The 144,179-nt window shown below is 40.2% G+C and overlaps 2 protein-coding genes and 1 long non-coding RNA gene across 3 annotated transcripts; 1 reads left to right on the top strand and 2 right to left on the bottom strand.

The window, feature by feature from the left end:
* Window positions 1–3,664: 3,664 nt before the first annotated feature.
* LOC133027123 (uncharacterized) lies at window positions 3,665–4,337 on the bottom strand. Its single transcript, XR_009683255.1, has 3 exons — window positions 4,225–4,337; window positions 4,012–4,105; window positions 3,665–3,920 (listed from the first exon to the last, which is right to left on the bottom strand). It is a non-coding gene; the product is annotated as an uncharacterized LOC133027123 (long non-coding RNA).
* Window positions 4,338–38,089: 33,752 nt separating this feature from the next.
* On the bottom strand, window positions 38,090–45,781 carry LOC133026639 (holocytochrome c-type synthase). The gene is made up of 8 exons (XM_061093549.1): window positions 45,718–45,781; window positions 43,509–43,627; window positions 42,691–42,738; window positions 42,232–42,362; window positions 41,238–41,386; window positions 40,077–40,196; window positions 39,860–39,946; window positions 38,090–39,128 (listed from the first exon to the last, which is right to left on the bottom strand). The coding sequence occupies exons 2-8, from the start codon at window positions 43,615–43,617 to the stop codon at window positions 38,930–38,932; spliced, it is 843 nt and encodes a 280-aa protein (XP_060949532.1). The 5' UTR covers window positions 43,618–43,627; window positions 45,718–45,781; the 3' UTR covers window positions 38,090–38,929.
* A 25,937-nt stretch (window positions 45,782–71,718) lies between these two features.
* reck (reversion-inducing-cysteine-rich protein with kazal motifs) lies at window positions 71,719–141,422 on the top strand. The gene is made up of 21 exons (XM_061093563.1): window positions 71,719–71,908; window positions 93,616–93,674; window positions 98,013–98,087; window positions 101,444–101,480; window positions 103,930–104,015; window positions 104,180–104,227; window positions 104,961–104,994; window positions 105,372–105,569; window positions 106,577–106,841; window positions 106,939–107,112; window positions 110,217–110,429; window positions 111,668–111,804; window positions 113,119–113,262; window positions 113,404–113,592; window positions 119,641–119,763; window positions 120,984–121,155; window positions 124,449–124,638; window positions 125,872–126,082; window positions 126,233–126,306; window positions 130,586–130,741; window positions 141,212–141,422. Exons 1-21 carry the CDS (start codon window positions 71,842–71,844, stop codon window positions 141,413–141,415), a joined length of 2,856 nt encoding a protein of 951 aa, XP_060949546.1. The 5' UTR covers window positions 71,719–71,841; the 3' UTR covers window positions 141,416–141,422.
* The last annotated feature ends 2,757 nt before the right edge of the window (window positions 141,423–144,179 follow it).

Raw genomic sequence — 144,179 nt, 5'->3', positions numbered from 1 at the left:
AAGGAAATGTGTTTGAATTTGTCAAATTTGGCCTTATTATAATTTTAGTATTATAAAACATAATAAACGCTGTCATCATTCAGGTTTCAGGAGCATTCTGTGGATATATTTACATGCATTTGGAATATGCATCTCAAGTAGGGTTTTACAGCAGTTTGCACAACACGGCCTGCTGTTTTTTTACCCTCAGCTCTTTCCAATAAAAACTTACATATTCTATTTTATTTTTTTCGGCAAAAAATGTTAACAACCATTCATTTTAACTTACTATGCTAAAATAATTAAAAATTACAATAACTGCACACGATTTTACATGTGCAAGGAGCAGCATAAACAATAGATCATGGGGATTCACACATTATCAATACGTTTTCCATTCTCTCTCTCTCTCTCTCTCTCTCTCAAACACTCAAACACACACACATCTGTCGTACTGGCCGTGGACTGCACCAGGTGAAATCCCTTCAGAGATTCCCATTGGCTTTGAGCAGGCAGAACTCCGATTAACATTCCTCTTTAGCTATGCACGTTACTGTGACAGTCACTCTGGTGCACATGAGAGTTCACTGAAAGGCTGTTCACAAGGCAATCAAAATAATCAACCCTCATGAACAGGCCTACATCAGTCCTCACTATAGTGGACTGCTTGTCTTCTTGTTTTTATTCAGAAACAGCAACATGTCCACATGCTGTATTGATATTGATGACGTCTATGAATTTGTGGTATATGTCCACAAGTTTTTATTTGAAAACTAAAGGCTCCATTATGCTTCTACGAATCCGTTACGGACGGACGAACGGACAGATCGGATGGACACTTTTTCATTTATACCTCTCCGTGTTGAAAACAATTCACCGCCAGAACAGTAGGTGGCGCAACGGAAGACAAACTTGGAGAAGCCTACCTCACAAGATGGCCTATTCAGAATAAGTCCAGGCTGTTTATTAACTTAAGGCCGGAGCATGCTTCTGCGTTTTCACGGGCCCCAAAGCGCAAGAGCCCTTCCGGGCCCCTTACGTGCTATCGTAGCCCTTCTTACGTGCTTACGTGCGTCGGCCAATTTTTCTAACTAGACGGCAAAGCCCCGCAAGCGTCACCCGCCCGCAAGGGCTGTGATTGGTCTGCTGACTACATCATTTCCGGAGTCGCATTTCCGGTTCATGCGTGATTATACAGGCAGAAACCACTTAAGATTTAGAAGAACGAATATGGACCAAATAGAAGAGCACTTGGCAGAAGAGATCCGAAACTATGACCACTAGTATAACCCGTCACTGACCGGCGGATTTTTCCTCTGAGCAGCCACCGTGGCGATGTAAATAAATCGCTCTTCTTCGTGCCACACACGAAGAAGAGTCGACTTCGACAAAAAACATTACTCCGCCTGTGTTCTGGCGGGGAATTGCATGGCAACACGCGCAACGGTTGGAAAACCATGAATGAGAACGAGTCCTGCGTTACAACTGTGTGCTTGCGGGCCCCTGACAACGCAGAAGCATGCTCCGGCCTTTACTCCCCACTTTCCTCACCAGGGTCGGGTCTAGACAGGCATGTATGAGGGGGCAGCCACAAATCTTGAGGGGGCATTGTGCTTTATTATATTATTATTATTATAAATTGGGATTTAGATTGAGGGGGCACAACATTTATTTGAGGGGGCCAGGCCCCCTCTTGCCCCTGCCTAGACCCGGCCCTGTTCCTCACACACAGTGTAGGCTACGATGGCAACTAAATAAAATAAAGTGACACCCAGCAGGTCAAAATGCTGATGTAATCGTTTCTTAGCGCAGCGGTTCCCCAGTCTAGTTTCCGCACGGTGTTGCTAATTCCACATACACGGAGCTAGCTAGCTCCCCCCCCAGCTTCCACACACAGTCAGCAGGGACTCCCGGCACCTACTACCCAGCACTAGACGAAAAGCAGTATTATTGTCACAGTGAACCTCTACGGACAGGCCTAATCCCCTGCTGTAACCAACTGTTTCCATGATGTTACCTCGGCGTTTGCCAGTGAAGACAAGGTGGGTCTATCGGCGTTTGCGGACCTTAAGGGGGATTTGGAGAACAAAGGAGAGAGCCGATATATATATAATATATATACAAATATATAAATATATTTAAATTAAAATAGGATACCATACCACGGGACATAGCCAGACCATAGCTTACCTGATGCTCATGAACGCAGCATGACTGCACTTCACCACCACACCACTAGGCTGTCGCAAACCCCCGAGTAGTTGATACGATCAATTTGACAGGTCATTAAGTCAGAAGAAGAAGCCGTGTGTATTTAGCTTAACGTGTGTTTTAGATAAATACATCTAAATCTACGACTACAAGAAACATCAGGTAGAGTGTAGTCAATCTAACATGCTAGTTAGGTGAAATGGTCAGCAGCTGGTGGGAATGTCAATCACTCACAAATAGTGCCTCCCTATTGGATGGGAGGCGGGATCTAAACGAGACAGGAGAGCGCTTGAGTGAGAAGAGAAAAAGGAGAAGACTGAAGTAACACTTAAGTTAAAGAGTGAAATTAAGAAGACTACTACAGCAGTATTTAGATGGTTAAGCCACTTTCAGTTTGGCTTAACCTTAACCAAGTTCGGACCTTAACTTAAGCTGGCATTGTGAACTTATAGCTAGTGCTAGCTAGCCACCGTGATTTGTGCAAGAGAACGTGCTGCCGGACGCTCGTTGTTCCTTTGAGGCAGCCTACGAGGGAGCCACGCCACTGACTAGCGCGGCTAGCAACCGGGACCGTGAGCATCTCCATCCAGCTTCGTGGGACGAGCAGTTGGCCAGGGACGAGTGCCAGCAAGCTACGAGGGGTTGCTAAGCGACGGACTGACAGCAACATCAACGGTGCACGCGGCACAAACGTGGTGGTCGTGAGTAGCCCTTTTTGGGCGCAATGAACACAGTAAAGGCCGGCGCATGCTTCTGCGGCTTTTCACGCAGTTGTGACGCAGAACTCGTTCTCATTCATGGTTTTCCAAGTGTTGCGCGTGTTGCCATGCAATTCCCCGCCAGAACAATAGGCGGAGTAATGTTTTTTGTCGAAGTCGCCTCTTCTTCGTGTGTGGCACGATTTATTTACATCGCCACGGCGGCTCCTCGGAGCCTTTTTCTGCCGGTCAGTGACGGGTTATACTAGTGGTCATAGTTTCGGATCTCTTCTGCCAAGTGCTCTTCTATTTGATCCATATTCGTTCTTCTAAATCTTCCGTGGTTTCCGCCGGTATTATCGGGCATGAACCGGAAATGCTACTCCGGAAACGATGTAGTTAGCAGACCAATCACAGCCTTGCCGGCTACGTGACTAGAAAAATTGGGCGAAGCACGTAAGAAGGGGGGGGGGGGGGAGACTTATTTTTTATGAGAGAGACCCCCTTAGAGACAAAAAGATAATTCGAACACTGGGTAGAAGTGTTGCTATTGGTCACCTTATGGGTCATTGCAGTGCACACGTGGGGTCACAGCATTCCGCACGTGGGGTAAGCCCCTCCCACACAATATTTATAATAAAAATGTATATATTAATATTTATTATTATTTATAAGTAAGCCTTTACCAAAAGCACTGCAGTTAATTAAAACTAAACATTCATGTGATGCTATAGGTGAACATATTGTACAGGGAACAAATGTGAACAAGGTATATGTGGAGTGAAAGCTTTATTTACATACAGCAAAAATATTGTACAAAAACTCAGATGAGGCTTGAAATGTTTCTCTGCAGCCTCTGGGTCATGACTTCTTTGTGGGACTCTGTCTGAATCTTCTCCAGTGTGTAGACGTCTGTGGTGTGTAGCTGTGAGATCAGTGTAGCTTCCAGTCTTATATGAAGTGTGGGACACAGGTCGGTGCGCTCCTGGCTGTGGAAGGATGGATCCATGTCATCTGTCCCGCTTCAATCAGCTGTAAACACATTCAGTAAAATTAGCACAGTTCAATGACAACATACACCTTTACATGTAACTGGAAAATTATTTAATGAATATAACCTTACCCTCTTTCTTCTCCGACAACTCCTCAATGCTGATGTAAGGTCTGGTCGGATCATACTGGCTCATAGTGTGTCTTTGTACGTCATGGACAGGCAGCTGGAAAACAACACATGTAACATGACTTTATTATTAATAAACGGTAATAGCCGCGCTGCATCACCGTTGGAAGATCCACAGCAAAAAAACACCAAAACAATTCATAAACAATTACTTACATTCAATGGCTTAATTTTCTGCACTTTAAATCCGGACTTTCAGCGTCTCAGCCTAACGCCTCTTTGTTTGTGTGTGTGTGGGGGGGGGGGGCTGAGGCTGTGAAAACATACAGAAAAAAGTCACGTTGATGAAAAAACTTAACGAAAACAAACTGTTACATCTAAGTAATTCATACATATTTACACATGCACTAGATCTGCTCCAGCACTCGATGCTGTATTCGTATTTTAGCAACTTTCTCGCTATCCCAAAGAGTGGCAGACATGCTTTCAGATGTAGGGTTAGCTTAGTGGTTAGCATGGCGTCTCTAGCTTAGCTCTCACCTTAACTCAGGGACTGTGCGCCCGTCTTCTCCGCCTCGACTCGTCCACACCGGCCCCGCGGCTCTGCCTCCACACGCACTCATCTTCTCCTCCAGGGAAAAGCGTCGTGTCGACTTCAGCAAGTTATTTACCCCGAAGACAGAGTCACTCGTACGGGACAAGCTAAACACGACCCGCTTCCTGTCTGCGGGACACTCTACGCTGCTGCACTGTGTTTACGAGGCTGTGATTGGACGAGTCCATCAGCTGATGACGCGAGCGGGTGACGTGAGCAGCGGTTACTTCATATGGGATGAGCATGTGACTGAGGCCAGGTTTATTTTTTGTGGTGTTTAGTACATTTACACACATGATTCACGCTGTTCTGTGTTCGTAACCTTATAGTTGAATGCACTTATTGTAAGTCGCTTTGGATAAAAGTGTTGACTGTTTTAATGGAATACTGAGAAAGTTTAATAACAACAATTAGACAATTGAAGTTCAAATTATGAAGGAATTTAAGCTCTATATTGTGTCTTCTTTATATTTAAAATAATAATCAAACTGAGTGGAGATGTATGTTGTAGCCAAACAGCCGGCTGCTGTGTTTTGTCACTGTGCAGTCCATGGGGGATTAAATATTACACTGAAAAAATAAATCATTAAATCAATGAATGTTTCATAGCAATTTTGAAAGTAGTGGTGAAAAGGTACCATTTATAATTCATGGAACAGCTTAGTTTGCCATTGACATGTGAATTTAATGCCAGTATTTTGGGAGGACAGATATTTTTATGAAAAGCCAGTAGAAGTTTGGAGCTTACAGGACACAGATGATCATACCCAGCACCATTTCTTTGCTGGTAGAGGTGTGGTTAACAAATCCTCTGTGCATTTAACCAGCACAATTGAAAAAGTGACTGTAATCATGCCACTCTGTACAGTTGTTGAGATTTAGGATTGTTTTGGATGACAATAAAAATTTGAAATAAAGTGCATTGTTTCATTTCTTTTGACTGCATTGACCTTTGTTCGTGGTATACAATATAATTCATTATAGCACACTTACTTACTTAAGAACAATTTAAAATTTCAGGTTTAATATTTATTTTAAGCCTGGTTTACTCAGCCAGATAGTTTGTTGGTGCCTCTTACACATTGGTGTTATCTGCTCTCAGGGAAACTGATTTGCATTTGTGAAGCTCAGAGCATTGTCATTTGCATGTGAAAGCGTCCTCTAGGAGTTGGAGCAGGGGGGTCAAATCTCAACAGCTCACAGGCTTGACAACTGCAGGAACCCTGAGCGTTTCCTTTGCTGCCTGCAGATACGTGTGAAAGTCGTTAACCGAAGGATGTGCCAACACTTCTCTGCGACACAGATTGACACAAACGCTTCTTTTCATGCAGTGCAGTGTTTGCTTCTAACCTGACGGTATTGTAGAAACAGAGTCATGATAGAAGTGGAATTAAAGTCGTGACGGCGGGTTCTTGCACTGTTACCACCGCAGTTAGCATGGTGGCTAGCCCGCTAGCCTAGCCCGCTAGCGCCGTTTAGAAAGCTCGTTATAACCGTATGTGACCGTGCACACATGCCGTCAGTGCTCTAACGAGCCACCGTCAACCGCACAACTCCACTGGCTTAACACACACGTCACATTAATTGTAGAATCATAGTCGTGTTTGGGTTTGTTATGAAAGGGAAGGAAGCAGGAAGTTTGAGCCCCGTAAATGTGAAATACGGAAATGACGTCGTAAGGAAATTATGTCGTTCGCGGACCAATCACAGCCAAGGGCTGTCCGTGGGGTCTCCAAAATAAACACCGACAGTTAGAAAAATCAGAGGTGCATGAAAAGCTCTCCGAAGCGCTCGGAGAGGGCGTTCCACGGCGGATAGGGCGGTCTTATCTGTTCGTTTTAGAAAAAATGGAGAAGCGTAAATCGGCCTTAAGACATCAAGATGTACATTTCAGCTCTGTATTAGAAATAACATCTGTCCATACTAACACACATATCAAATGACCATTCATGTACACTGGGCAGGAGAATACTGATACAAAAACAGGAAGCAGAGAGTCCACTCTGTGGTTGGTGGCTTAGTTGTGGTTGTAGTGAATTTTTATATGACTGTGACATTTCCAAATGTTTCAGTTTCTGTCAATCCAAACTTAAGGCACTTCACACTTAAAGTGTCCGCAAATTTTTTTGCCGAGTGAATTGGGCCAAAAAACCCACTGAAAATTGATTTAAAGCGATATATAACTGATATAATATATTTTATATAAATGATTAAATATGCATCCCATCTGCTCGCACGAGAATTGCATATCATTATTATTTATTTTTGTCGACATGAATATCTATCAGCTGTCAGTACAGCAGATTTCAGACTCGTTTTATATTTCTTATTAAATATTTGTATTGTTTTTCTATAGCCTACAGCCAGTATTTCATTTTGAAAACATTTTTTTTGTTAACTTGTTTCACTAACTAAAGAATGTAACCTCTGTAGTGGAGGTAGGAATTTGGAAGGTAGGGGGTGTGGCTAGGGCTCCAACTTTGCCAGGGCCTGCCCTGTGTAAAGGAGTGCACATTCTCCTGTCAACTTAGTTTTTACAGATCGCAACGTTTGCATGATAAGTGGCATACGCACAAAATGGGGTCTGAAGGAAGCGTAAGCAAGGGTTATAAGTGAGGCCCCAGGTAAGGAAGCTCTTAAGGCAAGAATCCAGGTTCTATCCCAGATTCTGCTGCTGCTGGCAGCTGAGCTGACACCGTGGTCACTATTGGCAGAGAATATGAAATGGAACTAACAATACATAACAAGCATCTTTATACCTGCCTGTGTGTTTGTGTGTTTCCACGCACATTAAAAACTGACATTACAAAGGCATAGAAGGAGAAACCCAAACAGCTGCCAGATATCGCTGCTGGCTTTGCGCCCATCTTCTTATAAGTGCTTTAGGTTACACACAGCCCCCATCAGGACAACAATGACAACAGACACATTTAAACAACAGCCACAGTCAGCAGTATGGTCCAATGCGCCGCTTTTTGTGAAAGTGCAGCATTGGGTTGATTCAGTGCCATGTAATAACCTTGCTACACACCCATTACACGAGCATTTGGAGTTTTCTTCCCTTGTGTGGGCTTTTGTTATGTATATGAGAGCTATTATGTTTGGGAATTAAGTGCACTGGGTGGAGAGGAAGGGCAGGAGCTTAGCATGAGGAGGGGGAGGGGTTTTAATAGCAATCTTGTGTGTCTGACATGAGGGAGGGCTGATCCCCAAGAGGATGGTCTTCAGGTCCATGCTACCCCCTCCTCCCCTGTTGCTCCATTATCTCACCCTCTCTCCACTTGATATTAAGACAACAGAGAGGATTACACCAAGTGACGACCAGGGAAAAAGCTCAAAGGGGGAAAAGAGGAGCGGGTAAAATGCAGGGCTCTCTTCTCTTTTCACTGTTTACAAATTCCTTCAAGGTTACAAATATAATCGTTGTGGACATTTGATTCATCATTTCTTCCCTATGTAACCCAGATCTCCTGGGCCTGAGTTCGTAAACACAAAAAAATGAATATGATCTCAGAAGAATATTTGAAACAAATCTTATCTTTTGTTTAAATTCCTCTAATTAATATTAAAAACCACCACAACTGTTTTAAAAGTCAAAACCTTCACAGGTGTTTATTTAAAATATGAAATAAATGAAATTGTTGTGAGCACCTCTCTCAAGAAGTAAAATATTTACAAAATAAAAGTTATATGAAATGTAACTGAGGACTTTTCTTAAATGCACAAAATAAAATACAGGGTCTTATTAAATAGTTTAAACCGTTACTATAGATTCTCAATTTACCCTTTAATTCCCTGACAAGGTTAAATAAAATCTTTACCTTTCACAGGTCTCTGAATCAACACAAAACAATTCCTATCAACTATAAATTAACTCACAAACATCACATGTGGGCCTACTCCAGAAATGATAAATTGTAGACTCAGTTGCAGGCCTGTAGTGATGCTCCGGTGCGGTGACTATTGAGTGAATATCTCTCTCTCTAAACCACCTGCTCAAAACATGCTGAACCACAACCTGCACTTCATGTCCCGCCCCATACAAGACGGATGACTTGGATTGGCTGCGACTTTGCTACTACCCAATGAGAAATGCAGAAACTGAATGACTGACACACAACTGAGAAAAAGTTAGATTTCACATTAAAAGCACTCAAATCAATAAGTCTCTCGTTTTCTCAATCACAGAGCCTTTTAACCACACATCTATTTATTGATTTACTTTTTAACTGTAAATAGATAAACTTATTAACTGTACATATTATATTAATTACATTTTATCCCGTATTTATCCTTATTCTAACTACTATTTTTATTAATATGAACTTATCTAATTATCATGAACTTTCTCTTTTAATACAACATTTGTTATGCTATTTTGAGATTAATTTTATGCACTGTATCCTAGTGATTTTTATACAGGGCTACACCTAAATCTTCTTTCTCAATTGATTTTAGTTAATATTAACTGCAACATCATGGGCATGCTATATATTGCGATTGGCAATCAGGTTAATTTGTAAATTGACATTGTAACCAGATGTTTTTGCAGGTGTTTGTGGCAGCCAGCAACTCTAGATAAACAGAGCAACAGTGAAGCTCGCTGAAATGGTGTAGTTTGTGTTACCAATGAAAACTAGAAAATGTGCTTCTCAGTTCATCTGGACATCTTGTACCTCTGATTCTTAGACATTTCAGTACTTCAAACCAGTGTACAGAACTGAACTTGAGGCAACTCGGCTACCACTGCATTTTGGTTAAGCTACAAAAGTTTTGGTACCGGTTTGTGTAGATAATTGTTTTACATTTATTCATTCACATTGTGTGTTGCAAAGTAGTAACACAATTCAGCCAGGAATTCTCCAGGTGCTCGAGGTTCTGTATTTCCATATTATGTGTCAGCCTTGTAAAAGACTGCCGACCTGTTCGTAGTGTACTATGCTTCTAGTCTATTGTCAGTTGGGATACAACCAAGAGCTCTGACCCTAAAAGAAAAAGCAGTTTAGCTAAAAGATAGCTACTTGATCTAAGTACCTATATTTTTTGTTCTGTAAAATAAGTAAGAAACACTGCTTTATTCCATAATCTACCAGATGTAGCCTACAACATACGTCTTTTGCATATTGGAGATTATGAATTGACACCAGAGAATCATCAGTGTGTCCAGCACTCAAAATACTCACCCTATGTGCCAGATGTTTTCTTTCACAGAAATAACATTTGGAAAACATGTTGGCAGTTGATTGATTGAATAGTCTGTGTATTATTATCTGAGGTTGCCAAGGGCAGGAGAAGAGCGGAAACTTCTTTTCAAAAGCTTTCAATGCTGTTCTTTGCTCTTCTTTTAATGAATAAATCCTGTCCGGTTCTTATAAAATTGATACTACAGCAGAATATACACTAACCTCTTTGGAGGCTTCTATTGGATGCCTGGAGAAATCCAGGGTTACACCTACAATATAGATATATAGATATAGATAACACCAGTGGTGACTTGTAATTGGTTTTGGAGGACTTCTAACAAAACTACTCTGAAACAACTGATGAACCAAAGTTCAAACTACATAGAAGCACTGTTCCAAGTGGTTAAGACAGGCATACCCAAATAACCAGATCAAGAGTAATTCAATCAGAACACTTAACTCTGTAACTATTATTATTATTATGATTATTGTTATTTAAATAGGCAGTGGGTGGAACGCAAATTACAAAGGGAGCACAGACGGACACAGACTGTACATTTTATGTCAGATGTCAATTTGCTCACTGAGTGTCCACAGGTACACCTGCTCATTCATGTAATTATCCAAACCATTACTGTAGCAATGTGCCAGCAGTGTAATGTACAAAATCACACATGTACAGGTCAGGACCTTCAGAATGGAGTGAAAGTGAAAATGAAAAAAAACATGAGCATGATTGTTGGTGCCAGATGGGTTTCTGAAACAGCTTATCTCTTGATCTTTTCACACACAACAGCTTACTCAAAATAGTATGAACAAAAGAAATGTCCAGTAGAAGCTCTGCTGCTCTCAAAGGAATGTTCCCTACAATGTAGTCTTAGTCTTAGTAGTTTTATTGTCAATTACTTCACATGTTCAAGACATACAAAGGAATCGATAGGACGTTTCCCACTCTCCCATGGTGAAACATATAAAGTGCACAGGCACAACAGATAAGACAAGACATTTCCTAATACTAAGTAAACATACAGATTCACGTACAGCAGCATAAGTTTCTGTAAAGTGTAAACGTAATACAAGTGATAAAAGTGATAAAAGTTCAAAAATGTAATCTATTCCATGAAGAATTAAGGCTGTTTTTTGGAGCTAAGCGATGTATTACCCATATTAATATGGTATTCCAGAAGCTAAGTTCACACCACGCAACAAGCTGTCTTGTAATCGGGAGTATTGCAGTAATGTAGAGTGTCTTGTAGCTTATACTACATGACTGAGTGATGACATGAGAAATCTCCAACTAATACGACTGGTCTCAAAACTATGTTGAATAATAAAAACACAAGAGGAGAGGAGAGTTGAAATGGTTCAGAGAACATCCCAGTTGTATAGAATAGATTGTGGCTCGGGCTGCATTTGTCTGTCCAAAGCAGACTGAGACTGAGGGAAAGCTAACCAAGCCCTTAATGTAGCTGCACTGAGTTGTATATTACCCTGTCCCTGAATGGCAATGTTATTGCTTGGTTTCCCTTATTACAGACAAGTGCAGTGTAAGTTGCAGACTAGTCTAGATATTTAGCCTGGTAGAAATCGAGTCCAAAACATATCGGCGAGCCTTCAAATTGCGTCTTTGAAGAGATCACACAATGCGATTGCCTGCTGAGATACGCATCAATTTGGCTCCGATCATGGGCTTTTTCAGCGACTTCCAAAACTTGTCAGCAAGTGTAAAAACGATTTAGAAATAGCACCAATATGAACCCTACCTGCTGGGGATTGTACCAGCCAAAGATGTGACCTGCAGCAAACAAAATACAATTATTTTCTGCTTATACACAGTTAATTGTGGGGGGGGGGCATCATGTGTTACCAAGAACTGGAGATAAACGACTCATTCAATGCTTTCCCATGCTCATGCATAACTTAGATGTATAACCTTTGTTTAGATTTTTACGTTGCAAACCGTAGCTTGCATGTTGAAAATTTGGAGATTTGGTCCTGGTGCTTAGACATCCATATGTGAACCTTTGTGAAATGGAACAAAATACATTTTTTATTCAAATACTGCACTTAAAGCAAGACTATGTAACATTTGCTACAGCAACAGTGGCCTCTGCAGCCACAAGTGGTTAACATTTTATCATGAAACATATAGAGAATCTGATCTGGACAAAGTCATTAAGGATTAGCACTGCTGTGGAATTAGTTTTTTCTTTTAAGCACAATGTTTTAGGGCTTCAAATAAAAGTAGCAAGGAACTGATCTGCTAGTATCAGAATCCCATCTGGACTGGATTGTTTGTTTAAATCACATGGGTAAAGATATACTTTCAAAAAGAAAGAAAATAAAGTGTTGCTGTTGATGACATGGTCTCAGCAGCTTCCCGAAGGTTGATGAGCAACTTTATTTTAAGCTAGGGCTGCCACTAACGACTATTTTTCTATCGATTAATCGGACGACTATTTAATCGATTAGTCGATTAATCTAAACGACTAATTTTCCTCCAAAAAAATCTAATTGACCATTTCATTTCAGTTAATTTTATTTTGACAACAACAAACTGTATGTCATCGTATAATGCAGCACAAAACAAAATGTAAACAAAGGCTCAAATATTAAAGTGCAAAACTGTAGGTTTAAACTAGCAACTCCAACGTGATAAAAATAAATAAAAAAGAGGGCATATAAGTTAAGTCAGCAGTGCAACTCAAAAAGATATCAAAGTTTCTATTTAACCCCTTATCAAAATAAAAAAGTTATGTCTGCATATTAAACAAAGTGCAACAAGTTTAAAGTATAAGAAACAATGGTGTCCAGCTCAAAATCAAACTCAAACGTTAGTTAGACATGCGTGTTGTAATGTAAGAATGTCAGCATGTCCACATGTTCTGGACTCAGTCTAGCGGCCCCTCCTCCCCCCACGCGGGCGCCGTAGCTGAGGTGACGCGAGAAGGACCCGACTCGCGTCCAGGGCCGCCGTCCGCACCTGCGACGGACACCACCCCGCGGTCCAAGAGAAAGGAAGCCCCCGCACCAGCGACGCCGTGAAGCGCCGTGGACGAGGACCCCCCCCCCCCCCCCCCCCCCCCCAAAAAAAAAAACAACTTGAGGCGGGCCGCACACCGAGCCTCCGGCTGCGTGGAGGGGAGGGGGGCGCCGGGGCGACTGCTGCCCCAGCCGCGGCATGCATAGTCTATCGCGGCTGGTGCCCAGCGGTTTAAAAAAAAAATGCGTCGACGCGTGTAAATTTTATACGCGTCGACGCATTTTCAGCGTCGACGTAATCGATGACGCTGATGACCTTTTTCTCACAAATTCCCTCAATCAAAACAAGAAAGTAGACAAACATCCTGACTTATAAACCAACAGCAAGAACAGCAGACAGGCTGGCAGAGAACCATCAAGTTTGATTATCAGACTCTTAGCCCTGATGCCCTTTACCTCTTTCCTGCCATTCGTCTGTGGTGTTCTCTTAATGAAAAGCCAGCGGCTGAGCCAATTCCGGATCTATCTTTAGGAGAGTAGTCCTGGCCAGCCACCACTGACGCTGATCAATAGCTTGCAGAGAAGACAAGCGTAGCCACGGACTCTCAGGGCTTAATGGAAGGGAATGGGAGTGGAAGTGGCCAGAGCAGAGGTGTGCTTTTAAAGGCCGGCCCAGTAATCTTGGCAGAGAGAAAAACCTCAGCGAGACACGTGGAGTGTGGGTTCAGGCGAAGAGTGGGGGAATTGGAGACAGAATTATGTTTAAAATAGACTAAATGGTCACTAAAGGTTGCTGGTTTTATCTCAGGGGGTTGGACTGAGGAAAGACAGGCTGTCTTCTTAAAAATACACTGCCTATTGACTTCTGACTTTCTCATTGTAGGTCTTATCATATGTGGAAAGCTAAATGGATGGAAAACTTGCTTTTAACCTTGTATTCTTAGAGTTTCAATAAGAAGACGTACTTGCCCTAAAATGTAGGGCTACAGCTGTAACAGATTTGATTTTGGTATGAACAAGCAGTGGCTGCTTGTGGGCTCTTCCGTCTTTAGATTTTATCTTTGGTGAAGACTAAACTCTTATATTGCTATTTTTGATAGAAAAACAACCAACCGGATGGGGACAGCCTGTGTTATTGAGTATTTTCCCTTTTACCAAAAAATCCCCTACATAGAGCTGTGTTGGCCCATTTCTTAAGACTTTCTGGTACATCTTACCCTGTCTGCAGCTCGGAAATCTATAGGTTCCAAGTGAAGATGTAACTTTAATACACCTCACTAACATATATAGTTTAATTTAAAAAAAGGCAAAGTAACCACCTATAAAAACTGGCTCTGTAAGTTTTAGCAAAGTCAAACGGAGAAAGAATACATTTGTAGGAGTCCTATTTTCATCAGTGGATTAATCCACATCTGGTCCTATCAGGACAGTGTGTTTGTATTCATATGAGGCGTCAATGTCACCAGTCACATGTATATAAGCAATTGAGAGCTTATGAGGGGATGAACATGAAAAAGCTGAATGAATCACAAAAGTAATGGGTGTTTAATATTCCAATAAGTAAACCTGAAGAGTTTATTACCTGTTGGCTCCTACTGTCACTGCTCTGGATTTTAAGTATGTGGATGGTTTAAATCATTTCATAGGTATAAGTGTTAAAAGACACATCCCCATGATACATTAATTAATCAAATACCAGTATACATTAGTAACTCTTAAAGCTGACTTAATATCCTTGTTTGTTTTTTTTAAATATAAATGTTATATTGTTTATCATATTTATGTAACTCCTTCGTATTGTTAGAATAATTAGTTTTATATAAACCAACAAATCATAAAAAAATCAAACAATTTCATGTTTTCATTTAACATTCTCAATTTTATAAATATTATTTGGCTGAATGGATAAAGTTATCAGACTATATATTCTTCTACATGAAGAACTCTGTCACAAATATAAGACTGACCTTTTTTAGAAAATGTGATTTTAATCAATTTATAATCTCTCTAGTGAGTCAAGTTAAAAGTCTAGGCTGAGCTCTCGTCTGCACTGCACGTCTTCTTGTCACTCACACAACAGGTTAGATGAGAGATTAACAGTAAAGTAAAGTAAGTAGGTGTTACAGATACATCCAGGGCGAATCCTAGAGTATTCATGGCTCTTATTAAGCGAGTGTTAGGTGACACCAACAAAATGTCCCTGTGAGTGGAAGCCGCTCTTCTCCAGCTGTCAGGGAAAAAACTGCAGACAAGAGTCAATCCTTTCCTCGGCAGCTCTGTGGCCCAGTGAGACTTGAAGCCTACAAAGATGATTTTGGGGGAGTCCATTCCCAGTATCACTGGTGGGTGAATGAAAAAACAAGGGTCTTATGCATTATACACTATATATCTTATACACACATCACACCATCACCCCATATTTTAACACAGAAATAGGAATTGTAATTCTTTGTATCTACAGTCTTTGAGTCTGACTTAGTGTGGATGATTTTTGGCCTGAATTCTTCCTTCTGTCCTTGAAAAAAAAAAGGGCTCTCTATGCCTCAGATATTTAAACTATATTCAAGAAGTCTTCATACTATGGAACTGTTCCTCAAATTTTTAGAATAGCTGTTATACATTCTTTCCTTATAAAAATATAACCTTGACACTGAAAATCAAAATAATTTAGATCTTTTTCAAAATAATCTTTTGAGTGAAGGAGAATGTACTAGACTGATTCAAATCTTTTCTGTGTGGTAGAATCTTCTCGATTTCTGTTAGAGGATTGTTTCCTCTAGTTAGGCAAAATATTAATAGTGGAGTTCCTCAAGGGTCTATTCTTGGCCCGTTATTATTTTCAATTAGTTTCATTGGGTCAAGGTGTGTCGTAATTTGAAATTATTTAAAGTTGTCTGCAGACATTACACAGCATTTGCCTTGTTGACAGCTTGCCTCACTGCTGTAAATTCATGGATGTCTTGCAATTTTTTTAATGCACAATTCAGACAAAACTGTAGTGATGGTGTTTGGACCTAAAGCACACTGGGATGGTGTATTTCAGGCATTAGTATCTCAGGGTCTGTAGTGCACCTATCAGGCCAGAAGTTTGGGAGTAATCTGTGATAGTGACCGAACATTCCATAGACCCTTTTAGCAATATCACCAAATCAGCTATCATTCAAATCAGGAATATCGCCTAGATCAGATCACGGCTTTCATTGAATAATGCGCAAATTCTTATTTATGCCTTTGTCTCCAGCTGCCTAGATTTCTGCAACTCTCTATTCACTAGTCTCCTACAGAAGTCAATCAACCGCCTCCAACTTGTGCAAAACGCTGCAGCTAGGGTTCTCACAAGAAGTCAAATATAATAATTAACACCCATTCTCCCCCATTGCACTGATTACCTCTGGTTTATTTAAAAAAAATTGTTTAGTATTATTCCTTGTTTCTAAATCACTGAATAGCCTTGCTCAACATCCCTTAACATACCTTCTCACCCCTCATACCCCTGGTCTAAATCTTTGTTCTGCTAGCAAGCTGTTCCTCTCAGTACCCAGGGCAAGACTAGTGACAGAGGGCATATCCTATAGGGCTCCACAGCTGGGGAACAGCCTCCCTCTGTTGATCAGACAAAACCACCTCACTATCCTCTTTCAAAACTCCTTTAACACATTTGTATTACTTAATTTCATCCATAATCTTTAATTCGTTAAAATCTTTAATTAGACTGCATGTATTTTCTGTATTCCTTGTATTATTATATTATAATATTGGAATTTGGATAGAAGAGGGGTAAAGAACACTTCATTCCACTATACTGGCACCACTTTACGAGCTCAGTTCACATGGAGTGATGGTGTGCAACGTGTTTGAGATGTCAGTTATCATTCTGTGAATGTCACTGTGTACGACTAGAAACTTGAGAAATCAAGTTACAAAACTCAATCAAAGGAAAAAGAAACAATATTATGCTCTGCAATTAATCAGGACAAAGACTGACCCCAAAAAGCTTTGGAGTGTGCTTAATGGTATAATGGGAAGAAACACCTCTCCACAACCTACATTCATTGAAAGTGGGGGTACCTTTATCACAAAACCCAAAGAAATTGCAGATCACTTGAATAATTTTTTCAGAAGCAAGGTAAATACATTAAGGAAAGAATCATCACAGAGGGTTGACAACAGTTCAACCATTATCAACATCCAAGACTATATGAAGGACAAACTTTGCCAGTTTGAGTTTAGTGAACTAACAGCGGAAACAGTGACTCGGCTGGTGAAAGTGGCATGTGGTGACAAACAACCAGGGATGGATGGGATAGATGGTAAACTGATTGGAATAGCTGTAGATTATGTTGCACAGCCAATCTGTCATATACTAAACACCAGTCTGAAACTATCAATCTTTCCTCAAGCCTGGAAAGAAGCTAAAATTATTCCCCTGCCCAAAGATAAGAAAACATCATTTAGTGGCCCGAATTGTCGTCCAATAAGCCTGTTACCAGCACTGAGTAAGATTCTGGAGAAGGCTGTATTTGATCAAATACAGGAATACTTCTCAGTAAATAATCTGTTAACAAAGTACCAGCATGCTTACAGAAAGGGACACTCCACATGCACAGCACTGACGCAGAGATCTAGACAACAAAATGCTATGTGGAGCAGTCCTTCTGGATTTTACAGCAGCATTTGATCTCCTTGAACATAACCTTCTTCTGGAAAAACTGGTGTGCTATGGCTTTAAACCATCTGCAGCTACCTGGATGGGAAGTTATCTATTAAATAGATCTCAGAGAGTTTTCTTTAATGGAAGTCACTCGGACAGTGTGCTGGTGGAAAGTGGAATTCCACAGGGAAGCTGTCTAGGCCCACTTATGTACTCTATCTTCACTAATGATCTACCTCAAGTTTTAAGAAGTGCAAATCTAAGTATGTACGCAGACGACACTACTGTATATGCATCAGCAAAAACAGCAGAAGAACTGACACTCATCCTAAACAGGGAGCTAAGTTACATTGGAAAGTGGGTCCTTCAAAACAAGATGGTTCTCAACTTAACTAAAACAAAAAGTATCATCTTCGGGTCAAATCATTCACTTAGAGCAGAGCCAGAGCTTAAACTGTGCATAGATGGAACATCCATCAATCAAGTAAAGGTATCCAAGCTACTGGGAGTCACCCTAGATAACAAACTGTCCTGGTCAAAGCATATTGACACTATTGTCAATAAAATGGGCAAAGCACTGGCTGTAGTCTGACGATGCAGAAACCATCTGACACCTGATCTAAGAACACTGGTAGTAAGATCCCTCGTTCTGTCACAGCTGGATTATTGCCAAATAGTATGGGCAAATGCCACCATGAAAGACCTGAATAGATTACAGCTAGTACAGAACAAGGCTGCACGCTTTGCTCTACAGTGTCCTTACAGAACCAGCATACAGAGCATGCATGCCAGTCTCAAGTGGCTAAAAGTTGAAGACAGGATGGCTGCTGCACTTCTCTTATCAACATGGCGCCTCTTGCAGTCTAAAACACCAGCAGATCAGTATAGGCAACTAAATAAAAATTTAGCCTCTCATAACTATGGCACTAGACGAGCAATAGAGGGAAGGTTTTCTCTCCCCAGAGCTAATACAAATTTTCTTAAACGTACTGTGGGTTACAGAGCCATGAAGTCATGGAACCTACTACCAACAGAAATTATAAACGTGACACGTAAATGTATGTTCAAAAAGCAAATAATGAAACACTTGGGTACAACATACTTGTGACACTAGATGGTGCTGGACTGTACATAAATGTGTAGGACTCCATTACATGGTTTGACGTTTTCACTTCTATGGAATTACCTATCAGTATTTTATATCATGAAAAAGGTAAAACTGCATAACCACTACCTTATTTTTGATATTTGTAACATATAATTGTATGATCATTATTCAATGTATTTTAACTTTTGATATTTGTAATTTAACGTATGTTTTAAATATTTGATATAGGTATTGTAATGTATGTTTTAAATGTTTGATATCTGTATGTATGTCTTCTATGTGGACCCCACTAAAAGTAGCTCTGTCTTAGGGTAGAGCTAATGGGGATCCTTCTAAATAAACAAAAAAAAAATAAACTAGTCTAATCACAGTGAAGAGACTTTGGAGCCACAACTCTGAAAATAGCTTAATTTAATAGCAGCACTAACAGTTTTACACTCAACATCCCAGCCATTTCTCCTGGAAATACTAGCAGAATTTCCAGGAGAATATTAGGGAATCCAAATTAGAATAGAATATATTAGCAGAATATTAGCAGAATTGCAACTTAGACAGCGACATCACATATTATTACTTGCTGCTTCTTAGCTTCCAGCATTTCTAACTTAATGGAAGAATTCAAATGAATAAAACGATCTAGGGTTTAATGCTGTCACAGTAAATCTATGTTGATGTTTCACTCAGTTCTGACTGATGCTGAAGAGTTCAGCAAACTGCCTTCACAGCAGAGATTTTGGCAGCTCAGGTGTAATTAGTTACATTAACAAAGACTATGATCTGTTAATGTGAGCTTGTTCCAGGGTCGTTAACATGCTGTCGCACTGTCATGGCTTTCAGGCTGTTGCTAATGAAAATGGTCTTTTCCAATCTATTACAGGTGCAATGTTCTGCTGTGTTTTCTGTCTTGAGGTGGTCAGGGCTGTACACGTCATCGTATATTTGATAACTGCTTTACCAACTTGGTTTCTGGAAGACAGACTGACCATAAAAATAAAAAAATCTGGACCAACTGTGTTATTTGAAAGAAATTTTAAATTAAAGCGGATGAGAGGGCAAAGGTACGGGGCATCTAACAGCTCACCTGGTTATTTGGGCTTACCTTGCACTGTAGCTGGGGGTTGATTATTTGTCTTTTGCTTTCTGTTTTGCATTTAACTGGTGGTAAAGTTGTATTAACTGATGATACTGTAGACAAAAGTGAATATAACCTGTTACAGAATGTAGCATTGCATGGGTTAGGCCCCCCTGATGACCCTGTACTTGCCTTAACTATAACACTCTGAAATACACAAATTTATAGCAAATAAAGTTATTAATTTGGTAAAACAGGTATAGCGCTATCATTCAATTAGGGGCCTCTAACTAGTACCTATTGGGGGTTGTCCAACCAATGGCAAAATCTTGACGAACAATGGATGATAGGGTTCCAGGGTTTTACAGAATTTTCCAACTTCAGCGATCTTGTCAACTGACGGTTCAGCTTTGTTTAAGGTATCAAACATTGTGTAATATTCATATGTGTCCTTTTAAAGCAAGATTTTTACATTTCAGTATTTGAAACAAAGGTTGTACCTCGTGTCCCGATACCGATCCTTTTACCTCAAGTCATGTCATGTCCTGTGAGATGGACTGGTGAGCTAATACCACTGCATCCTTCAAATCATTGGATTACAGATTTGTAAATGGACGTGAGTGAGCAAAGTGTTAAAGTGATTTTTTTACCAAAACAAAACAGAATGTGAATTTTATGATATTTACCACAGCAGCTGTTGCTGTGCGTATTTAAAAATACCACAGACGCAGCCCCACATCGCCTCTCATTCCAATCATCAGGACAAAGTTCACCTCAACAGGTTTTAATTCTGGGTTATTTATATTTACAGACCATCTGTCTCCCCTGAATGCAGCTTCTCAGTGCTTGAACCATACAGGAGAGAAGTTGGCCGTAGAATTGTTTAAGTGTTAAAGGCTGTTTTAATTGCTTTTTCGGTGTCAGCGGTGGGAGACTGTGTTTGCCCTGTGGGTGTATATTGGAGATTAGCCCCCTCGCAGAGCTGCAGGTACATAAAGCTTTGCAGTCAGGCTAAATTATAACATTTCAAATGCAATCTTCATAATGTCAAAAATGTGACCACCATGTTTTACCCTTTAAGCCATTCTCCGACTAGTTAGGGACACACAGGTACCCCGGAGAGGGTGAGGAGTAAAAACAGAGCGAGGGAGATGAAATGAGATTTATGGTGAAAGATAAAAAAAACTGTGCAACCCTGATGGGCAGCGACATTAAAGGTTCAGTGTGTGTGTGCCTCATTGCTGTAGCAATTAAAGCAGAGACTTTTTGTCTATTTAGAGGAAACGAAAGAGACAGAATTGATCGGCAAGCCCTCGAGCCATAAGTCAGAGCTTCCCAAATAGCAGAAAGCAAACACAATATTCTTTCTCTCTCTCTCTCTCTCTCTCTCTCTCTCTCTCTCTCTCTCTCTCTCTCTCTCTCTCTCTCTCTCTCTCTCTCTCTGTCTCTCTCTCTCTCTCTCTCTCTCTCTCTCTCTCTCTCTCTCCCTCTCTCTCTCACACAGCCAAACACACACACACATGAGTGGCAAATGAAAGGAATAACACCATTCTTCCAAAAGCCATTCCCTCATTTGGCGTTTTGATGATGGTTGTAGAGAGCTGTTTAGGCTTTGTCTTCATTTTTTAAACGGACAGTTTCCCTTCTGATTTAAAAAAGAAAATCTGTCCACACAACCTCTGATTAACAAATATTTCTTTGCAAAGGGTGACATAAAATCACCAAATGCTCAAAAAAGTACACGATACAAAGTCTACATCAATGATCCGTCAAATACCAGATAAGAATCCTGTGGTCCAAATAATATGTTTGCGAGGCTGTGAATGCTGGTAATGTGATCACACTCCTTTCAAAAGTTAACTGCAAACGTAAAAGCACACGGACAAACCAGTATAGCTGTTATTGTAAACATTAGCAAAACAGAAAATAGAGTTCCTAAAGTTTGTTTTGCAAAATATCTGCATTAGTGTGGACAGGGTGTACATCAAAATCTCTGATAGGTGTTTAGATGGGTCAAGGCCATATTAGCTTTTATAGTCCAAGTGACAACTTCTCTCCATCAAGTGTTTTTGCTGCATTTGTAAATCCTTTATAATCTGTAAGCAAACCTTGTCCTCTTTCTCTCCATCTTTCCCTCTGAGCAGAGTTATACAGTGTAGTGACACCTTCCTTCAGTCTGAGCAGCCTGTTGTTCCTGACCGATGTCCGCCTGCTACATATAGTCAACACTTACTGAGGTGTATCTTTAAAATGCGTTTCTGTGATCAGTGCTGTTTTCTAGATTCACAAAATTGGTGAAATACATAAAGAGATATGATTCTGTACATAATATGAGAGAGCTGAAGCATGTGAAGGGGTTTCATATTGCAACCAATAGGAAGCAGACAGCAGCAACAGATGTTGAATCTTTCATGTCAGAACTACAGTCAAATTCTGAGCTCACATTTTTTAAGGTTTATTTAAAGAAGTCCAATTAAATGTTATGCTCAACATAATCTCTCTCTCTACTTTCATTAACTGGCATTTCTACAGAAAGACAGACGAGATGTGCGTTGACAGGGACCTCCCACGCCTCTGACAGCTGCGGACAACCGCTGCTGCTGCACGGTGCAACAGCAGCCTCTAGTGGCGGCATGCGGCTCCAGGCCTGCACAACCTTTAATTGGGCTGGATTCAACAAGAATCAAGGTTTAAACATGTAGCTCTGTGTCAAATGCTAATTTTACTTGGGTGAGAGAGGATTTTTTGGACTTTTCAGGTGTCAAGGGGAAAATATCTACTCAACAAATAACTGTCAGTGTCTGATATATGCGGCGCTGCGGAGCTGCAAAGAGTGGAGCAGTAGCCTCTGCTGGGGCTAAGGGTTTCTTTGGCAGCAGTCAGGTGCTAACAGAGCCAAGTGAGGGTTAATTTTATTCAGAGCAAGCCATTAAACAGTCAGAGCTGAGGGTTCCTTGTCCACTGTGGTTCCAGCACTTACTCTTAAAGTGTTTGTGTAAGTTTATTCAGTGATACGGTGATGTCCTGGACAGGCACGGATATTTCATCTCCAAAAAACTGACAGACATAACTGCTGTACACGTACCTGTGCTTTATTCTATTGAGTGTGAGATCTAAAGCAACAAGGTCCAGACCCCTGTTCCCCCCCAATGCGAAATCCAGCCCAGGTCCTGGGTTGTATTTGGGAAGGATACATGAGTTTGATCTTTAGAGTTTTATCTGTATCAAACCAAAAAGAGTTTTTTTCAATGTGTTCATTGATATATTTATACTGAACACTTTGTGCAAGACATGAAGAAGTCAACTTCCTGGTCCGACTGAGTAAAATCGAACCCCTTCAAACCCAGGTTATTTTTATGTCCAATCTTAAGCAGAAAACAGAAAATGGGGTGAAAATGACTGAATAACGAAATAGCAAGCTTTCATTTTCTTGTTGTCTGATTTTGGATTCCCTATCGAATATGAAAATTACTAATAATGCATGTCTGCTTTGTTTGCCTCCTTTGGACTATGTGTCAGATTTAGGAAGCCCTTACCAGGACTTGAACAAACCATTAATCCGGAGGAGGCTTCTTAACTTTCTCTTAAACACAGTTGATTTTGAAATACATTCGCACGGTGAGGGAGGGTCTCTGAAAAGTGATGTTTGTATTCAAATGAAACCATGTAGAGTCATCTGGAAAGTAGAATAACACATTCAGCAAGTGCAGCACTAGAGCATCCTTTAGAAATCTGCGGTTATTAAAGGAAAGGTTTGATTCGAGAAAAGTAATAGAAAGCACATATGTTCGTTGTAGATTTTATAAAGAAAAACTGAATAATTCAATAAGAATGTTTTAATATCTTTTAATTTTTGCAGTACAGGAATATTTCTGCACACAATTATTTCTCATGTGAGCACAATAGCTACACACGATAGCTACAGGGATGTGTTTTTGAACCCACGTCCTCTAGTCCTTCCAATCCTGCAGCTGAGTAGACCTAACACAAGGCTGTGATGGCCCTGTAGCAGCCAAGCTTCAGTTTGCATCCATCGCTTTCATGTGCCTATCAAACCTTTTCATCAAAAATGAATAATTCTCTCTCAAAGACATAAAAATACAACAAGGTTCCCCCCTTGAAATGTAAAACATGTAGGAGAGCAATAAGCCAGCGACAAGACTTGGCAAGAAAATAATATTAACGAAGACCTGGGAGAGGCGTGTGTGAGCACGATGCAGACCCTGTGTCAGTCCACTCTGATTGACCCCAGTGGAAGTTGGCTGAGGACCAAAAGTGCTTCAGTCCTATGAACTCTGCATCTTCAACAACACAGGAGTAAGGAGGAGGGGGTGGCTGTGCAGCCTGCACCATTCATATTAACTTAGTTCTGTTCACCGTATTCACTCAACTCCAGATCTGCAGAGCAATGATTTATTACTGACTCTCAGTTTTGTACCTTGAGCCATTATTGTAATTGCTTATGGTAACACTGTTCTCATCAAAGTCATTAATGAGATGTAGGAATATGGCAACAAAGTCAACCTGGCAAAAACAGCAATACACAAAAGGTGCACATTTTCACTTTGCATTATCCGTGCAATATGTGCCTTGATTAATGCAAATAAACCCAATCGACATATATTCATCACCTGTTTCCCTCCAGAAAAGGGGAGATGAGGACGACGACTGGCTGGAGCGACCACACTGGAGAGGCCAGCACCTTCTGTCACAAGACCATCCAGAAGAGCCCACAGCTCGGAGAATTTCCCTGTCTTCTCCAGAATCTGTGACCACTGGTTGGGTCCGGTGAGTTTAATTCTCAGCACTGAAATGTCACACAAATGTATTGCCCGAGTTCAAATATTTCAACTCGAGTGATAGACGCAAATGTGCGCCATCTGTTTCATTAGGTTGCAAATAGTGGATTATCGTCTATTTGACAATGAAAGGGACCATAACTTACAAAATGACATCATGCTGTATTAGTGAAGCTGTATCAACTCCTTTCCAAAATGTTTACTAAAGTTACAAATCAAGTGAGAAGCGGAGTCATTTTCTCATAGACTTCTTTTGAAACTTCTTTTAAAACCAATGATGTCACCCTTTTTTAGGGTCATGAGTCCGCCCAGGGTCTGGCTCTGTCCCGTTAAAATAGATTTCCATCCGTCCTGAGAGAGGGTCAGCCAATGACAACCATTTATCTAAAATGAGATACGTTTAATTTGATAACTGGCAGATGAGCGCCATATAAGTGTTTTTATTAACAACCAGAAAGGCTGCAGCAAACTGTGGGGGGGGTTGTTGAATCTGCTGTGGCGGATTAAAGTGTTATTTGAATGAAATGGTAACACAACCTACAGAGTTTACTGATAAGAATGATGTGTTCACTTTTTGTCACCAGGTTCAGTGATTTACAGACATGCGCTAACGTAACTTTCACGTTTAAAGTATGTTAAAAATATAATCAACTTGATTCTGATCTTATTATGATACATTAGATCCATATGTGGTACTATGTGGCGTCCCAAGCAGAGAATGAAGAAATCCCAGCTTCTTTCTTCTTGGGTTTGGTCCCGGACTAGTTCAGGTTTTTGTGTTCATGGTCCATGTGGCCATGGCTCCAGCTGTGATCAGCAGTGATACAGACCTGAAACCCAGAGACTCCAACACCGTCGGGAGTACCAACATCTGGACGAGACCTGATGGATCTATTTCACCACATCTGTTTCACAGGTGGACTCTTTTCAGTTGTGTCTCTGGGTGTATGGAACACTGTCACCCATTGCCTGCAACACCAACTCGAAAGGAGCTCGTGTTTTGGTCTGAGATGCTCGTGCTAGTGCGACCTCTAGTGGCTGTGAATATCATAAAACCTTCCTGACAACAGAGATATAAAACAATCTGCAAAACCAGAAATGACATTCATTGGATCTTCTGTAAAGCTGATAATGGTATTACTGAGTCTCAGAGTTTCGTTGAAGGGGGGGGGTGATTGGGAGGCCGCTCGCCGTATGAGGATTCCTTTTATTTTGTTTTGCTGTAAACATTGATGATCTGTCAAGTATATCTGTGGAGACACTTAGTATTTGCATTATTTTAATGTCACCATATTTTTAGATCATATGTCTTAGCATCATCATTAGACACCCTAGGCTGAAATATATCAGTAGTGATTTGAATGAAACAGAAATCTCCGACAAGTGCAGCCTTGCTCTTTGATTTAATTGCAAGGCTGTGCATTTTTGTCACGAAACAACCATTCTGGCTTAATTACAGCAGGGTTTTGTGTTTCTCTGCTTTTATTCCGGAGCGCGTGGCACAGCATGCTAATGAGCTAATGCAGTCCCACTGTTACTGCAATTAGGAGTACAGCGGCTAATGTGGGGAGGTGGTAGCTAACATTAAGGCCTAATAGAAACAGGTGTCTGCCGGTGTTGCTCTCTGTATAAGACAGGGAGGCACGGTTACTTCTCAAAGATGCACTGAGTCTATAACACCTTTCATGAGTCTTACACCTATACCAGAATGCATTGCACATGTGGCAGAAAATGCACTGATCAGCCCACTGCTTTATGAAATGCAAACAGCATGAGAAACATTTTGTGTATTTTGTTTCACCCTGTATTTTGTTCTGTCCCCCCCTCCTCCCTCCCTTCATTTTCTCCATCTTCTATTATTAACATATTCACCCCCCCCCCATCACATATTTGCTGGTGTAGCGTGCCAGTCTATCACAGCAAATGGCTGTTTTTATTTCAATTTCACAAAATTGGATTTTAATGAATTCCACAATGAATAACCAAGCAAGAAATTATTTTCCAATATCCTCCCATGATATTCTGCCATCCCTCTGTATTAGTGGAATTAATACTTGGAGCGTGCTGGAGATGCTGCATCAGGTGATGCAGGATTTGATTAGGTGTTAGTAAGTTTTCAGCAAATCAGGTGTGGGGGCACAATCCCGGTTTCTTTTTATTTTTTAATCTCGGGAAAAATCCCTCAAGCAGCAGCGGGGAATACTAAATCGTTAGAATTTGATTAGCATACTAGGCAAGAGCCTTTGCCATTTCCTCTAGTGTGCTGAAGCACTCTGAAGGACACATGCCATCTTTATTGGTGGAACATGGATCGTTTGCAGTGTGTAAAGTTTAACTGAATTGGGAGCTGCCATTGTTCTGTGTCCTTTGAAGAACCCTTTCTAAAGATATTGGCCCCTGATTGTGTAATGGTCTGGTGTTACAAGATAAAAGGGATGTGGTCTGAAGGAAAATGTGTGAACGATGTGTAACGTTTCCCTGTATATGGTGAGGTGTTTGCATAGGAAAATGCACTCTGCTTGTTTGCAAGCATGCAAGGGTGTACTGTGCATTTGTACGTATACATATTTTATGAGGCTGGCAAACCTAAAAAGTATGTCAAATACATTTTGAAGGAAGAGCAATCGCTGCCTGGCTTATGATTACATTTTCCAAAGAGACTGAACTCATAGGGAGGTTGTCAGGGTGGGTGGCTTCTCTATGAAGTGGACTGATAAGATTAAAGTTAAAACACGGAGAGATGGTGATTTTGGTTAAGCAATGAAAAGGGTCTTGTATCCGGTGTCAGTGTTAATCTTTTCAGTATGTAACCCACAATCTTTCCGTGACCTTAAAAATAGCAGCATCTGTTTGTGGGACTGAAGGTGCTTTCTACCCTTTTTCCACTAGGCCCTGTTTACCTATATTAAAAAAATAGTTAATTTGGTTATGATTTGACTTTTGATGATGAATTAGATTCTGTAGAATAACTGTTTTCTAGTTTTGTGCTATTTTTCTTTCACTAGTATGATATAGATTTTTTAGCATTTTCCAGGGATATTTTTGTATTTCTGATGTGGAACTATCAACTTTTTTGTGAATAAAATGCAATTTTATTTCATCTACTCCTGCTTCTTCAGTATTACCTTTTTTTTCAGTTTTCAGTGCCAGATAGCGCCCTCCACCCCTTTCTGAGGGTTACGGCGCTACTGGTATACAGACTTGGAATAAAGAGAATGGTGTCGCCTCCATTCTCAGCCTGAAAACCTATACTTGTACTATGTAACTTTGGGGAGATTTCCTGTGTGAGAAAAGACTGATAGTCGCTGCTCAATTGTGTCCAATTATCTCCAATATTCAGCCAGGAACTAGTTGAGGATAATGGATAAAATCCACCCTCCATTTGTGTCTCAGTTCAGTGATTTGGATGACAGATTCAACACATTGATGGACTTAGTTTTTTTTCCTCCATGAAAACCACCCAATTGCTTCCGTTGTAGCCCAACGGAAGTAATCACCAGATATGACTGCAGAGGGCTCTGTTGCTCAGTAGAAGTTAAAGAAAAAACTTCTAAAAAAACTCAGTAAAATCCGGAGAGTTGGCCACTGCGTTTACCCAAAGTTCACCTTTTACACATGCACAATGCAATGTGAGTTTTTCTGCACAGACACGTTCACAACAGCAACAAAGGTGAGAAGTGGAGCAGCTTGTTGCAGTGGACAAAGACAGGAAGTGACGTATTAACTCCGCCGCGTAGATCACGTGATTTCGTTTGCAGCAGGCCAAAAACTCTCTTGACATATGTCGGTGTCTTCTATCTGTCTGTCACCACCTTTTCACCTGGAGATATTTATTTTATTTTTTCATTTTCGCGTCTGTCATGGGTTAGAAGGGTCATCAACCCCCCCCCCCCCCCTGGCTTGCGCTGAATCCCCCCTGCTGTGTTCACACATCGACTTCTGCGGGATTTCAACTGACTTTTTGCATGGAGGCCAGGCGGATAAAGTCCTTAGAAACTGTGTGTCGCAGCTGTAGTGTTTATTTAAGAACTTTCATTTGACTTCACAAATAAAATACAACAATAAAACATAAATAAAAACATTAATTATGTTTCAGTTCCTATAGTTTGTGTTTATTATAGTAAGCTTATAATCTAGGCATGTCTTTCCGATTATGGTTCTTGTTGCAAATTGGCAGTAAACTATATAAATTTAGAGTTGGATTAGCACAAACAGTGGAAGCAAAGGAAATATTGAGACCGACTCTGTCCAAAGTTAAAAAAGACACCAAGGTCTCCCACACATGTGTATAAATATAACAGATGTGGTACTTTAGTAACCGACAAAACAGTACGAATGGAGCTTGTTCGTTGCTGCACCATATTGTTATGATTCTTCTGTTGCTCATTGTCAGCTCAAGACCAAAACATGTACAAGCTATTGCCATGATTAGTTTCCTAAGTTATTATCACATTTTTTATTATCCTAGAGATTTCCAAATTAAAAGTTTTTCAAACTAAACCCCTCAGTGTTTCACTGATCTCCTGATTCCATATTCTGTAGGTCACTTGCATCATCTTCACATCAAGCTCCTCAGTCGTCTCCCGTCCCACATGAGATCATTTCCAATTTAAAGGCCTGCCTGTTTTTATCTAGCTTTTAATCAAGCCAGAGTTTGTCCCGATTCTGTTAATGACATCATTATTTCATTTCATTCATTTTAATTTCATCTTTAACTGCATTTAATCTGTTCATTTTCTTTTAACCCTTTGATTTATCTTCTATTGATCATTGCACTACGATGTTTTTAATCTGTTGTTCTATTGCTTTTTTTCAGTTCAGGCGGCAGACACCTTCTCTACTTTTAAGAGTCCTCTTTGGTAAAGCTTATTGTTGGAGCTGGTTCAGGCTTGTCTTGGACCTGCTCTTAGTTATGCTGCTATAGGTCTAGATTGTCCTTGTGCTTTATCGTTTCAGATCCAGAGTCACAGCCACATCGTGGATTGTGATGGCAGCTGATTGTGGACTATGTTTACAACTAGACTGCTTATACTGTATATAGAATATGCCTATACTCACATATTCTGTTATTTCTGACAATATCTCTGTCATTGCTGCTCCCTTCATCTCTGTCAGACTTTTTCTTTTCGTATAAATACTTTGATTGATTGATTTGTTGATTGATCCTCGACTCATGCCAATTGGAGTCCATTACCTGAAAAGAGTATCATCATTACACCACATGACTGGTATCCTCACCTACTCATGTGAGAAGGCGATCATTGATACATCATATTAAATTTAGTTGGCATATTTATATAGCCTATTTTCGTTACATCGCAATGTCAGGAACATGTTTATTGAGTATCCTCCTTCCACTATCTAGATCAAATCAAATTAGATCCCAGGATCCAGGTGAATTGTTGCGTCTCCAATTTAAATATCCAAATGCAACCATGCAGCTCCAATCACAGAAAATCGTACTCATGATGTAACTGACACCTATCGTCAATTTGTGCAGAATATTACAGGGACGTGTGTTTAATTTGGACCCATTGTCTAAACAATGTAAGATCCATATGTGTGTACACACTGAGGCAGGAGGTGGGGGGGTTACCTCTTCTGTCTCCCACCGCGCACTCTATTTCTTTCAATGCTTCTCCTCCTAATCAAGGATGTAATTAGTGTTTGCCAGACAAGTGTTTCCGTGTTGAGCAGAAACAATGGCTAGCAGTGATGTGAATGGACACAGAGTGAATGGCTCGCTCATCATGCATGCATAGGTGGAGAATACGGGTCAGAGTGACAACAAATTGGAATATGAAGAAAAATAAAGTACGTTCATGAATAGGCATGTGCGTGTTTGTGTGTGGAGAGGGGGAGGGGTATACAGTGTGCCTCATTGCTGGTATTGTTCACGGGAACATTGCTTTCTAATTACTATGTTTACGACTACCACATGAAGTGAACTGTGTGGAATGCTGCTTTGAACATGTTTATAGCATCTTTCTATGTATATTGGCAGTACATGGTAAACCCAATCTTGAAGTGTAAAATTCACCTTCTGTGTTGTGCATCAAAATAGTCCCTTAAATTTGAGATAACGCAGGTTAAATGATCCGCTGTTGATGATTACTTCCTGTATTACATCACAATTAAAGCTGCTCCTGGTGCTATGAGAACAGACATCACAATAATGTGTGTGTAATATAAACATCTCTAACATTTTTGAACCATGTTAAATTATCGACATGACAAATAAAATGCAAAAAATGTTTTGTCAAGGAACCATTATGGAAATTACCAAGACTTTATTTGAAAAAAACATGTGGAAATTAATTGAAATGTAATAGTTGGCAATAACATAGCTGAAGTGTTTTTCTTCTACATGAATTATTTAAAATAAAAAATGGGAGTCAGTGAAAAAAGTCTTGCATGACGTCATACTGCATGATGGGTGCACAGTCCAGATGAATATGAAGTTGTAATGCTTCTCATTTGCTCTTTTTTCACTGCACATGATAAACATGTTTTCCCGAGATGAATTGTAGCAAACCGGGGACCCCCCCCCCCATCAGGAATTCCCCTGTGTATTCAGGGCCCCCCCTCCCCTCCTCCCTCAGTAAAGCCAGTATCAAGTGAGATTAAGTGACTTTGGAAGTCATCAGGGCCATGTCTTGTACTATTGATCTGGTATACAGGGTGAAATAGGGCGATCATTGGAGAAGTAATTATAAAGGGTCTCCGCTCCGATCCTCTTCCTCGCTGTTTATCGGTGCGCTCATTAAAAGACATTGGCAGGCAGACGGGACCTATCTCTCCATTTGCCAGTCAACCACACCGTAAAAGTCGGCGGGTCATGGCTCCCGGTAGTGTGATAAGTGCTGAGCGCCAAATTGGAGAAGGACTGATTACATCCCTGAGGACACGTGTGATGAAGCTCTCGGCTCCGTCCGAGCTGTCTACTTCTATTTCATGCAACGCTCCATCTCTTTTAGCCCTCTTCTATCACTGCTGCGGTAACTCTGTTCGCCGCTGTGTTTGGACGTCAGCCTTCACCTCATGTTACCCTGACTCCTTCTATAATTCATGTCTGGGCTTTCAAGCACGAGGGTGAATGCTACTTTTTGATTGGTTTGACTGTATTTGACCGAGTCTTTCTACCAACTCTGTGTGACACTAGCAACATGTCTTGAAGTTGTCTTGTCATTGGTTTGTGGGACTCTGGTCATGCCTGGCGTTCGATGAAGAAGCAAACCGTTAAAGCCTCTGTGTTATCAAACTGAGATAGATGGAGACTTTGGCCGCATCAGAGCTGACAGAGCCGTCCTCCCAGCAGCCCTGCTGTCAAACCCAGCTGCTCCTTAATAATGTACCTGCTCTCTCCACCTTCAGCATTCACAGTGACATGTCGGGTCCCACTCCATAGCTGCTCGAAAGAAAAAACAAACAGGATGCCTCGGGGCACTTCAGGAGGAAGCATTAATTAAACAAAAACAGATTCTCGTGGCTTTTGTTGCAGAGCTTTAATACAGACGAGTTTACTTTCATGGCAAAATATGGCCACAGGGCATGAAACTTCATGAGGCTGAGGAGGTGGCAAGGTGGTGGAGGAGGTCTGTGCAGAAGGACATCATGCTGGGGCTTTACAGACGTACACCAGTTAACTGTATGTTCATGAAATGTTCAGATTTAATCTTTGTTTGTTAAAAAGAACTTGTCACAACTTAACTTTCCTCCCCTAATTAAAAATAAAAAACCTGACAAGCTCTTTCCTCAGTGGAAACCAATTAGCCCACCAAATTCATCCTGTGAGTTCACTGTACAGTATTCTGGGGAGAATTGGTTCCCCCAGAGCCTCATGCCACTGTTTTTTCTCTCCCTAAGTGCATTTAATGAGCAAAGGGCCAGACAATAATGAGCTTCACCTGCCTCTCTGATCATATTGTGCAAGGAATGTTCCCCCTTGAGCTTGTGAGCTGAAGTCCAGCACAAGGACGAAAGCAATAGTATTTATCTGACTGTATGATTTACTTTTTCCTCAAAAGTAAGGCCGTCTGGTCCTGTGTCCCTTGGCAGTAGGGTAGATGGCGAGGTGTCGGAGGGCACAACAGCAGGATAGACCACAACAGCGGAGCAGGTGGAGGATGGTGTCCAGCAAGCAGGCGGACTTCCACAATGGCTGTGAAGGTGGAGGAAGGCTGCAGCAATGGGGGACCTCCAGAAGCCAGGTCACAGGCCTGCCTCTGCCAGGGATCATATGGTGGCTGTCCATGCACCAGTCTCCCCATAAGAGAGGTCACGCAGAGTCAACCATTTGCATAGGAAAATCCACACTGCTCACACCCTACCCCCCCAACCCTTTGGGGAGGTGTCTTGATGTCAGATGGTAATGATGATGATGTTTTGAGCAGGTGGTCGCAGTGGAACCTAATGGCACATACAAGAGTGGTTAGTGTGGCTGTATTTGTTGCGTATGTTGTATCATTGTAGACAAGACAGAAAAAAATGAAAATTCCTTTTAGTGTTGTTTCAACACCTTGTAACAGTCCAGTTATTTGGCGACAATACAGCCACATAACTAAATTGTTTTGGCCTAAATTTGGCCCACATCCGCTCCACATACTGTGTTGTACTTGGGCAATATCGCATGTCAACCAAAGGTGGCTTGAATTAGTTTTGTGCTTTTTCGGCCAGATTCAAAAATTTTCACATGGGCCACTTTGGTTCACATCCAGATTACTACTTGCCTAGAGCACTGCATGTCTGCCAAAAAAGGCAGACAATTGTTTTGGGATATTCAAGCCAAATTTTCTATTTTTCAAATGGGCAACTTTAGGCTCACATCCATTTTGTTTGGGCCACAAGTGCAGCATCGTTGCCTAAAGTAGCTCCCATCCCAATACTGTCTGGGAAACAAAGCCTGAATCCGCATGAATCAGGTGTCAGCCTCTTATCAATCAGCTCACGGTGTATATACTGTATATGACAGACTCTAATAGGCAGGAGAATATTAATATTACCATTATAAGAAAATGTAAACAGAAGGACACTTCCTGAGAAAGGATGACTTCAGTTCTTGAGAATGCCAGCTCGCTAAACTTCCCATTGTTACTGCAGTAAAATATCTACTGTAGCAGTAGAACGCAGCAGGTTCCCTGGCCTCTCAAACATAAATTCTCATGGGCTCTGCTTTTTTTTCTACCGCTGTTTTTTTTTATGGATATGTTAAACCACACTTCTGATCGTTCTCATCTTGGCAAATGTTTCAGGCGTCAGTTAGAGGGTGAACTGTTTAGCTGTCAAGCTGTAAATTTAATTATATCATAAAGTAGACAGGGTCGATGTGTGAGCAGAAGTCTGTCTATTTTTAGACCTGTGATATATCTGTAATCTTTTGTCAGTGGGCACTTATGTCCGTTGAAAATAGCCTAGATGATGAAGATCATCCTGTCTATTTAAATTAGTATCATGTGAATACAACATATTAGACCTGGAAGCTTGTAAATAGCCTATATATTTTTTAGATGAAGGGGTGTTGAGTGTGTCATACAGCTGTTTTGGTGCATCATATTCTATCTACTGGTAATACATATTTTTACACATTCCAGTAATTTTTAAGTAAATTTGCACCATGTTGTACATTTGGCTTGATGGACAATTCACTTTTTCCGTAGCTTTATTTAAACAAAATTATATTACTGGGGTAAGAGTGAAATCAAATATCTAGTCCTCTTTATTCCAGCCTGGTTCAAACTGATACAGAGCTGAAATACTAGCTTGAGAAGAAACATTTGAGAATTGACATGGGTCTCAACTCCCACACACAAAGACATTTGAATGATTGCATCATTATCTGACAAAGTAGCAAACCGTCGTCTCCATGTAAAATGGCAGAGAGAGCAGCCTCCCTCTCTAACCAGACGACTCCCGGGACTGATGGTGAGCGGACATGTGGTCCAAGCTGGGTAATGGGTGGGTAGGGGGTGGCTGGTGGCAGACAGGGTGCGAGAGAGGTTCCTCTTTGGTATGGAAATGGTGACTGCAGAGAGCAGATATGATAAAATATCCGACTTTCACAAAGAATGCCAGGGGCGGTTTGGACATCTGCTGTGTGCTGTGCAGCTATCTGGCCTCTCTGAAGCACTTGGGAAATCAACATGCACACATTATTTCATGCAACATAGACCGGATCAGTGGTCGACCCACACAGTCATGTATTTAAAGGAGAACTCCTTGCAAAAGACCAACTGCACTCGTATGATCCAGATCCGTTCTGCTCTTATTTCCAAGTTTGACTGGCCAATTATGGCCGATGAGACGACATGTTGCCTTCAACATGGACCATATATGTCAGTAGTCTGCTCCCCTTTCATTTAAAGAGAGATGTTTTCCTCCTGCGCTGTCGTTCAACAATCATACAGGCAGGACTCCATCACTCAAGAGGCAGAGAGATCTGCTTCACTGAAAAAAACAACAACATGAATAGACCAGAATGCAATGCAGCAGCCACAAGACATGTTGTAATTCACCACCCTCACTGTGCTTCAAGCTCTTGCTCTATCCACCTACATGAATAACCCACAGCTGATCAGAAATTCAATGTAGCCATATGTGCACTTTGGGCTTAGAGCACTGAGCTGCTGCTTTTTTTTTAATATATTTTCTGATGTTGTCCAAATGCTTCTGAGGACAGAAGTTAAATATTACTTGAAGTTGAAATAAAGACGATGGGTTGAGGCAAAGTAAAGAGCCAAAAGTTGTTTTAAAAAGGAAGGCATTTTCCAATTATCCATGGTGGAAAAAAATCAATTCCGGGCACTTAAGTGGATGGTTAGGAGTAAAAAGCCTTTTAATAAATACGGGCTAATGCATTATAACAAGAGGATGTGTCTGCAGCCGCATAGCAACATAAAAATAAATGCTAATATCAGCATCAGCAAATATGTGGTGTTGTCGTGCTTCACTTTGGATTTCTCCATCAGAAAATAAGATAGTTTTAATAATTTTCTCTTATTCATTTTTGTGAACTATTATATAAATGCTGCAAGCAGAAGTAGATCCCCCACCCCAGTTGTAATTCATTTGGAGGGTGTGGAGTTGGTGAATAGCTACTAGTCTCTGGGGGGGGCATCTGAACAATAAACTGCTGGTCAGTCAACACTGAGGTCCTCTCCAGGGAGGGACAGAGGATGTTCTTCCTGAGGAGGCCCAGGTGCACTGGACTGCTACATGTGTGCTACCAGTCTGTAGTGGCCAGTGTCATTTGCTGTGATGTGCTGGAAACTAAACAAACCGGTGAGGAAGGCCAGCTCTGTGGTAGGGATGGAACTGGACGGTGTAAGCAGTGACTGTAAAGAGGATGAGAGGAAAAACCAAACACCATCATGAACAACCCCTCTCATCGCCTCTCTTCTGAACGGAAGCAGCTCAAGAGCACGTCCAGCCACAGACTCATCCAGCCATGTGCCTCCACGTGCCTGGCGGGCTTCTTTGTGCCATCAGCCATTAGACTGCACAACGCCACAGCACCTACAGTCAGATTATGAAAACCATATCTCAGGAAATAACTGCTGCACATTTTGCACAAAATATATCAGAAAGAATGGACAAATTCACATGAACACAACTCTGATCCCCATCTCTGTATTGCACCTTTTTTAAAAATGTCTTGTGTATATATAGTATTATCTCTATCTCTATATTTTCGGTCATATTTCTAGTATTAGTATAGTTGTGCTGCTGTGTCATTTGTGAATTTCCTCTACGGAGGATAAATACAGGTACATCTTATCTTATCTTAAGCACTGCAACATGCTGACTGGAGGGGAAGGGGAAATGATTTTTTGCAGAAATAAAGTATGTTGCAGAAATAAAGCCAGTATGAGGGGTACGTCACCGCCGTTATGACCCATGTGAGGCTGGTGGAAATATGTTTTCATTTCATTAACCAAAACCTTCGACTAATTGAAATGTTAGTTCGAAACGCAAAGTTGTAAAATCATCAAAGTCGTTACAATCTGGGTACAATAATGTGCTGCTTTTGTCTAATTTTTATGTTAAGTCTTCTATGTACCAGGAATTTGTCAAAATAAAAATGATCACACCTTATAAGAGAGGATATATCATTTGTCAGAAGTTAACGTTTAAAAAGTGTTGGAGGGTGGATTTTCCTACATTTGGTTTTCTGGATACTTCAGTGTGTTGACTGCAGTCTCTAAAGATCTGTCAGAAAGTGACAGGGAGAAGAATCAGATCTGTTGAATGATTGGTCACACAGGAGGGAGTATGCCATCCGCTGTCAATGGTTGACATCTAAAAGTAAAAATAACACAAACAAGGTTTTCTGGGACTAAATTTTAATTGTTCACTTCCTCAAAAAACATGTAAATTATAGTGAAACACCTCCCTCTTGTGTTCACATTTGAAACTGCAATGCAAAATATCTCACCCTTCAGCCCTATGGATTTTGAAAAAAAAAGTCATCAATGGATTACATCAGGACTCCATCGCTCCAACTGGTCCAGACTTAAATTAAAAACTATAAGTAAACCTCACAGTATAGCACTGTTAGTGTAGTCTCCATTGGCTTCCAGTCATTTGTAGGATTGACTTTTAAAATTGTAATCAACTACCAAAGCATCAAATCGTGAGAACCCTCTCGATCTAAAGGACTGTCTGACCTCTGAGAGACACCTCACATCATCCCAACAGGGACTGACAGGACAGGCTGAAAACGAACAGTTCTGGGATCTGAGAACTCAGTTGTAATGTGTAAGATTGAATTTAGTCCAGCAGATGGTGGTAAAATACATTATATAGACTAGGCTCCTAAAATCTAACAAAAAATGAATCTTATGCTATTTAATGTGTAAGACAACAGCCTGTTTCTTCATGACAATACTCAGCGCAACAGTCAGCGGCATAAAAAAAAAATGGATTTCCTTGTTTGGTGTAGAAGTTGACAGACAAGAGTTCTGAACTCAACCCTGAAGCCTGATGATCTCAGCCTTTGGACTCCATCGAAGGATTCAAACAAGACTCCACGACAGAGAACAATATCATTTAGGGGGAAAACCAGATTAATTTATAGTTGACCACCAGAACAATAACATTTTCTAGGAACAGAAACTTCAAGATTCTGCACACAAATCTATACGTATTTATCATACAATAAATAAAAATATGAATATTAGCACAACAAAATGAGACACCAGAGCTGCGCCAGGGAATTCTATTTGACGATCAGAGCCACAAGAAATATTCTTCAGAAAAAAAAAAAAAAATTCGAATGAATTCTGATTCTTTTCTTTTTCCAAAGAAAGTTTTCACGTGGCCCTAATCCCCGTCTGTAGAATTCGGACAGCACTGTTGAAATTGCAGACAATGTTGCACTAAAATTCAGCTCAAAATTCCAGACAACCTCAATAACCGTTCATACGATCAACATCAGACCTGGCAGGTGTGTTGCTGTGGACTCCAGGAGGTGCATTGTCAAACTCTCCCCCCCCCCCCCCATGGATGTAACTAAGTGACTCTGCTAATTTGGTGACTTCACAGAAGGTTGTGTTTTTGAATATTTTGTATATAAATAATAATAATAAATAGTTGGTTAAATGCCTCACACCATGTTTGAATGGGCAGAAACGTGTCTGAAGCAATAGCAGAGGACAGCGTCATTCAAATATGATACATCTAAGATGAGAATCCTGTTGAGCTATTTTGAGCTTTAATTTGATTTAAACACTACAAGAACATAATAATACAGTATATGAACTGGTCAGCTGAGTGCTAAGTTAACCCCTAAACAAGCTACTGTCATCTATGAGGTGCATTTGAGGACCTTTTCTGCAGGAATAAAAATATAAGCATATGTGATCTGTATGTACATTCTGTTAACGTACATTTCTACAACATTTCCATCAACAGGATATTCTGGTCGACAATGTTGTCTCAAGGTGATTCTCTCCATCTGCCCCAACAGAGGAACTTTTTTGCAAAGACTACAATTAGCCTGCCTACTGTAAGGAATTAATTTCAAATTAACGATATAAACCTTTTAAATCAAATTCCTATGCTGTGAATTTGAAAACGCAGTTGGAATGAAATTTCGAGTTTCATTGTTTGTGATAAATCTTATTTTCTCAGACTTGATAAAGCTCCTCCAGTCACAGAGGATATTAAACTATTTCCACAGACTAAGCAGATCTCCTATGATTTAGTAAAAATCGAAGTAAGCTCTTTCTGTGGTGACATTTGAATGGAGGGCAAACGGAACAGAATCTCAGAAGCAGTGTGAAGCATCATGTGACCTGTTTAACAATCACCTCCTTCCATCGATGCTGTTTTAAAGAAGTGTGAACTGCAGCACAAGGGTGTTGTTATATTCTCCACATAAATCAATATGATTAACAGACAAAGCTTCATGTATGTAGGACAAACTGAGTGATAAACTATCAGGTCTTCTTTGTTTCTTTTCACAGCACCACACATGTTGGACAGAGCTTAAATGAGGAAAGCCATATAAACAGTCTTTGTGTATGTGTAGTTCTTTAGGAGGTCCAGCGCCACCAGGCCACCTTCATGCGGTCCCAGACGGCACCTAAAGAGTCATAGGCGGGGCGAACATCCAGGATTGAGAACTGGTAGTTTTCTTTGTTGATTTCCCCATCATAGTAGTCGATGACATAGCGCACCTCCTTCCCACAGCGGTCAACAATCCAGTCATGGCGGTCAAAAGGCAGCTCGTAGCTGAGAGAGAGGATAGAGGTAACTGAAATTAATTAATTGATTGAAATAAGATTTATAAGATCAACAGAACAAAGAGTATCCATCCATCACTTATCCCTTGAGGGTTGCAGGGGTGTGAGGTCTGAGGAAATTCCTAAGAATATTACACCAAACTCATGTTTACTGAAGGGCATTTGCTTTCCCAATACAGATTTTAATGTTAAATAACAGTAAAGTGTACGCTTATTTTATTTTATTAATACAAAATAAAATAAAGGTATCAAAAAACCAATGAATTACAGTCTGCCTGTAACAAGGACATGTCAGCAATCCAGCTTTAATCTACTCTGGAATTGTGGCCACTTGAAGCAGCTACATATGTGAAATGCTTCCAACAATGACGCAGATGTGACGGAGCGATGACGCACCTGCATTCGCTGGACATGAGACCGAGGTGAATTTAACATCTTCGTTTCATTACGCTTCTTCAGCTTAGTCGGTTTGATGTGAGGCATCAGCTGCTTCTAATATTTCTCTAACATCACACAGCTGCACGAGTCAGGGTCTCAACACTGAGGGAAGCGGTGGTCTGAGGTTTTTCCTCTCTCATACTTTTCGTCCATGCCACCAAATACAGAAACTTCAATGTATTCTTGTGATGACAATATCAAAGCATACAGAGAAAATCATGTGCTGCAAATTTGGGGGCAAAATCTAAGTTGTAAACTAAAATGAAAGCAGATAACACTCACCCCATCCAGTGGCGGATGCGAGCTCTGGGAGAGAACTCTTTGGCTTTCCCACCAAACCTCTTCAAGGTCGGCCCACATGGACATTCACTGGGAGAAAAGTCGAGACCAAACACTCATCAGATAAATACTATTTACTCCAATACTTTGATGAAGAGGCAGTTCAAATCAAGAACAGGCTGTTTACTTCTGATTTGTATGTTATTGTTTCATGACTCACGTTGCATGCATGGCCTCCCATCTCAGGATTTCTTCCCAGGCCTGCTCATTGTTTCGGTTGTGGATTTTAATGATGTTGTTCATGTCAACAGGAGCGAGGTCGTCCTCACGCCAACGCCAACTGCAGCACAGAAACAGATGTAAAACCAAGTTAAGAACCCTTTAATCCTTCAACACCAACTGCTCTATCTACATCAGCATTACAGTGTAATCATTACAGCAAAAAGGTTTTTAAAAGTACAGCATTTTCATTCTTGAAAACCCTAAGCTGTTTACAGCAGATTTGTTTCCTGGATTCAGTCGGATGTGTCTGCTTCATTCATCTTTCATGTGTGCACCTGTCAGTTTAATGTGCAATGACTAAATAGCTGCTTTCAGACTGGATGATCTCCTGAAATTATCTAAAGGGGCTGTATGTGAGAATGCACATGTCTGAGTCGGGGGCTGCGAACATTCCCCTGCCAGCCTCCTGGTAAAATGTGAGCGCAGGAAATTCTCCGAAAGATTCACTGCGAGTGAGCAGGCAGGCGTGTTGATGACATTTCTAACACGCAATGTACGCAAAAACTGACAACAAAAATAAAAAGAATACAGACATCTCAGGATAAAAAATAAGGAGCCACACAAGAAGAAGACATTAATGAAGATGTCTGCTTGGAAAGAGCTTTTGGTGACATGGGTTGACTCTGTTGTGGAACATGTGATCTCCTCAGAGAATATATTGGTTATGTTTTTACTCCTGCATGCTGCACCAACCCTCGCCTTATTGCTCTGCAGATTTGACTTGTCATCAATACATCTGCACAGAGAATCGCTTGCTGCGTTCTTCATATGTGAAAGACAACCTCCGGAGAAAGTCTGAACCCAATTGTGGAGAGATTCTTCTGAGCTTGTGTCTAAAAACAGCTGATCATTCACTTTATATTTGTGATAATGCAGATTGGAGACTATATTGATGAAAACAACCCGATATTATCTTGTCTTTGTAACCATGAGACGTGGTTTAAGTTTTAAGGTAAGATTTGTGGCCGATGAGACACAATTTATTGATCACATTGTAGACTATATCATGAAAATATTTTCTTGTGCATTTTTCTCTTTTCCCTTCTGTCTGAAAAACAGCAGATGCTTAAAATTAAGAACCCATTTAGTAAGCACTGACCCTTTTCGCAGCATAGCATTCCAGAACATCTGTGCAGATGGGTAAACCCAGTTCTTCTCTGCACCGTGACGGGGAATGTTGGACTCCTCTCTCGAGATTGAAAGGTCGAAGGGCTGGTCCGGAGCTGGGGTTTGGTTCGGAGGAGGCATCTGTAGACAAACAGGAAAGGAAAACAAATCAGCGACACACAAATGACCGTGATTATTGCTTGACTGACAGATCGGACTTTCCAGGGGCTCTCTCAGTAGTCAGACGGGTCATTGTGACAACTGGGACCAAAGCCAAACTTGTCCCAGCAGATAAGTCTTCTGATCTTTCCACAGTTGCTATTTTTCCTCCCTCTGCCATCTCCCAAACCAATATAATCGTCGGACAGTAACCATTACCCTACACCGGTCAACCTTTACTTCATTATAAGTTTGCTTCATATTTTGTTAAAGGTTAAGTCTGTAGAATTTAGTGACATCTAATGGTGAAGTTGCATGTTGCAGCTGATTACACCTCATCCTCCCCTTCCAAACATGAAAGAGAACCTGTGGTAGTCTTCAGTTGTAATAAACATTTAAAAAGGTTTTTTATTTGTCCAATCTGGGTTACTGTAAAAAACATTGCAGTCTCCATTTGAGAGGACGTTTTAGTTTTAAAATCATGATACACTTGGAAGAATATCAGTAAGATCATTTTATATTCAATTTCTACCAATATATCCCTTTCACCGAAATCTAACACACTGAACCATTAACTGCAATCCCGTCCAAATTGAAATTCAGTCAAAATCCACCTTCAACTCCACATATATACAGAACAGCCATTTTCTCTGGCAGATGTTCACAGAATTGGGCCCAGACTTGCTTTGGAGTTTGTCTTTGTCACAGAACCTCTGGAGTTCAGTGTGTGTCTGAAAGCAGCATAAGAATTGCTGACTGACTTTTTTTTTGTGCCTTTTCCCCCTAGCCAGCCCCCCTATATTCCTCCACTAAATTGGTGCAAGTACCATATTTGCTGGGTCGATGTCACTATTGTCTGCCGCAGCTTTCATGGGACACTCCACAAACTCATAGGCGCGGTCCTGGTGGGCGGGACCTGCTTCTGCTTTGTGCATCGGACACTCGGGCGGAGGAGACGCTACAGAAGACACAAACACATGATTGAGGCATAATGAGAACAGTACTAACCTAAAGCTTTTTTAATAATTTCTACAGTACAGCGATCCAGATACAGCAAAATGCAAAAACAATGCAGTTGAGGAGGGAAAATCTCCTTAACTTGTGAAATGATACTAAAGACAGTGAGTTACTGTAGCATCTAGTCTGCTCTGACGCAGTAGCGCTGCTCAGAGGATGAACCACAACCTATAACACCGGTCAACACCACTCACTCACAGCAACAGACTGTGGTCAGTGGCAGAGAAACCTCACATGTAGTAGCTTTAGTAACTATGGTATAAACCTACCTTTGACCGGTTGAGCTTGATGCATGGGGCAACCCGGAGGTGGAGACACTACGAAAGGAAGACAGAGAGAAATATTACAGTATGTCAACAAAATATAATCATTATCAAAATTGTTTTAAACCAGTGAAGTCAGTACCCGTTCTAAATATGTTTGTTTTCTTGGCCTGTGGTAAAAATCTGGAAGTACATCAGAATGATTACTGGTGAATCGTGGGTCTTTCTAAAAAAGTTCCACAATATAATGTCTCTAATTCTTTGAGTGCTGGACATTGTGTACAGGGATTTTTATAAACAGTCTTTAGTGCAAAGTGAAGTTTATTCATAAACATGTTTTGATGATTTGCTTAACTACTTTACATGTATTGAATGTTGACTATTTCAGAGCTCCGTTAAGCAGGCCAAACAATCTTCAGACCAAAGTTCTTCAACTTTTCAAAATAAAAGCACTGATTCAGCACAATATAAAGCATTGCTGCAACGAAAACAATGTTGTGCCTTTAATTTGAAGACAACTTGCTAAAGAAGTAGTGATTTTTTGAATGTTGTTGCCAAAACAAAACTGGTTGCTGACAAGACAAGTTAAACTCCACCCACAGACCTTCTGTTTCACCTCTACTGACCACTACCGGGCACTGGTCAACTATATACGCAACTTCTAATAATATTGACTTATCACGTGTCAATACTTCATCAAACTCGCACTTCACATACTTGGGCAATTTACAATAGACATGCAAAGTGTGAGGATGATAAGATAACACAATATATATGTTCCACAGACAGGCAGAAAGACATTAGTAAAATTAGTTATGTTCTACCTGTGGCAGGCTGAGCTTCTTTGTGCATGGGGCAGCCTTGCGGGGGGTCAGCCATCATAGCCTCTGCCTTCACTGTAGGAGCAGCATGTACAGACATGGAGGCTCCCATCCTGCACTGTCTGATGTGGAAACAATTCAAAAGACATCAGTCACAACAGTAAACAGGTATCTTGAAGTCAGATGCACTGGTGTGGCGAACTAGTTTGACGACGGGAGCTACAGAAGACACTGCACCTCTACAATTTTGAGTTGAATGGTATAAACTGATCCTTCCTCCAGTCCTGTAGCCCGGGTGTTCAGTCAGACACAGATCAGGGAAATGAAATGGAGGAACAGGAAACACAGAAAACCATGTCCAAGAACACACTGTCATAAATAAACCGCAGCAATGTTTAAAACTACTTGAAGGTTCAGTCTGTAGGATTTAGTGGTGAATATGCATGTTGCAGGAAGCTGAGTATCCATCACTTCACAATCCTCTTCTAAACATTAGAGAAACCGTGGTAGCCTTCAGTTGTCATAAAAACTGAAAAGGTGTTTGTCCAGTTTTTACTACTGTAAAAAAATAAATACATGGTGGGCCTAACTATTTTAATATGAATAGTCTATTCTAGGTTAAAGAAGACAGACATTCGAACAATTTAGATAATCCCACACTACTTACAACATCCCTATGATTATTTTATATTCAATGTCTGCCAATAGATCCCTTTCACCTCAATCTTACACAATTAACCTTTAAAAATGACCACTCAGTTGTAAGCATGTGCTTTTATTTGGAAGCGACGAAACGGTCACACATGACTATGGACTCAGTCCAGATCAGCAAAATGAATAAACTAGCAGGAGGGCAGCTAACAGCGTGAGTGAAGGTGTGAGGAGAAAGTGGATGTCTCCAGTGAGCTTCTGTAGCCAACTAGTGGTGGGGGAAAAAATCGATTCTGTTCAGTATCGCGATATTTTGTGCCCCCGATTATATCGATACTGTAGCACAAAGTATTGCAATATTTAAATTTTTTTAATACTTTATTTACAATTATATATGTAACAGCCCCTGGCTGGCAAAGCATGACGAGGAGAGTTTCAGAGTTTAAAAGATACCTAGTGTGTATGAGGAAAGGATGTTCTCCACAGCAGGAGATATAGTAACAGCCCAGAGGAGCACTTAAACATCTGAGCATGTTGACAACAAAAATGCCAATATTGCCAAATGAATTTAACATTTAGGGTCATGACCTTGCAGCCAACTGGACTGGACTCTAGTAGTACACATTTGTTTATTTTTCTCAATTTGATTGAAGCTCTAGGTTACTCTTATTTATATGATTATTCTCAGGTTTATGTTACTCTATTATGTCTGCTTGATGTAACTGTATTGTATTTAAATAATCGTAAGTTATGTGCTGGGAGCTCAGTGTTCATGTGAGAAGTCTCCTATTCAGAAAATAATTACAAAGGTCCTGTGTCCTGAATGTTCAAGGACAAAGTTTTTGCACTACCCTTTCTTAGTTTTTGCACTTCAGTTAATGTGTAGAAGACAATGTTGTTGACAGAATTAAATGTGACATTTGAAATGAGTTGAGCAGTCTTATTTTCCTCATTTTTTGTAATGCCTTTGAATAATATGGGGGACATGAATCGCAATATATCGCATAATCAAATCGCAATACTTGCGGTATCGCAGAATGGCAATACTATTGAATCGTGGCCCAAATATCGCAATACTATTGAATAGTCACATTTTTGCAAATTCCTACCCCTATAGCCAACACGAACACACTCAGGTGGAGCTGCAGACATGGAGAGGCTGACATTGTACATCCTGTCTATAGTTATCCTTGAACAACCTCACGGCTAACGTTAGCATCACAGCTTCAGAGCTACTGCACCTACACGACTTACACAACCTGCTTCTAGACCTTTAGAGCACAACACACTACACCGGAGGAGTGGGTGTGGGTGTGTGTTCAAACAGAATGTATTTTAAATAAACGGTGCTGACCTGGCTTAGCACCAAATACTCCCAGGAAACGTTAGCCACGCTAGCTAGCGGCTATGCTACTGTAAGCTAATATGATGACTGCCTTCTTTGCTCTTTATTCTAAAGCTGTTTTTGAACAGAGCACACTAAAGGCATCCGCAGGGAGCCACGTGTGTCTCATTCAATAAGCCACAGAGATAAATACCAGAGGGGAGAGATGGAGCTGACCTGTTTGCGAAGTGAGCCCCGAAGCTTCCTCTCTCAGGATATTGCACCAATGTCAACGTGCAGGACAACTAACATTACGCAGAAGGAGTTGCACAACTGTGCGCTTACATGTGCCCTACGTAAAGTTACACGTCATCACGTAGACACGAGAAAAACGTACACATTTTGTGACGTACACTCGTGTGTAATGATGTAACACCAGTGACCGAGTTTAAATGGTAATGTCTGTACTGGTTTGTATAGAAACACAATATTATAGTATATTTTTAATATGTATTTAATCTAACAAATAAATCAAAACAGATTGTACCCAATGGTTTTGATTGAAACACAATTACTAGTTATCATTATCAAGTCATAATCAGACCTCAGTTATCTTTACCAATCAACTTGTGTTGAATTGAACATTTTCTATAAAGTCTATGTAGAAAAATAACTAAGTACATCCTGTAGTACAAGGGTATTTCCACTGGATGGCGCTAATACCCAGCCTTATTTTAAAATGTTGTTATAAGTAATGGTAGATTTTAGAAACTGGGTCTTAATTGTAAGTACAGATTTGAATTAGATTATTCTTTCTAATATTTATCATTGTCTGCCTCAAATATATTTAATTTGCATTCTCAAAGACCAATTTCAGAACTAAAGAAATATGGAGGAGAGAGTAGAGCCATATTTCTGTCTGTCTGTATTTAGATTTTCTTGACAAATGCTTATCTGACCGACAACTTTTAGGTGTATCAAGGATGTAAAGAAGTCCAGTGTTGACAGTGGCATTTTTTTGGAATGAGCAGTATTCAGTAGGTTGTATAACACTGCTATGTTGTGTTTTTCTGCTTATGAGTGTTGACAAACGATTTCATATTGCTACATTTCTTAGATGTGTAAGGGAAATGTAACATTTTGATCATGCACAATGTAATCATGTTAATTTCCCCTTTGATTGATCATGATTTAATCTTATACAATGTAACGTTGATCATGTTGTATCCTGAGCAACTGAATGTAGGCCTGATGTCATCAGAAGATCCTCACCCTCAGCTTAGAAACCCTAAGCCTAAACAAGAGGGTTAGGGTTTGGGGAAGGAGCCAACAAATGTATAAAGAGAAAGCTTCCCATCGGTTTTCATTTTACACACCAACCTTTGTCTTGTGCACCACGCTCTGAGAATTAAAGTGTGACGATACTGTAAGAGATTTGTGTCTCTTTCCTCGTTGTCAGACTGCTTGCAGAATTGCAACGACGGATGCCAAGTGATATTAATTTGGGTTTTGCTCAATTAGTTGTTTGTATGTGTAAATAACGTGAGACCATGCAGTGCCCAGAATGAGAAATGAGAAAAACACAAACTGTAATCCCACAAGTCTCCAAGTATAATGGTAGAAAGGGATCATGTCAGTGTAAACAATGAACTGATTGCATAAAGTTGAAGGGTTTTATTTTTCATGATAAATGGATCTCTCCTACAGTATTGTGAAATGTTAACACTGCTTCCTTCTAGCAGGCAATAGTGATAGGACCTTATACTTTTAGCTGAGCATCATGGTCACAGGCCAAACCCTTGTAACCATCCGGATTGCAATAAATTAAACACATGTGAAACCTAACACCGGTCTCACTGATTAAAAACTGGCTGGTCACACAGGTTCATTCATGTTAAACATATTGAGGCAGAAGAGTTTGCTAACTCATTCCAGATCTCCAGCACATATGCATCACAGTAATGAGATTTTTATCTAATGTTGCCACTTTGCCAACATTAGATAAAAGTCACGTTTGTGCATGTGTTCTGGGTTTGTAGAAGGTTGGGCTATCGCTCATTATTTGTATTTGTGAATGTGTATTCACATGGTTCCTTGCATGACTGTCACTTCCCCACAGCTGATACATATTACTGCGATACTATCATGGTTAAAGTTTTATAATTACTCTCAACCGCTCCCCACACACAGTGTTCACTCAGACATACAACCACCATCTGCTTATGTGTTGCTACATTTGCTTTCATTCTGAATATTTTGAGGCATGCTCGAAGGCATATAAGCACATTTTATACACATGGAAACCAAATGGACCAATATGCACATGTAAAAGTAGGGATAAAGTACAATTTGAGGCCACATTGACTACAACTATATCTTTGGAAATAATATGGTTTCAAAGAGCAGAGGTGTGAACTCAAATAACACAACTTGGACTTATGTCATAAACTATTGACTTAAGATTGAACTTCAAATGGAACTTGATTCATTGATCTTGACTTGGGCCTGGTTTCAATTGTTGGTCTTGATTTGGGACTTGACATGATGGTCTTGACTAGGGCCTTGTCTCACGTGTTGGTCTTGACTTGGAACTTGACATGATGGTCTTGACTTGATTCTCGGCATCATATCCACGACCTGAAACCTACAGTACATGTTTATTGGAAATCAACTACCCACTTCTCTTTGACAACAATGTGGGCGACAGTGTTTGCTGTTCAAATTGTCCTCTAATAGTGTGTTGTCCTCACTCACATGTTTCCTGCAACCAAGTTGACTGATGTCAGTCAGTGACAGAAACTACGTTTGTACCCATTTGGATTCAAACTACTGTAGGTTGCGTAATGCTTAGGTGTATTTGGGAGATGTCACAGTGTTTGACTCCAGCATGTAAACACAGTGGGATTTAGTTGAGGGTTAACAGGCCTCCTTTGGTCTGCATCACAGACTTTGTTTCTTCATGGCTTTGTACTCCTGATTAATTCCAGTGCGTTCACAGCTGGGACCGAAATGATGATGAATGTTTTCTTTTCAGCTCGCTGTTTTTGAGATGTTTCCTTCACTCAGTTTGTCTTTGTATCTGTTTGTGTTTCCCCTCTCTCTGGCTTTGATCAGACACATGAGAACACAGGCACGTCTGCTTTGCCTGGAGAAACTCAAATGGAGGATGTTGTTCCTCTGACAGGCCTTTCAGAGCCCTTCAGTGCAAGAGACATATTGGATATGTCTATAATATTATGCACAAGACTGGACACTGGAATGGAAACTTTTGTATCGCAAGCTAAATTAAAGGTATTTATCTTTTGAACTTTTAAGTTAAACTACATCGGCCCTAAATGAGATACTCTTTTCATTCAGGATTTTTGCCTAAAGACAATGATGCCATTTGTGTTACTTTTCTGAATAATAGCTTCAATCCAAACTAAATGGTGCTCATATTGCCATGTCAAATCCCTATAATTCCCAAATCTTGTGTTCAGCTGTGGGCTATAACAGTTAAGTTTGAATCCAACCGCTCACTGTGGGTTTTAAAAAGACTGCAACAATGCAGATAAAATAGAATGCAATGCCTGCAGTGGCTATGGAGACCTTGGTTGTGGTTATGAGAGTCAATAGCAATGAGAGCAATGCTGATGATTTGACACACCGAATGTAACCTGTGCAGTTCCCTTTCCCAATTTTCCTTGGGTGAAACAATCCAAGGTTTATTTTCAAATATCTGTTTTCAAATATCTATTTTTCTCCCTCGTACGGTTTTTAAAATGTACTCATTGAACCATAACCAGGAAAATAAGATCTGGTGCAAATCTTCACAAAATAGTCTATTAAATACGCTCACAGTGATAAATTTATACAATTCGTGTTTCATAGATGTTTTGGCAAAGTGATTTACCTTGAACTGCATGTAAGCCAACCTATATCGGTATAAAAAAATTTTGACTTTTAAAAAATGGTTTTCTCCACATAACAACTTATTGGAGCTGCTAATGACATTTTCTAAACGTAAATTAATGTTCTTATTATCTAAGAACTAATTATGTTGTGTTACTGTTTTTGCATGGCAGTACATGCAAATTCTCTCATATGCTTTTGCTAATCAAGCTTGATTAGTAAAGCCAAAGAGGAGCTTTTCTTTGGGATATATTCCACACAAAGGAAAACATATGCATTATCTGTTGAATGTCCACATGTCTACTGGATCCATTATATATTCTTGCTAAACATTAGACCTATTTCTTTCGGCTGTCACATGTTATATTCCTATTTTATTTTCCAGTGAGAATGTGTGGAATGTGTCCACGTTCACGTATCCCTGAGTTTGTATAGATACCACGTGTGCATCTGCTGTCCACATGTAAGCCGGCTGTTGTCGATATCTGCATCCATCCTGGAGTCAGAGCACAGCTTTACACCTGCCACTTACTATAGCCTCAGAGGAGATGCTGTTTCACAGTGGACAGCTTGTCAGGATGAGTGACAGATAATGAGAGGGGAGGAAGACAAGGAGAACAACTTCTGCCGCCAGGGTGAAGATGCAGATTGTGACCGTGGGGTTGAAGTGGCCATCAGACTGTCACTATAACAGAATCTGGACTCACAAGTGTAAGAAACACTCACAGGACGTTTTTTTCACATAATGCAGCAAACTTAGTCCAGGTTGATTAACATTAGCATGCTGCAGGTTACTTCCTCTGTATCATGATACTGGAAATGTATCACATTAGAGTATCAGTACCAGTGTGCATTATGCAAGATTGACTACTGCATTGTTTTTTGGTTTTCCTGTAATTGTTATTTGCACACTGAATTTAACACCTATTTATGTTATGAGTGGCCTTCATTCCCTTTTTATGGGACTTGTATTTTTATCCATAAAACATGTGTATAAGCTGTTTATCACCTAGGTAAACCTGTGGACAAAATATGAAGCTATACATGACAATAAAATTACATCTTTCTTCAGTATTTGGCACTGTTAATGACTGTTGATTGCTAAATTGAAACAAATAGGATATAGGCTATGGTCATGCACTAAGATGAATAAATACTTCTTAAATACAACATGTAAAAACGAATGATCAAATATAAAACATCCCATATAACATGGATACAGTAGGGATCAGTTTTTAAACCATCTCTCATCCTTAAGTCCCCTTTTTGTTTCTTGAGGATTCCAATGAAATTTTGTAGCATACAGATTTACATATTTTACTTTTTTAGGAGTGGCGAGTTGCAAGATAGTTTTAATGGAGTGTACACATTATCAATACATTACGTTTAAAAGGAAGATAATCTCTTGTTATTCCCAAATTCCCAAATTTAAAAAAGTGTACAACCGATGGCCACTAACGGAACAATGTATATCATCATGCATTGCACTCATGGCAGAGAGACCTGTCGTACAATGTAAAGACGAGCAGAGCAGACTGCACTGCTGCACAAACTGCAGCTAACACGTTTATTGTAGAATTTTCCACTGGCCGAAGTTATTGATCTTGTACATATAATCCTGCGACAATGATGTCATTACCGGTGCAAAGAAAATGCGCATAGTGTCTGAAACTGTTCTGTCTTTTTCTGATGAGCTCACTATATAGTACTCTATATTGAAGACCCTAAAGCAGGGGTTAGTGAATGCGTGGGTGATTTCGGACACAGCCAGTATCTCACTTGTTCTTGCAGTCCTGCATTGGCTACTGGTTCGGGTAGAGGATTGTTGGTGCTATGTTTTTTCTAATAGTTATTAAAGATTTACATTACTTGTACATGACATTACTGGTGCCTCTGTACAGCTCAGAGCTCCTCTGCCCCCTTTCTATCCCCAGATCACTTGGATCCTCAGACGAACTGCTTCTGGCTGTCAATCGGTCAGAAGCAGCCCTAAGGGGTTACGGGTGATTGCTCATTCACTGGAGCTACCCCAAAGCTATGGCACAGTTTACATTTTTCAATTAATTGTTCCATCTCTATCAATACTTTTAAGGCCAGACTGCAGACCAGTTTGTTCTCTCAGGCTTTTGATTGTCCTTGATCAAGTCTTGTTAATTTATTGATCAATTCATTCTTAGCCTGTCCGTTTTAAGCCTCTTTAGCCTTTGCCTACGGGTTTGCTTTGTGAACTCATCTTAAGCTTATTAAGTAGCTTTTTCTATTGTCATTTAATTGTCCGGCAATTCAGTTAACTAATAAACTAGGTAATTTGAGTGAGAGAGATTTGAACAATACAAAAAACGCCACTCGAACACAATCAGAGAAAAACAGCACCAACAATCACAATAATCACACAAATCTCTACAAAAGTCCAATGTTTTTTAGATATTGAAGGCTCAGTGTCCTCTAACAATTGTTCTGTTTTCATAATGCAACGTTCTAAAAGCAGTAATGCCAGGTTCAGACTTCACTTGTGGGATATAAAGTTGAAAAGAAATGTAAAATTCCACTTTAGTGGTAGATAGGCTACGGGCTGTTCTCTTGTAGGCAGGAGCTACTTTTTCAAATTGCTCACAGTGGAGATTATATAAGTATTGGGTAAAATAGTTTCATGGTGAGTGAGCAGTGTGAACGAGTTTTTCATAGTGAAGCACAAAAATGATGGCCACAATGGCTTTCCTGTCTTCAAGAGAAAAATACAGAACATTATAATCTAATATATGAAAGCTTATTCTAATCAGATTCTGTGCCACTTGAAGTTTAAAAGTCAGATTTCTATCTCAGTTAATTCAATATGTTTTTTTGTAGAAGAAACAGCTTTGATATATCTGCCATTAGTTTTATAGATGCCAGACAAACATATCATTGGTTCATTTAGTCTTTCCAGCATTCAGCACAAGAGATGTCTGAAAAACATCAAAGGCAAACAGGAATATACACATGGGTTGAGATGCAGAAGATTGCACACAAGATTCTATCGCCTGCATAACAAAAAAAGCAATGATCTTGTTGATTGTAAATAATGGCCCAAGCACAGAATCTTGTGGTAGGGAAATAAATATGAGACCATCTGCACAGATCACACTATACTGATCAACAACATCAAGACAGGAGACAATTCATGTTTTTATTGAAGTAGCTTTTATTTCTATACATTTTATTGAGTTTCTAATTTACTTTATGATGTCTTACAAATGTTATTCCATGGAATCTTGTGAGTTTACTTTACCAGTTTTTATAAATGTACGTTCACATCTGTTGAATTTAGTTTTTTTATACCATGTGTGAAAAGGGTGCTTTCTCCCCCTTTTCCACTAGGCCCTGTCTCCCTATATTAAAACATTTGGTCATTTGATTATTATTAAAATTTTGATGATCAATTAGATTCTGTCGATAATCTGGTTTTGAGTTGTGTGTTGTGTTATCTTACAGCAGGTATGTGTTTGCAGTTTCTTCTGTGATGTCTGTGATGTTGCTCTGTTTGATGTTTTTCTAGATATGTGCATGAGGTGAGATCAGCTTTGGCTGAGGATGCAGAGTTTTCTACTTTTGTTCTTTTTTTCTTTCTCTAGTATGATTTAGCTTTTTTTGAATTTCCCAGGGATATTTTAGTCTTTCTGTTGCAGAACCTTTCTGTTAATAAATTGCAAATTATTTTCATCTGCTCCTGCTTCTTCAATATTGCCTGTTTTTTCAGTGCCAGATAGCACCCTCCACCACTATCTGGGGGGTGATGGCGCTACACCATTGTTTTATTTATATATATATATTGAAGGGAAATTTTGTAAAGATTTTGTGAATGTGTGGTCCTCTGATATGACTGATAATACATTCACCTGAAAGTCAGCACTTCTTTTCAATGAATAAATAAACAATATATTCCAGAAGAAAATGATATACTGAGACTGTATCTCCTCACCGAGACTCTGCATTCCTCCCTCTGATCTCCGTGCACTGCTTACAAACAACAGAAGAATGCAAAGAGACAAAAGCAATTTGTCTAAATCAAGTCTTTGAGTTCTTTCTGGGTTAAAGCGCTCTAGAAACAGCTCCATACCGCAGACTGAATACTGCTTCTAAATGGGATTTTTTTGTGTGGTTAAATCATCCCCATTTTAGCTCGAAATTACAGTTCATTGCCGACCGTGGAGTGCTTCTCTCAGGACCTGGGTTTGGCTGAGAAAGAATCAGAGCAACTGTCGTGCCTGGTTACGTGTGTAGTATGACAATATGGGCACAGCTGTTCACCATAATTATTGTTGATTTTAGGGAAAACAAAAGTAAAGCGAAGATGCCCACTAACCACCAGTAGAAGAGGGTCAATGTTAGGATGTCAAACTTAGAGCTTCATTATTTTTTATGGAAACAAGGGGTTACTGTCTGTAATGTAAAAAGTGTCACTTGTAGTAACACATCAGTGCCTCGTTCTTTTAGCTCATAGTTTTGGTTTTACATCATCACAACTCTCTGTTTATTTAGTCTCACCATTCCCAGCTCCCTGGTTACCAGCAGCTGTTATATTTAACTTCAAAAGCTCCAGATATATTTCTCTGAAACCAAAACAAAGGATGGTGAATATTGGACAAGACCCCAAATATATGCCCTTCTTTCGCTGTAACCGTTTTCAGACGTGACCCCCAGACAATTGTGTCCGGGCTGTCTCAGGAGTTTGCCTTTCAGACATGCACATGCACAGCGGGAGATTCTCCACTCGGACACGTTCACGACAACACAGAAATCTATGGAGTGTTCAGATGAGGGGTGGTGAAGCAGGATGTAACGTATCCATTCCCCCTGCAGAGTTTACAGCACATCAACACCGGCGTCGGCCTTTGTCACCAAAGACTCTCCTCATCAGTGTCTTCCATGTTGCATGTTTTATGCAGGTGTTTTGCTTGTTTGGTGTGGAGTACCATACAACTCAATCAATCAAGATGATGCGATGTGCTCTCATCTCACTGCTGTTCATACTGCACCAGAAGATATTTGAATTGGGTTGAGTCTCTACACTGTAGTTTACATGACCCTATTTTAAGACAGTCAAACTGAGTGAGGCTGAACAATCACAATAAATGGCATAAATAGTTTTGGCAACAAAGTGCTGGTACATATTAGGGGCAAGAAGTCCCAATGGTAAAAAAAAACGTACACTGTTAATGGTTTGCAAGTTTACAAGCGAGGGACCGACAGAAATTTTGTTAGCGGTGATAAAGCAGTACAAAGAATCGAGACCACACAATTTAAAACCTATACCGCGTGACATCCGTGAGCATGTATTTGAGCCGATCCAAGTTTTGCACCTCAGCTATTAACATGTAAATCAAGATTAGCATGTATGTTCGTACACTGAGCCAATGTGCAGAACAAGACGTACTGTATATGTTTATGCTTGTAAATACAAAATTGAAGAATTACCTGGAAAACTAATGTAACAAGGATGTGGCTGCTGCCACGACCCCATAGCACAGACTGAACAGCCTCATTTCAGGTGCAACAGATAAATACAAAGACATCGTGGGTGGCTATGTGTCATCCACTAAAGAGAAGGTTGGATCCCAGTCTCCCCATTCTCCCTGGACCAGACACTGAATGGCCCCTGAGAGCTGTGCCGACAGTGTGTGAGAGATGTGTGTTCGAGAAAGTGCTGCACATAGATGCTCTGAATAAAAGTGTGTGAATGGGTGAATGGCAAAACTGGACTAGAAAAATCACTGTATAAGTACAGACCATTTATATCTATGCTTTAAGTTAGAATGTTTTCCACCAGCTGTATCCACCCTATTTATACAGTAAGGGGTTAAATATAGCCCCACAGACACGGGACAAAACTGGTAATTGTGGCCTTCAATGTGTCTTTTTATAGATGTTTTTCAAACAGGGCAAAGAGTTTGTGTCACGATGTATTATTTGCTACAGTGGATAGATACAGCAGACAGACTGCTGACATCATTTGTTATGATGATGCTGCAACAGTTTTGTAGGGTTATGCATAGTTCAGCAGCCTTGTATAATAATAAATAAAAAGGATAAAACCCATCTACAGTTTTTAGCTGACATCATATTTCATATTATTTATCAGTGTATATATATATATTTATATATATGTTGGTGAAATCAGTGGAAAATAATATTAACAATTTCCAATCGTCATGCAAAACCAAAATAAATTAGATTAAAATGAATTGGCCTCCCACACACAGATCATACACACAGTCATACCACAATACAATACCACAAATGAAAGGCATATTCTATTTTTAGATATGTTCTGTTTTCTGACTCAGTGGTCAGTGGTGCACAGAGCCTGGTTTCTGGCTTTTGGAAGATTCAGCAGCAATATAAAAAAAAAAAATGATGGCAGATTTTGGCTCTCTGGCTTCCTCTACAAGCAAAGTGCTTCAGTGCACCACAACAGACTCTCCACTGTTGAATACACAGCAAATTAAATTGTAATTCCTTCAGAGGAAAAATTTATTTTATAATTTGTTTCACTACATTATTTGGCATGAGAAAAACAAAGAGCTAAACAGAAAGTGGTGGTGCAAAACAAACTTCATTTAGACCGAGCAGCTAACGCTACACTCCCCAGTGTGTATACTGTAGCTGTCCAGTATGATGGATAGACATCATTCACACCACCTGCATAGATTTATTTTTGAAGCCTGATGGATTTACAGCAAATGTCAAATGTAAAAATATTATTCACCATATCTATATATACTTAAACACGCAAAGGCACAAAAAAGGACTGATGTGCATAATTGGAATAAGGATTAGGAGGGCAGAGGCAACACATGTGAGACTGTAGCTGTGGCTCAGGATTTAAAGGCAGGTTGTAAAGAAAGTTGCAAAATGTTCTTTATTGAAGTTTGTTGAATAAGAATAAGGCTTGTGGCCTCTGGCTTCCTGATGGAAAGGGAAGGGTGCCTCTTCAAAAACACTGTAAACCAGTTACAGCTGTCTTTCTGATGCTGTGCTGGACTCATGCATCTTGATGTGTGGTGCCACAGAGGGCTGAAAGGCTAGCTGTCTAACGTCCCGGGGTGTTGCCATAATAAATGTCGACTGACTTTGACAGATACTCATCAAGCTCCCCTTGCAATTCTGGAGAAATATATTTTTCTGCACCGCTACACATAGCTGCGTCTTGCCTTCAGTCTCATCCTGGCTGATCTAATGGCAGGTTCTGTTATATTGAGGTTCTTTGCGCAAAAACAAAGTAACAAAGTTACTTGTCGTTGTAGAGCAGGGCCAACTTTTTGGATAGTGGTGTTTTAGTTGAAGAACTAACAGCCTCTGTCCAGGTCAAGTACACTAAAGCTGATGTCTTTGTCTTCTACATGTGTGGCTTCACCTTTTCATGCAAAGGTATTGGTTTTCTGTTTGTTTATGTCACATTTTGCGTCTATTGCTTGTTTGATGTGTCACCTACTCACTGTCGATCCTGCGTTGGATTTATACATCAGGTCCTCTGGAGTTTCTGAGGAGTTTATCCTAGGAGGGGAGAAATCAGGCGGGAGGCTTTCACTCAGACCTTTGCTTTCACACATACATGTATACCTCCTCAAGAGAAACTCCGGAGAATCACCAATCTCTCCGGTTTAAATACCAGACTTCAGCTTCACCACTCCGCCAGATCGTTAGCCTCTGCAATATAAATCAACTCGGCTGCCCTGATTTCTCCTGTGCTTCCTTATCTGTTTTTTGGACTTGCTGTACTCTCTAGATTTTCGACATTGAATAAACCGCTGCTTCCCTGGACCTGTGGAATCCTCCCACCTGCTTTAACGTCCAGCCCAGCTCCCCTCTTCTATTAAATTCTTATTAAAATAAATAACCTTTTCAATCTCTACTTTGTCTCTGTGTCTGCATTTGGGTTCAGTTAAATTTGTGCCTCTACGATGCCTTATTTTAGAATTGTGTTACAGTTGAGAATAAAGCAGTTTCCTTGCTTGAGAAAAAAACTAAATTTGAACAGCGTCTGATCCCAGCAGCTGTCTCAATATAAATGAGGGCGTAAATATGTGTAAATACATGTGTGCTGCCCACATTGCTGTTTTGGAAGGTTGCATGGATGTTTAAAAGGCATTTATTAAACATGCATACCACGCAAACACATTAACAGATGTGAGCCTCAGAACATTCAATCCTTCTACACGATGTTCAGCATGTGAGGAGGTTTCTTGAGGCTATTAACCAAGACACAATGGAGATTACTGCCCCGATGTGTAACCGAGTACACATTCAAAGATCCCTTAACTGAAGCTAAAGTCAATAAGATATCTAAAAATCAGTCCCTCAGAGGCAGATCGACTGTATTTCAGTCTAAAGATGTAAGACTGACATCAAGTTGAGAGGCTGTGATTCAAGTTCTCTTTTCATGTTTCACCTTTGAAAACAGCTAAAAGTGAGATCACAATGTACTGAGCCATGCTAGAATACATTAATACATCAATGCAATGAGTCAGACATGAAAGTACTGGCGATCAGAAAAGATTTGATTTAAAAAAAAAAAAAAAATTATATTATTGAATCACTTACTAAAAAACTCTGTGAAGGCCTGGTATTTAAATCATTCCTGATAAATTCAATCACAAGGGGAAAGCATTAGGTTGGTCTGGTCACATGTGGCATTAAAATGTGTCCTGAACGTGTCTCCTGTAACCACTTGTGAGCTGTGTGGTTTTTCATATGTGGCCCAGGACATATTTCTATTCACACATCAAAAAAAAGTGTGGCCCCAGACCACCTCCGTAGGTGGGCCAAGTGATCAGATCTCAAGACATAATCAGGACGGATTTGGGTGATCACTTGTAATCAGATCACTCAGGACTGATGTTTTTACCGAATCCAAATGAACAACTAAGAGCTGACTGATTAAATAAAATGTTTCCACTCAATTGTCTTTTTATAGTTAATGTGGCACCCTGAATTAACTGACATTTATTAATAATTTATAATATAAAGTGTTTTAGCTTTAGTTAGATTATTATAAGGTAAAAATATCTGTTTCTATTTTTCTCTTGGACTAGCTAAAGTTCAACTGACAAGGCACTGAAAGAGAGTGGTGGACTTTGTGTGTCTGTTCTCAGTTGATAGTGGTGTGATTTTCTACATGACTATTATGAGCTTGTGGTGCTTTATTTCAGGGTGGTTAAAATGGTTTGGAAACCGGTATTTGTCAATTTGTATTCCGAATACATTCAGATACAGGTGTGAGCTCACCTCCAATGATGTCACAGCAGGTGTTAAGGTGATGGAAAACACCTGCTGTGACATCATTGTTTAGCATGTGGCCACATGCTGGGTTTCCGTCCTGTAGCGAGCAGCTCAGCAGCAGAGTTTGACCCTTTGTGATTCAGTTAAACTCCTGATTGGGACCTGAGGGATTTAGTATCTAAAAGATAAAAGACTACCTGTAGTGTGTTAGCAACCTTTACTGGCAAATTGTTTGTGGTCAACTTTTTCCTTTGCATAATATCACTGTACATTTAGATGCTTTCCAGATTCACAAGATGCTAACTCAAAGAAAACTCCCACTGTTCTAAATTCCTGTGTAGGAAGGGGAAGAAAAAATCCCAAACAGCTCATCGTGCATCCCAAGGTTCTCTTATAATACCAGATAGCAGTAAATACCTTGGACAAACTGCGGGAATGGAGATCAGCTGTAATACGGGTCAGATTATTCTTAAGGGTTGATAAAAGCTTTTCTGGGTTTGCGTAGTCTGTTAGTAGATTGAGACAGTGGATTATTGATAATATTTAGCTCTTGTTGTGTTCTTAGCCAGGGTCAATGCTGTTAAGATGAGATGTGATGTTAGGAGGTGCTGTGGGTTTGTAAGGGAGGAGAGATCATCTAAAAGAGAGATAGAAGTGGGGAAGGGGATGCCGAGGTGTGTAAAACCAGAAGACATGGGAGTAGTTGTCCTCCGCAGTAGAGCAATGTGCGCAGGTGTTGCTGTCCAGTTAAATTGTTGAGTTGTATGACGTTTTGAATATTGTAAGTCATGGATATCAGTTTTCTATTTTATGGTTTCTTTCACCTTTATGTACTGGTGGTGACAGTGGGCTATTTCCTCTGGGTTTTTTTTTTTAAGATGGTCCGGTTATAATAGAGCTGTCACTGCTAGGGTGTTGGGAATAGTTTCCATTACATCATCCCCTGACTATTTAACTGCATTAATTCATTTTGAAATGGCAATGTCAATTAGGAAAATGAATAAAACTATGTCATACGAATAGGTTTAAGTATAAACAACAATCCGACAAGATTAAAATGTTCTGTCCATACATACCTGAAAAGGCAATCACATGACTATTCACCTACTGGGCATGTTTGTGCTGGTATAAACAGGAAGCAGATTGTCTAATGATGGTTGCGTGGATGCAGAAAACACGATGACATAAGAAACAATAACAGTTGGAAAACAGTAAGAGCGACGAGGTGGAACTGCTACAGCAATCACTTCTAGAAATTTAGTTGTAACTGATAAGAACCAACCAGGAATATCTCAGTTTTTGCCTGTTAAAGCTATAATGCAACTACAGAGTTTTTTTAATCTGAAACGAGGACAGCAGCATTTTCCAGGTCAATTGCTTTAGAGGCTCAACAATTCCAGAGTAGTGTGGATACCAGTTCTAAACATAGCGGAAGTTAGTGTGGGTATAACCCTAAAACTAAGCTGTCCAATCCAATGATCAAACCTATTCTCCCAGTCATGTGCCATTTGACTAACCAATGGTTTATCTTGAACATTCAGTCAGTCAGCGACAGTTGCATTTATAGAGTCGGCCCCACCACTGGATGCGGTTCAGCCAGAAAACAGGCCCGGAAGTCAGAGCATATGTGAGCAGACCTCTACTCAATCTGGTATCAGATTAAATGAGACTCAATCACAGAGTTCTGGCTCATTTATTGGCATCCTGTGACCACAAAGTACAGAGGCCATGTCACAGCCCTGTAGGCAGGCTTTACCTATGTTTGTGTGTGCATGACTTTTTCACTCTGTGGTGTTTTGAGAACATTTGGCTCACATATGGCCTCCAGGTGCACTTCACCCAGATCCCCCCTCAAGCACATGCTTACTGTAGCCACACTAATTTCCCTGAGATTACTATAAAGAGCTTGATTTAAAAATAAATTCCCTTTAGCTTTGTTCATGCTAACCACTGATTTATAAGATTTATTAATTTACCAAATGGTTATGTGGGAGAGTCACATTATGGGACTTTCATTTGCCCCAGCTCAAGGAAAAATACTGAAATGTTGGAGACATCAACTGAGTAATAATGGGATTGCATTGGATTTTCATTTGATTTGTTTATGTGGAGTGCATTTGCCCCGATGTGGCAATCAGTAAATTATCATTTTTGTAAAATTTGTGAAGGTCATGGTGAATGTGTTGGACCCAATGATACAAAGTATATATTATTTGTAGAAGCGAAGAAGCAATTAACTATATTAGACTGAAAATTCAAAATAGAGATGTACCTGTCTAAGGATGTTGTTAATTTGATAAGATTTAGCTTTTCAATGGGAATGTTTGCTTATTTTTTTCATATAGACTAGCAATACTATCTAGCAATACTTTAATGTACATCTACATCTTATCAAGCACATAAGTCACCTGATTGACTCACACCTCACTGACTGCAGGAGGTTGACCTTGTTACGTTGGGAACGGAGATTTAACCCACTAGCTGATAAATATCTGCCATAGTTATGACCTGAGTAAATACAGCCACAGCGTAGTGTTGTAAATACTGTCAAATATTGTTGAGACCAGTTATGAGAGTGAGTGCATGAGTAAGTTGTCGAAAATAATGGTAAATCTCAAATGTTTTTGTTCTTTTGATATTAGAAGGTCAAAGCAAGTGAAAATTATAGACTGAAGTAAACATTTTATGAAAATCTGTTGATGCTATTGTGCTGAATTTGACATCACTAACATTCCCCTTTGCCCCTGCTTTATTAGTTGCTTCCTCTGTCATTGTTAATAATTAATTAGAAAAAATGTGGTAAGTGGGGGTTTGAAAATGTTTGGCTTCTCAAGGGGTACATGCTAGAAAAGCTTTACAGCAGATAACGGAGCCTTCAAGGGATAGAGATTTAAACTAAAAACATTCGGGAAATGTTGACGTTTCGAGTCGAATTTACACCACAGGTGTAGTATGGAGGCATTTAATGTGTGTTTTTTTTTATGTTTGAAGAATCGGTCTCATAAATACTTAAATTACATAAGATGTAAACATGAAATAACTGAATATTAATGAAAGAAATGGACTTTTTCGTCTCTACCTTCTCTCTTTCTATTTTCCATCTTGTCTTTTCAATCGGTTCCTGACTTAAACATGGCGTATATGTCATCATACTTTGGAATTCAGTGGTTACTCTGCATGTGTGGTTAAGTTAGCCACCAACAAAACGTTAGTGTGATCATATGTTTATAATATTATTGTGTCACTATAATAGTGTCGCAGAGGTGATGATTCCCTGTTTGTCTGTTTGTGAGCCCTCACTTAAAGTTACATCATTAATTGTTGATGTAAAACTATTAAATGAACAACTTTCATTTTCAGTAAATTAATGTTTTAATTTACATCCAACTCCATGGAGTCAAGGATTTCATTCAGGTATAGAAATACAGCACACATGGTGCTCTCAGCCGTCAGTCCTGACTGGAGTGGGCCACAGGTGGCTCATGTTATGTTCCTTCATTACCTGCTGTGGCAGTGTGAGTCATGTCCTCAGCCATGTCAAGCCCAATGCCTGGAAACCAAGCAAACAGCTCTATATAAAGGTGGACTTACTGAGGAACAACAGCAAAGCTGATGTTCCTGTTCTCCATCCATCATGGCTGACACCAAATAACTGACATGGCCTCCTCCTTTCTCTATTTCTGCCTTTTTCATGCACACACATGCTTCAGTGCAATGCACCTTAAAAGAGCAGTGAACTTGACGATGTCGTTTGCTTTGGGAAATGTGGAATTTCCATTCACTTCTCTCTTTGTGTTTATACTTATATCTTTGTGAGGACCATTTTGAGCATATAACGTGAGGACATTTCGACAACTCCTCACTTTTTGAAAGGGCTGTTTGAGGGTTAAGAATTGCTTGCTAAGACCTGGTACACTGTACTTTTATATGTTTAAGAGCTGATGTGCAGACAAGAAAGTTCCGGAAGGACACTTTTAGTTTTCGATGTTTATGAGTAAGCTACTCCATGCACTTTGTTTATTCTGCCCAGTAGGTGTCACTGCTCATTCTTTTGTACAATGTTTATTTCATGGTTATTGGAAACATATTTTTATAAATAAGTATATAATGTTTTTTTGTCAATTTTAATTGCTCCTGGTTTTGATGGGCAATGTACTAAGAGCTAAATAAAGACTATAATGTCTTCAATCATGGCATCAAGTGGTAGGAAGCAAAACATTTCTAACACTGAAATCACTGTATCTGTGGGTGAGGTGGAGGTGAAGAAAGACACAGCAGTCCGCTCAATAATAAAAGAAACTGCACTGATTCATAACGCTTTACCTTGCAGGTATTGCAGTGAGTATGACAATGTAATAATTTAATAATCCCATCCTAACCTGCAGGCATTATTAAACTCAGACAGGGATTGTGTAAATATGAATGGAATTTATTGTTATTATATCAGTGAGCTGTGTGTGTGAGTGGGCTACAGAACAAACTGCTGTTCCCCCACTATTACCATTACTAATCAGCTGTTACTGATTAAATAATTGCCCTGTTATTTTCAAATTCTAAACAACGTGGCATAATAAGTATAAAATACTTTTTTACACATGGCCTCATTTGGACATTCTGCAGAGTTGTTACAAGGGGGCTGGCCAGAGAAAGTCAGAAGAAAGTCCCGAGTCTTATCACTCGGACAGTTGTGCTCTCACATACGGAGAATGCCCTCTGGAGAATGTTTGGAGGTTCTCTAGAGCTCATTGCATGTCTGACAGCAGCTGAAGCTAAAGAGTCAGTCACCCTTAAGGTTGGCAGTTCGATCCCCAGTCTGACCCATCTGCATGCCGAAGTGTCCTTGGGCAAGATGCTGAACCCTGAATGGCCTCCCATAGAATAACAAAGTGCTGCGAATAGATGCACTGTATGAATGTGTGTGTGAATGGGTGAATGTAAAACTGTACTGTAAAGCGCTTTGAGTGGTCATTAAGACTAGAAAAGCGCTATATAAATATGAAACCATTTACCATTTACCATTACCCTGGAGGGCAGCAGAGGATGTGTCGGCATGCGTTAAAATGGGTAGTTAGCAGTGAGTAGTTATTAGTTAGTAGTACAGTTAGCACCAGAGCTGAGAGGGTTGGAGCAGTGATCAGAGACCAGTCCTTCTGTTCTGCACAGTTTCCTCTCTGTTGGCTTAAAACATAAAAAATATTGATGCACATTAATTTTTTCAGTAATTCAAAGTTCAAGAATTAACCCAAATCACATCCTTTGGAATCAAAGTAATATGAGCGTGTATGATAATTAATTATAAATGAGTTGATATTCAATGTTTAAATGAGCATGTTGAGTCAAAAACTAGATGAACCTTGTCCTTCTAATACATGATGTGCTTATTTTCAAACAGTGACTGGGCCCTGTCTACATAACAGGCCCACATTGGCTTTATACCGGACATGGGTTTAATTCAGACAGAAGGACACCCACACACATGCACGCACACACTGTAACTCTAAAGCTGTGTAATTACTGAAATTAAACATCTGGTTAGTGCAGACGGTGGCAGACCTAATGGAAAACAACAACACTGAATTCATCATGGTGCATTACTACATCTGCCTTGACAATGGAGCTTTATGCTGCAGCTGGGAGCCTGTTGGCCAGTCAGTGACGGATGGAGCTTCTGGCCTCAGGCTTTGTACTGTCGGTCTGACAGAAAACAAGAGACTCTCTCTTCCTTTTCCTCCAGACTCCTGTTCAGTCAGCTGCTGCTGTAGGCAGATGTACGCTCGTTATTATTATTACCGCTTCTGGTGGTTTTCAATTTGGTGAGAAATACAAAATAGTGAAAGATAAATTCTGTGCCTCACTTTTATATAATGCTGTAAACAAATTATTAGACACTTCTGCAAAGGAACTGATTTTATAACTTCCCCAGCTCTGATTAAGTGGTGATCCGGAATCCCAAAATGATGTATTCACAAATTTATTTTAAAGCATGAAATGAGCAATTTGTATGTGACATGCATTCTTGCATTGAAAACCTTACTGACCAGACACAAACATTGACAACTGACAGCAAGACTGATACATTATTCAGAGAGAGACAGCAGCAAGCCATGACGCTACATGACTGATGTTCATGTATGTATGTCACCTAAATGGGATGATATCACTAGAGCCTTTGTCAGACATGACCTGTGGATAAAATTGGGAGAATTGGCTAGTTTACCTAGAATTTGTGTTAACTTTGCTCTGGAGATCACGTGATTTTCTTGACAACACCAGTGTCAGCTCTTATCTCCACAAACTCTCTTGACACATTCGGCTGTGTTTTCTTTTTAAATGTATGTTAGCACATTTTCAACGGCAGATATTTAGTTTTTTTTCATTTTTGGTCTGTCGTTCATTAGAAGCGTCATCAACCTTAAAACTGGTTTGTCACATCAAATTTTCCTGGATTTCTATGGAATTAATACTAGAAGGCCAGGCAGATACAGTCTGCGGAGACTGCTGAGACTGCGGAGCATCTGACTCAGACATTTGCGTTCACACATGCACCTCCTTCAAGAGAAAATACGGAGAAACTGCAGAGTTCAGGGCATGTCTGAAAGCAGCGTCAGGACAGAGTGCTAACTCTAATCAGGATGCAGGACCAGAGCAGGATGTGGAAACAAAACAAGGCCACACCTCCAGCACCCATTTATAGATAAATACCACTTACACTGAAGAACCATAATCATCACAATTATAAAAAATAGATTACTATAACAGTGTGTCAGGTGATGATTTCCCTTGGTTCTTCTACTCCGGATCTGCATAGAGCGACATGGACCACCAATACCACATCTTTCCACCAAGTTCTGTAGTAATCCGTCCTGAAATGTTGGCGTAATCTTGCTTACCAAAAGACAAACAGACGGACAAACAAACAAACTAGAAGAGCGCCCATAGAGCGTTTATCTCGCCATGTCAAAGCAGTGTTTCCCATTTATTATCCCGCCATATTTACATTTGTCCTGCCACGTTTTTTTCACTTCTCTTGATAATGTAAGAACTTTAACTTGGTGTTTTGCTCTGTTGCTGCATTTTATAACTTTGTTTTGCACCATGCTCAAGCTTTAGTCCATAAAGTTTGTCCTCTCAAACCTCATAGTTTCAGCTGCAGTTGTGTGCGTACCTGCAAGAGGCATGCTATACAGCTCTCTCTCTCTCACGCAAGAACTCCCCTTTTCTCTTTAGTCTGTGTACCCATCATTCATATGAAAAGTTTTCAGGAACACAGGGGGGGGGGGAAAGTTGTACATTTACGAGAATAAAGTCTTAATTTTGGGCTGCATGGGGAATATCAGAAGATCAGCCTGTAGATTGTGTTAAAATAAGTAATATGGGGCATCTTGTTGAGTTATATTTTTAGTAAATAGGGGCAGCTGTCGCCAAGTCTTTCCCATCTGTCCTTGGGCAAGATACTGAAGCCCGAATTACTCCTTCTCATATAAATGCTGCACATAGATGCACTGTATGAATGTGAGTGTGAATGGGTGAATGGCAATAAAACTATAAGGTGAAGAGCTTTATAAATACAGACCCTTTACCATTTAAAGGTCTGGATAATACCAACATACTTAATTCTTTGGCACATCAGTATCACATTATAATTAGTGTCAGGGAAAGAAGCACATGGACTTGGATGAGATTGTCTCTTTTGTGGAGGAGGAAATGTTAGACATTGTTCGACTGTATAATGTTGGTTGGGGTTTCATCGTTTCACAAAGAGAATGGTTCAAGATTTTGTATCCACAGCTTGCAGAACTCCAGCGAGCATGGGTTCTCCTAGCTACTTATTTCCGTAAAAATATTTGTTTTCTTTAATCTCGTAAAATTACGACTTTATTCTTGTAATATTTGGACTTTAATATTTGGACTCTTCAAAGTAGCCACCTTTTGCTTTGATGACAGCTTTGCACACTCTTGGCATTCTGTGAATCAGCTTCATAAGGTAGTCACCTGGAATGGTTCTCCAGCAGTCTTGAAGTGTTCCCAGAGGTGCTGAGCACTTGTTGGCTGCTTTGCCTTCACTCTGCGGTCCAACTCATCCCAGACCATCTCATTTGGGTTTAGGTCGGGTGGTTGTGGAGGCCAGGTCATCTGACGCCACACTCCATCACTCTGCTTCTGGGTCAAATAGCCTTTACAGCCTGGAGGTGTGTTTGGGGTCATTGTCCTGTGTGAATACAAAATCCCACTAAGCGCAAACCAGTTGGGATGGCATGTCGCTGCAGAATGCTGTGGTAGCCATGCTGGTTAAATATGCCTTGAATTTGGAATAAATCACCAACAGTATCACCAGCAAAGCACCCCCACACCATCACACCTCCTCCCCCATGCTTCACGGTGGGAACCACACATGTAGAGAGCATCAGCTCACCTTTTGTGCATTTTAAAAAGACATGGCGGTTGGAACCAAAAATCTCAAATCTGGACTCCTCAGACCAAAGTACAGATTTCCACTGGTTTATTGTCCATTCCTTGTGTTTCTTGGCCCAAGCAAGTCTCTTCTTCTTGTTTTCCTTCCTCAGTGGTGGCTCCTTTGCAGGAATTTGACCACGCAGTCTCCTCTGGAAAGCTGATGTAGTGATGTGTCTGCTACTTGAACTCTGCGAAGCATTCATGTTGCCTCTAATCTGAGGTGCTGTTAATTTGTGAGTTCTGAGGCTGGTAAATCTAGTGAATTTATCCTCAGCAGGAGAGGTAACTCTTGGTCTTCCTGTCCTGGGGCGATCCTCATGAGAGCCAGTTTCATCATAGCGTTTAATGGTTTTCCGGATTTACTGACCTTCCTGTATTAAAGTAATGATGGACTGTTGTTTCTCTTTACTTAGTTGAGTGGTTCTTGCCATAATATGGATTAGAACTGTAGTCCAATAGGCTAATTCACTGTATAGAACTCTACTCCAACCCTGCCTCTGCACAACACAACTGATGGTCTCAAACACATTAAGAAGGAAACAAATTCCACAAATTAACTCTTGACAAGGCAAACCTGTTAATTGAAAACCATTCCAGGTGACTACCTCATGAAGCTGATTGAAAGAATGCCAAGAGCAGCAAAGCTGTTATCAAAGCAAAAGGTGGCTACTTTAAAGAATCTAAAATATAAAACATATTCTGGTTTGTTTAACACTTTTTTGTTTACCACATAATTTCATTTGTGTTCCTTCATAGTTTTGATGTCTTCAATATTAATCTGCAATGTAGAAAGAAAGAAAAATAAAGAAAAAACATTAAATGAGAAGGCGTGTCCAAACTTTTGACTGGTACTGTATGTAAGGAGGTAATGACACTAGTACACGGCGAGCATGTCGTGTTTTTAAGTCAAAGGACAGTCTATCCCAGACAACCTCAGTACATCAGTATGAATGCACGATTCATTCTCCTCTTCTCTGCTGCCAGTTGGCCCTCTCTCCGGGGCCCCTCACTATTCATGCCAATCGGCAGTATGATGTAGCCACATGGGGCCAAAGTGCTGACTCCAGCCCCTGACATCCTCCCTCACTCTCAACCTTTGACCCATTACAAAAGAGGGTGTCTCCCAGAACAGAGATTTCCCTGCTGTTTGACAGCTGTATGGCACAAAAAGCCGCCTGGCCCTGTTGACACGGGCATTAAGAGGCACAATGAGGAGACAGACTGGGAGGCCACCCCCCTGGAAAAGAACACTTCCTTCCACTTGATGGATGTATAGAAAAATTGCTATCTGTCTTACCTGAATGGTCTTCTTAACATGCTGAAGCTTTCAGCTTTGACTATACTAGTACAGTTAGAGTTAGACAGATGGAAGGCTCCTGATGATCTGTCTCATCTCCCCTTTCCATATTGTAAATGGTACATATGGAATAAAGTACAATGATGACTGCTTCTTTGATTGGCTTAGGAGCTACTTGGAGCTGCAGAAGTATTCCTTGTGATTAGTTAGTCCTCCTCAAACCAGTTGTGCAACACGCTGTTATTTATTGTTTGTCATTGTGTGCTGGACGTTGAGTGAAGAGCCTTTTATAAACAGTCTATGGTGCAACATGAAGTTAGAAAATGTTTTGCTCATCCAACCTGGTTAATCTACAACTAAGATTTCATTTTTTATTTTATGTTATATTTTACATTATTTATTATTATTTAAATACTATTTATAATATTACTGAATCATGTATCTACTTATTTCACAAACAACTGTCTGTCTGGAGGCATATCTTTAGAACTGTATAACTTATTGGCTTCACACTTGGCATGACTAATGTACAAGACAGTGTAGAGCAGATTGGCGCAGCACAATAAGGCTGTATATATTTTACTGTACATACTATAATATGCTGTATATACAGTATTGTACAGAACATTCAATTGCAGTAATATATTGGAATGTAAAATGTACCAAATAGCTGACAACTGGATGCAAGAAAGTGAAATGTGGAATCTGTGATTAGGGGGTCCTACATTTGTTTTGTAAAAGAAACATTAGATTGTAAACAGCACTTTAGCTTTAGTACAGCAATTGTATCTTTAATTTCACTTTAGAATCCTCCTTTGTTGATACTTAAATTCTCTCAACCTTCTATCGTTATTCTTCATAACCATTATACATGTACATACTTGCATTAAAGTGCATAATATCATAAAACAATAGAGATTTAAAGTGAAAATGTTATACTGTATGTTTATAATTGTTTAGATGGGGCATGTTTTTGGTCTAGGGTGTCAGAGACATACAGTAGATATGCAGGGAAAGTTGATATAGCAACACACTATCTATACAGGCACCATTGACAGGGACGACTTGATGTGTTCCAAGCTGCACAGTGTTCACATAATGTTTCATGGTTGCAGTATTGACAGGATCACTCTGTGCGGTAATTGTCCATTAGCTTCTGCTGCTAAACGCACAGAAGACTAATAACTCCACTGATGAACAAGAGCAGCATGACCAAAGAGGAGAATCATTCACAGATTTAATGCATGGTCGTGTTTACTTGGTTTTCTTCAGACAACAGTTTCCAGACATGCAGGCTATGTAAGTCAGACATCTTAAAATTTCCCATAGGTGTTCTTCTAGTGCATACTGGGAAACATTCTACAGTGACTGTGAATGCATGATTGGTTAAATCTAGGGCAGGGGTCTTCAACGTTTTTCAGGCCAAGGACCCCCAAACTGGTGGAGAGATGGAGCAGGGACCCCCAACTATATATGTTGTATAAAATTAAAAAAATAAAGTTTTATATTAAACTGGGCCTAGTGCCAAGTGTAAACATAGCTACCCTGTTATTGTGCATTCAATACTAAGCTATTCAAATATTACACAGGTTCATATATTCATACATCTTGCATACAACACTGAGATATTAAAGTAATACACAGATTCATGTTTTTATTTTAAACATGAATGTAGAAGAGACAGTGAATCCTCAAGCCATCTGTGGATGGCACACATACTCCCACATTAGTGAGATGTCGGACCCTGATGGGTAGCACACAACTTATCTAATCTTGGATGGATAGCAGTTGTCAGGCAGAGGGTCAAATCAGCCTCACAATATGTTGGATGCATGTTAATATGTATTTAAAGAAATTTAAATTTGTGGAAAAAAACAGCGGACCCCCTGTTGAAGACCTCTGATCTAGGGTATGTAGTGCTGTAAAAGTTAGCAAGAGCGGGCTACACTTTAGAAAAGTTCAGTTAAGGTTAGGATTACATCGGATACATCCCACCTCCTAAAATCAGCCCTCTTGTCAAAGCTAGGCCCCAAAATACATGAACGCACAAAGCCTGAAAACTGCTAAAAGACGACTTTTGACTAATGTCTCAGCTCCAGTGATATATATCTCTCAGGCTGAAGACTCGGGCCATGTGCAGTGAGAGCAAGTGCAGGTTAGGTAAGGTTACTGACAGACAGGTACACCAGCAAAATCAAATTGATTGGTCGTGTTTATCACAGTCCTGAATGGGACACAGACACTGGCTTCTTGCAAGGTAATGCAATATGCATTGTGAGGTAAAACTGAAGTATTGCATGCTAATGCAAAACTTATTGTGAGGGAATGCTCACCGCGACTGAGTGGGGCTGGTGGGAACTGTGGAGAAAGTTCGGACCCATCTGGAGATTCTCTGCAGAACATGTCTGAAAACGGCTCAAGGTTGTTTTTCACAACATGCAGGCAGGGGCAGGACATAATGCATTCAATCTGCTGATCACATGTTTTTGTTTTCAGCACATTGACACCGGCATTGGCCTGTATCACCAAAATCTCTCTTGAAGTGTTTGGTTAGTGTAGTTTACATGTATGATTCTGCTTTTAAATTCCGACATATTTGTGTTCTTTGTTTATTTCATTTTGTTGCCTGTTCAAATTATCACCAACATGCCCACTCGCTTGTGGTGAACCCGCGGTGGATCTCCTGCTGTGTTCACACGTTGGGACATCAGGAAGTCTGTGGACTTTTTACCAGAGGGCTGGCCAGAAAAAACTCCAGAGAAAGTCCAAAGTCCAGAGCCTCTCACTCTAGCATTTGCGTTCTCACGTACAGCCCCCTCTGGAGAATGTCTGGAGTTCAGTGGATGTCTGAAAGTAGCTTATGATTCAGATGAAATGAGTTTTGATTATTGTTAATAGCAAATACAGTTTACAGTAAACTGTCCTCAATTTAAATCACCCAACCGCATGTGTGAATGTTTTTGGTCTACCCGTCAAATATTCATCACTTAATCATATTTGTGAATATAATCATTAAAATCTACAAGAGCTGTGAGTTTATACATGGTGATGGGGGTCAACCTCCAGCATTACTTTATATTGCATGTGCTGACTGTTGATCTGTACACAGGGGAATAATCTGCATTGGATTTAATAGAGTTTGTATAACTGTCTATTGCATGACCTGGCTGTTGATCTGCAGGGAAATATTGTGCAATTTAATTTAATAGAGGATGGGGTTCCTGATACTTTTACAAGTTGCTTTTGTCCCATTTAACCGGGCCAGTTCTGCATTCTGCGCATGTGCAGTGAGGTTCCCCCGCACTCCAAGCCTCCACACCTCCAAACCGGGACACAGACCGAGAGAGAGAGAGAGAGAGAGGGGGTAGAGAGAGAGGTACCAGGATCCATGGAGCATGTCACAGCGCTGGGGTTTTCTATGTCTTCTTCTTGTCCACGATGCACTTTAGGATTTCAATAAGATGCGTGTGTGTTTCCAGATAGTAACTTTCCTCTGCGCCTTCAACTTCCAGCAGCTCACAGCTCAGGGTGAGTGTATGAATTCATCTTCCTCTCTCACACACACGCACACGCACACACACACAGCTGTAAGTCATATGTCCACGGAGCTTTCCGTGTCTTCTTAACTGAGATAATAAGGATAACGTTAATAAGACAGTGTATTCGCATGGAGGCAGCTGGAGGTAAGTTGGTCGTTGCAGGACGAACTTGTTGATCCGGTGACAGCTCGCATCCTGCTGGGCCGATAGACTTCACTCTGATGGGTCGGGAATGTCGCGCCAAACTCCGTTTACAAATCCTAATAATGTGACGCTGATTTGCTTATTCCTGAACTTGGACACATCGGAGAAGTTTTATTCAGACGTCCTCTGAATCACAGAAGTCTTCTGGTAAATTCGGGAACCTGTGGGACCCTCCAGTTTGCGCTGTTTTCAATGAAACCTGCCCGGTATAACTTGTCCCCGGCGCTAGCTGCCGCCCACCGCGGAGTGTGTAGGTGCGACACGGCTGTGAGAATAACGGGAAAACCCCTGTAAAAGTTTGACCTTGGTGTATTAACTTCTTATCGTTGACACTCACACAGTGGCTCTCAGTCATGACGTGCTGCTGGGTAACTTGGGCGAAAAGCAAAGTGGCGACATTGAGGAGTTAATCCGTTGTCGGGATGAACGTTAGCATGACACTCAGTATTATGGGGGTTAGCATCCCGTTCATCTCTCGGATGAACCCTTTAAGTTTTAAGGACAAAGCGACAACTGTGGCGTAGTTAACACACACGTTCCTCTTCGCCGTATGTGTCTGCTGCTTGACTGTCATAGTTTGGAAACTACATTTAGTTTCTTCCCTGTCCAAACAAAAATGTGAGGAATAACCGGGAATAGGAAGGAAAGGCTTCCCCCTCTTCTCCGGATCTGAGGAGAGTAATATGGACCGTTATGTGCAATCAAGCTCTTTGAATCCTCCTTGGCTGACAGCAAATGCGCACCGCTTTTATTTTCTTTTTTTTGCCATTCTTCTATTCGGCGTCCACCCCAAACCGTTATAAATCGTAGTCACCACTATAAATGTTTGAAAGTGTTATTCCCTCATCTTTCTATTTCCAGGTTACAACTTTACAGCCGGTGTACTGGCAACTGTGACCTGCAGTTGTTTTTAATTGAACCTAGGTATAAAAATGTGGATCGCGTGTAAGCCATGCCTGCAGTTTATGATGAAGTCATTTTTGATTAGCCTTGTCTGCTCAGAAAGAAAAGGAACCCGAGTAATGAAGCTGCCTGCTGCTCTGAATGGAGTCTGGGGCCCAAAAGAAAGCACAGCATGGAGGCAAAAAGTGTGGGACTGATGAGCTATTAGCTTTTCAGGGTGCTAATGAATGCAGAGGGACTTGTGAGGGCAGTTAGACAAACACAGAGGTGTGTGTTGGTGCTGTCGAGCAGCTGTCCTTGAATTTGCTTTCACTTGTTAATTGGCTGAGTCAACATGGAGCTGCCACTTTGTACTATGTTGCTACATTTTTGAACCATTTGGCACGGCGTCGCCTCGGCCAACCTTCTGCTGTTATCGCAATTCCTTTGGCCAGCGTGTATCGTAGCTTCCCCCAGTGACTGTTTTATCTGAGGGGGCTCCATGGGTAGGGTTATAAATTGGTCTTAAGTGCTTGTGGGTAGGTCTTTGATGTTGAGTCCACATGGGTGCAGGATGTGGATTTTCTCTGGCTAAATATCACTTTGTGCAGTCTTTTTTCTGCCACATCTGCCTGGAACATGAAAGAAACATGGGTCTTAGATCCTCATTTGGGGAGCACATTGTCTCCCGAAGTCTTGTGTCTCGGGAAACCCTAAAAAGGGTTATCAGTGTGGTAAACAGCAGCATGTGGTAAAGTGATCAGCCGGCTTTGCCCCTAAGAAGATATGTTTTCTTCTTCTTCCTCCCTCAACTAGATCTGTGTAGAAATTCCTTACATTTTTGTCCTCTATCGAGTTTTGTGAAACTTCTCGCCTTCATTTCTTTCATGTTGCGCTTTGGTTCTGGAGCTAGCCGTGAGAGAATGCATCTGGAACCAATTTGAGTGCTCAAAGCAGAAGGGGAAGGGAAGGGAAGGGGAAGGAGGGAAGTGAACGGCAGCCCTTTTCTTTCCATGTCCACTGTGAGCAGGCATGGGCTGGAGTCCCACAAACATAATTATAGTTCTGTGAACACAAGATTAAAGTGCAGCATAGAGTTGAATTTCTTGGCCAATCCCTTGGTATGGTGATTGTTGAATTGACCATGGATGATAATGTTTTTCCAACCAGTTACCCATTGCCAATGTTTTCTCAAGGCTAAATATAAAGAAAGAGAAATGAACCCATGGAATTATAAAAGGAATCCCCCCTTTGGTTGTCGTTTTCCTAAATCAGGACGATTCAAAAAATTAGACCTAAAATTATGATGTTATAGCTTATTTTAGAAATGTTAAGCAGTAATTGACTTTCTATTCTGAAAAGGAGCCTCACATAGTTTCAAAACAGTTTTCCTTTGACTAAAACCACTGCCTTGGCTGTGTTCCCTGCAGACGCTGAGTTCAAACACTCTGCTATCAAAGGCAGCATCAACAGTCTTGTCATAGTTGAGGTTCACTTGATAGTAAACAGGAAGGCTCTTAAAGTGCACGTTGTGCTGTAGATGCTCTATATATGCTACATCATATCCAGGTGGGGTTATCATTAAGCACCAGCTGCTATATTTAATAGTGATACTTTACAATGTACTGCATGCACCTGCTGTTAGTCTCTCGACTCTCGTGACAACACAGATTTTATAAAAGCCAGGTTAGCTGGTGTTTAGTCATGTTGGTGGTTGGACGTGTCTAATCCTTCCACACAACATTCCTGTTATTGACCACACTAGCTGTGTTAAAGCTCCTGTGTAATGAAAGCGAATTTAGAAAAGAATGCATCCCAGAAGAAATGCATATAACTAAGCTGAGATGGATTTTCCTAAATTTAATGAGATATTGAAAACAGGCAAACTATTGAGCTTGTTACAAATACAAAACACATTTTTGTATGTGGTTGATCATTTATACCACCGCTGATGTACATTTATATAATTGGTCAAAAGTTTTTGTTAATTTAATAAATCTAATTTGTATTAAAATATATGCAATCCATCCCCTGAATAACTATGTAAATGATTGCTTCAGGACATGAAAATAAAACTTTGTGAGAAGGGAGAAAAGATCTGAGAAGACAGCAGGCGTCCAACCCATCACTCTGCGATTAATTACCAAATAGAAGGTTTTTTAGCTCTACACACAATAAAACTGAATATCACACTGAAGCCTTTAAAATGTATTTAAAATGCACAATAAGATACGTTGTTGAAGTATAAAGACAACTAAAAACTATAAAACTATTCTACACTATCAAAACTAGAGAAAACAGACAGATGATGAGATGCTTTGATGTACATTTGTTTGGTGCAAAGAAACTAAGAGATAAAGGCTCTTATATACTTCTACGTATCCGTTTCTCGGAGAGGTCTCAGCGGGAGACAAAGTGTCTTTTTGATTTTTACTTCTCCGACGACTATCCGTCTAAAAACAATTCCCCGCCAAACCCATAGGTGGCGCAACGGAAGACGAGCTCAGAGAAGCCTACCCCATTTGGGAAGAAGAAGTCCACGTGTCTCTGTTGACATGTTAGCTTGCGTCCCACACACTGAACCATGGTAACTAACAGATCTAAATAAAGTGACACCCAGCGTGTCAAGATGCTGATGTAATCGTTTCTTAGCGCAGCGGTTCCCCGGTCTTGTTTCCGAACTGTGTTGCTGATTCCACAGCTTGAATCTGCTTGAGGCTACATGTAGCTAGAAGCTACCCGGACCTAGCTCCCCCCCAGCTTCCACACACAGTCAGCAGGGACTCCCGGCACTAACTACTACCCAGTGTTTGCTTCTAACCTGACGGTATTATAGAAACAGTGTCATGATAGAAGTGGAATTAAAGTCGTGACGGCGGGTTCTTGCACTGTTACCACCGCAGTTAGCATGGTGGCTAGCCTAGCCCGCTAGCCTAGCCTGCTAGCGCCGTTTTGAAAGCTCGTTATAACCGTATGTGACCGTGCACACATGCCCTCAGTGCTCTAACGAGCCACCGTCAGCCAGACAACTCCGCTGGCTTAACACACACGTCACATTAATCGTAGAATCATAGTTGTGTTCGTGTTTGTTGCTACAAGTAAATAGAAAGTTTGAGGTCCGAAAATACGGAAATGACGTCATACGGAAATGATGTCGTTCGCGGACCAATCACAGCCAAGAGCGGTCCGTCGGGTCTCCAAAATGAAGACGGATAGTTAGAAAAATCAGACGTGTACGAAAAGCTGTCGGAGGCGCTCGGAGAGGACGTTTCACGACGGATAGGGCGGTCTTATCTGTCCGTAATAGAAATAACGGAGAGGCATAAATTGGCCTTAAGAGTCTTCAGTCAATGGTCTGTCTTCGCTTAATAGTAACTACATTGTCAGAGGTCAATCATTTTTAAGACATTGAAATTCCACATAACCACCATCTGCCATCACTGTCCTCATGTATGCAACACAACAGCCGTGCTACTAGGACATGAAGGCTGACAGTCCCACAATCTAGAACTTTGGATCATTTGCATAGGCAGCACCTTCCCGATTCGAGTACCTCAGCCTGTCTTTGCTTCCTTACCAGGAACTGCTGAAAAAGTTTTATTGCTTGAGAAAAGGCATAGGACAAACCTTGAACAGGATAAGGATGTTGGGCTTCTCTATGCCTAAAGGCTCCAGTATGCTTCTACGTATCCGTTTCTCGGAGAGGGCTCCACGGCGGGGCGAAGAGTCTTTTTGATTTTTACTTGTCCGACCACTGTATGTCGAAAAAAATTCACCGCCAAACCCATAGGTGGCGCAACGGAAGACGAGCTCAGAGAAGCTTACCCCAATTTTGGGAAGAAGAAGTCCACGTGTGTCTGTTTACCTCTGTGGCTCGCCTCCTACACACTGAACCATGGCAACTAACAGAACTAAATAAAGTGACACCCAGCGGGTCAAGATGCTGATGTTATCGTTTCTTAGCGCAGCGGTTCCCCGGTCTTGTTTCCGAACTGTGTTGCTGATTCCACAGCTTTTATCTGCTTGAGGCTACATGTAGCTAGAAGCTACACGGAGCTAGCTCCCCTCCCAGCTTCCACACACAGTCAGCAGGGACTCCCGACACTAACTACTACCCATTGTTTGCTTCTAACCTGACGGTATTATAGAAACAGTGTCATGGTAGAAGTGGAATTAAAGGCTTGACGGCGGGTTTTTGCACCGTTACCACCGCAGTTAGCATGGTGGCTAGCCCGCTAGCCTAGCACGCTAGCGCCGTTTTGAAGGCTTGTTATAACCGTATGTGACCGTGCACACATGCCGTCAGTGATCGAACGAGCCACCGTCAGCCGGACAACTCCGCTGGCTTAACACACACGTCACATTAATCGTAGAATCATAGTTTTGTTTGGGTTTGATGTGACACAGGGAAGGAAACAGGAAGTTTGAGGTCCGGAAATGAAAAGAGGTGTACGAAAAGCTCTACGAGGCGCTCGGAGAGGGCGTTCCACGACGGATAGGGCGGTCTTATCTGTCCGTTTTAGAAAAGACGTACAAGCATAAATTGGCCTTTAATCACTTGGCGCCACTGCCTACGACAGCCATAGACTCTTTATAAAGGTGGACAACATGACATATCCCCAAAAGTGAAGTCAAGCAATCTTGATTTCCCCCTGTTGGATGACAGATGTATAGATCATAAACCCCACCTAATATAAATAACAGAGTAGAGTCTCTCTGGGATAAAGCCATCAACAGTCTTGCGCTTCATAATGACTGAACGCTGTTGTATAGTTCATTTTAAGTTTGCTCCCTGAAAACCTGAGTCCATGAAGGTGAGACTAACCTCAGTATAAGCAGTTACTGTGGGGAGCTAAAAACCCTTCCAGCAAGCTAAACCAGCAGTTAGCAATATTACAATCACTTGCCAACCAAGCTAGCTAATTACGAGCCAACTGTAAGCATAATAACACTTCTCATAATTATATTTGGATTACATTGTTACAATACTAAGTCTGCTACTAATGTTATGTCTTAATTGTTAGCTGCAGTGGCCATGTTTATATTACAGCTATGACAATCAAACTAGAGCTAGTATGGGACTCCACTTCTTCAACCCCATTCTCCCCATCCGCTCATTGTGTGCAAGGTCTCAGCTAATATATATATATATATATATATATATATATATATATATATATATATATTGTACACTAAAATATCCCACACAAGACAGAACAAAATGTTAAAAAGTCAAGGGTGAATAGTCTCTGACTTGTTGGCCTTGTAACTTCATTGTATTAAAAATAAATAAATATCTATTGCAGAATAATTACATTAACAACTAATTTCCTTATGGCCATGCATACATACCTCATATGCTGTATTTATCACAGGATGTTTTTTCTACTATTAAAAACTCTTGACATCAAAGTTTTTCCCATACACTGTTTTAATTGAAATGTAATGAAGCTGTAATTGTTTACAATAAGACTTGAAAAACAAACTCTCCATGAAATTTTATTGGACTACAGCTGGATTTTAGTGGGCTTTATTGAACTGTGACTGAGAGAAATCAGATCCAGACAGAACTACAGGGAATGTAATCGGTCCGACGGTTGTTTTGTTGGAGACATGGAAATCGAAGAGAGCAAGAAATCGAAAAAAGATGCACTTTTCTAATATTTTCATTGTATCTAAAACACAAATCTGGGAGACATCTGTGTCCTTGTTAATATAAAATATGAATTCGTAACAGTTTGGAGCAGGTGTTGTATGTTCTAATTATTGTGAATAGTATGTGATCTGTGGTCAGAGAGGAAAAGTCTGTATTAGAACCAGATCGCAGTGAGTGGCTACAATCAGTCTGATAAACTGGCAAAGTGACACATTAGTGTGAGGCTGGTGCACACGTTGTTCCAGCAGAACAAACAGGACTTCCTAAAATACAGCTGAGTGTCTGTCCCATACTGTTCTACTTAGGGCAGCATGCTGGAGTGGCCACCTCATCGTTCATGTCACTTTGGCCCCTCTCTTCCTCTTTCATTACTTTACTCCCACCTCGTGCCACACAACCTCTCTGTGTCGCAGCCTTATAAACCTTTGTTTACACAACCTTACACTGATGCCCTGCCTCACATTAATGCTGTTAACGTCACTTCACAGAGAGCATTAAGCAGTTGGGTGTTCAGGTTCTGGATGCGGGGGGAGGGAGTGAGATAGGACAGTTCAGTTAAGAAGCATTTTCTCCAAAGAAACTTTCCCAAGGAACTAATTTCCGCTGCAAGGACCTAGTTCTAAATTAGGTTGTACCCCCCAAACAGTTCCTGCTTAGGGGTAATATTTTCCAAAAGTATTGTAACCCTTGGGATTGGCGTTGCAGCACTAAAGACAAATGGATGGACGAGTATTCCAGCATTTCCTTCAAGTGGTCAATCTCCATAGTAGCTTGTTTACTTTTTCTTCTGCTCGACAGCAACCTCTCATTCAGCTGTTCTTTCATTGGTCTCTTCTGAAAGGATGAATGGTCCTGTTTACTTTTTTGCAGCAAGTAATTTATACATTTCCAGCAGTAATCAAAATATTCCATTTACCCTGCAAACATTGGAGTTTAGGGAAAATAGTTTAATTCAAAAAATAAGCCTGCTAAAGACATAAATATTAAATAAGCAAAAACAATTTCAATATTTCTATACGTCGGAGCCACATCCAAATGTAATTTAGATTTTGAATTAGGTTTTCTAATTTCTGGTTTTACCTCAGCTCTCTGCAGTTAATTTTTCAAGTTGACCTTCATAAAGCAAACAAACTGATGAATGAATTTGTCTTGAATAGCCTGGAGAATCAATTATCATTTCAATCACTCCAGGCTTTTACTCTAATAAAGGGTGTGCCAATTCTTTAATTTCTGAGGTGCAATATGAAACATAGTTTGTATTTAGGCTTGTATGGAGGAAACCTGTTTATATTGTATTCATAATGTTGATGAATGTGTGCTGCTTTGTGAGTATAGAACAGAAACGCCAGGCAGAATTATGAAATGAAGGTATAACTTATAACCCAACAACTATGCTCTGCAGCTTGTCTGTGATGTTACTATGTCTCCAGACTCCAAAACAACAGCCTCTGTACAGCTGCAGGTCTTTCTTAAAATACATCTGATTATTAACTGAGTTATTATCTTCATTTGATCTGACTTGGCTTAAAATTATTTAATGGATGTGCTTTTCCTGGCTCCAGTCTCCGTCCATCTGTCTGCTTGTCTTTATTGACAACGTCTGATCTTATACTTGGGTAAGGTACTGAGGAACCAGGGTTTGAATGATTGGTTCTTGAAAATGATTCAAACACAGCAGCATCTGGGCAATTTACGCCAGAAAATGAAAATGTTTTCATGTATAATTCAAATATTAATTTTTATCAGCCCTCATCTGTAAATGAAATGTGTAATCAGTTGTATACAGTATAGGTGAATGTAACACAAACAATAAAACTGATTTTCTATTAGTATATCCCTCCTCTCCTCCTTCCTTCCCCATCTCTTTCTCTGTTCTATGACCTTTTACCTCTACCTGGAAGGGCACATGTATCCCATTAAGTAATTTACCATCACACACACACACACACACACGCAATACCGTACATCAGGTTTACGTCCTCCTTTGATTCTGCTAATTGAATATGAAATAAGGGAGGCAGGACATGCTCAACATTGTGTGTGTGTATGTATGTGTGTGTTAGTGATGGAAAGCAGGTGTATTCTGTAGGATTTAGTGGCTGATATGTGTGATTACACACCTGGGTATCATGTGGCTGGACTCTTCAACCAATCACACACACACACTTAGTAATATATGGTCAAACATTTCAAAAGGACCCCCTTTAGTAAGTGCTGAGCAGTATCCAGTAAACTGTTATAAATCTCCTGCACATTATGCATTTTTCTCATACCCCCATATAGCAACAGCTGTAACTTTTTATTATGCAGCAAAATATATAATACAGTTTGTCACTTGGAGCGCTGTGTAGACTATTTTGAGAGGACTGTGGTAACTTTATAGTATTTACAACTTACTCTCTTGCAGGTTAAATCACCATGATACGGTCCATAAATATTTTGTTACACTAATAATTGTACTTATGCAATTACACCACAGAATGGCATGCTGGGTGCAGGTTGCCCAAAATGGCTAGTAGAGGTTCTTGGGTCAACATTGCAATTGATGCATAATTTGCGACTAAAGATGCTTGTGAAAGCATTACAGAATTCAGCCCAAGGAGCCTGTTCTTCTATCAACAAAAACGTTGATAACACAACTGATTGCAGTGAAAAACACAGAACCAAAGTTATCCATTTAAAAAAGAGTCCTCTGTCTCACGTGTCAGCTCAGTCCTGCTGTGGACCACAAGCTGAGCTCAAAGCCGCACAAGCTGCTAATGAAGGCTGCATCCTGCTGCATAAACCAGAAAACAATTAACATGTGTGAATATGGAATACTAATTGGTGATTGAATTTGAATTTGGAAAAATGCTCATGCAGGCTCACTGATAAACATTGAGCTGCAGCTTCTCTTTCTTTTCAGGGTGTTGTTGTCGGTGGTTAAAGTAATAACGGTACGTCATAGTAACTTGATGGCAGGCCTAAATTAAACTAGTTGATGTTCTCTCTGCATGGCACTCTACTGTCACGACTTGTCAGAGATAGTTTGGGAAGGAAGAACCTCCGCTCGTTCAGACCACAGTAAAACCACAGATGAACTCAGTGCCAACAAATCCTCTTCTTTCTAGTCGACCATTTCGTGTCACTACATGACATGGTTCATAACATACAAATAATTTCAATTTACTGACTTTATGTATTTAAACCTTGACCTTCAGTACAGAGATGAGGTGGGTGAGATTAAGTCAGATAGGCAAGTAGTTCTGTATACCACTAAACACCCATGAACAGAGATGCTTTTTGAACCAGCTTTCAGTGAAGGAAACTTCTTTGAAGCACAAACACGTTTTATTGTCTCGTATGTCACTAAACGTTAGTAGTGTACTGTGACACTAAATGTTACCAAATGTTCACTGACTTAATTCTGATCTTGTAGGATAGGGATCACTGTCAAATCTGACGAAAACGATGTAAAGCCTCAATGTGAAAAGCCTTGGAAACAGCATTTGGAGGATTATAGGCTACAAAAGTCTAAGTTTTTTTTACCCTGGGTCTTCTTTTATTTTTTCACATGCTCAGCAAAGCAAACCCTACATTTTGAATCTTCCCCATTGTTCTCCACCAAATTTGCTTGGCAGAGACTTTAATGCTCAGCTCTGTATAGCAAATCTCAATTAATCCATGCACAGGAAGTGACCTCTGACCTCCATCCATTAACCCAACCCCCCCAGAGAGTCTGCAGCAGCTCTGAGGAATGCAGGAAGGAGAGTGGTCGAATACGAGAGGCCTCCATGCTCCGACACACACTATCACATTGACATCTTACAATAATGTTCTCTTTCTTTCATCTGCATGACGGAGTGTAAATCATTACATTTAAACTGGCTCATTTACCATCACCTATGTTTGACTTCTTCAGTCTCATTACTCTTTCATGTCAAACAAAATCTGTCATACACAAAGCTTCTTAAATGTACGTTTGTGAAATATTTCACATCACAAAATTGTCAAATTCTGCTGCATTTTGCCATTTCATTACTTAAACAAATAAATGGGATTTATTTGATCCAGAACACAGCACTGGGACATTGATTCTTAAGTTTATTATTAATTCAAGACTAATCTGTCTTGATGCAATACTCCCAGGAAGAAGATGCCATGTGGGCATTGTTTTAAAAAATCGTTTAAAACAAAAATCTCATTCCGTTTATCACCCACAAAATCAAGCTTATTTTTTGTTATGCCCTGTTAGATGTAGCAACATCACTCCTTTCTACTTGAGTTCAGTATTAACGGACTGCTAATGCTTACAGAAAGATTCCCACAGGTGGACAATATCATCACAATTGGAGATGTGAATATTCCTCTGCCCTGCTTATTTGAGTAGAAACGCTGTTATCAGTCCACTTCTTGAAAGTTTTAAGTCTCTGCAAGCTGTTGTGAGTCCTGTTAACCAATAGCTGCCATTGAAGAAAGGAAAACAATGACAGAACCACATTTGACAGAATGAAACACTGCACCCTGCTCTGGAAAATGGCCGGGAGTGGTATAAAATATATGCAGTTTGTAGTAATTGGGCAAAACCACAGTGGTGCTTTCAGATGAGTGACTGCTCAGATTTATAAGCTTTGCTGCAGTTAGGGGAGAATAAAACCAGATATTGAACCTGAATATTCAGAATTGTGTTAGGCTGAGTTATGAATACATAAATTGTCATTGTATGTCAGTGTGGCAGAGGATGATGAATTGACACATTTTATTGCGGGTGGGGTATCCTGCCAAGCTGCTGAATGAGAAATATTTCTTCTTCTATTTATATGGAGCAATAGATATCCTGTTGTCTTCCTTAACATTCAGTCCTGTTGATGAATAACTTTGACTGGCTGATCAACTGGAACAGAAAAACTTTTTTCCCCTTTAAAGGGTTGTATTTAGTGTTTCTATTTCTGAAACCTGCATGCATCCTGAAAGAGAGGGCCGAGTCCCACTGCTATGTCCATGCATTACACACAGGAAACTAGCTGGCAGGAAACCCAGAGTAATGTTACATTTACATAGAAGGGGGTGCACTGAAATTCCTCCTCTTATCTTCCCAGCAGCTGGCTCCCTGTCACAAGCGTGGCTGCTATTTCCAGATTGTTTGTCATAGCTGGAATAGGGCTTTTTATCCTGGCCATTTGAAGTGGGGTGGCCGTCGGCTATGATGCATGGCACTCCACCGCAGTGGAGGTAAAACAAAGCTAGGGAAATTAGCTTTCTATAATAGTCTGCATGCTGTGATAAGTTGGAATGGTCACAGTACAAACAGAATACCAAGCACTTTACAAGCCGAATTATAGTTATAATCTACTGTATAATCAATTCTTTGTTTCTTTTCCATTTTGCTCTTGTCTTAGTCTGTTTGTTCTGTCATGCTGTGCCCTCGTTATGGTTTGATTCCTGACCAGTTGGTCCTGGTTCAGACTGCACCCTACTTTTCTCTTGAGGTCTATTGTCTTTGACTGCCAGGCTTTTTTAGTTTTCTCCACACCCTTGCTAACAGATGTGGGGGTTTGCAGTGACCATTTCTATGAGGTGTGATTTTTTGGTCCTTTACTTTGAAATATATAATATATTTTTTTGTTCACAAAGGTTCTGCAGGCCCAAAAAACTAAAGATTTTCCTTAAGTGTATTTGTCTTTAAATAGGTTTTCAGTGTGTCCAGGGTAAATTTAGCTTTTGCTAAACAATGACCTCACCTGCCCAGTAAAGTCAAGAGGGAGTGAAGTTAAAGAATGCTTTCTGTGGCCTCTAACTTTCTTTGTGATTGTTGAATGTGTAAAGAGTGAAATACAATCTGTTGACATTACCTGGATTCTTATGATTTTTGTAATCATGTTGCAGGTATGAAAGAAAACTGGTGCAGAGCCTGTTCTACCTTTAGAATGAGTTTAATTTAATTAGCCTGCGGTAATGCTGCAAAAGTGACCTGCAGTAATTGAGCTGCAGAAATTAAAACCATCTGTTGGACTCAATACATAGAACCCTGAAGCCACATCAGCTGCACAAAGAGCTGTTCACCTGTTTATTCAGATTTCAGTTAGGATCAACTTAGTACATTGAACCCTGAACTGGATAATTGGTTGCATGTCCTGAATGTGCTGTTGTCGTGGTCGGCAAATTCACTTACACTGAAGACTGCAGTGCGCTGGTCACCTGTTAATTCAAAGTTAATTGATATTAATAAGATATGCACCGAGAACAGAAGGACACTGAATGGAGGTTTATTGGGCTGGAAAAATAGTTGGCAAGTAAAGAAGACAACTTTCTTGTCTATGTGGCAGTGAACTTAACTTACTCTCTGATCGTTTTATTTGTCGTTATGTTCATGTTGACTCTTTCCGACAGAGTTGAAACCATAAAATCGATTTGGTCGGCTGGGCTGTCTGTCTTACTTCTTGCCAGATGTGGGCTGTGATGCAGTTTTGATGCTTGTCAAATGAAAAGAGGACCAACAAGCGATTAAAATGTTTTTATGGTGTTCAGATGTTTTTCTAAGACAATAGTCTCTACAGAGACGGCCTGAAAACAATGTGAACGCACAATGTTTTGACACAAATACAGTGGATTAATGATGTGTGTGTTGTTTTCCGGGTATGCTGGCTTTCTCCTAGCTGGGTGCCAGACGAACTTAGACCCGCCCACAATATTTCTTGGTCGGGAGTTCGGTCTGGAGTTGCTCTGTTGGGGAGAAATTATCTCCGAACAGAAGCTGTTCGGACCAATCAAATTGTCAGGGCGGGCTTTATACGATGATGGACAGATGATCAACAGTTACGTAATCAACTACGTCATCAAAGAGCGCTTGGGTTGACTTTGTTTTCCACAAACATGCCTGCCGCTGGAGAGCTGAGATGTGTATGCTGCCATTGAGTCTGTTTTAGGAGACATCGACAGCGCATTAATTTTGAAAGCGGAACAGAGAAACGCGATCAAGGCATTTGTAGATATACGTCATACGTCAGATACTATGTTGCTCTAATTGGTTGTAGGTCTATCCAATTGAGCGAAGAGGGTTTTTTTTCCTGGTTCGGTTGAAACACGCCCCATAATCACAGCCCAATGGAGCGGTCTCAGACTCATATTCTGACTAGAATCATGAGTATGACAACGTCAGGCTAGCTTTCTCCCACAGTCTTGTGTAATGACATGCAGTTCAGGGTTAACTGGAGACTTCACATTGCATGAAGGTGTGAATGTGAGCATGGATGGTGGTTTGTCTCTGTAAAGATGCTTTAAGACATGCACTGAACTCCAGACAATCTCCTGAAATTAGCCGTAAGTGCCTGTATGCCAGAATGCTAATGTCCAAGTCTGTTGCTGCGAACATTCTCAGGAGTTTTTTTTGCCAGCCACCTTGTAAAGACTCATGAGAATGTCCTAAACTGACAAAGATGTCCACTTGGAAAGAACACGAGATTTGAGAGGTTTTGGTGATGCAGGCCGACATCTGTGTTTATGTGCTGTAAACAAAAACACACGATTACCCCAGCAGAATTCATACATTATGTCACCTGAGCACTCCAGAGATTTTCCTGTTTTAGTGAACGTGTCTGACGGGATAATCTCGTTCGTATTTGAAAGACAAACTCCAGAGAAAGTCCGGACCTCATTGTTTAGACATTTTCCTGGGTACATGTCTAAGTCACCCTACTTCAAGCATAGATAATAATTGATGGAGACACAAAGAGCAATATTATCATTCATTTAATGTAAGTGTCGGACTCAAACACCACTAGCCAGCAAGAATCATGTCAAACAGTGAAGAGAGAATCAATGGATGTTTCACAAAAGTACAGTCGAGTGATCAAAACAAACCCCAGACTGTGGTTCACCATATCGTGCACCTCCACTGTGAATCCATGTTAACCAGTGAGCCATACACTCATCTCACACTGATGCACATTATATAGTTGTGAGATGTAAAATTGGAATCTAGATGTTGGACAAATGTTTCCATTTCCAGTTTCTGTGATTTTTTGTTTTTTTCCACTCTTAAGGAACCACAGTAGTGTTTACCATCCCAGATCAGAGACATCTCTCACTCGACACTGGAACGATGCTGCTGGGTTCAGTTTGACTGAAACACCAGCTGGCCTCTCTGACCACTTTACACCACATTTCAACCACATCACAACATTTCTCTCCGATGAGAATTTGGATTTGGAGTTCAAATGCAGTTTAATTTTTATTGCCAGTCAGAAAATGTCCTTTCTTTTCCTGTTTGGGTTTTCTATTTTGCTGTCTCTTAGCTGTCGTGTGGTTTTGATGCCTCGCTGTTTTTAGATGTTTACATGTTAAAATGTCCTCTGACTGATGCTGGTGTCTTTTGAAGGGGAAAACTCAGTTTGACGATCAGGGGCTGGAACAACAGTGCTAATGTGATATGCAGGAGGGATTTTGAGAACAGAAAGAATAAACAGCATGTTAGCTCTCACACTGTGAGTGACAGCCTCTTTCGGTGTTGTTTCAACCCCCCCCAAATAGCTTTGTTTTGTTTCCATCACCCAACAAGTGAGCTCCCCAGTTGGGCCACATGTTCCTCCTGCAGAGATCTCACACCTCATGTTGACATTCATTATCTCTGGCAGGTTTGTGTCTGTATTGTCAAAGGCAAGTAAAAAACACTTTTTCAGCTGTCGACTTCTCTTTTAAAGTGATGTTTGTGCCATTCAGATATCAATCACGCTACCGGCTATCGTCTGATGATAATTTAGCTTCAAAGGGGAATATTTTGGGGCTTCTGATGTAGACAGCAGATATCCATACACTGTTTTCTGTTGTCCATACACTGTTAACAGTCCGACTAGTTTATTTTATTGCAAGAGTTGAATGTTTATCTGCACACAACAAAAAACGTAATACTTTTTGTGGGTGTTTTAGGACCAAATTACTTTTTGGCTAATCTCTATTAATATCTATTTGCATATGAATGCATATCAATTAATAAAAAGCTATAGCTGACGTTTTCAGTCAATGTTTTCCAACTCTTGCTCTCTATGTGGACTTTTACATGTGTGCAAACAATGCCTGCTCAAATATGATTGGTGAAAATAGAAGAGATTCTGCATATTCCCAAGGAGAATTTATAAAGATAATTTAGACATTGCACCAGCGAGGGATGCAGCCTGTGACACATTTAACAATTTCATAATTATAATATAATTTGTCTGGGGCCTGGTATTGCCTCACAGAATCGCATTTAAAGTATTTTTGTTTTTCATTTAAACTAGGGATGCACGATCCGCTTTTTTCACCTCCGATACCGATATGTGAGGTTTAGTATCGGCCGATACCGATCCGATACCGATACTAATTAAACAGTCGGATTCCCCTGGTCCGCACCAGTTCTTAGTCACCCGCGGGCGAGTTCACCAACTTTGCAGCTCATCCGGACCGGGGTTCACAGCCGCCCGGGGGAAGCTAGCGGCGGCGGCGTGCGGAGTGGGCAAAGTTCCGGGTCCCGGTACCGGGGCAGCAGCACCAGCAGCCGGCAGCCCGGCTCCGGGGAGCACCGCGGCCCCGGTGGAGGCGGCTCGGCTCGCACCGGGAACCGGGGGAGAGGCGCCGGGCACTGTCGGCTCCGCACGGCGTGTTGCTTGCGTATGACGTCACTCACAGCGCACAGAATAGAATTACACTGAATAGATCAGCCGATATGGATCGGCCCATTGTCACCGATACCCGATCTAGAAATTTCTTCAATATCGGTACCAATACCGATACAAATATCGGATCGGTGCATCCCTAATTTAAACTGATTTATTGTTGGTGCAGAGATAATCAAGAGATGCATTTCCTTTGAAATAGTTTTACATTCTCTCTCTCTCTCTGTGCACAGTTGGTTGTTTTTATTTCATAATGAGACAGCCCACTCATCACACATTTGTCCAAAAATTCATAAAAGAAAAAAGGGGGGAAGAAAATATGGATTCAATAAACAAGAAAACAAGAAACACATGCATATAGTACCACAGGGACGAAAAAGGGACAAAACAAAAACAGTATCACTACAAAAAGCAGCACACAATGTGTTGTGCATTAAACTGACACAGAATAAAAACTTAAAATATTGTATAAATATGAATTATTATCCTTAATTAATTCAAGTTGAAAGGGTTGGCCTCAGGGGTGGATCCAGGGTCAGGAGCCAGGGGGCACTGGCCCAAGTTGAAATCTAATTGGCCCCTAAATTCCCCGGTCCTCCCAGTAATATTTGTTGTATTAGTCACTTACTAACAAAACCAATAATAAGAACAATAAATATTACAATTCTTTAAGATGTTTTAGGCTTTTTATGTGCCTGAATTAGGAACAGTTTTTTGAATATAGTCAATGATGTGTGGCTTTGCTCAAAGCTATAGAGCTAAGGAATGACTTAAATGTGCACAGATGTTGGACATGTAATTGACCCCTCTGTTTCTAATGTGGCCCCTTTCTGGCCCCTGATTTAGAAAAAGGCAGATCATATGACATTTACCAAAAAACGCAATGTAACTTTTTCATCACAACCATGATCTCATCTGAAAGGGTGGGAGGTTTTCTATGAACCTGCGTTATCACAACAACTGTCACTTTTTGAGACTTAAGGGGCACCTCAAGATGTGATACACAAAGATCAACCAGCCTAGATCTTCAGCAAGCAAAGGAGAGCTAGAGTAGTGATAGTGTGTGAACAAGTCAGAGATTCACACAGCACTCTGTCTAGTTTTGTCAATGTGGAAGTAACACTGATTTGAACATCATGTGACAAATATCCAAAGTAATAGATTCCCAAATTTAAATGTGTAACGTCAGGCCTAAAGATGTCCCAGATCTGAACTATTAGCTTTGGAAACACACATTATGTTTCTGATAGAACTGAAATAACCCAAAGTATTAAAGACACATGTTGTCATAAACCATTTTATTCTCTAAAAGAAGTTGAACTATAATGCTCTTCATTCAGTTCACTTCATTCCAAATGTAGATACTAAAACTGCAGCGTAATACTCTCAAGTACAGATACCTGACATCCAGGCTGTAGTATAAGAGACAGTAAAGTGTAATGTGGCTGAATCAAGTGCAAAAATGCAGGGGACTACTTCATGCCAGTGCCTCTGAATGTAACAGTGTAGCAGAGGAGGAGCGCTTGTTCCCGTTGAGCCAGAATGGGGCCAGCACTCATTAGCAGCCAGCCAGGGGCCTCATACTGTACATGACTGAATGGTCTCCATCATCCCTCCCCTTTACTCACATTATTATGTCACCTGCCATTGTTTGAAAAAGCTGCTGTGTGTGTGTGTGTGATTGTGAGAGAGAGGGTGGGAGCTCCTTTGTTCTCAGTTCATTCTGGCCACATAGAACATAGCTCTGCAAGATAAGTTAAGAAAACCTGGATTTTCAGCACGACTCTGAGCTCAAGGACAAAATTGTTCAAACAGACGTGTAAATCATGCAGCCAGTGACTAGCATTTTGGACTCCTGGAAACTGGAAACGTATAGATCTGAAGTTTAGTTTCAGCACATAAACAACTCGTCTTTGGATTTCAAACTCAACTCTCTATTGCCAGCAGCAGTTTTCTGTGACAAAAGCTTGGATGAAAACACAGAACGCTCCCTGCCCAGCACCAGGGCTGTCGCTTTTTGTTCCAAATGGGAACATTCAACCTTTTGTGACAGGCCTGAATTCAGAATTTAGTGTTACAAGTGCAGCAGAGCATTTGAAATGATTTGCCTTGTGCTCTAAAAGAGGGCACTATAAAGGTTCACTGTCAGCTTAACCTATTTCTGCCCCGTTAACCTTGCATTGTGCCATACAACTGCTGCAGCTCTGCTCCCAGTAGACCACACACACCAAGTCTAAACGGCACTTTAGACTCAGATTTAACTTTTCTAACTGTACAATATTCATTTCCTGTCTATGCAATTTAGTTGCTCATGCATCTGTTCATTGTACATACTCTTACACTATAAATTCTGTTTACACTATTTCTTATTATTTCTTATAGTTTATCTTTTCTTATAAATGAGTCGCTTGACATTTTGAAATGTGACAACTGCAAGCAGCAGGCTTCCTGAGAGACAGATATTTTCCCCTGGAGTTGGTCGAGTCAAAACGAAGCTGAAAGGAGAGTGAATATTCATCAGTTGAACACTAACACAAACACAACTCTGAAACATCTGCCCCCAAGTGGCCACAAAAACAATGAATTAGAGCTTTCACACTAACTTAAAAAAGCAAATGTTGCCAAAAAACTTTAGACATTCTGAGACTGAGAGGAACGGAGAATCGTCCTGCAAAATAAACCCAGTGACCTATAGAGTCACAACTGTGTAGTCAGTTCAGTTTTACTCATTATTTACTTACTCATGCACATCACATACACCCAGTGAAAGCCTGCTCTTTTTCAGAGAAGCTAAGATGAGTGTAACAGACTTAGAGATGGAATCCAGACACCCACACACTCACACTCACGCAGACTGAAAGTAGTCTCACTTCCTCACGCACGTGAACATACTGATAAGCGGGTGTTATGGATTTCATCCGCCTGCGTCAGGCCTGTCAAGTACATGGCCTTTCTTAAAAGTCTCATAATGCCTGCCAGCAGTGGTTGTAGAGAGAGCTCCAAATAAGGATAGGGGATCCAGCAGAAATTAAGGCCCAATTGCAAACTCCTTCAGCTGGTTGTATTTTGAATATATTGTGAAATGATTATGAAGAGTAGAACTTTTACCCATCAGCTTTACATTAGTGCATTCTGAGACAATGCTGTTTGAATATCTAATTGTTACAAAGATCACCTCTACTGCTTTTAAATTAGAGCGACAGAGACGGGAAACAATGGCAGAGAGTTTGAGAACACAATAGATGTCCCTCACTGAAATCAAACAGTGCAATGTGGTTTGAGGCTATTGGGGGGGGGGGTCCACTTCTTTGTTGAGGGTGAGTTGTAGTATGGATTTAGACCATGGCTTAACCATCTTCAACACAGACCAAGCGATTTGTCATCCTTATGTCTTGCTATCACCTGACTCCTGTGCTGTTTTGAATTAGTTTCCCTCTTTTCCTCCTTTTAAAAGAAAAAAGTAAGACCCTTTAATCCTCACTCAGCAATTAACTCTCTTTCAAAAAAATATCTGATAGTATTTTAGCAATAGGAATATAAATATTTAGACAAACTGATCCTTAATCAAACCACTGCAGTGTCTGACATCAGTCCATACAAACAATGATTTATTCAGCTATACTCTGCCTGTTTGAACGGAACTGAACAAAACAACACATGGATTTGTTATTTGCACCTCTGAGATATGTCAGTGCCAACACCGTCACTATGTCATTGGCTGAACTTAAACAATTTATAAGTGATCAAAAAGATTTGGAGTAACTTGACCCTGCCGAGATCTCAGCAGGGTGACTGATCTGTCAGGTTTGTCAAAACAGTTTTTTCAATCAGTCACACTCTATTCGCAGAAGTCACGGTGGTGGTGCACATTTTTAAAACAGCTTTGCTTTCTACAGGCCCACTGGTCAGGGAAGTAAAGTGGAAGTCAAACATAGTGTCCAATTCAAACTGAAATCTGCATTAGATGACTTCCTGCTAGGTCTTCATACAACTTAAATTGAGTTTGCTTTATAGGACTTGTACATTTTCTCATATTTCTTAGTGAACTGTCCTTTTAGTGGCAAAATATTAAGAATGGGTTTGTTCTGTAACCCCCTATTTCTATGATGAGCAGTCGGTAGTCTGTTATCGAGATGATGATGAGAACAAGGTTAAGGCTGAGATCAATGATGGTTTTCGCTGTACCCACCATAGCGGTCATGCAACATGCTTCCTAAACTTCTCTCAGGAGGGAGGAGTTTGCATGCTCACAAACGGAGAATAAAAAAGAACAATAAATAACATGAATATATATAAACTTAAATACGGCTCCTACAGACACAGACGGTGGCAGTTCACCTGAGCAGCTGAATTTCAGTCCAGCTCAGCATCACAGTGTGAGAGTGTTGTTTGTGAGTCCATGCATGAGGAGGTGGGAGCAGTTTGCTCACTGCAAACTGAGCCAAGTCACTTACTGGAAAACCCTGGAACCCTGCTGCCAGCCAACATCTCCTGTGTGTACGTGTATATGTGTGTTACTCCTGTTCACACAAGAGGACATTATTTACCTACGTGATAAATATGGGGCCTGTATCTTTGCCACAGTACCAAGCTTCATCCCACAACCATCAGGGTTTGGAGAAGGAGGATCTCAGATTCTAGTTCAACTTGTCAAAACCCTTGTGGAGTGGAGACTAAGCTAATTTCTTATTCATACCGAGGAAATATATTATGTTTCAGTGGGGGGTTACAGTGCTGTGATAGTTAACACTTTTTTTGTGTGTGAATAAACCTCTAGCCGCACATCTGTATCTTAGGCAGGGAGTGGACAAGAATAATATCATTGCTTTTCTCCCATTGAATTGTAAGTTAATTTGAAAGTATTTAATTTGTCAGTATAGTAAATGGAAGCTGCTAACATCATCAGGATACTGTCTTTTCAGTGGTCAGGGCAAACCAAAATAAAATACCAACAGAAATATGCTAACATGGAACTTAATGTGGGCTTGAATTAGTAAAATTAAACAAAATGATAATGTCATCAATATTAAACCTAATTTCTGTTCTATCTCTAAACTAAGATGTATAAGTATATAAAATAAAAAATGATAAAATCGTTAACTAATTGTATACATTTTTTAATGCTAGAATGTTAGCTAGCTCCAGAGTTTCCACTTGTAGCTTCTCACGAAACGTCAGTATTCAGTTGGCACGAAATGTATTTATTCATGTTCATTTTACTGAAATAAGCTCCCGAACCCATGTATTGTACCATCCTCAAGGTAAACTTAAAATCTTTGTCTTCACAAATGATGATGATGCTAAATAATGTGTATTTGTCTGCAGATCCTGCCTGTTGCAATCATGCAGCTGAGTTCTCGTCTTGCAAAGAAGCTTGTGACCAGGTATGAACAGACACACACACACACACACACACACACACACACACACACACACACACACACACACACACACACACACACACACACACACACACACAAGCCCACTCCTCAGCCCATTATAGTCGGCTCATGAATAGAGGTTTTTGAAGAAGAGTGGTGCAAAGTTTTTTGTGTCTTGGTTCTTTGAAGTGCAGAGAAGTTTTTCCTCACCCTGTTGAGAGCAGGTGATCTCTATCTCTCTCTCTCTCTCTCTCTCTCTCTCTCTCTCTCTCTCTCTCTCTCTCTCTCTCTCTCTCTCTCTCTCTCTCTCTCTCTCTCTCTCTCACTCCCCCATCATGTCCTCTGGAGACAAAGACGTGAAAGATGCTTTTCTCTGGAAGCAGCCAACAGGCAGAGTTCAAACCTCATTCCTGCTTTTGAAGTGCGGTGGGGGTGGGGGAGTGAGGGGTGAGGAGTGTCATTGGACAGAACTTATTGTACTCTTATTGGTTGACATCATCATTTTGCCAGCCGAAGAAAGACAGACCAGGGATAGAAAAAGGACATGAAATGACGGATGACGATGAAAATAAAGTAGAGGAGAAATGGGACGGACATCTCAAAAGAAAGAAAGTGCTGGGGGGAAAAAAGAGAGGAAAAATGGGCTTTAGAAGTGTGATGGCCTCAAAACACCCTTCAGAGGTTGTGGTTGAGGTCCTGAGTGTGTGGGTGGGTGATTAGGGGGTGGGTGTCAGGCACAAGTTGTAATCACCAGCCCAATTTGATCTCTAATTTGTACCTGGTTACACCCAGAAAATGAGTGGTTCCTTTAAAAGCCCCAGTTGTAATCAGCTCAAAGAATACTGATTAAATGAATGTATCCCAGTTAACCTTTTTTCATACTGCTGCTCTGGTACATCTTATATAACGTTTAATGAAGTTAATCTTTTTCAAATCTAAGCATGTGAAGGATTTCCTAAAAACTTTGCCTAATTTAGGTCATTATGGGGCATAAACATGTTAATTGAATATCAATTAACCTTAATATCTGTTATGTTTTATGCATTCCTTCCGCATTTAATGTATTGAACTTGTATGATATTTTATAATACAACCACATTCTAAATGAGCATAATAAATTACTGATAAGAAAGATGATAAGAAAGAGGATCGAAACTATAAAAAGATTGTTGTAAATGTGAACTGTAAACTGTTCTGACTATGACCATGTATTATTCTTTGGAGCCAAAGGTCTTTGGGATTCCATTTCTAGTAAACACCACATGTTAATTCTACTAAGTGACGAACCAACAAACAAAGAGTAGAAACCGGTGGAATAAGCTGCTAGTGACGCCTGTTGGAACAAGAATTTGCTGACTCTCTGGTCTTGGCGGTAAATGATTGGAGGTCCTTGTTGCACTGAAGCGTTTTTCTTCTGCATGCAGTGTTTGATGAGCCCACCGCTGTAGAAAGAGCCCGTCAGTCTGCCAGCCAGCACTTATTCACCTTTCATACAGACAAAAAAGAGAGTCTCACAAATGGCCCACAGGGCTAATTGGCCTTCAGAGTTGTTCTGTTGCATTGGGAGACTCCTTTGATTATCTGCCAGCAAACCATTGCTGCTTTTATTGGTGTTTTTCTGTCAGTTCAGAGGGTGTGTAGGGGCATATGAAAAAGAACCGGTCAAGTTCTTGTCATCTGCACTGCATTCCATTGATTTAATTTGCTCAATCAAAGAACTGTCCAAGAACACTTGATTAAATCCACATCATGAGCACCTGCTGCCTGGCCTAAAGGGAATTAAAGTTCTCCAAATGGACAGTGGAGCACAAACCGAACCTCTTAATGAAAGTGAAAGATGTACACAGATTAACTTCTCCATTTACAACAAGTAGCATATAAGGTTAAAAAATGTGAAATAGAAACAAATTTTCCCAGTGTTATATGTTCACAGAGTTAGTGGATAAGGCAAAATGTTCCTTTTATAAACGTATCCGTTTGACACAGAGCAGCGCTATCATTCGTTTCTCTGATGAAATATTCTCTCTTTTAGCTCTGGTTTGTTCTCCACTAACTCCAAGTCTGGATTGCTCTCCTATGCTACTTAATGCTCAACTATGGGAATGTATGCAAGGGTTTGTCATCATGGATACTAGAGATAATGATACACAAATAATGCACGTCACCATAGTCCAAAAATATATTTCACAAAGAATCACATTGCTACTGCTTTCCAAAAGCATTTTTGACTCCTAATTACAATCGGGCGCTAAGGAATCCTCTGGGCTTCACCAAACATTACAGGCAAACCTCGGCCACTGCTTTAGAGTACCCCAGCTAAAACAGCTTCAACTGACATCATCAATAGTCCAAGGAACTTTCTTCAAGGATCTAAAAAGTTTCAACAGACCATTGTGTGCCTGTATTTTCCAATGTGGTCTCAAAACCAGATGGGACTAGACAAATTAGCTGCAGCAGCTACAACAAGCTATTCCACCCTGGTCCACCAGACTGCTATAATGAAGGAGAATACACTATAATGATGGTGCAAAGTAAATAAAGCAGCAGTAGAATCATAAACATGAGACAACCACTGGGGTCCGAGGTTCCTCCATATTTTCTCTGGAGGAGGTTCATGTGTGAATGCAAATGTCCGAGTGAGACGCTCCACAGTTTCTAAAGTATATATAAACCCAGGAGAAGTCGATCCTCGAGGGGGGGGGGGTCAATGCTTCTAACACGCGACAGGTGCAAAAATTAAAAAACTAAAAGAAAAAAAACATTTTCTGGTAAAAATGCAGTGACAGTGACACACACATAGAAGACACCGATAAATGTAAAGAGAGTTTCAGTGATAAGAGCTGACGACAGTGATTGGGTGCTGTAAACAACATCATGTGATCTACGCAGCGGTGTTGATACGTCACCTCTCACCTGAATAATGTGGAGGATTTGTTGCTCTTGTGAACGCGTCCGTGCAGAAAACCTCCCGCTGCGTTGTGCATGTGTGAAAGGTGAACTCTGGGTAAACTCTGTGGTCAATTTTTCGGATTCCACCCATAGGACATGTCTGAAAATGGCTAAGGAGGAGATGTCTCTTACTGCTGTTGATTAGAAGAGAAATGAGCATAATAGCAAAACATATTAAAAACACCTGAAAGGCAGAATTTTTTAAGCAATAGCGATTGACCTGCTGAAATATAAATAAAAAACTCGACCAATCAGGTATCCTCAGTGCTGCAAGCCTCTCCCCTAAGGTTCCTGTATTACTTCCTGAGTAGGGACTTTTTATGGGGTAAAAGGATTGCCTTGAAACTTTAAGTTCCTGGTCCCTGTAGTGGAAATGCAAAGGTTCCTAGCTCCTGGGGAAAGTCCTAAGGTCGAAAGACAACTTTAGTTTCCTGAAGAAAATTGGAAGGCCAAAAGTTCTAGGTACATTTGGTCAAAACATGGCTCATGTTTGTTGTTTGGCGTAAGATTTTATTTCTTTTATAGTCTCTATAGTGATGCCAGATCATCAGAACATCTTTGGAATTGTTTGTACTTTTTTGAGCCCCTGTTTACGTCTAAGAGTTGTGTAAGAAAAGTGAGGATCCACTAAAACAACCAGTCCTCCTATCATTCTGACTGAGATAAGCTGTAAATCTCACTTGTTTGGATTTTCACAACGTCAGATTTCAGCCTGAGAATGTTGGCAGTGGCTGCACTCTCCCAGGCTCTCGTCCTGTCTGTCTGTCTTTGTGTGTGTGTGTGTGTGTGTGTGTCTGTGTGTGTGTGGATGCACACCACAGACTAGTGGGTGTGTCTAAGTGAGCGTATCTTGTGTAAGTGTTGGATCATACTACATTATCCAACCCTTTCCCATGGCCTGAACACCGCTGTGCTGGAAAATAATACAATATGAGGCTAAAAGTGCAACTGTCACATTTTTACTGTTTTCGTTGGTCAAAGTGAACATGATATACCGTGTCTGCTGAATCTGATCAGACTCAATAAAAGAGAAGGCGGAACCCGGTTCTGGATGTGTTTTTCGCACAGTAAATTCCAATGTCAAAGTGATGTCGGCAAGAAAAACTGGTTTGTTGAATAACTGAATAATTTCACCCACTCAGGCGTGTGAATCAGCTGTTTTAGAATACTGTTACAAAGGATTCCTGCCCTTACCTGATTCCTCCAAAAAATCCACCAAAAACTGAAGTGTGTTGATAGCTTGAAATAAATTAACAGAAATATATTAACTGCATGATGGAACAAAATGAGCTCCTGCCTTTGTAATTAATAGATGGAAATACAACAGTCTTCTGCTTTCATATAGCATGTGGATTTAAAATGTTCTATTTTTATTCTGTTTCTGTCCTGCAGCTCGCCACGATAAAGAGTGAGTCTCGTCTGAAGCACCTCCTTCAAAGGTTACCCAGTTACTGTCCAGAGTCTATGGTGAGTCTTCTGTCTGTGCACTGCAGGTATTTTTATACATATTGAGCAGGTGTGGGTGTAACCATCATATGCAGCGAGGTGAAACATCCTGACCTGGAACTCACAGTTGTGTGGTATTGCATCATATCCAGGTCCCAATGGATGAATCTTAGCTGCTCTTTTGTATATTGTCAAGAAAGTTACAGTTTCTCTCTCAGGCTGCTTTATCGTTGGTTTTCAGTTAACCGTTGAATGTCAGTAGAATTTGAATATTATACTGTGGGACAAAAACAAGCAATATAGACTTAATTTTGAATTCTGTAAAATTGTGTTCCTGTTTTATCAGTATTATTGACAGAAAGAAAAACTGACATATAACACCAGTTCATGAGCAAAATAATGTTTGTGTAGCAGAGTTCATTCCTCCACCAAGACTGATTCTCACTATGTCAAAGCAGTTTAGCATTACTTATATGGAATGTTGTGGCTAAACATTTTCTGATTTATCCTGCCACTGTCTCATATTGAACCAAAAACAAATTGTACGCTTCTTTTATTAACATAAAAGATATCTTAATTGGTGTTTCTGTTGCTGCATTGTACAGCTGTACGCAGGGCTATTTAAAGCCCAATTTTGTTTTTAAATATAATCCATTTAATCAGCCTGTCACATTGAGATCAAGATCTCGTTACCAAGAGAGGTCTGAGAACAAGAAACATTCACAATAAGCGACAAACAATCAAACACAAGCAAAAATAAAAGAACACAAAATAAATGAATGTTGAAATAATTCTATGAGAAATGCTGAAAGAAAGGGAAATTTAAACACAAATTTAAACATTTCCTCCTTGACAGAGGTAAGGGGAAAATCCTTTATATGCATCCTGCAACTGCAGCCTCAGAGATTATTTGAAACGGAAAAAAAACCAAATTACAGAAAGTAAAATGTTTACATGGTTTCCACCTCTGTTTCGTGAGCACATTTAAAATCACATGTGGACTGTTCATGCTGATAAAAGTGATCACTGAACATCTTCAGCAAACAATCTGATAATGAAATGCAGTTTACTGGAAAATGACCAGTGCTTTTGGACAAATATCGCCTCCTTTCTTCAAGTAGGAAGAGCTCCATGTAAGTCATAACCTCCACTAAGGAAATCCATTTTTTTTTTATATAAATTTTTTTCACGTTTCTCAACATTTTAATTGATTGTGAAGATCTTGATTTATAGAATCTGGCATGTTTAGGAAACTGCTGTGATTTGGTGCAAATCCAAATCCATTGGCTGAATGAAAATGTTTGATCCCCTTCTGGATGTGGTAGATCTTGCTGAAACCCTTTGAATGAGTCATGACAGTGTGTTTATTTATGGTTTTAATTGTTATGTAATCTTGATTGAACTAAGAGCACATGTAATGTTCTGACGTCTTGTTGTGATGCCTGTGATTAACTCTTGGTCAACGTTAAGACAAATTTAGTTTCAACTCTCTCGGATTTAAACAGGAAGTGGGTTGGTGGTTATGGTTAGCAGAATATAGCAGCACCTGGTTAAGCCACACACACACGCACACGCACACACACACACAAACACACACACACACACACACACACACACACACACACACACACACACACACACACACACACACACACACACACACACACACACACACACAGGCACAATCCCCTTTCCTCCCACCATAGCTAATTACAAAGCAGAGAGGCTAGCCCCTTTCTTGTCTCATCTCTCTCCAGCAGTCTATTAGAACCACACCAGTAATTGGACTTAAGTGTTTTCTATCATTAAAACATGTGTCCTGTTCTTATTTAGCTGAACTGATTCAAAAGCACTGAAAGCACATACACATACATGTAGTCACATAGGCCTGTTTTTAATTGTTGTTTTGGAATCTCTCTATTCATTCACCCGTGGAGTTGTTAATTGCCAATTTCCGAAGCTATTTGTTGAAACTAAAATGTCTCATGAAAAGATTAACTTGTCATTCCTGAGGATGATTCTACTTGGATGTTTTTCTTATTAAATTTCTTGATTCACAAATATAGGTTTTTGGAAGAAATCTGTGAGGAACTGGAACATACACACAGAGGAAGCAGAGAGTAGAGTTCAAAAAGGCAAAGTCACAATAGTCCAATAGACCCGGGAATAGACCAGTGTCAAAAACCAAGGGAGAAAACACAAGGCCATAGAGATCGATGAATACACAAGGTATCAGAGAATGACAGGAGTGTTGGAAGTTATCATTAAAACACTGGTGTTTGGGCTTTATGCTTTTTTGACTTAAACCAATTGAGCATCCTCCGAGGAAGATTATGAGGTGAGGTTAAAAGCTTAAGGTTGGTTTAGCGTTGGTCTGTTACAGAAGAAAAAAATAAAATATATTGTGAGATTTGTATGAGCCGTGCGCACAAAGGCCCTGGCTCCTTGGACAGACATGGTTTTCGGCTTTGGCTTGTCTAAAGCGCAGCATTATTCTTCCTGGCGTGTTTTTGCGTTATTGGTCCCTGCTTCCTCACAAATCATGTCTATGGTTCATGTAAAGTCACTGTTACTTCTCAGTCTGGCCTATAAATGAGGCTGATGCCTTCTGACGCCTGCTGACGGGAACCTTTGTTCCCTAGCCAAGAAACACGGGGGAGTGTTAACAGTGACGTATTAGGTTTAAACAAATGACTGTCCTTTAGAAGCATACCAGCACAGAGAGCTACATTTTTCCTTCCGCCATAATGTTTTCTGTCCTTCTGCGTTTTGCCGTCCCATCAGTATAAATCTGTCCATTATACAGAGGAGACGGAAAAACGTGTTAATAAATATAAATAATGTTTGTCTGACATTCAGACATTAAAACGTTCTGGTAAGCATGATTGTCATTTTTATCCAACTGTAAATATTACTTTTCACAGTAATACAAGTAATTATGCTATTGTACTTTACCATCACAGCTTATCTTCACTGAGCCTGAAAACAGACTCAATTTTAAATATCCACATGCTGAGTGAATAATCTGTGACTGTTAAAATTGATGTATTTTATCAAAGAATAAACATCCAAAACATGGCTGTGACCTGTGGGTTTCACATCAAAATGCCTCTTTTAATACACTCTTCATCAATTCATTTGGATTTGGATTCAAATTGGAAATTGATCCTTAAGACTTGAGATTGGGACCGATATCTGGATTCTGTCAAATAGTAGATGGAAAAGCAAAGTTACCCTCCTCCTCTTGTGCAATGTAACTGTGCAGCACTGCTCAGAGTAACTTTTTGTACAGTAATATTAAATGGATAAACGTTTTAAAAGATTTAAGTCGGGATATATTGTATGACATTAACCCTTTCCTCTCCTTTGCCTTTTAGAATGAACTGTGGATGTGCATCAACTCGACTCTTCCAGGTAAAAAAAACCTAAAACATTACAACCAAAATAAGAAAAAATTCATAATCTTAAAATATAATTTAAGACCCCCTTCTACATCTTGACATTCAGTGTATCAAATGTGTTGCGTGTAATGTGTAAATCCACAGATAAATCAGCTCAGAAACAATGCAGTTCCCCTCGAGAGAAAATTTCAACTTTTTGAAATTATTTTTGGTTTAAGAGGCTGCAACAGCTGATGGAAAGGGCTGTTTCAGCTAAACCGACTGTCAACTACCTGCTAGGCATCAAACAGCAGACAGTCACTGTCAGAGACTGGCTGTGAAGCACAGTGAAGCATTAACAGCAAAAGAGCCACATGCAATGTTTTCCTCAGGCGATGGAGGCCTGAACAGAACTAAAACTCAATATTGGACCATTGTCTTACCAGAAACATGACTCTCATACGATATTCATAAAAGGGGCTTCCTCAAAAAGGAAGCCCCTTTAATCTAGTAACGACATGACACATGACATACAGCTTGATCTGTCTCTACTGGGTGTATCTGGTTGCATGACAAGAAATGGTACAAGTGAAGCTGTTAAGTCTGTGAGGAAAGCCGACCCAGCATCGCAGAGTGGAAAGCAGCCAGTGGCTTCAAAGTTCAAAATCCTGCCGCCTCTGCTGCCATGGATAAAATCGACCTGTCGGAAGCCTAAATGCCTCCAGACTGGTAGGTTTTTTTATTCTTACCTTTCGTACCACTAAATACTGATGTCCTGACAGCCTTAGGACTCAGGGAAAGATTGAAGCCGTTAAGGAAAACACCTCCCTCAGATTCGCAGGCTGTGAGATATCATCGATTCTCTGATGTTAACTGCATTCCAGCCCCTTTTAGGGCTTTACTCTGATCCTGTAACCACTTCTTCCCAACGCACCAGCATCAATGAATGAGTCCTTCATTTCACTGAATGCCTTTCAACTACTTTTACAAAATACAGTGCACCCTGTTGGAACTCTAAATATACTGGGGTGTTAAGGTGCTAAACTTCCTGCCTGGTATGTACTGTTAAGTTTTAAGGCTTTCCTATTGAGCTTAAATACACACTCCTGACTGCATCATGCGTGGTTGTGATGCTATCACAGTGACATATTTCTCCACAGGCTGTCTCTGGCAGTCTGGTAGCAGTTCCCTGTACTGTGGGTGTCTCCAGGACACACACACACACACACCCCACCATATGGGACAAACTGCTGTGGCTGGTAATTAAAAAATGTCCATTAAGACAAATTAGTTAATTTCTAATTAAAATACGTGTCTGTCGTCCGTCCATCTGGATGGAGAGGGAGAGTGCCAGGGCAGCAGATGATCTGTGGCCAACTGCCGCTGCTGCTCCTTCTGACAGGACTGTTTCAATGGACTGACTTCACTCATGTGAAGGATCATTGTAGTGGAGCTCAAACACTGTACCAGAATCCTTTGTTTAATGTTTTTTCAAATGTTATACCTTGATGCAATACTTGATTTTTGTAGGCTGATACGAGACCAGTATCGGCATATCAAATTTGGGTAGGATCTGATTGTGTGGAGTCTAGTAAAAGTACTGAAAATGTTCATGCTGATTGATTGATATTCACCATGCTGTCATGACACCTTTTGGTGAAAACTCAAAATATTCACAATAAAGGTCTTCAGGCTTTTCTGACCAAATTCCAAGTGGCTATGTTCAACCAGCTTGGGGTAGAATGTCAAAGTGTAAAAGCAGTAATTTCCTATCACCACTTGGTGGCACTGTGACCGTGAATCTATATTGTCATAAAGATGTATTAAGGCAAAGACTCCCATCCCACATGTGACGTTTGTTACAGATTTGAAAATGTACAGCTCAGTTATACAGACCTGCAATTCAACAGAAACTAAAAACATTTGCAATTTAACATAATTATTCTCTTAAAATCAGACTGACAGGATTTGAAAATGATTAATGATCCACAGACTATTTTGTAAGTACAAGGTATATGGAAATTGCTAAATATGCCAAGAATGGTGGAAATCCTGTTGGGTTCAGGGTATGACTCCAAGAGACTCCAACAGACTTCAATAGATGAGTCTCCTGAATTTCATACATTCAGGGGAAAGATAAAGCAAGGGGGTCAGATTTTTCTAACTGTTAGGGGGCGCAATTGAGCAATTATGCCAAGCCAATGCAGTATATTAATAAAATATGCATTTTTTCATATGAAAAGATGTGTGTTAGTAAGAAGTTACACAACTGTTTGAGCATATTTAGTATTTAGGTACTTAAGCCCTAATATGCACATTCCCTGAAATAAACACACACCATATTGGCAGTGAATAACTGTAGCATCATGCTGCTAATAAAGGGAAATAAAGGCCCAATAAATAACAGTGTGTAAGATAAATATCTATCTAAAATGAATTTTTATCACTCATGGCTGAGTCTTTGGTGTTTGATTTGTCTCCAGGAGTATCCAGGAAATCCGATGGCTGGGTGGGGCTGGGATGCTGTGAGCTGGCTATCTCAGCTGAGTGTCGCAGGGAATGCAGACAGGTGAGAAAGTCTAAATAGAACATGTCCAACATTCTTTGTGAGAATCACTCTCTTAACAGTTTTATTGATTCATGCTCCGGTTCTGTCCATCTATTCTGTGTTTTCTACTTTGCATTCAAGCAAGAGTTTAACCTGCTTTGATTTTCTTGTCTGTTTCCTTATAGGCAACATCTAAAAATGACATAACAAAAGTTTGCAAAAAGATCTCAGAGGTAAGTCCAGCAGTTTCAGAGATGTAAAACCAGTTCAGTATATGCAGGTTAACCTAAAAGATGTTTAATATTCTTATCTAACCAATTCAAGTAAAGAAGCGATAAAAACACCATTCCTAATACCTGTATTTTCACATCACTAGTGGAACTACCAGTACTAATATTACTACTACTACTACTACTACTACTACTCCTAACCCTACTACTACTACTACTACTACTACTAGTACCACTACTGTATACTCAACAGGACTCTAAAGTATGAAGCGGCGCATCTTTCGATCCTGCAATAATTATAACCATAAACAAATTAATGGATTCAGTCAACAGAAACGCTAGAAAGCTTTACTTTGAAACGGGTACAGGAATATTTATGTTTGTGACATAGTCAAAATAGACGAGACCCCGACTCTGTAAAAGAGTAACTAGGCTCACATTCAGGAGATATGCCTAATAACATTAGCACTGAACTGAAAAGCAAGAGGTCCCACAATGAACACGTGCAATTCTTGCATCCAGTATGGCCCGGTCATTATCTTATCAGGAAATCTAACAAAAAATCTCTCTTCGTTGGATTTGCTCATCACTCTCTACAGCCTTTCATATAGTCTCCTTAAGCATTCAAAATTGCTAGGAAACAGAGAGATAGTGCGTGAACTTTTTTTTTTTTTTTAAAGAAGTTCGCTGAATAGCAGAGTCCAATTTAACCTCAGTTTTTCTTTTCTTGTTCTAGAATTCCCTCTACAGCTGCATCACCAAAAATGAAAGTAAGTTGTTACTCATATACACAAGCTGAAGAGAGAAGAATTAAACAAATTCACAGACCTCATCTCTCCCTCCAGCCAACAAATAAATAAACCTCTGCGGCTCATCGCCATGTTTTTAGACCAATTGATTGGCTTGTTTGTATTCTTTCTCTGCTCCTTTCTCTCTGTCTCATTCCTGCACTGTCACACACATTGTAAGAACACAACATGCACACACATAGCAGGGCCATGTCATTTATCTGGCAGAATGCATCAGCCAGAATAATGCATTGTAATGAGTGTTTATCTGCTCGAGGGTCTGAGCACTGAATTCAACATACAGTCATTGATAAAAAAAATGAATGTAATGCAGTGTGTGTACGTGTGCTACCCTTCAGTGGGCTCTACATGCTGCAGCTACGCAGGGCGTCACACCACCTGTAGGGAGTACTGCCAAGCCATCTTCAGGACCGACTCAACACCCACTGTGTCTCAGATCAATGCTGTCAAAGAGTATTGTCAGAGTCACAACCCTGAGCTGCTCAGCTGTGTCAACAACTTCACCAAGTCCTACCCCATACGCAGCCCCATAGACAGTAAGTTTGTGTGCTCACTACACTGGGTATTCCTTTCTACATCAGTATTAGAATCAACTCTCAACAGCCGATGTATTTTATATGTCGGCAGTAGCTGGTGGAAATTCTCCTAAAGGTGTACTCCACCAAAAATCATAGACACCCCCTGTGGAGATGAAAGCGGTGCTGTGAAAAGTCTGTATCCTGCCCCCCCCACAGAAAAGTTACAAGACCAAGAGTCACAGGGAAATGTTGTCTTTGATATCCACAGACACCTCTGAAATCTTTCCTACCCAAGTTCTTCTCCACAAAATATTCCAAAACACTTTTTTTTGTGCAGCCAATTCCTATTGGACTTGAGGCCTGTAGTAAAACAATAGTTAGGTGCCCATGAACATCAAAACAGTTTATGTTTGCTGTAATCATTCTTCCTGCTCATACTCACCATTAAAACATCCCCTGCCATCATGCTTCCAATGAATGTAATTGGGAACAAAAAATACAAAAGGCACTAAAAACTTTGGAAGGTATCTTGGTACAACTAAGTCAGTCTGCTGAGGCCTTTGATTAATTTCTGATAAAATTGATTAGTTGTAGTGTTTCACAAAATCAGGATGTCAGGAATATAAATCCCAGTTCATGTGCTATTATCAAAAGCCCTTAAACAGTGGAGTGATCTATTAATGCTCAATATTTCTTTCTTTTTGATATTATGTTCTCTCAATCCATCCCTAATTGTATCCATCTTTCATGCTTCACTTAACTAGGAAAGACAGTAGGACCTCAGCTTTTAGCATGAAGATGCTACTTAGGAAACAAGATAATTGTTATTTACAGGAAAAAACATGAATTTCTAATAGAAATGGCCAAACAAGTTAAAATAGTTTCCCTACCTCAGCAAAGGTAAGGCTGAGCCTGCATCCTTAAAAGCAAAGTTTGGAAAGAAGTATAGACACTTGAAGTAGCTACTGTATATTCCACCATGTTACAGTACATTTTCCAGCAGTCCATCCATCCTTCATATCCAGGTCTGTACTGCTGTGACCGGGCAGAGGCTACCCACTGCCAGGTCGCCTGCCGGAAGATCCTTCGCACAATGAGCACAGAGCATGAGATCATGGAGGGTTTGATCGATCAGTGTGGCTCCCAGCCCCTCCCTCAGGAACCCATGTGGCAATGCTTTCTGGGCAGCGCTAACCCTCCTCCCCCACCTGAAGAAGAGACCCCCCATCCTGCCAAAATGGACTGTGCCAAACTGCACTGCTGCTCCAAGGCCAACACCTCACTCTGCAGGTATTGCAAAGCACAACGTCCACTAGATGGATCCCATATATTCTAAGACGGAGTGAAATTAGTTTGTTTTTCTGATTTTTTGTCTCTGCTCTGACAGGGACATGTGTCAGGAGATCAGCACTAACTGGGGCAGCCAAACGTGGCAGGACTTCGACCAGCTCTGTGAATACAACCCAGTGGAGACAGAGCTCATCAACTGCCTGGCTGATGTCCGAGAACCCTGCCAGCTGGGCTGCAAGGACCTCTCCTACTGCACCAACTTCAACAACAGGTCAGACTACTGCCATTCACCATGGTTAAACAAGAGACCATAAGTAAAGATGGACGACTGTACTGCCTCCCAAATGTGAAGCCAAAATGTCTTGATTGCCACCTGGTGGCTGCCTCCAGTAATAGTCATAAATCCCGCCTCCTTCACCAATCACATTTTAGGTAGTTGTTATAACACAGTTCTTCAAATTTTTTTGTTAAGTTTGGTTTTAATTTGTTTTTTTAACTGAATTATACGTCATAACAGACAGTTAAGACTACTATTACAATCACAGCTGCTAGTGGCCTCTCTCGATTGCTGCTCTGCCTCCCGGGTGCCTACGATACAGAGTCTGGCTTGAAATGTTTTACATGCAGGTTATTTTCATTTAATTCAGGATAGTGGAAGGAAGTGGAGATGCATAAACCGTTTTTATACACCCTCTGATTACATTGTCCATAAGGCCAGACGTCTTTCGTTTGTTATATATTACAGCTGCATTTTAATTCAGTAAATGAAGAGCAGATTAACTCTTTGTTCTAGCAGAGAATAACAGTTGCATTGTCAATGTGGTTTTTTTTGTAAGTAGAAATAACTCCAAATGTCAAGTGAGCTACTTTACTTTGCTGAATTTCAAATCGCACTTCAGGTGAGCTCTAGCCTTTAGCTGACAATTCAACAATTCAACTGACATTTCAGCTTCCTTGCTCACATTCTGACAAACACTAACTGTGCCACTTCCCTTTACAGCTCAACTGGCATTTCAACTTCCAAATATCACTCATTTGCTTCTTTCACAGAATAACTTACATTCATTTAATTTTAAATCTTCAGTATAAACCAACTTTTCAACTGCAGCTCTTACAAGGTTACGGAATTCAGACTTGATACTGAAATTTCAAATGCTCTCAGCTCAACACACATACAATATTTAAGATGCACAAATTGTATCAATTTGTTTGTCATTTTAGTATTTTATATTTATTTATATTTTAACCATTTTAACCATACTTTGCAAATGCAACAGAAACAAAACAAAGAAACACTGCAAAAACAAAAGACAGATTTATATTGAACCCAGAGTGACTGTGAAGTTATCAGGACCACAGCATGTTTTACACTGTCTACAGATGGGGCCAAAGGCCAAATGGAACGGCTTCAAAGGCTTCGCCGGGAAGTCACAGTAATACACAAAACCAACTCAAGTACACTTCACACATACACACAGCAGTCTGCTGATTACCTGGTGAGCGAGGCAACTGCAAATGCTTACAGCGTGTTCTAAAATCCCAGGTCAGAATGGTTGGATCTGAATGGTTGTTTTTTCTCAGGAGAGGTTCAACTGGAGCAGAGATTTTTAAGACAATATTCAGACATAAAACAAACACTTTAATGAGGTTTACACTTAAATATAAACAAATCAACTTCAAATGTATCGGACCGACCAACCCACTGTGTAAAAAGTACTGATATTTGTTTGTCATGGAGATAAATACATGATTTAGACAATATCTCACCATACTGCACATGCAATGATAATGCTCTTTAAATATTTCAATGCTTTGATCAAAGGTAATTTGAAGCTTTTTACATTCGTGTTGTTTTTCACAAAGACGAGCATACGACAAATTGTGGTTTTGGATCATGATGGCATGGATCCCATGCTGTGGCATTGTGGGACTTGAGGTTCAAGCAAACAAACTGCGTCAAACTTTCTCCGAGTTTCCTTTGATGGGCTCCAGAAGATCCTTGTATGGCTTCCTCCTCCCCTGAGGGGTTCAAACGCTGCGATGTGTAGCCTTGAGCAGCATGGAATACAAACAGTGGCCAGGAGGTGGTTCTTCAGGGTGAAGTGCATGTGGCTAAGACATGTTTGTGTATGTGTGTCTGTCTATTTTTTTGCGGGTGCACCAAAGACAAGCTCTTGAACCTTAATATAAGACACAATTCTATCATGCCAGTCTGGATTAAGAGTTTTGTCTCCTAAATGGTTTGGTTGACACAAACCTCCAAGTAACTCACTCACGTTCTCATAAATTAGATGTTTCATTAGTTTTTTATTGAATTCACATTGAGCCCATCTGTCCCAAATGGTGATAATGCGACATTGCAATGTTTTTTTACAGAGCATTGAAGGTATAGTCTCTCTACATCTCTGTAGCTGTGTCCCAATGGGCTGCCTCAATGAAAGGAGCTCATAAAGTGGGGCCCTCATCTGCATTTCTCCACAGTTGTACATTTAGACAGTATCAGTAGTCACAATGAAAATGATCTCAAACAGTGTTATGTTATGTTAAGAATTTTTCGATGCTTGAAACAAACTAAAGCCAAAGGAGAATATACTTTTTTTGGAATTGTCAAATGCAGGTTGCGCAGAGAGCCTTCTATCATAGCCTCTTCCAATCAGAATCTCACAGTATCCTCACAACCGTGAAGAGTAGACTATATTTCTCTTTCCTGGTTTAACTTCCTTGAATGCAATTCTCCATTACTCAACACAGGACATATCCTTAGGGAGCTGCTCTGAATAAGAAGAATCAGCTGATAGCTCCAATTTAGTTGTTGTTTGAGAGGAAAACATTTACCAATTTGGGGTTGAATAAAGTTAAGGATCCAGGGTCTGTCTGTCTGTCTGTCTGTCTGTCTCTCTCACACACACACACGCACACACACACACACACACACAGAGAGAGAGTCGCAAGAAGATAAACAAAGTAGCCACTCATAAGGAGCAAATGGAATGATGGAACCACACCCAGAACTTCTGCCTGGAACCTTCTCCCTGTAAACCACCAATTAGCTGACTCATTTAAGACCAAACCCACCAATCAGACATGAAAGGCACTTCCTGATGCAGTGGAAGAGGAAAACAACCCTCACATTATCCAGAGGGACTTGAGCTCCCTCTGCATGGCTACAAGGCTACAGCTGACAGCATACTTTGTTCTGACAAAAGCCAGTTGCAAGTGTTGAGATACTAAGCTTGTGTTTTCTTTTCCTCAGCGCACACCTCTCCATAATCCCTATCTTGTTTATTTTTTATTTTTTACTTTTAAAGTAAAAACAAATCTAAATTTCACCTCTTCAGCTCTTGTAAACATAACTCTCTGTGTCTCTGTCTGCAGGCCGACAGAGCTGTTCCGCAGCTGTAATGTCCAGTCAGACCAGGGCGCCATGAACGACATCAAGCTGTGGTCCAATGGAACGATCAAGATGCCGTTCATGAACATCCCCGTGCTGGACATCAGGAAGTGTCTCCCGGACATGTGGAAGGCCGTAGCCTGTTCCCTGCAGATCAAACCCTGCCACAGCAAGTTCAGAGGGAGTGTCATTTGCAAGTAGGTCTACTCCAATTCAACATGCATTCAGCACTTTACTTTAATGGATGCAGACAGTAAAGTGACTGTGGCTTAGGGGTAGAGCGGTCGTCCTCCAACCTGAAGGTCGGCAGTTCGATCCCCAGTCTTCCCCATCTGCATGCCGAAGTGTCCTCGAACAAGATGCTGAACCCGAATTGCCCCTCATATAACAACAACAGTGTATGAATGTGTGTGTGAATGGGTGAATGTAAAACTGTACTGTAAAGAGCTTTGAGTGGTCATCAAGAGTAGAAAAGCTCTATATAAATACAAAACCATTTAAAAGGGCTGTATTTATAAGGAGCCTTTTGAGTCTCATCAACCACTCAACATGCTGTACACTACAACATTCACCCATTCAAACACACATTCATACAGCACCACGGTGCGGTTCAGTTTCTTGCCCAAGGACACTGATTGGGGCTCGAACCAGCGACCCTCTGGTTAATCAGCCAGCCGCTCATTATTGTTCATATAACAAAAACTCTCAAGTGGCCAGGGCCTTCATTTACCTAAGTGGCAGAGAGAACTAGACCTATGGCTTATATTAGGAACAGTCTTTTATTTCTATGTCAAAACATGAGCCTCTTACTGGCAGCAGCAAAACTTCTAATAATAATAATAAATTCTAAGTAATTATTGTGAATCTGTTTTTTTAAAACTCTTATTACTTGTCCTCTCTGTCTCAGCTGTGCTTTATATTTGTCTTTAATTACTCATGTTTACTTAGTAACAGGTTCAAAATTGCCTTTGCTCTGTCATTATTTTGTTCATCACATCACTGCACAGTATAAAGTCATGTAAACTAAAATAGATGAGGGCATGAATTTATCTGTCTTTCATTTACCCTACTTTCAGGACCTGCTCTGTCCTGCCTGGAGTGTGAGCATGTGTGTGTGTTTGGGTGTGTGTGCGCATAGGTGTGTGTGGGTGTGAGTTTGCTTCACCCCTTAGGCTACGGTGTATATATGTCTTGTTTAGTCATTTGTCAGACACAGCCTTCCTCTCAGGTTTTAATCTTCCACTTGTCTTGAATGACATTACACCATCACACATATAACCAAGGTGTGTGTGTTGGGAGAGCCTCTTTCTTTTGCACCCAGTCTACTTTACAAACCGTAACTTATCATAAAAGGACACGGTATGTTAATCACTATTATACTGTACGTTCAGGTTCACTCTGTTCTTATGTTCTGTTCACTTTGAACTGTCCTCAGTTCAGACTGTGTGGACATCCTGACCCAGTGTGGGGACAGGAAACGTTTCCATGAAGGACAAACACCAGAGAGGATCTGCGAACTGCTGTCACCCATTGACGACCCTGAACGCTGCATCCCCCTCCACAGATACCTCAGTGAGTCCCCACAGTGCAGGACATGTTTTTCAGATCTGGAATGTCTGTGAGTCTCACAGTGTAAATCAGCAATATTTATTAACTAGGCATTAAAACATTTCTATTTGCGCTTCTTTATCCATTCTACTCTTAGTCCTTGGCTCATGCTCATTCAGCCTGATCTGCAAGTAAATTGATATGCGGCCACTAGAGGGCAGTGGAACATAGAAGCTGAGAAGCTGACAGACACAACACCTTATCTTAAAAAGCTGTTTCGGGATTATTTTACAAAAAAATAACAATATGTACATTCAGCAGACACATGATAAAACATTATCATAGCCTTTTAATTGTGATTCTGGCCACCTGACAAGGATTGTTTCACCACCATCATGTGATGTGCCATCATGAGGTCAATATAGATAGTGAAATATCTGAACATCTAAAGGATTGCATTTACAATTTGATTCTGACATTCACGGTCTCCTCAGGTTGAAATGTGACATTTGCAAAATCAATAATAATAAAGCAGCAACTATTAACATTTCCATCAGCCTCAACATCAGCATGTTAACAAGCACACAATCAAAAGGAAACCATTCTGATTTAAGCAGTATGTTCACAATCTTAATTCAGCATGTTAGCATGCTGACATTCAGAAATAAACACATAAGTTAGCTCAAAGCACCACTGAATCCACACAGGGCTGCCAGTACAGCTATAGTCCCCTCTATACAACTATCAGTGTTGGAGATGTCAAGTTATCTCAAGTCACTGGTGTTTACATCTAAGTAGAGGAGCAAATATTTTTGTATTTGGTAGGTCAAGTTTCAAGTCATCAGACTCATGACTCAACTCTGATGTGAGTCCACAACTCTGCTGAAAAACTCAGGGGCCAATTAGTTCGTTTTATCTTGTTATATTGAATAACAACATAATCTATTCCATTCTACATTACATTACTTTCCTGCTAATTGGGCTGTTAATTTCAATTCAATAGAATGTATTTGTATAGTGCCAGAGCATTCGTCCATTCGCTAAAGCTTTATTTTTAGGGCCGCTGGGGGACTGAAGCCAATCCCAGCTGAGATGGGGCGAGAGGCGGGGTTACACCGTGGACAGGGCACACATTCAATCATCAACAATCATTCACTCTCACATTCACACCTATGTTTAAATTAGAGTCTACAATTACCCTTATGAGGCGCTCAAGGCACGTTACATATTAAGGTTGATTAATACAAAATAAAACAATTTAAAGACAGTACATACTGTCCAATCATGTTGAATCCCATTTTCCCTTTCCGAACCCACCAACCCAAACACTTTTTCCAGCCCCCAGTCCCCTTGGCGACAGTATTGTTGAGGAGGTTGTCCATCCATGCAACCCCAACCCCTGTCCCAGCAACCACTTGTGCCAGGTCAACAGGAAGGGTTGCCTTGATGAACTCAACTGTCAGCCATACCTCTGTGTTCCAGGTAGTACCAACCATTGCTACAGATCAGCAACTTTACTGCGTTAAACTGTGCATTGCAGTAATTTTGTTTGTGTGTGTGTGTGTGTGTGTGTGTGTGTGTGTGTGTGTGTGTGTGTGTGTGTGTGTGTGTGTGTGTTCTCAGGCTGTAAACTAGGTGAAGCCTCTGAGTTTCTTGTGCCGCTGGATTCTCGTATCCAGGTGCCGACTCGCACTGGTCCTGCTGGGTGCTACGAAGTGTGCAGCTGCGGTCCCAGTGGGCGTCTGGAGAACTGTGTGGAGACGCCCTGTATTGACATCAACAAGCCCTGCATCGTAGGAGGACAGAGGAAGAGTAAGACCTCCTAATGTCCCTCTTTGTCCTAAATGATTCAACAGATTCTCTAGAAGTCAAGTCTTTGAAAAGTCTAAAATACCATGCTAGATTTTGAAATGTTTATTAACTATTTATTAAATGTAATAAATATATTTATATACATTTATTAAATGTTTCGTGAGATACAAAGGTTCAAATTTTAAGAACTTCCCTAATTAACTTTTATGAACAAAATCTGCTTGCTGAGTGTCATTGAGATAGTTTCGATGAAGGAAAGGCCACCGTTGGTGATCTGACATCCCTCAAGGACTCTTATTTTATTACTCATGACATAATTTGATATAAGTCATTAGACTCATCACTTCCTGTTGAGAGGGGAATGAAATTTGGACAAGTATAATTAATCTTCGCCACCTAAATTCGAGCAGTGGGGCACTCTTCTCATCACGGCATGTAGTTTCAGTAGAGGACAGGAGATTGAAGAGGATGGTCAATTGCACAAGAAGTGTAACTTTGATACAAGAGACCCTGTCATGTCAGCCAGGGCTGGGTGGGCCGGCTGTCAGTTGGGAGGTGTGGGGACCCCTCAGTTTCTGGACAGCTTTTAGAATGTGCATGATTTTTATTTGTTTCCCACCTTGTGTGCTCTCAGCTGGTGCTTTCCAAACTAAAACGTTATTTCATTCATACACATTATCAACAAATGTTCCTTTCAAATGGCTTTTGTTTAAACAAATGACCAACTCATTCTGTAGGTTTAAGATTTTAGCGCCACTGTTTTGGGTTCATGCAGCTCTATACCAAGCTTGAGCATCAGCTGCTGTTGCTAGGGCAACAAAGGAGCCAATCAGAGGCATCAATTGGAGCTTGTGGAAAATTCACACTTTGATGTTTGCAGCTGGGTACATAAGATGAATGCTAAATTCTGAAAACTGAATTCCTTTAGCTGCTATATTGCACATCACAGACTTTAAATCAATACTATGTAACTTATACTGAGAAACTCTTACCTCTGCAGCCCCATGTTGTGATGAATCCTGCTGGTCTCAGTGTCAAAGCGATAACATGGTTTCCATTTTGAGAAAAAAATGATCAATCTTTTGACTGGAACTGACTGTGCAGTACCACCAATCTAACCAAAACACAAGAGAATGGTGGATGTTACCCATGACCCCCTGCTTCCTGAACCAGAATCGGTCGCTGTAATAATTATATAAAACTCTGTTTGGATTTTTTCATATTCAAAGTGTTTCCTGTCTGAAAGTTTGGAGATCAATGCTGTTTTTTCATCTTTTTGACTGATCTATAATTCAGCATTACTCTTGACCATGAGATTGTACCTACTCACCAAAGTTACACAATGCAAGAGGGTGAAGAGTGAGAATGAAAGCTGCACAATTCTCCCTACTCCAAGTCAGTGTACCATCGAACAAATTTTAAAGCTGCTTTTAAAGGTAAAATAATAAAATAGTGTTGTTTTAAACTCAGTGATTCGATAATTCAATATTGGTGCAACCCAGTTTAATAAATCACCCCTGCAAAACTAGTTGCCATTCATACAAATGTATTGATGGATAGCTGCTGCAACCCAAACCAGTTTCCTTTAATCTGCTTAATTATAGCTCACATCTTTGGTTCAGTTCACCCAATACGGTATTTGGTTATTAATATGTCTAAATGTCACGGCTTGTCGTAAAGGTTATTTCCTGAACAATGCAGCTAAGCAATCTACCCATCCACAGTGCCAGACATAGCATAGCATTATAAACAAATACTGAATTTAAACTCTATATCGTAGTCTGCAGTATCCAGTCTCAATCTGAGACCTGACTAGCCTCAAAGAAACAGTATTGTCAGAAGCCAGGAGTCTTATCAGTCATCAGACTCCTCTTCCAAACTAATGACATGAGACACCACAGAAATTCATTTACAGATGATTCTGGTGGAGATGAATGAGTTGTGGTTCTTTCCAAATGAGGTACTGAAGATCAAAATGTCCTCTGAGGTGGTGACTGAGGTGGAGTGGTATTATCTGTGCCACAGACCGTGTCAGTGACGTCTGTCAGCTGCACCTGGATCAGAGCAGAAATCTCTCTAAGAATTTCACGGACTTTGAATCTATGCAGTCCCATTTTTGTGAAACAGAAAAATAACTTCTTAGAGGCAGCTGCACAGATGAGACCACTGATCACTTAGCGTTCATATAATACCCAATTCAAATTGATCCATATTTGTACGTTTAATTTAATTAATTAAGAGTTGGTTTGCATTACTTTTCAGGATTATAATCTATATTAGTATAATTTTAGTTGGAAGTTGAAAAGGTAGAGAACCTCATTTTAGCAGTAAATTGTACATGTTTATCACACTCAAGCTCTCCTGTAAAACGTGTTTGAGGCAGAATGAAGCAGGTTTACAGACTGTTGAGTAAAATCCTCCCCTATATTAAGAGATTAAAACAACATATTGACAAACTTTGGTCACAGAAAAACCTTTAACATATTATGATGGGAAGGATCAACTGTTCAGTCAACCCTGAAATGTATTGATGACAGTCATCTTGTTTTCAAGGGGCTCCCATGCCCTTATAAATGGGAAACAGAACAGCACAAGGATAGAAACAGAACACAACATGCAGTAACAGAACATACAACAAAGAAAAGACCAAAATAAGGAGAGAAAGAACAAACGACAAAAGTTATAAACTTAAACTAGACACAATCAACATCTATGAATAAATAAAGAATAAAGGAAGTGAAAGTAATCATGAAAATCCTGTAACAGTGACATTACTGAAAATATGAGCAATTTGTTGTAAGATAACAAAGATGATATTCTGAATAAGCTAAATGATGACAGAGAACAGAACACATTCAGGTTCATTCACTGGAATACAATGCATCCATTTGTTGTCCAGTTATTGATCAAGCTTGCTAGCATACTTAACTGTCAGACACCAAGTTTGACTGATGAGCTACTATGGCTGTCTAGTGCTAGCATGTTAGCTCTGTTAATAACCATGTGACTAAGCTCTAGGAACATTTTGCAAGGACAAAACTTGGTAAACTAAAACCTGGAAGATGTAATTTTTACGGGGTTATTATGGTATTCACACACACAGAGCTCATACAGCATTCATATTATATGGAATGGCTGTTATAGATTGGAAAGATTCGTATTCATTATCCGACAACAGTTTATTTATTTTGTACACAGTTGTTCCTGTGAGGGTTTAAATATGCAACGACAAAACATGATTCATCCATATTTATGTGGCTACTCGGCTCTTCTGTATTGTTTAGATTCCAGTCAGAGCTCTTAGAAAAATATGACTTTCCTTCCCATAGCTGCAACCTGGACGTTGAAGCCAAGGCTTTTTTCACAGAACAACTAACTTCAATATAAATAAGTGAGAACAGAAGGTGCAAGGACTCAAAATGCTGCAGAGGGAGTTTGACAGCAATCTGAATCAGAGGCATGTGCATGTGTGTGAAAAGACATCACTTTGTGAATATATAACAGTTTTGCTTTCACGGGGTAAAGGAACAGACAGTTGTTGCTGCTCTCTGCATGTGAACTTGTTCCGACTCCATTATTAGTGTTTTTATGTTTCCTTGTGTTTATTGCTTACAGATTATTTACATGATATAACATTTTCCAGCAGTATTCAAAGGTTGATACATTTGAAATTGATGTGGCTTCTAAAAATGAAAAAACTAAAGAAAACAAATATTTCCCGATGAAAAAAAGGTGCCACACACAAAGAGAAGACACAATGATGAAGATGTCCTGAGAGTGTTTGGCGATAAGAGCAGACACCGGTGTCTGTGTGTTGTAAAGAAAATCATGTGATCTCTGCAGCGGAGTTGATACGTTTTTTCCTCTGTCTAATGCACCCGGCTGCACCACCTCTTGCTGAATAATGCTGAGGATTGGCTGCTGTTGTGAACACTGTGCAGAGAATCTCCTGCTGCATTGTGCATGTGTGAAAGGCAAAGCTCTGGATTTTATGTGTGGAGGAGCAGGTGAAACCATCAACCCTCAGTTTAGGGAATTATCTGCTCAACCTCCTGAGCCACAGGCAAGGAAATAGAAATAAGGATAAACCATAAAATGCATATGATAAAAAAAAATAGGACTAGCCATTTCCAAGAGCATTCACAAAAAGAAAAAAAGAAAGAGATTTAAAAGAAGCGTCTTAAGTTCAGAAGAGTTCCATAATGTTGGGGCTGTAATAGCAAATAGCAAATTCCAACCTTAGTCACAAACTGTGACCTGAGATCAACCAGAAGGGTACAATCTGAGAAGTATTTAAAAGTAAGACATTGCTAAAATCGATAAGAAATCCAAGAAAATTCCAGTGTAGGGAGGCAAATACACAAGTGTTGTGGTCCTGCCTCTTTGCAGAGCAGCATGCAGCGTTTTCCTTCAGCTGGAGAAGCCCTGGCTGACAGCTGCTAAAATAATCAACGGGAGAATAAATAAAAGCATGTGCAGCTTTTTTGTAAAGCAGCAGTATATAAATGGTCGCGTCTCAAATCCAAATGGATGGTGCTGTGTATGCACACTGACCCACCTTTCCGCATGGTTCATTTTTCTGTGATAACCACTGTGTGTCATTTTAAAGGCCTTTAAATGGGGGGTTTTAAAATGGTTAGTGGAGAGGTTTAGTGCAGCCTGTAGGTAGCCTGAAAGGGAAAAAGGGAGATTTCAACCCTTACACCGAGTTGAGGGAAACAGTTTTCTTTTTCTTTTTAATTATAATCAGTTCTCTTCTCACTTACTAAAGTTTGATGTGCATCACCAGCTGAATTATATATTGTCCATGAATAAGAAAACAAGTATGAGCACTCCTTTATTGATAATTATTCTTAAAGAACATTTCAAGTGTGAAGTGTAGACAGCATGAGAGAACACAGCCTTTATTTACATTCCATGAGCTGAATGCATTTATTAGTTTCCCTCTTCAATGGCAGCAGGATATTTATACTAGAACAGAATGTCAGGTTTCATTTGATGCAAGCAAACTCAAACTGTACATTGTGGAGAAAAGTAAATGAGAAATAGTTTTTTTTTAAGTTAACTTTATCTGCTTGTATATGAGAAATGTGTGGCTATTTCTCTGGGTGCAAGTATCCCCAAGGCCTATCAAGAGTTTTAAGATCTGTAAAGATAAGATATATGAATCTTTAATGAATCGAAGAGCAGCCAGCAGGATATTAATGGTAGTGATAAATCACTGCTTTCCTGTAGGAATGTGGAGATTAATGCTGATTTTTTGACACCAATAACAAGCGATAAGTCAAAAACACACTCCATCACTCAGTAGGAGATGAATCACTCCTCTTTTCCTGAACGCTGTCAAAGTCCATCACTCGTCTGCAGCTGCTCACCACCATGAATGATGCTGCTCTTTTTAGACCCATCATTAACATTCTGTGTGTTTCAACAATGGGATGCTAACGTGCATCAGAGCAATTGTGACATATGATACTGGTAATAACAACAAGAATAATAATGGAAGCGTATTGCTGTCACAACCTAACAAAACAAAAACAAAACATCAGTATCATGTGGAATGTTTCCAGTTATAAGGTGGTGTATGCATACTTATCAAAGTGTATCCAGCATGCTCAATAACAGCAACATCTCAACCAAAGCATACAGTGAGACAAATTTTTCCCTTATTGCCTCTGCTTGAAGCACATTTCATCATACTAGATTTTAACGTTAAACTTATTTCACGTCATAGCATTCAAAGTTTTTCGTTATAACATTAACCTTTTTTTTACGTTAGAATGCAAAACTTTTAATGTCATTTGTTTGGTGTGTATTAATAATTGTTGAAAAAAATAAAACTGACAAAAATAAGAAATAAGTCAATAAAACATTCTTAAATGATAACAAAATTCTAACTAATACCTGGCGAGCTGCAGTAAGCTCTACCTGCTCTAACTAAACATTAGTTGTACATGTTAAGACCACACAGTAAATGTCTCTGTCAAATCTTGATATTTTATGAATGTAAAAAATGACATTTTGTTGTCCTGTTTGTGTCACCACCAGGCCATGGGACATCCTTCCGGATTGACTGTCACACTTGTTCCTGCTTCGCTGGAAACACCATCTGCTCCACCAGAGAATGTCTCCGCCTCGGCAACTCAGCCGAGGACCGACGACACTTTACTGGTTTGTCCTTGTAATGGTTTAAATATACTGTATGTTTGGGGTCATTTCAGTTAATTAGTCCACCAGTTGAAAGATCTAGAAACTGTAAAGTTGCTTAATACAATCATTGTCTGTATTGCGCACAGTTACCATGGTTACAGGTGTCTTTTGTGAGGTTAGTGGGAAAGGTTACAGTTTTCTTGTTCATTCACACAGTAGTAAATTGCGAGCTGTGATTCGTCCGTTGTGCCTCAGGAGTCATCCACTCACCAGAAGGTCGTCATTCGGTCAGTTCCTCCAGTCCAGTTTTTCCTGTGCCAACAGTGTATGAATGTAGGGTGAAAAGGCATTGGAAGACTGGACAAGCGGCGTAGAAATAAAAGTATATTTACAATTTAAATCCTGTTATCATTCCTCTTTTTAAACAGGACTGCTCTCTCTCTCTGCTCACCCTGCAGTAATGCACTTTCAGCTACTGTTCTCTACCTGCTCTCTTCATTGCTGAGCGGAGACACATTCAGAAGCTGGATTCACTGACATGCTGTTTTCTGTTTGATTTTAGCTTGAGTGGAAAACCTTTTATGTCAGATAACATAGCAAACAAGCATCCAGAGGAAGATTTAGATTATCTGCCAACATTAAACCTTCCAAATTATTGACACAAAATATGCTGATTGACAGTAAGGTTTAGAGTTTGCCTGAAAGTAACATTATATCCACAGAACTTTTCAATGTTAAGTCGGCATATATTGTCATAAATGTCAGCATGCTTGTTAATTCAAATTTTCAGTGGATCATCAATAATTTTGTCCATAAATGTGTTTCTTCTGGGAAGGGTTATAATCAAATAATAATACTGATACAAACAGAGGCTTTGTAATGACAAACTACTCGCTCAACTTCTGAATTAGCACCTTACTTTATTCATATGTACATGAATTGTCTTTCAACAGCTTAGAATTACACATTAATTATCTATAATGTAAATGAATCTCTCTTTCACACTATTGTCAAGCTTTTATTCATTGAATGGTTTAATTGTTGTTGTTTTTAAAATGTTTATGTTTTTTTGTCTTACTTCTGTCATTAACAGAAGAACCTATACAGGTTATTCTGTGAAAAGTATGGGATCACATGATTACACTGTGTCCCAGTCATCCTGTGCACTCAATTCATCATAGGTGAAGGAATTCCTTATTTCCTCCTTCATAATAATTGTTCTCTCCCCCTCTCTCCCCAAGGTCTGCCCTGTAGTTGTCCGGACCGCTTCATCCCAGTGTGTGCCTCTAACGGGCGGACCTACCCCTCTGCCTGTGTGGCTCGCTGTATGGGATTCAAGGACCATCAGTTTGTATTTGGCCAGTGCCACCTGAGCAACCCCTGTGCCGACAAACCATGCCAGAGAAATCAGAGGTGGGTTCGGCTGCACATATCCCCCTCCTTTTCTCTTCTCTCTCTCCCCCTCCATCTCTTATTCTGCAACTGTGATTGACAGTGTGTTGCCGTGTCCAGTGGCTGTGGCTACAATACCATTATCACCAGTGATCTTAGTATTGTTTTGTAGGGTATTCCACCCTGACAGGAAACATCAATGACTTCTGTATTTTTTATTTACAAAGTGCAGTGTTAGTGGTATTGACAAACCAATGGCATTTTAAAGTTTCTTTTAATTCCCTGTTTAGCTTTATTAACCCAGACCTTTATTTGTAATATTGCCTTTTAAACAAAGGTATATATTCACCCTCAGAAACGATAGTGAAATGCAATGTGGCATGCACAAGGCTGTGCTCATTAATAAAAACTCAAGGTAAAAATGATAGAAATTACAAATCTAAAATAAATACAAACCCCTCTTAAACGTACATCGTATCATCATTTTAGATATCTCTTTGTTTTCTGATATTCTCCTGTTGTTACCTCGGTAAATTCAATACAATGCACAGACTTGTCATGACCTCAACTTTACTTCTCCAACTTTCTCTTCTCTAACAGAAAAACTGTTTTCAATCACTAATTTAAAGTGAACTCCTTGAAACTGAAGAGTCTTTCAACAGCTCAAAGAGCATAATCCATAAGCTACTGGAGAGAGAGTTTGGTGTTGTTAGTGGAGAAGTGGAATATTGGGTAATGTTTTGCAGGCATTTGTAACAGGTTCCTAATGCATGTTTGCATGTGCATCCTGTGCATGTGCACAAGATTACACATACACAAACACTAAAACATTGTTCTAAAGCAGTTGTGTCCAACTCAATCACAGTAAGGGCCAAAATTAGAAACTGGGACTACTTCGAGGGCCAAACAGGGTCAACATTTATTTAACAGGATAGACAGGATATTGGATATAGTGCAAAAAGAAAACATATTAAGGTAGGCTACATTCTTCTTTGCCAAACATTTTCACGAGTCATTTTTCGTGATGTTTAAACGCAGCCTCATAAACTTTGGAGGTAATCAAACACTTAGTTACTTCCTGTACTGAGGGTGTGAATCAGAAATGGCTTTTTCAACCAGAACACCTGCGCAGTATTCATTCATAACACCCACACCGGCTCTGCCTTCAGCTTTTTGTCAAGGATCTTGTAGAAAGTTTCAGTTTTAAAGTCATGAATGTTGTTGGTGCCATTTCCCCAATGAAGATCAGGGTAAGACAAAAAGTGCCATGGATGAATTCCACATTGCTGAGAAAAGAGAGTGTAGGCGGTGAACAGTTAAACTCCAGGTTAATTATAACAACTGTGAAGAGGAACTTTGCATCTCTAACTTGGAACTGAAAAGGTCAACGCACTCATATACTTTCATTTGTCATTGACAGACAATTTATACAATTTGCACTACTACAATATTTGTAAATAGGATTATCATATATGTAGTTATTTGCTGATGCTGCCACTATCTTTTTCTACTATATTTCTATAAATTGTGATTTACATTAATATACATATAGCTATCTTGGACAGAGAAGCATCTTAATTCATTTTATTTTACCTGAGTATGATGATGATATAGATCCTTGAATCTTGAATCTTATATTAAATGTTGAAATTCCTCAGAGTCGGGCTAAGTGGAGATAATCCCATGGCATCTTCCCTCCTCTACTGTTAACCTTAGAAGTCATTCTAAGGAAAAGATTTAAAATAACTGTGGTCTGACGGCTCATATAAGGGAAGGCCCAGTTCGCCACATCAGGCAATGATACAACAGTTGTTGCCTTCTTACGGCCTGACCAAATGGATTTTAACCTAAAGCAGCCCATAGAGTATTGTGAATATGGCCCAAGTAGCACAAAATACATTTTTGTTAATAATTCATTGTCATATGTCCTTGCTTTTACCTTTGTTTCCACTATTATTGTCTTTTAAATGCAATTTGAATCATTTATCTCAATGTCTTATTTAAAATTTTCAATGAATAGTTTTCTCTAAATGGCACTATATAGATAGGATATGTTTCAATATGTAATAAAAGTATAAATATCGTTCATTTATGTACTCAGTTTACTACATTTTATCTAGCTCTCCTATGTTTTACATAATAAAAGTTAGTTCCTGAGCCCCAGACCTGCTTTACAAGGAAACATCTGGTTACACAGGAGGAGGTCAACTCGGGCTGCAGAGATTTCCCTGATTCATTTCAGTCTTCATAACAGACAACATTCATGTGTTCCTCTTTATGATCTCACTAAAACGATGTGTCCAGTGGAGATAACGTCCCATGATGTTCCTCTCCCCCTCCCTCAGACACAGAGACATGTAGCACCGTCACTTTCTCACTCTCACTCCCTCACTACTCCATCTCTTTATTTTCTGTCATATTCTATTTCCTGTCAGGTCTTCTCTCACTACTACTAGTTTATCTGTGGTCCTAACAGAGCTAACCTGAGCTTCACCTGATGCTCAGCTGTTATTGTCTTTGCTACAATTTAGGGTGTGTGCATTCATTTAGAAAAGCAAAAAACAACAACACTCAATTTTTTTTTTTTATATATCTATATATACGTATTGATATACTAAAGGTAAATCCACACAGTGCAACCAATCAGAATCAAGAATTTTCAATTAGCATAGTATATTGTTAAAAACAAGAAGACTTAAGTCTTCTTATTCTCAATGTTTACACACACAGACACTCCCGCAACACACACAGACACTCACACATTCTCACACTGGCAGGTTTAGTTCCTTCACTTGCGTCCCATGATGACGTCTTTTATCCTTCAGCACAAACTTCCATAAACTCTCTTTGTTCAGAGCTGGAACACGCACTGATTGGAGGTATCTCCACACACACACACACACTCACACTCACATATATTCACAAACACACACACACACCTTTGTTGAAAGGGTAAACTGCAGTAAAAGTCAACAAGCCAATTCCCATTTGCTGAACACCTGATTGGTGCCCAGCCTTGGAGACTTGTTGCTATGGTGATATAGCAGATTCGTGATGTTTTTTCTCCTGTTTCTTTGCTCTTTTGTTTCTGCTTTTCTTAACCAAAATATACTGCTGAATATGTAATGTTTTCTTCCTCTACTATATTTGTGTAATGATAAATCAATATATAAAGTTGTATTTGTGTTTGCTCATATTTACAAATCACAATATGCCTCATAGGGCTTTAACAACTTGTAGTTTGAACTTCTCAGCTGGTCTCCTTACATTTGGAATTATGAATGAATAAATGTAAATTCTGTCTGTATTTCCAGGTGCATCCCAAAGTTCCGTGTGTGTCTGAGTGATTCATCTAACTGCCCACAGTTTGAGTGCGTTGGCCGGCCGGTGGCATGTGATAAGAACAGCGTGGAACCCGCCTGTGATACTGACGGCCTGGTCCACCCAAGTCTGTGCCACCTGCAGCAGGCTGGGAAAGCTCTGGCTTACATGGGTCACTGCCAGGTAGGTTACACTGGAGAGCAGGAGACAGTGAGGCTCAGGGGTTGTTCTGAAGAGTAAATTGCTCAACAAAGTGTTTACCTGCTCTTGCTGTTTCTAAAATGCATCTCTCTGACTGGGAGCTAAACCATGTGCAGCCCTCACTGTTGTTGAAGCTAATTTGCACTCAACAGAGTGCAGTCCTCCATCGAAAGGTAATAATCCTCTCAGTTAGCTGTCACCTTCAGAGTCAACACAATATGGGGTAGAGGCCAGAGCGGTCACAGGGAGACAGAAAAGTATTAGCTTGCTGGTGCCACTAAAAGCAAAGTTCTAAATCATATCTGTGGAATTTTTACAGTGTTTAGTGCCGATTTGCAGAGGTGGTGTTTATTTTTTATTTTGTCTTTGGTGCTTTTGATCTGGTTGGTGCACAGCATATAGTATAAGTAGCATAGACGCACTTGATTTTAGCCACTAAACATTTTATGTAAATGAAAGAGGCAATGTGTCAACCCTACTATCCCATTTCTTGATAAAGTTGTGTTGGAAACATTTTATACTTGTATACAGAGTTGGCAAAATTACTCACATTCTTAACTTAAGTAGAAGAACAGATACTTGTGTAAAAGTACTGATTCAACTCCTTTAGTCAAGTAAAAGCAAGAATGCTCCGAAGCTCAAAAGTAAAGACTACAATTAAATTTTTTACTTCAATGATACACCATGCCCCTAATGATAACTCGACAAAACTAAAAAGTTCTAAGCACACAAAATAGGATAGTTTCCCTGTTTTGTCGACAACCCTCACAGTGTTGGTACAGAGAAAAGAAAATCACAGGATACAGTCTAGTTTTGCTGCAGGAGAAATTTCAGACAGGATATTGAAGACTGAACTGAACCGAGGTCCTGCATGAGCACCTGGATATTTTTTTACCGGGAATAAATGGATGGGGAATGTGCTTTTGTTGATTAAAGTCCCTGCCCTTTGTACACACCGCCCGTGGCTACTAACAATTGGATGGTTTAATGAGGTCCTCAGATCGGCCCCGCCCGAGTCGGTCACGGCCCTGGCGGAGCGCCGACAAGACGATCAAACTTGACTAAACTTGCTCCTCAGAAGATGATCCCATTGTAGTCTGCATAAAGGCTCATAGAGACAATAGCATAACTAAATATCAGAAGACAGAAAACAAAATATGAAAATGTGGCCTTAAATCACATTGTGTATTTTTGTGCCTATGTGTGTGTTTGCAGGATGCCTGCAGGAAGCGACAGGAAGTTTGTGGCCATAATGGCGAGTCCTACAACACAGTGTGCGAAGCCTTCTCTGACCGTGTGGCTGTGGACTACGAGGGCTCCTGCCACGCTGTGGGGGCCGTGTCCGACGGGGCCCCCGAGTCCGCCTGCAGTTTGATTCCCTGTCCACCTCTGTCGACTCCAGGCTGCCACCCTATCACACCACCTGGTGAGTAGAGCAAAACCTCAGACAGAAAGGTTGCAGGATTAGTGGATGAACCGTCCTCACACAGGTTTAAGCTGTAGCATGAATATGAAACACAGCAGGACTTATTCTTAAGACTGTGCAATGAAAACCCCTGACCTCTGACCTTTTCAGGAGCATGTTGTCCAATCTGTGCCAGTATGCTGCAGATCCTGTGGAACAAAGATCAGATGAACACTTTCTCTAAGGTAAGGATTTATCTGACTGTCTCTAGTAGTAACCTATTCATGAATCCTCTATGACACTAAGTACATTTACTCAGTTTAAACTCTTACTCCACTAAATGTAACTTGTGAGCTAGTAGTTAATTTCAGATGCAGAAAACGTGATGTGTTTATGATGACACAAGGCCCAGACCCGATTGAATTTTCCCTGAGTTTTGGTCTGATGTCCTTATAAAACAAAATATGGGGTCATAGTTTGAGACTGGTGTAGAGATATTTCCCAAAAGAGCAAAACCAAGAAAAAAATAACAAAAGATGAGAAAATGCAAAGTTACAATTTGGTTATATTCTCTCCCATTAACCTTCTCGCAGCTCCTCAGATTAATTGTGCAACTCTTTGTAGGGGCCCGAGCCCTACGTCAGGAACCAGGAGAATAACTAAAAGTTATGCCTCAGTATTAACATTGTTACTATGCCATATATGTGCATTTCACTACGAAACCAATATTATCACATTTGTAAATTATTCTGACAATACAGACTTTAGATCAAATCTACTTAAGAAGGATTTTGCATGTTTAACCAGTTAATATTAACATAAAGTATAAACAAAGTTCTCTGGCACTCAGGCTCAAATATTCTGACATTCTTTGTTAAATTATTTAAAAAAAAAACGTCCAAGCTATAGTCAAAAGAACAGAGATGGCCATATCAGTGCAATGCTGCAGAGTGCACAGTTAATTAAAATCCCATTTTACTTGTTTGCCAACAAACTAATTGCTATAATTTGCCACGTCATGTAGCTCCCTAGGTTTTATCTTGAGACAAACATTATTGACTTAACATCCTCTACGTGCCAATCAGAAGTGATTACTTTGTTCCATCTTTAACTGCAGTGTCATCCCCTGAGCCTCCCTGAGCGTGTGCCCAGCCTGCTAAAGGCCGTCAGTGTCTAAACACCGACATGTTTGTAGCTAATAAGTCCCACTGGCATCTCCCTCTGATCAGCTTAATTATACAACAAAGCTTTGGCTGTAAGTCAACTTGGCCGTAATCCTCAGCACAAGAGCATCATAGTAAGAGTCAGCATTAAGCCGTGTAATACCAAACACAAGCAGAGCTGATTTAATCTGCAGCTGCTAAGAGACTAAAGCTGAGCCTGCTGAGAGCACCTCTACACTGTGTGCTCAGCAACAGGCTGCTGCTACACTCATTCACAGATTTGTAGATGGAGGGTTTGGGCCATTGGCTCATAAACGGGACCCCTTCACTCCTCCACATCAAAAGCCAAATTTACACAGCAGGAATGTTCCTCCCCTACGAAGTCGGAACCTTTGCAGGAATTTCCACAAACCAGGATCTAAATTCAGATCTGGGGAAATCGTTTTGTTCCCAGAAACGTCCCTTCTCGGGGGGGCCATACTTTACTACCGCACAGGAACCTATAGTGTGGGGCTTGTAGTACTTTAGATGCCTGATTGGTATCTAGTCCTTGTCTCCTTTTATGATCAGCAGCAACATGATTTAAATCTCTCCCATGTTTGCCGTTGCTTTATTTTTACATAGTGTTTCCCATTAATTACCTCAACTTTCCACGGTCAGACTAGTTGTTATAATGAAACTTATAATCTTCAATTGTACCTAAGTGTCATCAGGTGTGTTGGCCTTTTACTCACAATAAAGTTATAAAGCCGAACCTGAGGGTACGCTGAGGCTATAGGTAAATCTGATTGGCTACTGGCTTGAATGGCAGTGCTATGACAGCTCAGTAGATCTATGCCTTTTTAAACTAAACCCCTACTGTCACAGGCAACAGTCAAAAGCCAGAAAGCCAGAAACTATATAAAATATAGTTGCAATGAAATCAAGATAAAAAGGGATTCAAGGAATTAAAACAACATGGTAGCACAAGAGTTACCAATCTGACTTTAAAAATGCTTTCCTATAAAAATGACTGGTAGCTCGGTCACCCTGAATAGCCAGCCTTGACCTAGGGACTTCTAAAAAAGGACAGACTGGCCGATCTCAGGCTGCGACTGGGATTGTAGGGAATCAAGAGCTCTGAAACCTAATTAGGGGCCAGCTCAGGTTGAGCGTTGAAAGTTATTAAAGAATCTTAAAAATCAAACCTGAATTTAACGGGCAACCAGTGAAGGGATGTAAGGATTGGTGTAATATGAGACTAACGGTTTGTTTTAGTTAAAATACGAGCAGTGGCATTTTAAACAAGCTGCAAGCGAGCTAATGAGGTTTGACACAGGCATTTATAAAGTGCATTGCAATAGTCCCAAAGGGAAAAGACAAACGCATTGGACAAGCTTTTCTAGGTCAGGGAGACATAACACGATATTTTAGTAAGTGGGAGTAGCAGGATTTAATGATATCGATGGTATAATATAATATATTGTGCTGCGTCCCTCTCAGTTTAGAAAAGACTACGATGTGTAACATTAACTCAAGCGAAATCACTGTATCAGTACAAGCTGGTTAAACTTCAAAAAATTACAGTTCTAGAGTTAATAGAATAGATATATCTATAAAAATAAGAAAATATATGGTACTACCCAAAATGTTACTTATTAGTATAGTCAAATATTCCTGATTTGACATATTGTAATTTTCATAGATAACAGCATAGTTTGATGTCAGACATATCAGCTGTACACCTGGACTGCACTGTAATGGGTCAGTTTGTTTTTTCACAGGAAGGATTTGCTCTTTTCTAGCCTGATGCTGTGAATACGACATTGAGCCAGTAATAGATCTGTATTGTACAGCATTGTGTTGCAGCTAAAATAGTTGCTTGACACAGTTTATGATTATTATGTTTTTAATGATTTCTAAATACTTCTGTGCACACTTGCAAGACAAAACATAAACAGAATCTCACAAGGCCGTAGCCAGGATGTTGAAAAAGACTCTCAGAGCCCCCTCACTCAGCAGGCTGAGCAAAGGAGCCAAAACAATCTTATAATCTTTATTTTATTGTTATTTAGATTCTTTTTAATATTTTTATTCCTGCACGCTGCCAGGAATTTAATTCTTATTAGGAAACAATTAATTCCTTACTTGTTTGTTTATAGAATAATATGACATACAAAATCAACAAAATAGGAATCTGCCTGTACAATCAATGTACAGTATATATCTATAATTTATTTATTTAAGTTCTTGCAGGTTCATTAAACCCTCCAAATATCTGGATGAAACACTGAGGACACGACGTCAGTGTTTCTTTGGGGGAAAAAATGGCAAAGAAGAATTGATTGAGTTTGTTTGAAGAACAGCAGGGAAGTTTTTTTTAAGTAGCAACAGATGCTGTGGCTTTATTCATGTTCTCGAATCATAACGTTCACTTAAGACACGTCTTAACTGCTGCATATTCAAATGAAAGCAGAGACAGAAAATCATTTAGGAGCAAAGTAATACAGCACCACAGTAATGAGGATATGATCTGTACTGCTGCCATATGCATATTATTATACTGCATTGCATCTGTACTTTGTTAGATATTTGACTCCCTACTTGTCTCTAGATTTACATACATATATTTTATCATTTACATTCCACACCATTTAGTCTTATTATCATTCAGACGTGTGGAGGCATACGTACGTCTGATCTGATCCCCTTGGAGATGTTTGTCATGTTTGCTGCTATCTGAAATTGCAGCCTCTAAATATCAAAGGAGTCATCAAAACCCCGGGGAGTCTGAGGAGATAAATGCCTCAGTTAATTGCTCAAACTTCTCTTTCACTTTCTTATACTTACTTTAGTTTTCTTCTCTGACATTCTGCAGCTCTTTACTGCTGTTAATTATTTAATTCTTCTCATGCATGATTAATGACAAGATGAAAAACACAAAGCTGTTTACATTGAAATTAGAAATATATTCAGTATATAAACATCTGTGCTTGCAGTAAATTAGCTAGCTGTCCATTATGTCCCTGCTAAAGTTTTGATACTAATTGAATTGGTATTTTTCATTAAAGGTTGTAAGTAATAGAAATGTTGCAGTATTACTATATAATAAATTATGTCTGATGAACAGTCAAATTCTTTCTCTCGTAAGATTAATATGGTATTTGGAAAATATTACTTGGTGCCATGACATTGTGGCATTTTTCCTCACAAATATGTTTAAATATTACTTTATTTTAAATTTAAATAAAGTCCAAAATTTAACTTAACAATAGCTCACACTTTACAATGTGTCTGACCTGCAGTACTTCTTTTAAAACTGAAAAACAGCTCCAATCTCTTGGACACTGTATGATGTTTGACCTTTCACCCCTGTGTCCAGCTGAACAAGAACCAGCCATTGACGGTCCATGATGTCCTGCGGCTCCTGAGGCTTCATGTCTCTGTGCCACAGTGTGACGTCTTCGGCTACCTGAGCATCGACCATGAGCTGGTGGTCCTCATTGCCCCGGTGGACCAAGAGCCAACCCCACTGCAGGTAACACACACACAGACACACAGACACACACACACACACACACACACACACACACACACACACACACACACACACACACACACACACACACACACGCACACACACACACACACACACACCTACATACACCTTTCTTCTGATTGAAAAGTTCCAAAAGTTTATAAATCCGCTGCTGAGAAAAATCGACAGCAAGTGCGTTATTTCCTCTGGTTTGAATAATGCTCTACTGGAAATAAAGGGGAAATACTGATTTGTTTTTTCAATGACAAACTGCATTATAGTTAGGGTTGCAAAATTCCGGGAATATTCAAAGTTGGAAACTTTCCATGGGAATTAACAGGAATATACGGGAATATATGGGAATATACGGGAATTAATGGGAATTAACTGGAAATGTTGTGGGTAATTTATACTAACTGTATTTACCTTGTCATATACAGACATAAATACAAACATTTTGTTTTGTCATAGGCTGATTTGAGCCCTGAGGAAACTTTGGGCACTTGACTATATGCTTCTGCATCGTTGTGTCATTCTTAACATAGCTCTTTGCACAGTAATTGCAAATGTACACAGCCTTTCCTTCTACATTGTTTGGGGTGAAATGTCTCCACACATGAGATAGTGCACGTGGCATTGTTCTGTAGAATAAGATGAGAAAAAAGTTTGTTAAAAAACACTAATGCAATGCTAGAGATATAAATAGTTAGCCAAACAATTGGAATCGTCTGTAAAAATATTTGACAATTGATGGATAAATGAATGGAAATAGGCTGGATGAACAGATGAACAATCCTCAATCAGCATGCTAATATATTTTCCCCAGTAATATCATCGAAACTTACCTGACTAGTCCTGCTCACTACAGCAGGCCTCAATAGTGCTGTAGTGTGAAGGATGCTGGGAATTATCTGTGCTTGTGATGGAAGAATGCACAGTGGAGGGTTGAAACTCAACGTGCAGCGTGTGCTGCATTCCACATATCTTTCAAATAGAGTTTTGAATGATGTTTTATTGCTCAGCGTTCAATTTGTGTAACCCTAATCCCAAAATTCCCGAGCTTAACTTCCAATGGAAAGTTTCCGGAAATTTACCAGAAACTTTCCGCCCCTTTGCAACCCTAATTATAGTATTATAACAGCAGTTTCATCCTTTAAGGTTGTAGATGAAGATCAAGTCTAAACTACACAAGCATTGTAAACACAACAACTGTGAGAGATTCCCAAACATTGCTTAGATAGAATATTCATGCTCACAGGGATTTAAGTGGTGAACTGAGAGGGAGAATGCATCTGTCTATTTCAGTGTCTCACTTCACCCTCTTCCACTTCATTTGCATTCATTTCTTGTCATAATTGTTTATTACATTGTTAACTGTATTTTAGCTTGTTCAAAATGTGCCTGTCAGTGTGAGCATTGTTACAAGAAAATAGCCTGATGGGAGTCACTGTCTCTGCATGTCATCACCTCATCATCATCATCATTTATCGTGTTTAACCTTGTGCTGCAGCCTGAATGGTAACATGGCAGATGGCATTCACTTCAGACTTGTGCTGTGATACTGAGATAATAGAGGTTCAACTTAGTTAAACTGCCATATAAGAGTCTGACCTGCTTATCGAGCAATCAAGTTTTATAAGTGTATTAGTCACGTTTTGTTGAGCCCATGTTGTTACATCACAATTTGTCTCATATGGCCTAGCAATCTGTATAAGGGGCGACATCCTCTTCCCCTAACACTCGACAGGACTAAGGGAAAACTAAAAAAAAAAACCTTTTAACATGGAAAAGAAAACGTAGAAACCTTAGAGAGAGCCCCTCAACAAACTTGAATAAATTGAATATTTATACAAAAGAAAATGTCTGACAGAGATAAAGGGAGCAGGACAATTGTGTTTTCTTTTCTTTATTCAACAAGGACAATGCACAAAAACAATCATCTCCAAATGAGAAGAGATGATATATGCCAGATGTAGCTATCAGCTCATTTCTATCTGCAGTCCTTGGGCAGGTACGCAGTTATCTAAAATGATAGAGGTATTTCCAACACTGACAGCTTATGTGAGGTTTATTGTACATCTAACCGATCTAGTTGTAATCATAATCCAAGAAAAGCTGCCACCATGATCCACGACGTGGCCACAGCTAAGATCTTTGATCTACAACGATAAACCACAAGGAGTTTTGGGGAAGGGGTCAAGTCAGTAACATATATTGATGAAACATTATTTTGATGAAGAGGGAAAAGAGGAAAGAGAGTCTCCCCATGTCATGTGTCCCCCGACAATCGTAACTGAAAGCTGCATAACTAAGAGCAGGTCAAAAACAGACCTTGACCAACTATAACAATACACAAGAAGGTTTTAAGTGGGTTAGATGTAGAGATGGTGTCTCTGGGAGAAGAGCTTGATAGCTAAGGGCTCTGGCTAACCGAGCAGGCCTGAACCATGGGAGCACAGTGCTCTGGTGGGGTAATAAGATGCTATAAGTACGAGCCCTTTAAGGTATGATGGTGCAATATTTTTAAGGGCTTATGTCATTGTCATCACTATCATGTCACATGCTATATACCTATAGCCCTTTCCAACAGCTCTAAATTTAATTTGACCAATAAAGATTTGTTAAAGTCACCAGACCAACCAGAGCTCTGGCTAACCGAGCAGGCCTGAACCATGGGAGCACAGTGCTCTGGTGGGGTAATAAGATGCTATAAGTACGAGCCCTTTAAGGTATGATGGTGCAATATTTTTAAGGGCTTATGTCATTGTCATCACTATCATGTCACATGCTATATACCTATAGCCCTTTCCAACAGCTCTAAATTTAATTTGACCAATAAAGATTTGTTAAAGTCACCAGACCAACCAGAACACTGCTGATACCTCTACTGACATTAACCTAGTTTTCAATAAGTCTCTTGTACTACACAAAATATAGAGCTTAGTGAAGCAATCTCATAACTCTGACTGATAGGAGAGCACATTCTAAATCTTTCACCACATCGTAGCCTCAGATCATGAAAGGGGGTCATGTTAGGTCAATGTAACAGGAAGAGGTTTATGTGTGTCACCCAGTAAGTGGGTTAGAAACCCGTCCAGCTGCCGCGCTCTCACTGGAGCTGGGATTTCTACGGGCGCGTGTTTAACTGCGGCTGCCGCTGCTGCTGGTGCTGATCTAATCTTAGACCAGAATTAGTTCATGCCCGAAAGCGCTGAACGTGCTTCACACAAAAGATGCTGATGGACTGATGGTGTGTAATGAAAGATAGAATGAAAGTGTGGAAATGAGAAGAGCGTTCGAATGCTCTCCTCATTTCCACAAGAGGAAAAGACCACATTCATAAACATTCCTCGAATTCCGTCATCAAATTTTGTTTTCACTTTAAGAAGCTTTATTCTTAATTCAAAGTTCTGGTCACAACCTGCATTACTCATTCAGTTTTTATTAGACCATTTTCAATCAAAATGTCTGAAATGAATAAACATCAGAAACAACAGCAGAGAATACCGTTCTCAAAGCAATCTTGCCGAGCGAATGTATCAAAAATAAAGGTCGCATCTGTTTAGTCTTTTCAGGAGTAATCAGCGCAGTGCAGCAGCAGCAGCAGCAGAAATCCTTCAGGAAACTGCAGGGCCTAGAAAGAACAGTTGTGACGGCACAGATATTTCCGTTTTTGTAAAGTGTTTTTTGGGCTCAAGGACTAACTGTCTTCATGAAAAGAGTTATAAATACACTGTATAGAGCATCTGAGCGCTTCAGTGTCACAGAAATACAAAGGTGTTTCCTGACAGTTCAATAGTTGTATCTTTTAAGAGGTGAGACGACACATCCTGGCTACAGCACCTTGACCTATTCTTCTGCCTGTGTGACGGGTTTGGTGTGTGTAGTGTGTGTGAACCGACAGTTCAAAGTGTGTCTCCGCACCTCTGCTGACTCACATTCACAACAGTGTCAGTTCTGTCAGTAAAAGCATTTTCGAGTGATAATCCAAAAAACAATTAGAACCACTCTAAACTTTTTCAGTTATGCAGCGAGAGAGCTGGGGGGCACTAACTTTTTTGACTATACTAGTCTTTTACATATATTTTATAATTTTTATTTCTTAGCTTTTTGAAGAACTAATTTTCAAAATATATTGAATGACTTGTGGCTATGCTCGAAGCCATAGAGCTAACAGTAAACGAGGTATGACTTCAATGTGCACCTAACTCAATCAGGAGTTGTGAGTGGACATACCTGTGACCCCTTTGTGTAACTGATTTGGAAAAACCTTTGATCTGCCACTGCAGCTATGCTCGATTATGTCAAGAGCTTACTAATCATATACAAACCACAATTTGCTGACACATTTGTTCAGTTTACAGGCTGAATGTTGTTGTTGTCATTTCTACAGACAGTTACTGACACCTGAGACCTTTATGATTTCAATTGAGCTTCAGGGCCTCTTTACATCTGATTAACATGTGATTTGTATCTGAATACATTATCTGAGTAAATGCTTTCCATATCCAGGAGGGCGATATCATTAACAAGAGTCATTCGTTTTTGAATCCCTTTCTGCAGAGAAAGAGTGCCACTACTTATAGCTTCTGCCAGGCTTGCTTTAGCTAGCTGAAAGGAGAATAATATCCCACCATACATATTGCATTTAAACCTGGATTCTAGTTGTGACTGATCTGAGCGCATTGTGATCATAATCCATTGTGTGTGTGTGTGTGTGTGTGTGTGTACTATACTGGCAAAAATGAGTTTGACCGCCAGGTAGAATATCCAGGTACAAATCACATGCAATACCAGGGACGGTGACACAGAAAACACAGCATGCATCATTTTTTTTTTAGAAATGTCAGTTGATAGAAAAGGAAAGGTAGATGGATGTGGTTCATGTTCCACATAATTCCCTCCATATGGTCGATTTATTTCCACAGGTGTCTTCAGCGATATTACCTCATTAAAACAGTATAGCTGAAAACATTTTGGGCGATTAACAGCACAGCAGAGGAGCAGATGTACAACTCTCATTTCATGAATATTGTATCTGCTTGTCTGCGAATTTGTCTGTCTGTCTTTTGCAGCAGATTGAATTCAGTTTGGTTAAGTTTGAGGATAAAGGAGACAGGATACAGCACCTGCACTATTCAAGGTTAACAGCATGGGATTAAACAGTTTTACTCATGCGTATGCATGGGAAATACATTACAAGGGCATATACATGTACATTTAAAATTCTCATTAATTCAGTCACAGACTTTATTCATATTAGAAACATATATAAATGTTTAAGTGTTGTAGCATATTTAGAAACAGTCAAAACATAAAACTACAATATTAATATCACTAGTGGCCCCTCACATATGCCCACAAAATAAAACATATTCTGCTCAAAAGATCTTACAATCTCATTCAACAGTGACATTAGCAATCTGTTATTATTGTGCTGGGTCGTTTCCAAGATTCAAGATATACTTTACTGTCCTACAAAGTGGAACATGTGGATTATATACAGGTACACACGCACAAAACCCCATTATTCACCACACATCATTGCAATTACCCTAAAAATGTGTTGATATATGTCAAGTTATGATAATTCCATCTGTTTGTCAGTAACATTTTATCAGTGTAGCACTTAGTGAATGGTTAAGCCTGCATGTAGCTTCTGTCTGAGTGCATTCCTAGTTTATTTCAGTGTTGCATTGGCTACGATTGCTTCTGCAACCGCAGGGTTGCCGGGAAATATATTCAAATAGTCTAAAACTGTAATTTCTTGGGTTACACTTAAGTTCGGAAGAAAGCTTCTCTACATTCCCCCCCGGCAATCATGTCATCAGGGTTTATTGGCCTTCACTTTTACCCAGCCTTTCCCTCGCTTCTCCCATTCAATGGACCAAAACCTGCAGGACTGACCGATACATAATTCATAATTTATACTTTGATACTTAAAAGTTTATGGAGCCAAGTTGGTTAGGATTTTTACAAAGTGGTATCTGAAGAGAAAATAAAAGTCAGAGTGTAAGTAAGCGGAGACGACCCTGTAGAGGTCGGAAGAGTCTTTGGAAAATAGATTTCCAGAGAGAACGGACTAAGCAAAACGTAGGGCACAATAAACTCTGCAATTCTGAACTGTTGAATTTGAATGATGAGTACTGGAACTAAATAAAAATATTCTAAGGAGAAGCAAAGGATAAAAGTATGTAGGGGATGAATTAATCTCAAACAATGGTTAAATGGCATTATATATAGACAGAAGAGCAAATGTACTAAAAAGACAAGGATAAACTAGAAGAGAAAATGCAAAGCAAACATCAGTTTCTCTTTTAGTGTTAGCTGTTACTAAGCAACAGCTTCTCCCACATGTTGTGATGAAATAGTTATCCCCAGGTTGACTAACGCACAACCAACAGAAATTGTCTTACATGGCTCAACACATCTGTGCTCCTTACTGTGCGCTGGTTTTCTCCTTAAATAAAAGATGTTGAACAAATCAGGAAGCAGGGAGGGATATATCAGATTTACTCATCTCTGTTTGATTATGAAGTCTTCCCATTCAACACATTCCCACCCTCCAGCTTTGTAGCAGTGTGAGGTGATTTGATGAAAATCCAGTTCTTAACAGAAATATATTAAAGTCTTATTGCTTATGAAAATGAAAAGCATCAGAGGAAGAGAGTGGGGCTGGCGGCAACACTTTTTGCACTTATCTCAGTTACTCTTAGACCATTTGCAACCAGATTTATACATATTCAACTTACATCCGTCTGCTAACTATCCACATCATTGCTGCCGCCATTACCTCTATGAAACAGTAAGTCAGAGAAGCACAATGAACATGGGATATTTTGGACCGGGAAGGATACACCTGGGAGCCTTCGAATTTGGGACAGTCTTGCCGCGCCGCTGCGAAGCCTCAGTCTTCAGATGCAGCCTCCATGCCCGGGACACGCAGTTGTTGGAGGCATCGTGTTTTGTGTTCACTGGTCCGTCCCATTCTTGTGAACATGATATCTCAAGGACACCTTAAGGGAATCTTTTCATAGGTGGTACAAATGTTCACTTTTACTTTTACTAAGGATGAACTGATTCTATTTACGTGGTAAAAATGTCAAAGGTAAAGTTAACTGTTCCTTACAAAAAGCATGTTTGTGTTGTGAATGGGATATCTGAGGAAAACCTGCAGGAAATCCTTTCACATTTAGTACAAATCAATCAATCAAATTCAATCAAATTTAATTTGTAGAGCCCATATTCACAGATCAAATTTTTCTCATGGGGCTTAACAAGGTGTGACATCCTCTGTTCTTAACCCTCAACAAGAGTAAGGACAAACTACTACAAAAATCGGATGCCACCCTATTGTGGCATCCGATTTTGGTGGCATCCAATTTTTCAGTCATTGTCCACTGCCGCCATTTGGATCCACCATCAGCTGCCACCTCAATCGTGCCCCCCCCACCACTATCTACTACTATACGCAATCCACCATCATAATCCAGGATGTGGCTGCAGCCGCGGCCCTGGTTCTGCAGACGATAAGCCAAACGGACAAATGATCACTTGGACTGATTAGATTTTACGTGGTTGGATATAAAAGTCACAGTGACCTCATATCCGAGCATAAAAACATTATATGTAGAATGTAACTGCACTGGAGGCAAACATCCGCAGTGCAGTCACTCGAATATATATTGGAATAATGGTTTTTCATAAAGATGTCAAGACGGCATTTATACCACTTAGACTGTTTGATCTGATTAAATTCAATACTTTATCTCTGATCTTATCGGGTTGCTTGAGTCATATGACTCCTATTTAAGCTATAGGCCGTGTCTATATTCCAATAGGATGCAGAGATACCTCAAAAAGATATCCTCTCCTCCATTCTTTGCTCTGGAGGAATTTGGCCTAGGTGACAATTTTGTGAATTGGATTAGGGTTCTATATAACACTCCGACGGCAGCGGTTCTGACTAATGGGCTGAGATCCGATAACTTCCCTCTCCACTGCGGGAATAGGCAGGGTGACCCCCTCAGCCCCCTTCTCTTTGATATTGCTATTGAGCCGCTGGCCCAAGCAGTAAGGCAAAACACTTTAATCTCTGGTATTTTCATTGGTGAAAAGGAACACAAAATTACTTTATATGCAGATGACATTTTGATACATTTATCACAACCCCAAACCTCTGTTCCCTGCTTGATTGAGGTCATCTCGTCATTCAGTGCCCTTTCAGGATATAAAATTAACTTTGCAAAATCCGAGGCCATGCCGCTGGGGTCGTTAACATGTGTTCCGGATATGGCTGAACCCTTCCCGTTCCGCTGGTCTCCCACCGGTTTTGTTTATTTAGGAGTGCATATAACACCTACTTTTGGTCAGAAGTCGAATTTCCCCCCCCTCTTGGAGGCCATAAGGGCGGACTTGGACCGCTGGGCCCCTCTCCCTCTTTCTTGGCTAGGAAGGGTTGCTCTTATAAAAATGAACGTCCTGCCTAGACTGCTATACCCACTGCGAATGATCCCTATATTATTATCAAATAAGGTTATCAAGGTGCTTGAAGGTTGGTTAAGCTCCTTCATGTGGAGCAAAAGGAAGCCCCGTCTAAAGATGATAAAACTTCAAATGGCGGGTTGTGATGGAGGGTTAGATGTACCAAATTTCAGATTTTACCAACTGGCATCTCACTTGCGGGTGATTTCAAGCTGGCACAAATGTGATCCAGCCTCGATTTGGCACGACATTGAAGCCTCTCAGTCAAAGTGTCCCTTGTCGAATTTACTGTTTATGAAATATTCTGAATCTGTTAAAAAACACTGTTCTAACCCTGTCACTCTTAGTACTATCAGAGCCTGGAGATCCATTCGCTCTATAGAAGGCCGGGCTCAGTTATCGTCTCCTCTCACTCCCATTCTTGACAACCCGGACTTCCTGCCAGGCTGTAGGGATCAGGGCTTTAAAGTGTGGAGCACCCAAGGGCTGAAGAAAATAGGTGATCTATTTAAAAGCCAGATTTTACTATCCTTCCAGCAGTTGCAACAACAATTTGGTTTATTCAACCGGGGTGACTTCTACAGATATTTACAAATTAGAGATTTCATAGTTAAAGACACCACCTTAACGACTAATAACACCACTTCGTGTGTGGAGAAGGCCCTGTCTCTGCAGATTAGTAAGAAGTGTATCACTGTTTTTTACAGAGCTCTGAGCTCCAATTCTGCTCTTACCTCACAGACCACCAAGCAAGCTTGGGAGAAAGATTTAGGCGTTGCTATAGATGATGCTGACTGGCAGGAAGTTTGGTCTCAGGCCATGAACATTTCTGCATGTAACCGTACCAAATCCATACAGTTCAGAATTGTACATCGCACGCATATAACACCTGTTGTCAAGAACAAAATGGATGCTTATATCTCACCGCTCTGCTGGAAATGCAACTCTGAGACTGGTAATTATGTCCACTGCTTCTGGTCATGTGGGAAATTACAAAGCTACTGGTCTAGTATAGTGATTGAATTGACTGCTATCTTTGATGTCCCAATACGGATGGACCCTATGTGCCTGATACTTGGTCTCCCGGAGGGTCGGAATACTGACAGTAAACACAGGAGACTTTTCAATATACTAACGTTTGCTGCTAGAAAGAACATTTTACTCTTTTGGAACAAGAATTTTGTTCCCACAAAAAAGTCATGGCACAACATTGTTATGGAATTCATTCCTAGTGAATACATCACGTGCATGCTTCACTCCAAAACAGACGCCTTCTATAAGTTCTGGGACCCTTACTTGCAGCATATCGGGTCCACACTGTCATCTTCCTTGCTTCGTGGATTTCCCAGCTCAGCCTAGCCTGTCCTCGTAACTTTGTCTTAAGGGGTAACGTTCATTTTGTGGCCTCGCTATGTCGGTATGCTCTGTATTGCCCCCTATCTGACTCTGCCTTGTCTTGATGGAAATTGTGCCCACTGTCTTTAATTCCTATTTTCTTAATTAATATCTCAATTATTTTCTATTTTACTATATCCACATGCCCACATTCTGTTGTTTCCCTTTTTTTTTTTTTTTTTTGTCGTGTCTGAGCAGTTCTGTTTGTTTTGTGTTGTCTAAAAAAAATGTGTAATAAAAATATATTAAAAAAAAAAAAAAAAAAAGATATCCTCCCAAATAATATTCCCACAAAGTTTTGTTGAAAATCTATCCATTCGCTGTCGACTCATTTTGTCCACACACACACACACACACACACACACACACACACACACACACACACACACACACACACACACACACACACACACAAACACACACACACACAAACACAAACACACACACAAACAAACGAGGCAACACCCTGCTCTAGCTAAGCCGATGTGCAGAATAAAAAATAAAAGGTTCAATAATAAAAACCCAAGAGAAGCCGACAGAGCTCCTTTGAGAGAAGTTTGAAAATGACAGTGTTTTTCTTTTGTTTTCCAGATTGAAGCCTGCAGCAAAGAGGCCGAGAAGATCGATTCCCTCATCAACTATGCCAGCCCCACACTGGTCTCCCACGTTCCCCTCTCCGCCTTCCTCGCCTCCGAGATCAAGATCTCCTCCATCCATTCCTCCGCTGGTGCTCCGACTTCACCTCTGGCCCCCGGCATCTGTCTTCTCCTTGGCCTTCTCCTCGCTGCAGCATAAGTCTTTAGTACCCCCCCCCCCCAGCCCCGTCACCTAATGCTGCGTGTTCCAAAGTGCCCAACCTACCACCCCCCACCCCACCCCACCCTACCTTACCCCCCACCCCTCTTCTAGGATGATAGGGGTGGCATGAGGTGAGTTGTGTGATTCGCAGCAGCCGAGCAGGAAAAGGCTGCGCCGTCGTCTTTCGACAATCATTCCAATTTAGTCACGTGCGCGTCAACCAATCAAGGTGGTGGAAGAGCTATTATTATGAAAAGCTTTTGTATGAACAGTATTATATTCAGTGGATGAGTTACTCGCTGGGTTTCCCTCCAGTGAAGTGGGCTTTAGCGTGTGTGTCTGTGTGTGTGTGTGTGTCTATGTGTGTGTGTGTGTGTGTGTGTGTCTGACCTTTAAGAAGCATTTGACTTTATACCAGCAGTGTTTATCCATTAATCCCAGCAGCAAGCTCTACTCGGGAAACTATTAAGTCGGAATGTACATTACATGACTCGCTCTGTCTTGTTCTGAGTGTGTGTGCTTGTGTGTGTGTGTGTGTGTGTGTCCAGTTGGATTTCAGAGACAGACAAGGACAAAACATCCCTGTCTGGCAGCACATCTGTCTGACAAATTACCCAAAATTCCCTTGGCCACACTTTCACACGCACTCAAACAAACTGATCTGTGTTACTTCCAGACTTCTCTGTTACATTGACACTTTCAAAGCCTCTGATGAATGGGAATGCACAGTCTGTACCCCACATTGTATCATGTATATACATGTGAGGTGTATGTGGACCTAGTGTTTGAACCTCTAACCTCAGCAGTGTTAGTGCCATGCTCATGGACTGAGCAAGCTCAGATGAAGCTAATCCAGCCTCCAAAGTCAGTTTACTGAACTGCTTGTCCCTAAACATGACCAGTTCAAATGCCAGTCAAAAATTTGGAAAGTAAGGGAGCCCAGTTTCTGCTCTGTTTCACCCAGCAGTGTAGTGAAGCAGACCAGAGCTGAACTGATGATCCACGATTTAAATCCATTTTTAGTTGATAACATGATGCTTTTCTTCCCCAAAAAACCTGATAAGACTTTGTCCTGAAGTGGTGCTCATAAAATATCAATGCTATATTCTACACACAACTTTCACACCTTGATGAATAATGAGTATGATTAAAAAAAAGCAGTTTATAGTACACACAGATGTCATTCTGCATGGTGGCTGAAAATGTTGAGAGAATCTGTTCTCCATGTGTCAGAAAATCCAATCCAGAAGTCTAATTTAGTGTTTTCCCCATATTGAGAAATATTTTTGATCAATAAGTAATGTCCTTAAAACACAAGGGAAGCCTCCTGCCATTGAGAGTAATGTACATAACCAGCTACAGCATTAGTTTCTCGATGAAAACCATTGGAACAAGTGGGCGGGACTGTCAACAAAGTGCAGCTCACCAAAATCAATACTCACATAAATGGTCTCTTCCTGGTCAGACTACAACCCTCAATTTTGGAAAAAAAAAATCATTAATAATTCCACCCCTTTGGAGTGTAGGGTCACCAAAATTACAGCTGCCTGGAAACAGTTTGAAATCTGTGCTTTGGAGTACAATTCTCCACCAATCTACTGTGGCACAAGTGAAGACAAGAGACACTGAATTTCAGTCTAGTGGGTATTTGATCCTAATTCCCATCATGCCCCTTGATATGATCTTTTCATTAAACTCTCGGTCGACGACCGATTACAAAGACTTTTGATCAAAAAGTTATTATTGTCTGAACTAGACTTGACATAATCTTGATTGCATCATGTAATAGTTGATAAGTTATTTTCTCAGAATAAACAAAGCTCTGGAGACACAGAGGACTTTGATAAAAAAAATTCTCAGTCAGACTGCTTCTACCTCTGAAGAGTCCAAATGGTGAAAAGTCTCTTTTAATGGGCACATTACGAATGAATGGTTTTGTACTATGAAATGTGTGGAGGTAATTCATATTAGAATATGGAATATTCTGCAGCAGCGAGCTCACAGGTGTATCAGGGAAACAGTGTTACAGAGAATCTTATGAGCACCACTTCTGAAGCGTTATGAGGATGAACGGCAGGTGAAGGCTCAGTTCTCATGTTGGAGAATCGTCTGGATCATCGTTCCCTCTGTGTGAGGCCAGTAGCTCTGAACAGTATTAAAAAGGGATCTTTTCTCTCTGTACATATGAACCAGAAGCCATTTATTAACAAAAGGACAATCAGCTAGTTGTTACCCACAATCCACTTTGGGTAGAGAAGATATTCCACAGTATGCCTTGCATATAGTGTCTTATATGAAGTAATAGTAAAAAAAAAGAAAAATGCAATAACTTTATATTTGTTAAGAAATGTCTCTATATTTGATATGTTTTTGATATGGATTGAGATAATAATAATCTATGTGCCATGTTTTTTAAACAGATAGTTGCTATTCTTTATTGCATGATGACAATTATGAAGTGTTTTACTCCAGAATGCATTACAGTGTGTGTTGTCCCGTGTCTGTTTGTGTGTCTCTGCCTGTAAAGCACAATGTGTCCCATTGTCGAACAGTATTACTGTGCTGGGCAGCTCTGTAGCAGGGAACCCTTTCCACGGCTCCTCTATCTAGTATTATTATAATTATTATCATTATTAAAATAGTTTGTTGTATCATTTTTGATGTACTCTGGAGCCGACAAGGATTTGCTCACTTATTTTTGTGTTCACTTTGATTTCATGTCATTTCGGGGGAAAAGCTAATGTCAGAGTTCACACAGTCA

The sequence above is a fragment of the Limanda limanda genome, chromosome 20 (assembly GCF_963576545.1).
Source record: "Limanda limanda chromosome 20, fLimLim1.1, whole genome shotgun sequence".
NCBI lineage: Eukaryota > Metazoa > Chordata > Actinopteri > Pleuronectiformes > Pleuronectidae > Limanda > Limanda limanda.
The sequence above is the reverse complement of the archived record's forward strand: the minus strand, read 5'-3'. Positions and strand labels throughout refer to the sequence as shown.

Coding starts and splice junctions, on each gene's coding strand:
- LOC133026639 (XM_061093549.1), bottom strand. CDS start 43,617: ATGGGAGCCTCCATGTCTGTACATGCTGCTCCTACAGTGAAGGCAGAG. Junction 41,387..42,231: donor ACATCGACCCAGCAAATATG/GTACTTGCACCA, acceptor GTTTGTCTACAG/ATGCCTCCTCCGAACCAAAC. Junction 40,197..41,237: donor AATGCTATGCTGCGAAAAGG/GTCAGTGCTTAC, acceptor TCTGTGCTGCAG/TTGGCGTTGGCGTGAGGACG.
- reck (XM_061093563.1), top strand. CDS start 71,842: ATGCGTGTGTGTTTCCAGATAGTAACTTTCCTCTGCGCCTTCAACTTC. Junction 71,909..93,615: donor CCAGCAGCTCACAGCTCAGG/GTGAGTGTATGA, acceptor ATTTGTCTGCAG/ATCCTGCCTGTTGCAATCAT. Junction 104,228..104,960: donor TTTGCAAAAAGATCTCAGAG/GTAAGTCCAGCA, acceptor TTCTTGTTCTAG/AATTCCCTCTACAGCTGCAT.